The following is a 144,179-nucleotide window of genomic DNA, read 5'->3' as shown; positions in this document are numbered from 1 at the left end:
GCCAGATTGTCCGCCAGTGAAGCAGAAGCTCCGAAGAGCAAGACCCGACATGGCTCTAAAGATTTGTGACGAGGTGAAACGTCAATTTGATGCCGGTTTTCTAGAAGTTGCAAAGTACCCTCAATGGGTAGCTAACATAGTACCTGTACCCAAAAAGGATGGCAAGGTCAGGATGTGTGTTGATTACAGGGATCTAAACAAAGCTAGTCCAAAGGACGACTTCCCCCTGCCACATATTGACACTCTGGTAGACAACACTGCTAAGTTCGCAGTCTTCTCCTTTATGGACGGATTCTTGGGTTATAATCAAATTAAGATGGATCCAGAGGACATGGAAAAGACCACATTCATCACCCCTTGGGGAACATTTTGCTACAAGGTAATGCCATTCGGTCTCAAAAATGCTGGGGCAACTTACCAAAGAGCAATGGTCACCCTTTTCCATGATATGATACATAAGGAAATTGAGGTTTATGTGGATGATATGATTGCAAAATCTCAAAGTGAAGAGGATCATATAGACCACTTGCAAAAGCTATTCGAGCGTCTTCGGAAATTCCGACTACGACTGAATCCTGCTAAATGCACTTTCGGTGTCCGGTCTGGAAAGTTGCTTGGTTTCATTGTTAGTCAACGAGGAATTGAGGTAGATCCAGACAAGGTTAGGGCAATACAAGAAATGCCTGCTCCACGTACAGAGAAAGAAGTTAGAGGATTCCTGGGACGTTTGAACTACATCTCTAGGTTTATATCTCATATGACTGCTACGTGTGAACCTATATTCAAGTTGCTCAGAAAAGATCAAGCAGTTGAATGGAATTCTGACTGCCAAATGGCTTTTGAGAAGATCAGACAATACCTGCAAGAGCCCCGTATTCTAATTCCACCTGTTCAGGGGAAACCACTCTTTATGTACTTAACTGTGCTTGAAAAGTCAATGGGATGTGTGCTGGGACAACATGACGAAACCGGTCGAAAGGAGCATGCCATCTATTATCTGAGTAAGAGATTTACCGATTGTGAATCCCGATACTCACTCTTGGAGAAAACTTGCTGTGCTTTAGCATGGGCCGCTCGTCGTCTAAGACAATACATGATTTGCCACACTACTTTGTTGATATCAAAAATGGATCCAATAAAGTACATCTTTGAAAAGCCTGCTTTGACTGGAAGACTCGCCCGTTGGCAGATGTTACTATCTGAGTACGACATCCAATATGTGTCTCAGAAAGCCATAAAAGGGAGTGTGTTGTCTGATTACTTGGCAAACCAGCCCGTTGAAGATTACCAGCCGTTGAAGTTTGACTTCCCTGATGAAGACATTATGGTAGTGAAAGACTGTGAAATCCTAGGACTTGATGAAGGACCTGAACCCGAATCTCGGTGGAAACTCATGTTCGATGGTTCCTCCAATTACATGGGGCATGGCGTAGGAGCTGTCCTGTTGAATCCAAATGGTGGATACACTCCTTTCACAGCAAGGTTGTGTTTTGATTGCACGAACAATATAGCAGAGTATGAGGCGTGCATCCTAGGCATTGAAGCAGCAATTGATCTCCGAATCAAAATCCTCGAAGTATGTGGAGACTCAGCCTTGGTGATATACCAAGTCAAGGGCGAATGGGAAACCCGTGATACCAAGTTGATCCCATATCGTGCCTATGTCATGGAATTAATAAAATACTTTGACGAAATCACTTTCCGTCATATCCCGAGAACTGAGAATCAAATTGTTGATGCTTTGGCTATGTTGGCTTCAATTTATCAAGTTAGATTCCATAATGAAGCACCTCTCATTCAGATCGAGCGGAAAGTTGAGCCTGCCTACTGTCAGTCAGTTGAAGAGGAAGCCGATGGTAAACCCTGGTTTCACGACATCAAATGCTTTTTGTAAAATCAAGAATATCCAACAGATGCAACAACCCTTGACAAGAAAACATTGAGGAAGTTAGCATCCAAATTCTTCTTAAGCAATGGTGTGTTGTACAAGAGAAATCACGACATGATCCTGCTCAGATGCGTGGATGGACGTGAAGCGGACATGTTGATCAAGGAGATTCACGAAGGATCCTTTGGAACTCATGCCAATGGGCATGCCATGGCCAAGAAGATTTTGAGAGCTGGTTATTACTGGTTGACCATGGAATCCGACTGCTTCAATTATGCTAGAAAATGTCATAAATGCCAAATCTATGCCGACAAGGTACACGTGCCTCCGACCCTGCTAAATGTTTTGACGTCACCTTGGCCTTTCTCAATGTGGGGCATTGACATGATTGGAGCCATCGAGCCTAAAGCTTCCAATGGTCACCGCTTCATCCTGGTTGCCATTGATTACTTTACCAAATGGGTGGAAGCCGCCTCTTATGCTAATGTGACAAAGCAAGTGGTTGCACGGTTTCTCAAGAAAGAGATCATTTGCCGTTACGGAATTCCAAGCCGGATCATCACAGATAATGGGACGAATCTGAATAATAAGACCATGAAAGAATTATGCGAGAGCTTCAAGATTGAGCACCATAACTCTTCACCCTATCGTCCAAAGATGAATGGCGCTGTCGAAGCCGCTAATAAAAATATCAAGAATATCCTGCAGAAAATGGTAAAAACCTATAAGGATTGGCACGAAATGCTACCCTTTGCACTGCATGGATACCGGACTTCCGTCCGCACTTCAACAGGGGCAACCCCGTTCTCTTTGGTATATGGGATGGAAGCAGTTCTCCCAATTGAAGTAGAGATACCTTCAATGAGAATCTTGATGGAAACCAAGCTAGAAGAGGCTGAGTGGATTCAAAATAGATTTGATCAGTTGAACCTCATCGATGAGAAGCGAATGACTTCTTTGTGCCATGGACAATTATACCAGAAACGACTTAAAAGGGCTTTTGACAAGAAAGTATGTGTTCGGGAATTCAGAGAAGGAGACCTCGTACTTAAGAAGATCTTGCCAATACACAAGGACTCACGTGGGAAGTGGACTCCCAATTATGAAGGCCCATATGTTGTGAAGAAAGCTTTCTCCGGAGGTGCCTTGGTTCTCACAACTATGGATGATGAAGAGCTCTCACACCCCGTAAACTCTGATGCAGTTAAAAAGTACTATGCCTAATAAAAACCCGCTAAATCGAAAACCTGAAAGGGCGATTTAAGGCAAAAAAAGGGTATCCCGGTGGACTGAAAACCCGAAAGGGAGGTCCAGACAAAAGTTAGGGATGAATAAAAAAGAATGGTAGCTCGCTAAGTTGAAAACCTGAAAAGGCGACTTAGGCAGAAAGGAGCGTCCCGGTGGATTGAAAACCCGAAAGGGCGATCCAGGCAAAAGCTAGGGGCAAAAGGCATAAACTGCATCAGTTGTTATTGATTAACACCGAAGAATTTGAGGTGGAAGATTAATCCAGTCACTCCCCTTAGGAGCAAGGTTTTGGGGGAATCATATCTATTAAGGATGTTAGTGGTCACTGAATTCAATGTAAATCTTTCCTTATTGCCATTTTCCAAAAGTTGTAACACTCTATGGAGCTACGCCATTTGTGTGCTACCATTCTTGAATAAAATACAAGTTTTCCCAATCATTGTTAGTTGTGTTCATCTACGCTTTTCTTTGTTATGCGAAATGTCATTTATTTGTTAGTAATGAAATTTTGAAACTTGAAAAAGAATTTGAAATTTAGAACAAAAAATTACTTTGATATATGTGAAAATCAAAGGAAAATCATTTGTCTCCCCGAAAGGCTCAAGGTTGCATAAATATTCCTAGAGCACCAAGAAAAGTCCCCATGGAGTACAACTTATTAATCCTCTAGAAGGATGGACCTTTGGTTATTTATAACTGTCAATCATGATAGATTCTCCTCTGGATGCGCCTGTTAATTGTACGGGTATGAGTTATTGGTGTTGAGGAATCAGATTCTCTGTCCCTGCAAACTCCCAGTCCGCCAAGTGTCAGCATTCTCATAGTCATGATCATTCATACATCATGCATTCAAATCATGCATAGCCGAAAGGTATTTTGTGCTCATTGTGCATTGACCTAGGTCTTTTTGTTGATCCTATGTCCTTGGACCTCTAATTCCAGTTTGTCTTTGGTATCCTTAAACCAACATCCGGTTTTCGCAGTCATTTTCAAGTCCAATTGTTGTTGGCAAAATCCGTTAAAAGCTGGTTGTAGTCCATTGCTTACGGTCAGAGTCCAATTGTTGTTATTCCATTATCAGGTCATATATGAATCTGTTGTTCAATACTATTCAGGTCATATCTGAACCTGTTGTTGAGCTTTATTTCATTATCAGGTCATATCTGAACCTGTTGTTCAATACTATTCAGGTCATATCTGAACCTGTTGTTGAGTTTTGATTCCATTGCCAGGTCATATATGAACCTGTTGTTGATCTTTATTCCAGTGTCAGGTCATATATGAACCTGTTCTGAAGAGTTTTTCCCTTTTGTTCAATACTATTCAGGTCATATTTGAACCTGTTGTTGAGCCTTATTCCAGTGACAGGTCATATATGAACCTGCTCTGAAGAGTTTTTCCCTGTTGTTCAATACTATTCAGGTCATATCTGAACCTGTTGTTGAGCCTTATTCCAGTGTCAGGTCATATATGAACCTGCTCTGAAGAGTTTTTCTATATTTGTTTCCATTCAGGTCATATATGAACCTGTTGTTGAGCCTTATTCCGGCGTCAGGTCATATATGAACCTGTTCTGAAGATTCTTTCTCTGTTTGTTCAATACTATTCAGGTCATATATGAACCTGTTGTTGAACCTTATTCCAGTGTCAGGTCAGATATGAACCTGTTCTGAAGAGTCTTTCTCTATGATTGTTTCAGTGCTGTCAAGTCATATATGAACCTGCTGATGAGCTTTCATTCCAGTATTACCAGGTCATATATGAACCTGTTGATACACTCTTCTTGATTTTTTCTGAGTTTGTTAGGTCATATCTGAACCTGCTGTCAGAACTTCTTGATATTCCCCAGCATTGTCAGGTCATATATGAACCTGTTGTTGTGTTTTATTCCAGTATTGCCAGGTCATATCTGAACCTGTTGTGACATTTTCTTTCTTATTCGGGTCTAGTAAGTCATATGTGAACTTACTACCGAAATCTCTTGTACTCTGAATGTTGTTTATCAACTTTCACTTCGATTACTCCTCAGTGTGTGTCTGATTCTCCAGCAGGACTGTTTCCCTAGCAAGTTGTTTCTTACCATTTGTCTGTCTTCCTGTGGACCATCAGCATTCCCCACAGTTTGGTCTGTCTAGTAGCATCTCCTGTTAAGGGTCCACCATATCCCTAGCAGATAAAAAAAAATCACAAAAAAAAGAGAATCCTGCATCCATGCATATCATATCATATCATATCATATCAGATCATATCATATCAGATCATATCATATCATATCATATCATATCATATCATATCATATCATATCATATCATATCATATCATATCATATCATATCATATCATATCATATCACATCATGTCATAGGGATTCAGGATCAAAATCCGGGTCTTCTTAGTATTTAACCATCTCCCACTATGATCATATGAAGAGTGTCCTGCTTCATATTCTCTAGTTGAAGATACTTAAATAGGGGCAACTGTCATACCCCGATTTTGATCCTGAATTGTTTCCATTTTTTCATTTTTTTGGCACTTGGCCTAAAGTTCATTTGCATACATTCATTCCCAAATCCATATTTTGTGATAAACATTGGTTATTATCTAGCTTTTTGATCATGGTGCTTTGTGATTACAAAATGGATTTTAGTTATTTGACTTTTTTTAATTTTTCAATTTTAATTTAATTTCAAAGTAAATCTAATTCCAAATTTCAAGTTAATCTTAATTGTATTTTACTAATGATTCAAACTCTAATTGATTTTAATTTCCAAATGAATGTAGAGTTGATATCAAAGTAATTTTAACAAATTATAGATTGATTCAATTTTAATTGGTTTTGTTGGTTTTTTGATTTTAAATTGACATTTTGATTAGTCTTAGATTTATTCCCAAATTGGTATTGAGACAAAGTTAGGGCGAAAAGTGTGTAGCTAAATTTACCGTTTCCGGATTGTAGCATCAAACAAGACAACCCAATTCTGAGCACAAAAAGCACTTCTGGAAATTTTCTCTATTGAATCTCTGGGTACCAAATCAAAACCCTAACTGCAGAACATAAATAGAGAGGAGGAGAATCAGTAAAGAGGGCGAAACAATTAAGAGGCGACCACCAAAAGAAAAAACCCTAATCTAAAAATAACGGATACGATAAACACCAAAGGAACGAACCTGGTTGCAATCAACGGCGGAGAACTTTGAAACCTAACGAAGAGAGCCCATTGCAAGCTCGCTGCCACCGCCGAATCACCGCCAAAGGTGAGCTTTCGCATTGGATTTTTTCCTTTTAAATCTCTTTTTTTTCCGCCTTTGGGTGGGAGATATCGATTGAGAGAGAGAAGTAAGGTTGAGAGGGCAATTTCAGAAGCGAAGTTGAGAGAACAATTTTGGTGTGAGATTGTGAGAGAGACGCGATTGAGAGAGGGTTTTGGCGAGAGAAACGTGAAGTTGAGAGCGAGAGAGATTTGATGAGAATGAGGAAACAGGAGAGAGCCTTCGTGAATGGACTTTGAGTGTTTCAAAGAATGTTTCTGTTCCCAAATTTCTTTTATTTACTTTTAAGAAAATAGCATTTAAAATATGATTAAAGACCATTTACCTTTGGTATTCCTTGGTATTAATTTTAATTATTGGTAATGTTGTTTAGTGCACCTTTTAATTTCTCTTTGGAAACCCAACAGCCAGGCGGCTGGGTTCTTTTTGGTAATCCAACAGACCTTTATTATTATTATTTTAGTTTCTTTTTCTTTATTTTTATTTTTTGTTCCAATCTCGTATGGTTTATATATTTAAGTTGTTATTTAAATGATAACTAATCATAATTGGTCTAGTGGAGAGGGGGTAGTTTCATGGTCTTTAGTGGGGTGGGTTTGATACCTATATATAGCATTTTATTTCTTTAGCATTCATTTTTTTTATGTTTATGTTTTATTATAATTTCTCCTATACTCGTAGTGGCATTATTGTTTAATAACACAGATTTGTTTTCTTTTAATTTCATCATCCATTCAAACCGCTTTAAATTTTTAAAACCACACTTTTCTCGATTCAATGTCGAGCCCATTTTCATACCCTTGTAAGTCGATTGCTTTTAAGCATCGCCATCAACCTCACATAGCTTACTCTTGGGCTTTCTTACAATGAGCCGGTTCTCTTGCACTTACACTCATACATTGCATTATCTGTTGTTTGGGCCTGATTTAATTATTTCATGATTTTTGAATTCCCATTTGACAAAATGTACCCCACTCCCCCGATGTGTAATAATTTTGTACTGTTTTATTTCTTTATTTGTTTGACTGTTTAGTTAGATACTAACACAAGAATAAAATCAACCATTTCCAAAAAAATACAAAAATATGACTCGATCCAACGTCGAGTATTTTCTCAATAAACAAGTCAATTCATTTCTCCCTCCAATTCTATTCCACTTATTTTTCAAACTTTCATCAAACGCTTGATTTAATGTCAAGCCATTTTTCCTGATAAAAACTCAAAAAATATTAATTCATAGTCAAGACTTTTTCAATAAAGATGGAAGTGGAACGTGGTGTATACCACGCACTCCTGAGACTAGGATTCTAGATGTATATCTCGCCAATCCTAGCTCTCGCCATTATTCAAATTCATTCACTTTGCTCTCTCAAACATTCATTCAAATTTCTCTTAAACGTCCATCAATACTTGATCTAGGGTCAAGTCATTTTCACAACAAAACTCAAAATACCTAATTCTTATTTAACACTTTTTCAATAAAGATGGAAATGGAACATGGTGTATACCATGCACTCCTGAGGTTAAGATTCGAGACGTATGCCTCGCCTATCTTAGTTCTCGCCATCGTCTAAAATTGTCAATGCGGTTTCTTCAAACCCTTTCTCAATCAAATTCCAAAATACTTAATTCCTATCTTAACCTCTTTCAATAAAGATGGAAATGGAACATGGTGTATACCGTGCACTCTTGAGACTAGGATTCGAGATGTATATCTCGCTCATCCAAGTTCTCGCCGTCACTCAAAATACATCAAACCAATCAAACTCTTTTCTCGCCGCCGTGCGATTAATCAAAAACCTTTTTCGTAAACGAAAGGTATCTTGTCTTAAGAGGTACAAAACAATGTTTCGGCCACGATTGCTGAGTCGAGATAATGACGCTTTTCCGAATGTAGATTTATAAATCCGTTCGATGTGTTGTATGCGTCCACTCCTCATCTGTTTTGGGTAAGACAATGTTTTTGTCGATTAATACAATATAGCTTTCGCTAAAATCGACCAACAAACTAACATTTTTTACCCAGAACTACGTAAGCCTTGATTTCTCTTTTGAGATACGTAGGAGCAGGATTTGTAAATCTTGTCAGGCCCACTAATAAAAAACTTAGGTTTAGTCCTTCGTCAAAAATCCAAAAACATTTCTTCTCTCTTATATTTATTCTTTCCCACCTAATAATTTGAAAAGCCTAACATATTTAACTAACACTAATGCACACAACTGACCTAATGGTTCCCGTTGAGTACAACGGACGTGAGGGGTGTTAATACCTTCCCCTTGCGTAATCGACTCCCGAACCCTGATATTGGTTGCGATGACCATATCTTATCCTTTCTTTTGTCTTGGGTTTTATCGATATTTCCCCTTTCCTTTTTAGGAATAAATAAAATTCGGTGGCGACTCTGTTCAGTCCATCATTGCGAGCGTGCGATCGGCTTCGCTTTGAAGTCGTATCCCCATTTTTTCGAGGTGCGACAACCTATAAAGGGAATACTAACTTTTGGAGTAGCATACTTTTCTTCCACTATTGCCCTTGAGCAACTACCTTTTCTTCCACAATTGCTCTTGATTAACTAAGTTTTTTTTGTTTGATTTTATTTACACACCAATTTTTACTTTTATGTATTTCAAAAAAGCTTTATGTTTTAAAAATAAAAAACTGAAATGTGTACGTGAGAAAAGTTCACAGTTATCGAATGACATTTTACACTTAATTTTTCCAACACATAAACTGCATAAGAAATACAATCATGAGAATCTAAGAAAATATAATGGTAGTGGGAAAATCAAACAAACTAAGAGGTATTCAAAAATACTTAACTCAAATGTTATTTTTTAAAAACTTTTTTTATGCTTTGTGTGTAATTTTTAATGAGGTTACATATAGGTGTTGAAAATCCCCAAAATCTATGGAGAATTTCAACCAATCTTGATGAAAAATATTTTTATTACCCAATCGATAATAATGAAAAGAAAAGAATAGTGAAGAAAGAAAGAGTGTAAAGAACGATGAAGGAGAAGAGTAATAAAATTCTGCAGAGTTTCTCTCTGCCCATAAATTGTGGAAAACTTCTTATTCACTTTGCAACTACAAAATACTGTGAATACAATATTATGAGTACTCTATTCACTTCATTACAAAAATAAGGGTTACTCCCTCTATTTATAGATTCAGGTTAACTTGGACCTCAAGTCAAAGCCCAAAACTATAAAAGCCCAAAATAACTAACACTACTAAAATAGGCCTAAGTCGAAATCCTGTCTGAAGCAACATGCTTCAACACTTCGACACACTAACACAATTCAACACACTAGGTGGTTCGACACTTCCTTGATTTTGTCGAGAAACCTGCTTTGACACAAGGAATAACAATTCAACACACCACCTAATTCATTGTGTCTAAGCTATCTACATTCATCATAGCTCTTAGTCTTATGAACATTTCGACCTGCACTCCCTTCGTCATGATGTCTGCAATCTGATTCTCAGTTCAGCAGTGTTCTACATTCATCTTCCCATCTGCTACCTTCTCTCGAAGATAATGGATCATTTCTAAGTGCTTGCTTCGACCATGTTTGTAGCGGGGTATTCGTTACCATTAGAGATATTGACTAAATCCAAGGTAAATCATACAAGTCGAGTCGCCACCGCACTTCTATTTATCCAAAGGAATGGTTAGAAAGCGAACAAAAACCTAAAAGTTTTATCGAATCAAAAACTAGTAAAAATGTCAGAGATCTGGGTAAGGGGGTTGGTTATGCAATGGGAAGGTGTTAGGCACCCAAAGCATCCTAGGTACTCCTAGGGAGCCCTTTTCACATTTGTTGTAAGGTTGTTGTTTTTTTTTTGTGAAAATTTATTTGTGCAAACATGATTGAAGGGATGAGAAAAGAATATACAAATTTATTTACATTTTGTGTTTGAATGGATGAACCCATTGCCTACGTACCATCTTAAAAAAAGATTAGGATCAAAACCTCGTAGTTCGGGGTAAAAAAAATCAAAAAAAAGTTGGTGAATTGATTGGTCTAAAAACCTTAAGGTCTTTTGTTATCAAAGGGAGAAAACTCAATCTAAAACCACAAATCCACCATGTGAGGATAGCTTCAACATGCTAGTGAGGGGTTAACCCTATAATAAGCATGGAAGACTCATTGTCCATCACTAAGGATAAAGGTGAGTATTATATCTACCTCAAGGATAACTCAAACCTAATAACTAATGGTTATAAAAAAAAGGTTTGATTAAGAAGGTGGCCATTGAAACCACAAAAAGTATTTGAATGGGTTATATTTACCAATTAAAAGTATTTACAAAAATAGGGTTAAAGTGGATTAAAAGGTTCAATTCAAAATAAGTGTTATGAAAAATAAGTTTGAAAATCAAAAGCATAAGGCTTAGGTTTCTAATGTTGAAAACAAAAGTTATTGTTTGCACAAAAAGTTTTGGCTTGGGTTAGAATGGGGAGAAAAAAAAAGGTTAAATTCCTAAACATATAAGAGATAAGGGAAAAGAAAATAAAACCACATTGGGAGTTTCCCTCTTGAGATCATATTGATGATCCAAGTAGCTCCCATCCTTTGGAATAAGCAGTCACGAACAAATATCTCAAGCCATTAAGCACAGGTAATCGGAATAAACCTCCATGGGGTATCCCACAAATAAAGTGGAACACCAGGCCATCTCTGCAAGAGTCATGTGAGCCCTCACAAAAAAGCTCAACAAACAGGTTAGAGAAACAAGATAGGGTAATCAAGAGTTGCCCCCAAATCAAAATGTAACCACATGAATCATGCCATTAAAATTCACAAAAAAAAAACTCACAAAAAGCAACCAAGGGTAGGAGGCTTAAACCTCCTGCCAAACACATGCATCAAAAGGGTATCAAATTCACCCATAATACCTCATATATTCAGAAAATTCAAATTGAAGGCATAAAGATGATGGATATAGGGCAAACCTGATTGGAGAGATCGAATGAAATTGAATTGCACCGTTGGGTTTGTAGAGCAATCTGAGGGTTTGCCTCTGGAGGTTGCTCTGAACTCTATAAGCTCTTCTCTCACTTTCTTTTTCCTACCAGGGTAATAGGAATGACATCTTTGTTTCACTGAAACTCTGAATTTATAACCTGGTTTTTGTGGACTGGTGGGCTCAAATGAGAGAGGCCCAAGTCCAAATTTTTTTTTTGTTATATTTTATTTATTTATTTATTTATTTATTTATTTTTCGTTTCTCTCTCTTTTTTTTTAGTTTTTTTTTTAGTAAACAAAAGTAAGAGAAACAATGATTTATAATTCAAGCATGCTTGGTGATCTCAAACCAATCACAAGGAGTCCCACCCAAAGGCAAAGGGAACCAAGATGCTCATGATCCTTGAGGCTATGCAAATGCAATGTTATGATGCCATGAGGGATCTTAGGGTCAAATTTGGGGTCTTACAGATGGCCCTATTTAAGGTCATTCTAGCCGGAGAAGTGGAAGTTAAAATCTTCGTCTCAACGAGGTAGAACGGGCTTAAATAATAACAAAGAGACAAATTTTGGTCCCTAAGAGACCTCATGATGCAGATGTATGTATGCAAATAGTACGAACTCTGTGGGGATATGTGTCCACAAAGAAGAAAAGACATCCGGAGAAACTGACAATCCATATGAGAAATACACTCAATGGGACAGAGACTCTGGGGACTCTTATGGGGATAAGAGAGGGAATAAAATGCATGATCAGGTCACGACTCAACGCTTGGGGAACAGAATTCCAAAGGGAAAATATCCAATGGAAAGACCCGAGCTGACTCAAAGGTGCATGTATTGGGGAATATGCCAATACAGCAAAAACTATCCACAACGGATACTTCGGATAAAAATTCGGATGAAAACAATCCACTAAGGGACTTCGCTGGGGATGCCTAAAAGGACACTCCTGGGGAAGCAGCGGGACGAGGTATTACCGGTTACTGGGTAATAAGCTCAAGGAGACATGTGATCTGATCGCCGGTATGAGGGTGAGATACAACATGCTCGGGAAGGATGAATATCTAAGACCGGTATAAGGGTGAGAGATATCAATCAATCAAATCATCTGAGGAAGACCTAAAAAGGTATATCTCAACTCAAGAAAATCTGACTCCACAGAGGACAAAAAGTCATAATAGGGAGCAGAGAGGAGGGAACACCAGGGATACCGGTTACTGGGCATATAATAGGTGACCAACCAAGGCGTGAATTGGGGAATATTCCCAAAACACTCATCATCCAAAAGAGGGCTAAAAGCAAACTCGATGATAGGATGGATATTTGACTCCGTAAGGGGGTACGAATCTTACTCGACTGGGGAAGAACAAAAGCTTCGACCAAAGAGTGCATGAGATATACTATCTATTACCGTCAGAACGTAGATAATATACTCGCATGGACGATCATCCACAACCGGTTACTGGGTTAATAAAGGATAAATCGACCGAAAAGAAAAGGCATCGGGATACCGAAACTAGGTATATAATGATGACCAATCAAGGCGTGAATTGGGGAATATTCCCAAAACACTCATCATCCAAAAAGAGGGCAAAAAGCAAACTCGATTATGGGATGGACATTCAACTCCGAAAAGGGGGTGCGAATCTTACTCAACTGGGGAAGAACAAAAGGCTTCGACCAAAGAGTGCATGAGATATACTATCTATTACCGTCAGAACGTAGATAATATACTCGCATGGACGATTATCCACAACCGGTTACTAGGTTAATAAAGGATAAATCGACCGAAAAGAAAAGGCATTGGGATACCGTAACTAGGTATATAATGATGACCAATTCAGGGGAGGAACAATCGTTACTAACAACAACAAGATAGACGAGAGATGACCCGCTGGGGATAAATTGCATAATTAGAGCAATTATCCAAGAGATATATCACCGGTTACTGGGTGGTATACTAAAAAACTAAGGAATGTCAATATCGAATTTTGTATAAAGATAACCAACAAGGAGGGAATTACATCTACCTGTATGAGGGTAGAGAACCACAAAAGAGAGTACCCGTCATCGGTTAGGATGAACAACAATCAAGGTTTAACTCTGCACGGGGACAAAATGGGGTTTACAACTACCGGTTACTGGGTAGTAAACCACAGAAATATGACTTACAACTATCGGTATGAGGGTAGAGAACCACAGACTCCGTCGGGATGATAATTACTAATTATTGAGCGATTATTCATTTACCACGGGGAAACAGGAAAAGAGTCTCAAGAGACCGATCTAGGATCAAACTAGATAGGCACACCAAATCAAGACTTGTCCCGGTGAGGATATAACTTAATGGGGAAAACCATCCCAGTATATGTGTTGGGAAGGAACAAAAACAATCAACATCCATGAGGATATAACCCGTGGGGAATATGGAAGAAAGGATAGACGCTTTCTGCTTATGGAGCTGACTCTATATGGAGAGATCAGACACACACGTCTGCTTGGGGAAGTATATCACCAAATAGCAAGAGACAACAAACAACGATATATGTCAAAGAATGCAACATGAATACCTGAATGTTATAATTATGCATGAATATGCGTGGTTTACGTATGATGTATGCTGACAGACAGACATATCTAACACAACCAGGTCTAGGAATTAACCACCCAGTACTACATCTCAAGAGAGAAAGCCAAGTTCACCGGAGAGTATCCAATCTGCTGGGGATCAGAGATACCAGGAAGCAAAGAACTCTGCAAGGGATGAATCATCAATCATTCCAGCTGGGGACGAGAGTTATCACAGACAAGGTCCACCACACTAACAACTCTGTTGGGGAATCTATCCGAGGAGATAAAGGATTTATCGGGATCAACCACCAAATACCGCTCTTGCCCAAAGATATCCAAGCTGTTGAGGAAGAAAGATTGCTACTCTGCTGAAGGGAAGAGAGGTGACTCTCAACAAGCAATCCACTTGGTAGGATAAACCACAAGAGGTTCCGGAGGGAGGAGATACAGTCATGCCAGGAATATGGACAAAAATCTTACCCTGTTGGGGATCGTACCACCCTTGAGAGAGCACTCAGGATCTCCTAAGTATCCTTTCGTCATTGTGAATGTTCACTTTGTTTAAAAACAAATTATAAAAAATTTGATCGTTTAAAACAATGATATTTTCTTAATCAAAACATGCAAAACATTTGTTGAATAGAAACAGATAAGAGTGCCAATAATTGGATAAAAGGCTCAAATTTATTTGATAGAATGGTAGTCTGTGAATGGCAAGACTCCATAGATCTTTACAAATTTGAAATTGGTGATATATATTGGAAAATGGCTACATTGAACATAATGATCATTTCTCCACCAATTCTGAATCCGATGTACTTGAAGCTTTGGCTGATAACGAGCAAGAATCTCTGACAGACGACAGTTGTAGAACAAGGTCTTGTCAGGATGCAATTACTTGCCAAATCCCTAATTTTTGCCTAGATTGCCCCAGGATGAGGTACTCAATCTAGCGGGATACATATATCATTATTATATATTTTTTGTGTCTCTAACTTTTGCCTGGACCGCCCTTTCGGGTTTTCAACCCACCGAGACGCTCATTTTTGCCTAAGCCGCCCTTTCGGGTTTTCAACTTAGCGAGCTATTCAGTTTTTATTTTTTTAGGCGAAGTATTTCTTGACTGCATCTGAATTCACAGGACGAGTGAAATCCTCCCCATCCATAGTTGTAAGTATCAAAGCACCGCCTGAAAAGGCTCTCTTAACAACATACGGACCCTCATAGTTTGGAGTCCACTTGCCCCTGGAATCGGGCGCGAAAGACAAAACTTTTCTTGAGCACAAGGTCACCTTCTCGGAACACACGAGGCTTGACCTTCTTATCAAAAGCTTTCTTCATTCTTTGCTGATATAACTGATCGTGGCACGTGGCAGTCAATCTCTTTTCTTCTATCAAGTTCAGCTGGTCATAACGACTCTGAACCCATTCAGCATCAGTCAACTTGGCTTCAACCTCCGATCTTGACTTAGCGATCATATCGTCAACGTACACCTCAATCTCCTTATGCATCATGTCATGGAACACGGTAGTCATAGCTCGTTGATACGTGGCTCCGGCGTTCTTTAAACCGAAGGGCATCACTCGATAACAGAATGTTCCCAAAGGTGTGATGAATGTTGTCTTCTCCATATCCTCGGGTGCCATTTTAATCTGATTATATCCGTAAAATCCATCCATAAATGAGAAGACTTTGAATTTAGTTGTATTATCTACCAACATATCAATGTGTGGCGGGGGGAAATCATCTTTTGGACTAGCTTTATTCAAGTCCCTGTAGTCCACACACATCCGGACTTTTCCATCTTTCTTAGGCACGGGCACAATATTGGCCACCCATTGAGGATATGTAGAAGTCACCAGAAACCCCGCATCAATTTGCTTCTGAACTTCTTCTTTGATCTTCACTGCCATATCAAGATGGGTTCTTCTGAGCTTCTGCTTCACAGGCACGCACTCAGGCTTCAAAGGCAGGAAATGTTGCACAATATCTGTATCCATACCAGGCATGTCTTCATATGACTAGGCGAAGATGTCAACGTATTCTCGTAGCAATTCAATCAACCCCTTCTTAACAGATTCTTCCAGGAGTGCCCCAATCTTTACTTCACGCACACAATCCTCAGACCCCAAGTTGACTGTTTCCAGATTCTCAAGATGTGGTTGAATGATCTTTCCTTCATGCTCAAGTAAACGGGTAATCTCATCAGGAATCTCTTCAACATCATCTTCCTCTGCCTCAAATACAGGGAACTCAAAATCGGGAGATGGTGTTGGGTCATTATGTTCAATGGGTTTAGAAATCAACGTTGACTTATGGACAACTGTTGGAATATCCACAGCGACCCAATTGTTGCAGACCCCTCCAGGGATGATGAAATTGCCAGAATCCTCTGTATCTTCTTCTAAGACGGCAACAGCCTCCTCCTCTAGACCAGTGTGGATGAAACCTCCACTCTTAAATAACCCTTGCGTGTTGAAAGTACCAGAAGAAAAACCTATGCCAACCCGGGACTCGTTGTCTTCTAACTCAATCATTTTTCCTAAACCAGTGGTTGCACCACGCTCAATGGCCAACTTTGCATCTTTGTAGGAAGCAAATGAAGGAGTTCTCTTCTCAATAGGCTAAGCTATAGATAAAGCTTGGAAAGGAGTTCCAATTTCAACCTCAGCATCTATATAAGAGAAGGAAGACAAATGGCTAACCAGGAGAGCCCTTTCTCCCCCTACCACCGCCAGCTTCTTGTTCTTCACAAATTTCAGTTTCTGGTGTAGGGTGGACGTCACAACGCCTGCCTCGTGAATCCATGGTCTGCCTAAGAGACAACTATACGATGGGTGAATGTCCATAACCTGGAAGGTAATCTGAAAATCACTTGGTCCAATCTTGATTGGGAGATCAACTTCCCCAATCACAGTTTTGCGAGACCCATCGAAAGCCTTCACAACTACTCCACCCTGCCTCATGGGAGATCCTTGATATGATAGCTTTGAGAGAGTGGACTTTGGCAATACGTTCAATGATGACCCAGTGTACACCAGTACATTGGACATGGCGTCGTCTCTACAATTCATAAATATGTGTAAAGCCAAGTTGTGGTCTCTTCCCTCCTCAGGGAGATCAGAGTCACAAAAGCTCAGGTTGTTACAAGCAGTAATATTTGCAACAATGCTATCGAATTGCTCCAAAGTGACATCATGATCCACATATGCCACATCCAACACCTTATGCAGAGCCTCTCGGTGTGGTTCTGAATTTAAGAGTAAGGATAACACAGATATTTTGGATGGCGTTTGTAGAAGTTGGTCTACAACATTGTACTCGCTCCTTTTGATGAGCCTCAGCATCTCATCACAGTCTTCTTTCACATTGTCACTCGGGCCAACAGAAGTAGGAGTTTTCAGTACGGAGGAGGGCTTAACAGCAAGTGCCGGATTCGGAGAATTCACAGCATTCCCAATCGGGCGCTCAACAAAATCAGCATTAATTTGAGGCTTCAGCGGCGCTGAAAACACACGGCCACTACGGGTCAAACCGCTAACATCGGCAATATTCACAACAGAAGAAGAGCGCAAGGACACCTCTTTCCCATTCTCTACTGCTACGGCGTTGTAGCGATAGGGAACTGCTTTTTCAGAAGAGTAAGGCATAGGACCAGCAGGCTTAATGATCAGAGCGGGAGAAGCCTTCTGCTTGCTACCATTGTACTTGATGATAACAGGCTCGGGTATCCGAAACACTGGGGAGATCACATTGACCTCAGGCTCATTTTCATCAACACTCCTGTTTTGAAGGATCTCAATGACTCCTTCGTTCAGCATTTTCTGAACATCCTTGCGCACCTGGCAACAACCCAATCGGTTAACAGAGCAGACTCGGCATCTATCATGGTCATGCTCATAATGACTGTAGTCACATAGCAAACGATGCATCTGGACCAGAGATTGTCGAATATGACTGACATACTTGACTTTGTATTTGCCAGGGCACCCCTGGACCATGTTAACAGATTTCCCATGCTCGGGCAATGGGTTCTTCTTCACATTAGGACCTACGTCCTCAAAACACAGAATTTCACACCTTATAAGGTCTTGAACCTTGGTCTTCAAAGGGTAACAATTCTCCACGTCGTGGCCGGGAGCACTAGAATGGTAGACACAATGTAACTCGGGCTTATACGACCATTGGGGGTTAGCAGGTATAGCCGGTGGGTCTCTCGGAGTAATCAGCTTCCTCTCTATCAAAGAGGGATATAACTCTGCGTACGTCATAGGAATAGGATCGAAGGTGACCCTTTTCCTCTCGTAACTTGTATTGGTCTAAGTACTGTTTCGAAGCTGGTAGGCCTGCTGTTGCGGTCGGAGCTGTTGTTGGTGATATTGTTGATTGTCTCTGAAAACAGGTGCTATATGAGCCACCTGGTGCTGGTTACCGGCGGGACGCTCGGTCTTCCTCATCACAGAGGGTCTTCTTGGTCTCTCATGGGAGGTCACAGCATGTGCCTCTCCATCTTTCTTCTTTGCAAACGCCCCATAACGTTTGGCAGAAGAGCCTTCTTCTTTGGTTAACCGTCCTTCACGGATCCCTTCTTCTAGACGCGTCCCCATATTTATCATCTCGGTGAAGTCAGAAGGAGCGCTAGCAATCATCTGCTCATAATAAAAAGAACTTAAAGTCTTCAAAAAGATCTTAGTTATCTCTTTCTCTTCTAGCGGAGGCACGATCTGTGCTGCCACCTCTCGCCACCTCTGGGCATACTCCTTAAATGTTTCTTTATCCTTTCGGGACATGGCTCTCAATTGATCTCTATCGGGGGCCATATCCACGTTGTACTTGTACTGCTTGACGAAGGCCTCGCCAAGATCATTGAAGGATCGGATGTTCGCGCTGTTTAAACCCATGTACCAATGCAAAGCGGCACCGGACAGACTGTCCTGAAAGTAGTGGATGAGTAGTTGGTCATTATCGGTTTGAGTTGACATCTTCCTAGCATACATGACCAGGTGACTGAGAGGACAAGTATTTCCTTTGTACTTTTCAAAGTCAGGGACCTTGAATTTCACAGGGATCTTCACATTTGGAACCAAGCAGAGTTCGGCAGCAGACTTGCCGAAAATATCCTTCCCTCTGAGAGTTTTCAATTCCTTGCGAAGCTCAAGAAATTGATCGTTCATGGCATCCATCTTCTCATAAACATCTGGACCCTCAGACGGCTCAGAATGATAAATGGTGTCGTCTACCCTGGGCAAAGTATGCACGATAGGAGGAGGAACAACAAGGACCGGGCTAGATGCCAACATAGAAGCAAAGGCTGGAACAAGACCCTCAGGCATGAAATTGGGAGGCATCCCCCACGGGAACCCGATTGGCATGGCTGTTGGAACAAAGTGCATACTGGCAGCGGGCACAGTTGAGGAGACAATCTCGGAGATAACCGTCCTCTGGAGAGGAGTTGAAGGTGTCGGAGAAGACTGGCTCTGGGCAGCCATGAATGACTCCATTAGGGCAGTCAATCTGGCCACTTCCTCCTTCAGTTCACGGTTCTCTTGTTCTAGATGATCCATCAGTCTTGCAGAGTTGGCTCTAGTGTAGTACCGGTGAGTCAGTTTGTCTTCAAAATAAATGAAGGACACAGATTTAGACCACAAGGCAAGGGACCGGAAACAAAACCTGCTTATGCATATGATGCATGCAATGCTTGTGCATATGATTTGTTTTTTATTTCAAAGGAACTTTAGAGTTTTATTTGCAAATTTTGGAAATATTAAGCATTTTATCACATATGGAAATATCTCATCAAATAATATCAGGGAAAAGAAGTGCAGCGTTGTCAATCATATACAAGAGAAAAGGAAAATAATCATCCTATGGATCCCTAGAAACAATCATCTAAAGCTCGGGACACAGGAAGATAAGATGCGCGAAGCCTCTTCACCTCCCTCTCATAGGCTGCCTCCATATCGGCCTTCTCTTTGGCGAGTCGATCATACCTCCTCTTCTAGAACTTAGAAGACTGAGGAAGTATAGAATTCCATACATCATCAGGGTCATCAATAACTTGATGCTCAAGGAACTCAATCAAAGCATCCTTCTCCTTAATCTGCTGAAGCAACTCTTCCCTTTCACGGATCCAAGCACGCGATCGGTCTTCGTCTCTCAACTCCTCTACTCCTTGATTAGGGAGGGTTGAAGGCCCAACCATAATCATAGGTGTAGGTCTCGGATACTCGTAAGGCATGAGATACTCAGACGCCCTCTTCCTAACCCAAACAGTGTAAGGCTCCAAAGCGATGCAATTCTTAGGACCCAACTCCTTCCTTCCTTTCTTATGAATCTTGCGCCAAACGCGGACCATCCTAGCTTTCAAGCCTTGGGGATCTTTACCATCCTGAAAGAATACACCCTCTAACAGAATGTTATTGGGTTTATCCTTTAAGGGGAACCCAAGCTGCCGACGTGCCAAAACAGGATTGTAGTTAATACCACCACATGTACCAAGAAGAGGTACATTGGAGAATTCGCCACAAGAGTCAATAATCTGCACACCATCATACACGCGGTTATACCAAGAGATATCATCATTAGTGAGAGACATAAGTCTCGTGGACCACGATAGACATTCCTTGTTCTCCTTGAAAGTGACCGTCTGAGGTAAGTGAGAAATAAACCACTTATACAACAGAGGCAAACAACACACAATAACGCCACCACCCTTTGCATTCCTCATATGCAAAGAGAAATAGGTATCGCCCAACAGAGTCGGAACGGGATTAAGAGTAGAAAAGATCCTAATAGCGTTTACATCCACAAACTTGTCGATGTTGGGGAATAATACCAATCCATAGATGAGAAGTACAAATATGGCTTCAAAGGCGTCCTCACTCATGGCCTTCCCATATATAGTAGCTTGAGCAATGAGGAACTCAGAAGGGAGACCTTGAATTCCACCTTTGGTAGTCATATGAGCACCAACCAGAGATTCATCTATGTATAACATGTCATCTATCTCTTGAGAAGTAGGAATACTCTCCAAGCCACTAAACGGCAACTAGTCTAGAATAGGTATACCCACAAGGTAAGCATACTCCTCAAGGGTAGGCAAAAGCTGGAAATCCGGAAACGTGAAGCAACGGTAGAAGGGATCATAAAACTGCACCAATACACTCACCAATCCTTCATCCACCTGAGTAGTCAGAAGAGGAAGAAGCTTCCCAAAACGAGCCTTGAAACCCAAAGGATCTAATACATAGGATGTCAGATTCCTTAACTCTTTCAAATCTGGTTGCCTGAAGCTGTACTTCTTTGTATTCCTTCTTTGTCTTTCCATGTCTGAAAATTTTGCAAATAAACCCCTCTTAAGTTCCTTGAAAATTTTCTTATTATTTTGATGATATGAATGCAAATGGGTGCATGAATGCATGAATGCAACAATCACACTCAAGGATCAAGCAAAGCACACCAAACAAAGGTCATGGGATGGATCATGTTATCCTTAATATCAATCATCCATTCTGGTGGATTATGGTTTACACCTTATCAACACCCAAGTTCCATTGATATTAAGGATACCTGAACGGATCAACCATGAATCAAGGGTTTGTTTAAGTCACGAGTATGGAGTTTAGGTTAAGAACCACCCAAAGGGAGTGTACTAAGGTTTAAACCTGTCAAACATGTTCTACAAAAGGTTCCCATAGTCATCATCCCATCTTTTGGATATTATCGGAGAAACGACTACTCGTATTCCAAAAATATTCTCAAGAGAGACTCTTATGAGTGTAGTATCGCGTAACAATCGTATCAAATCTTACACTTGAACGACTTTCGCACTACATCCTACGAATAAGCCAAGATGGGCTTGGTAAAATAAGGTCCTTGGCTTCTAAGGCTATATTGGAAAGAGTAATGTCTAACCACAACTTACTTGTGTGACATTATTGATCCCAACATAACCTCCACCAAGTGAATGGGCTTGCAAGTTAACTTGCTAAGGAATAACTCCACACAAGTCGACAAGACTATGCCATTCTCCTATCCTAAGTGCACTCGAGTTCGGGTATAGAACTCATCTCACAAAGATCACCAAGCATACAAGGAATTAATATCAAGCAATTCAATCATTACATACAATACAGTAATCCCAAATTGCACAAAAATATGTCACACAAAGAAAAATATACAATACAACAAATATGAAAAGTAGGCAAAACCCACTAGGCAAATTGTCTATCCCCAGCAGAGTCGACATTTTTCTGTAGCGGGGTATTCGTTACCATTAGAGATATTGACTAAATCCAAGATAAATCATACAAGTCGAGTTGCCACCGCACTTCTATTTATCCAAAGGAATGGTTAGAAAGCGAACAAAAACCTAAAAGTTTTATCGAATCAAAAACTAGTAAAAATGTCAGAGATCTGGGTAAGGGGGTTGGTTATGCAATGGGAAGGTGTTAGGCACCCAAAGCATCCTAGGTACTCCTAGGGAGCCCTTTTCACATTTGTTGTTAGGTTGTTGTTTTTTTTTGTGAAAAATTATTTGTGCAAACATGATTGAAGGGATGAGAAAAGAATATACACATTTATTTACATTTTGTGTTTGAATGGATGAACCCATTGCCTACGTACCATCTTAAAAAAAGATTAGGATCAAAACCTCGTAGTTCGGGGTAAAAAAATTCAAAAAAAAGTTGGTGAATTGATTGGTCCAAAAACCTTAAGGTCTTTTGTTATCAAAGGGAGAAAACTCAACCTAAAACCACAAATCCACCATGTGAGGATAGCTTCAACATGCTAGTGAGGGGTTAACCCTATAATAAGCATGGAAGACTCATTGTCCATCACTAAGGATAAAGGTGAGTATTATATCTACCTCAAGGATAACTCAAACCTAATAGCTAATGGTTATAAAAAAAAAAGGTTTGATTAAGAAGGTGACCATTGAAACCACAAAAAGTATTTGAATGGGTTATATTTACCAATTAAAAGTATTTACAAAAATAGGGTTAAAGTGAATTAAAAGGTTCAATTCAAAATAAGTGTTATGAAAAATAAGTTTGAAAATCAAAAGCATAAGGCTTAGGTTTCTAATGTTGAAAACAAAAGTTATTGTTTGCACAAAAAGTTTTGGCTTGGGTTAGAATGGGGAGAAAAAAAAGGGTTAAATTCCTAAACATACAAGAGATAAGGGAAAAGAAAATAAAACCACATTGGGAGTTCCCCTCTTGAGATCATATTGATGATCCAAGTAGCTCCCATCCTTTGGAATAAGCAGTCACAAACAAATATCTCAAGCCATTAAGCACAAATAATCGGAATAAACCTTCAGGGGGTATCCCACAAATAAAGTGGAACACCAGGCCATCTCTGCAAGAGTCATGTGAGCCCTCATAAAAAAACTCAACAAACAGGTTAGAGAAACAAGATAGGGTAATCAAGAGTTGCCCCCAAATCAAAATGTAACCACATGAATCATGCCATTAAAATTCACAAAAAAAAATTCACAAAAAGCAACCAAGGATAGGAGGCTTAAATCTCCTGTCAAACACATGCATCAAAAGGGTATCAAATTCACCCATAATACCTCATATATTCAGAAAATTCAAATTGAAGGTATAAAGATGATGGATATAGAGCAAACCTGATTGGAGAGATCGAATGAAATTGAATTGCACCGTTGGATTTGCAGAGCAATCTGAGGGTTTGCCTCTGGAGGTTGCTCTGAACTCTGTCAGCTCTTCTCTCACTTTCTTTTTCCTGCCAGGGTAATAGGAATGACATCTTTGTTTCACTGAAACTCTGAATTTATAACCTGGTTTTTGTGGACCTATAGGCTCAAATGAGAGAGGCCCAAATCCAATTTTTTTTTTGTTATCATGAGAGTGACTCGTACGGACAATTTGACCTATCATGAAAAAGTCACCTATATTGAAATAATCACGGTATCTAATTGTATATTTTATGATTATGTTTTTTAATTTTAATTCCTTACTTTTTATTATGAAATTGATTTTGTAGTTGAAATTACTTTGGATTATTTCTTTCATGGTAGTAATGAATTCATGGTAGTGCCATATCCTATTAAGAGAAGGAGAAAAAACGACCAACATTGACACTAAGTTACCAGGTCTTCTATAAAGATTTTTTTAAGAATATCCTTCTACTTCTTTGAAATAGAAAAAACGGTTGTCACCAATCGTGCGTTGGTGCATGTTTATGTATATTATATCCTTGAATTTCTCTATTATATACCATCAATATCTTTATTCAAATTTATAATTTAATTATGCTAATTGTTTTATTTTAGTTTTTAGATTTTGTATGTTATGACATCCCTTTTATTAAAATTGGAAAATATTATTAATGTCTTTGATTATTATTAGTGGGCATATTCTAGAGGGAGAGAGATACAGATATGTAGAGATAATTTTATTTATTTATTAATAAATATTTTTATTATTATTAAATAAAAATCAAAGTTCCACGACAAAATACAGTTTGAATCAAAATTAAATTAAAGTAAAAAAATACTATATATATTTTTACGCATGTGCGCAATAAAAAAAATGGACAGACGGATAAAGTGTTCGTCTGGATGCTAGTAATATATATATATATATATATATATATATATATATATATATATATATATATATATATATATATATATATATATATATATATATATATATATATATATATATATATATATTAGCACCACTTTAAACAATACAATGAAAATAATATTAAACTGAATCTCATTAAATTGGTCCTAGTATTTCTCAATTGTTGTCAAGTTTTCTACAATGCATACAAATTGCCGTAAGTGACAAAGGCCAGGGGTACAGAAAAATTGTTCAAAATATCATTTCAACCTTGAGGCTACAAGAAAGAGGAATTATATTTTCTTAACTTCCAATTTAATGGGTTACTTACATTAATAGATTAAAAAAAGAGAGTAGAAATCTAACTTCTAAAAATCTAGACAGTGGAGAAATCTAACATCCCCAAACCATAAATCTAGCATCCATAAATTTAGAAAATGTACAATCAGTGCCCCTTTTAAAACTCTTAATGGAAGAAAAAGAAGATAAAATCCCTAAAAACATAAACTACACAAAGGAAGAAAAATATCTTTTGCAGTAGAGAAGATTGTAAGGGTTCCAACTTCCAACGACGACAACAACGATTTTTGTAAGTTCTGCAAGATCAATTCCTTTCATAATAAAAAGAGGGTGAAGCCTATTTTTCTTCAGCTCTTTCATCATAACCTAAAAAAAACCCGAACCGAAAATGAATAATAAAAGATGAAAAGGGAATTTTCACTCAAATCAATGTTATTTTAGTATTTTCCAATATATAATTTTTAAAAAATAAATAAGTAAATGGGGCCATGGCCTTCCTCTGTACCCCTGCCTCCTCCACTGTCTGGAATCAACATTCCTTCCACATCCAATGGTCATATCGGTCTAGAAATCTCATTAGCTTCACTCTAACCCAAGAATAAATTCGCATTTGCTTACCATTATGGTGACAAAGTCAGATGTTGAGTCATCAAATAGAGTAGGTGATCAAATCACGATTGTGTTATCAAAATCTTTTGTGAAATGTCAACAACTATTTGTGGAGAGAAATATGGCCAACTATGGTTATAAGCCTAAAACCCTAACCCTCTTGCTATAAAGCCTAACTAATGGGTCATATCTAAGTACACAATTTCTAACCCTAAAACTTCGAATCACATCTCTTACTTACTTGATCGTCAAAATATTTGTAGTTACATCATCTCTCACTACAAAATAATGATCAATTGGAGCTACCTTCAATCACTTAATCAACCCTTATGTCGTATGCCATATTTTACTAACACATTTAGTTTGATTATTAAACCTCAACAAATCAATCTTACATTATGCATTCTCTCACTAATGGATGTTATATTCTAAAATGAATGTAAACAATGTTTTTCTTCATAGTTCACTTACATAATATGTTTGTATGATACAATTTGTAGGCTTCATTCATCCATAATGGAAAAGTGTTTCATTTCATATTCATTTGTTGAAGTTACCTTCTTACATTGTCATGGCTTTTATAAATAGCTTCTCATACATGCTAGATTATTTCTAATACACATGATGAATGCTACACATACACATGGCTATCTTGCATGCTACATTATTCCATATTTATAAGAGTTCCATGCATGCTATGTCATGGTGAAATTGCTTTACTATATTACACTACATTCTATTACTCCCAATAAGTTCAAGGAGGGTCGAAAAGCACGACTTTGAGATTGGTGTGCAACTCTTGAAGTGCCATGGTACCAAGTGGCTTGGTAAGAGTATTTATGACCTGAAGTGAGTTAGGAACATATTCATCTCCAATAACTCATATGTAGTATGCGCTAAGGCACGGTATTCAGCCTCAATACTTTATCTTGCAACAAGCGGTTATTTCTTAGAACTCCATAAAACCATATTTGCACCAAAAGAATGCAAGAACCAGATGTGAAACAAAGATCATCAGGATCAATCACCCAATCAGAGTCACTATAGGTATGAAGAAATGGCTTGCATGAAGAGGGAGCTGATGAAAGTAGAAAACTGTGATGGATGGTGCCACTCAGGTAACACATGATGACTTTGACTGCATATTAATGAGTTTCTAGAGGTGAGGCCATGAGTTGACATGCCTTGTTGACACTAAAGGTAATATTTGTCCGCTTAAGAGTCACATATTGAAGTGACCTAGTTGTCATGACGCCAAAAATACATGAGCGCGTCGCACGCCCGAAGATACAACAGATTCGCCACCGAACTTTATTTATTCCAGAAAGGAAAGGGAAAATATCGATAAAACCAATGGGAAGAGAAAAAAGGGCAAGGAATTCAGTTATGCAATGGGAAGGTATTAACATCCCTCACATACATTTTACTCAACGGAAACCATTTTGATTGTTTTTTGCACATATGGATGGTATCATCTAAAGGTTACTCGCGAATGGTAAAAAGGAAAAAAATATGTTTATTAATTAATGTGCTCGCCCAGGATTCGAACCCTCGTGATTACGTATTCTTATAGTGAAGTGAGAAAATAAAAGCTCCTTAGTTCATGGTAGAAAATATGGATTTGTTTTTTGTTTTTAGGGAACAATTATAATTGTATCCTAGAAGTATGTAGACGTTAGCTGATTCGGATCCTTGTTCGGATGCTATAAGCTTTTAGTCTGACTGATAAGGAACAAATTATAACAGTTCTTTTGTGAAAAGAAATAAAATTGTTTAAAAAAATATTTATGTGATAAAAAGAAAAGAAAGAGTTGCTTGACTGAATATAAAAGAAATTGCTTGAATTGCAAAAGAGTTGTGAAATGAGGAAAATGTTGTGTGGATGTTGTGAAAGTATTGTTTGAACCAAGTGATATGTTGTTTGTACCCATAGGTAGGTATATCTGAACCAAAGAGTGTAGCGTTGACCAGTGGATGGTATGGCTAATGTATAATTGTAGGATTTTTCCTAGATCCAGGGGGATCAAGACATACAAGAAAGAGGAGGTACCAGAGCACGAAGCTCTACGGGGAAATGCATGAGGTTGCTAGAGTACATGGCTCCACAGGGCAATGCATGAAGGTTTCCAGAGTATGGAGCCCAACAAGGTAATGGAAAAGAAAAGGGTATGTCAAAGCACAGGGCTCCATAGGGCAATGCATGAAGGTTGCCAGAGCACAGGGCTCCACAGGGCAATGCATGAAGGGTTTGATTCAGAGATGGGTGTTTAAGGATGAGATGATTAACCCAAAGAATGCATAGATGTCCAAGAGAATGTATGTTTGGTCTAAAGAGAAGAGTATTATGAAATATTAATCATTGCAGTGTTGTCTGTGAGGAGAAAACTTAAAATCTATTTAATTTGAATTGCACTAAAGTCTATGAACGAAGGTGAATACTTTGAATAATTGGGGCCTACGCCCCATACCCAAAGATACTCAGGACAAGGATATGAATTATCCATCTCATTCTTTCTCCACTACTTAAGGCCCGTGGCATGCAATTCACATCATAACTGACAAGTGTTTACAGAGGTAGAAGAGTCTTTTTTGTTGTGCTTGAAGGATGAAACAGTGATCCAATCTTGATGTCCTTTCTATCTTCAAAGCCTTGAATGCAGAGTCTTGATTGTGAATATGACTTGAAGAGGTCTAGTGCAATGCAAGTATAGAGGTCTGATCCCATCAAGTGATCAAGAGACTTATGACCACTTGACTAAATAGGGTAAGCAGACAAGTTATTCAGGATAAGTTTAAGACAACGTCCAATGTCAAATTTGATCAATTAATCAAGGATGATCTTGATCAACTTAATCATTGGACAAATATCATACTAAAGTCATTTCAAGCATAAGGATTTTATTTAATCAAGAACTAAGATAAGCATAAATCCTAATTCTAAAGAAAATAATTGAATATTTGATGGAATTAATCCTAAAACTAAGTCAAGGAACTATATTTAATTCCTAACTAAAACCTAATGTCTATTGTTATGAGTATCTTTGGGTACGGGGCGTAGGCCCTAGTTATTCAAAGTATTCATCTTCATTCATAGAGTTTAATGCAATTCAAATCAAATAACTTTCAAGTCTTCTTCCCCACAGACAACACTGCAACAATCAACACTTCACAATACTTTTAATTCTCTTAGACGTCCATGCATTATTTGGGTTAATCTCCTCATGGTTAAACACTCATCTCTAAATCAAACCCTTCATGCATTACTCTGTGGAGCCATGTGCTCCGGTAACCTTCATACATTGCCTAGTGGAGCCATATGGTCTGGCAACCTCATGTATTTCCTTGTGGAGTCTTGTTCTATGGCAGACCCTTTTCTTTTGCATTGCACTATGGAGCTCCATGCTCTAGCAACCTTCATGCATTTCCCCGTGGAGCCTCGTGCTTTGGTAACCTTCATGCATTGCCCTATGGAGCTCCATGCTCTGGAAACCTTCATGCATTTCCATGTGAAGCCCTGTGCTCTGGCAACCTCATGCATTTCCATACGGAGCTCCATTCTCTGGAAACCCCATTTTTTGTAGGTCTTGGTCACACCATCCACTAGTTAACATCACTCTCTTTGGTTCAGACATACCTACCTATGGGTACAAATAACACAACACTTGGTTCAAGCAATACTTTCACAACATTCACACAAATCTTTCCTCATTTCATAACTCTTTTGTAATTCAAGCAATTTCTTTTGTATTTAGTCAAGCAACTCTTTCTTTTCTTTTTATCACACAAACCTTTTTCAAAACAATTTTCTTTCTTTTCGCAAAAGAAATGTTATAATTTGTTCCTTAGCAGTCAGACTAAAAGCTTAGATCATCCAAAAGAGGATCGGAGTCAGCTAACGTCTACACACTTCTAGGACACGATTATAACTGTTCCCTATAAACAACCAACAAAACCGTATTTTCTACCATGAACTACGGAGCTCTGATTTTCTCATTGAACTATGAAAATATGTAGGCACGAGGGTTCAAATCCTTGGCGAGCGCATTAATTAATAAACTTATTTTTTCCCCTTTTTCTATTTGCACGTAACATGTAGATAATAACACCCATATGCGTAAAGAACAATTAAAATGAACAATTTTACTCGCGGATAAGCACTTGACATCAAGAAAGTTTCCACAATAGGAAGAATGGTCACACGAACTACATGGCTCTGATTTTCTCATTGCACTATGAGAATGCGTAGACATGAGAGTTAGAATCCTTAGCGAGCATATTAATTAATAAACTTATTTTTTCCCTTTAACCATCGCAAGTGACCTTTATATAATAACACCCATTCGTGCAAAGAACAATCGAAACGGTTCCCGTTGACTATAACTGATGGGAGGGGTGATAATACATTTCCCTTGCATAACCAACTTCCTTACCCTTTTATCTTCCCCTTGGGTCTTATCGATATTTTCCCTTTCCTTCGGGAATAAATAAAGTTTAGTGGCAACTCTATTGTATCTTCGAGCATGCGATGTGCTCATATATTTTCCGTGACGCGACACTAGCCATAGACCTATAGTGATGAGGCTTAGAGAGAGGCATGACATCATGTCTACTTAACTTACAACCACTCAACATAGATATGGTGACGCCATTAGCATTTCACATGTTAGCACAAGCAAGGAAATCAATAATGTATTTTGATTGTGTCAGAAGAAGGCACCCAGTAGACAATTGTTTGATTTTAAAGCCTAAGAAATACTCAGGATGACCCAGTTTCTTGAAAGAAAACTTAGCATGAAGTGAATAAGTGAGTTTATGGACCAACATGGAAGAAGAGCCTGTGATTAGAACGTCCTCCACATAGACTAACGTATAAGGAGTTACACCCTTATGTGAGTAAATGAATAACGAGTGATCATATTTTCTATGTGTGAATCAAAAATGAAGAAGAGCCCGAGTGAGTTTTTCATACCATGCACGAGGTGCTTGCTTGAGACCATATAACACCTTAAGAAGCTTTCATGTAACACCCTGTATAATATATATCTAGAATAATATCATACAAGTGTTAATTTTTGGTACTGACCCAACATAAGTGTCTAACAACATAATTGTATACACATCTCCAACTAACAAAATACAACTATGGCACATGTTATACAATAAAGCCTAAAAATAAAATCTAAGAACTATATACAATATCTTTATTATACACAAATCCACATCGAAATATCACAACAGCCAGAATCCTTTGAAACACCATCCTGCAACTTCTCTTGGGTTCAACCTGCAAATGATACCTGAAAAACAATAACAACAATGGGATAAGATAATAATCTCAATGAGTTCCCCTATCCTATGGGTCCACTCAGATCTACAGGGTTTCTACTCGATTTCTAACTTAAGTATTCATCCTTCGTTACTTGTGTATCACTAAGACATCGTAACCAGACTTAATCATCTAAGGGATATTCGCAATGTATGGAAAAATGCTACACAAGTTCTCACAACTCAGTCGATCACTATTCGGAAGCCACAAAACATCAATCCTCGAACGGACCTACGTCTAGGCCAGACTTGGTTCACACATGCTCGTATGATTCGACTTTTTCGGTGGATATCGGGCCCTCTATGGGACTCAAACCCAGTTCAAACGACTGTCACTCGTATGGGACTCCAATCCACTTAGAGTATCTTTCATCGTATAAGACTCTAACCCACTTAGGTGTCCGCCTTTCCCCCATATCCGCTATGGTTGGGACTCAAACCCAATTGAAGCATGAATTATTAGTGCCACATCCTCATTTACTGCTTTATGCAAGCCTCTGAAATGTTATGTGCACATCACTATCTGAATATGTGATTAGGGTTCACAACAATAATAGGACTTTCAGAGCAAGGCTCCTTGCCAAATAGGACTTTCGGAACAAAGGTTCCTCACCAAAACATCAACCAATCCTCATGGTATCCATCAAATACTAGGTGATACATTCACCAATTCTCATGTTACACATAAATTCTCAGGTAATCATATCCACTCATTCACATGTTCCATACAAAGCTTATTAGTTCACTAATCAAGAGAATACTTGTTCACGATACACACAGAGGTACATTGCATCCAAGCATCACCACTTAAGTCATTTCACAACCTACGTTATTTTTCTAAGTCATTAATTGATTTGTTCTCCTAAGGTTTCCTCACTCATCACCATAAGGTTTTAATCTTATACTTATACAATCAACACAACAATAATTCATAATATAATTCATGACATACATTATAATGTGATTCATAACATACATAAGCATACATAATAATATACATGTTACAAACCAAAGACAAAGTTATCACACAATCTGTTTCAATCTATCTTATTCCACTTTCACGTCATGTGGTAAACGTTCATCCGATCATACTATGCTGGGAACAACTGGACTAAAAGGGAAAACATAGTGAAATAACTTATAGATAATTCTTTCTATATCCTATTTCTCTATGTTATCTTTCTAAGCATTTGTTCTCGCATCAATTGGAGCTACCATTCCTGTTAAATGGTGCAAAACAAGGAGCAAGATATTTGATGAACTTTAATCCTATCACATCATACATGATAGTTTATCCTAAATATCCTATAAATCATTGGCATAAAAATCATATTTTTAATACCATTTAATAGAGAATTGGAAGATCTTTCCAACACTTCAAGTCTCACATCAAATAGAGTTACGGTTCTCGAGTTATGGTGAAGACGAGAACCAAATCATTTTCTCAATGATGTCAAGATCGCTTAGCGAGCTCTAGCGAACTCCCAACGAACAGACTAGAAAAGTCGGCTATTCTGCTACTGGTGTGCTCTCTCAGCAAGCTGTAGCAGAACCAAGACAATATAAGGACACATTTGGATGAGAAAAAAACACCAAACAACCAACAATCATCATCTTAATGCATCAAATAACTCAAAACAACATGGTTTTATTACAAATAGGCACACAACAACAAGATAAACATGCATCAAGATCAATTTCACACAAAACCTAATTCCACAAAACATGCATTTTCCCCACCAAAGCTAAATCTACCTAGGAACCCACCTTAGATGGATGAAAATGATGAAGATGATGATGAAATTTGTGATGACGATGATGGCTTCCAACTTCTTCTTCTTCTTCTTTCCAAGCTCTTCTTCTTTTCCCCTATTTCTTTTCCTTTCTCTCTTCTTTTCTTCTTTCTCTTTTTTATGGTTTTTCTCCTCTTCTTCTTTCTTTTTCACCGCACAAATATATATATATATATATATATATATATATATATATATATATATATATATATATATATATATATATATATATATATATATATATATATATATATATATATATAAATAATAAGAGACAAATATCTCAATTGATATTTTGTCATCTAGTACCAATTGACCAATTATTAATGTTACCAAAATGTTCCCTATTGTACTTATTAAAAATAATCAGTCTCTTTTAATAAGAATTTATCTCTTCTGAGTCAACTGGTTACTCTATTGGTCCCAACTGACAACATTTAGAGCATATAAGAGCTCAATCTGTCTCAACTGACAACAAATATAGTACATATGAACTTAGTTGGTCTCAATTAATAACCAATTGATCATTTAAGGGAACATGGGGTATTACATTGCATACAAGAGATAGATCCTACTTCTCAACCCCAGGAGGTTCAGTCATGTAGATATCATGTTGCAAAGAGCCATTGAGAAACACATTGTTTACATCAACTTGTTGCGATTCCCACTTGTTTGTGAGAGCTAAATTCAAGATAACACGAATAGTGTTGGGTTTGACAACTGATGAAAATGTCTTGTTGAAGTCAAATCCATATTATTAATGATAGCCCTTGACAACTACTTTGCTTTGTATTTATTGACAGTGCCATCGTGATTCTCTTTTACCTCAAAACCCACTTGCATCCCACATGTTTTCTATGTAGTGGAAGAGAGGTTAATGACCATGCTTAGTTAGATAAGAGTGCATCATAATCAAGTTGCTTTGCCTGAAACCAAGTTGGTTGTGACAAAACATGTTTGACTGAAGAATAAGGGATAGAGAGGAGTTGTGGATAGATGGAGACAATGACTATGTGGAGTTGGAAATGGGATTAACCAAACTATTGAGACTGACTTGACTATCTGAAGATGTACCACCTGGTGAGAACTCATGATGTAGATTGTGTGTGTGACTTGAAGAAGAGTTAGGTGAAAAAACTTAGTGTGATCTGGAATTATCATTGGGGTCAGATGTCAAAATTTAAGGGATGCTATCAGCAATTACCAATGGAGGGAGCATATGATTTGTTGCACCACTTTAAGAGGCATGATGTAATTGAGACGTATCTAATTGAGGAAATGAAAGGGACCCATAAGTTTTGACTTGTGCTCTTTATGAATTAGACTCGGATGGAAATAACTTGGGATATAGAGATGAATGCTCATGATGTATGACATCCTTAAAGATGAAAAATTTTCCAGTCTTAACTTCTGAAATCCAATTTGTGCTTGTTGTAAGTTCTGATGGGATGGAAACATGCATATCCAAAAACGTGAGTGAAGCGTAGTTGGGAAGCTTGTGGTACAAGACATGATATGAAGACTGATATTTTGATAGACCAGTTGATAGAAGCCTATTGATCACATGGATAGATGTGGCAAAGCTATGATCCCAGAAATGTAGTGGCATGGAGGCATGTGATTATAATGTGAGGCCCATTTCCATAATGTGCATTTGTTTTTTCCTTATTGTGCCATTTTTATGAGACGTGTGAGGGCAAGTGAGCATGTGTGATATACCTAATTCAGCCATGTGGTTCCTAGTGAGTTGGCTCTTTGGGTTGACTGCATTTAGTAAAATTACAACATGGAAGTGTCAAAGTATTCAAGATCGGTCTAGATTGCTAAAGCTATATGAAATTTCATAAGGGACACATGTTGGGGGCAATGCTCCAGCTTGTTGGCACGGAATTCGAGCCTTACTCAACATGCGCTAGACTACTCCGTTTGAGAGTATGTTATGCATAAGTTTTGTTAAAGATTTTATTATTATTAATTTAACAATAGGATTAAGTGATTTATTTGACAGTTGGATGAAGATTAAATCGAATTTAAATGAAGATTTAAATTTGAATTTAAATTGTAACAAATCATATCTTGTTGGACATATTCAAGGAACAAATCAAATATCCAACAGATTCTGCATTAGTTCTAGACGAAATCAAAGATATTATCCAAGTAGAAAAACCTAGAATTGTTATGCTATATAAGGAGCTCAAAATCTACATTGGAAGCTAAACAATACATTGAAGATTTAGAGTGTTAGGGTTTATTTTTTAGTCCTTATTATTGTTGTATGTACACCTCTATGTTTTAGTAACTTAGCATAAAAGGTTTGTCTAGAGTTGAGTGGTAGTTTTCAACATTGATTATTGAGTTGTAATCTTCAATCACAGGTTGTGTGATTGAGAAGAAAGTGAGTAGGTTCTCATATTTAGGGGGAGACTCTAAATAGAAAGTCATTGGGTAGTATTAGGAAGAGACATTGAACACCATAGGGTTTGTTGTTGCTTGTAAGACTAATTGTACTAAACTACTAAAAGTGAATTTCCTTTCTTGGGTTGTGGACTCAGCCCCTCAGACGTAGGTGAGGTTTCACCGAACTGGGTAAACAATTGATTGTGTTCTTTATTGATTTTCTTCTCCATCATCTATTACTTGTTAGTATAGTGGTTCTGGTTTATCTTGTCGAACATGTTGTTGAAGCACCGTCCTCGACATTTGTCCCCTGAGGAACAAAACTTCAATTGGCATCAGAGCAGACACCCTAGCCTGTTGGGTGAGCTCCAGGGAAGATAAATTATGCTTAAATGGAGACAATGATAAAGTTCTCATGTGTAATGTTGATTTGTCAGACAACATGGTGGAGCATGTTGTTCATCAGATGCAGTTAAACATGATAGAATATGTTATATATCTTCCTAACTTTCAAGCGAAGATGATGGAGGATGACATAATTGATAAGGAACATGTGTCAAGCATCTTTAGTATCATAGTGGTAACCAAGTCACCAACTCAGAATAAGGACGGGCAAGAAATTCTTGGTAACTATGAAGAAACTAGAATGCTACAATCAGAGTCAAATGTTGAAGCATATGTCTTGGTCAATATTTTCATTATTCAAAAAAGACTGGTTGACAAAATATTGAAGGGGATATGGTTATCAAATGAAGTTTGTACATTTGAATAAGTGTTTCAACTACTAAATGAAGTATGTATGAAAAACAAGGAGAACCTGGTGATAAGTTTTAATGGGAGCAGTGATATAGTCAACTTTGAAAAAGGGGTATGCATTTGTAAGATTCAATATCACTCAATGCTAGGGAGTTAAGCCAAAAGAGAAAAAGATTTTCTCTCCCCTAAGATCACTTTGGCACACAAAATAAGTTTCCTTGGTTATATCAGTGTGGTATAACTGGGTTGGCATTACAATCAAGAAAAACAAACATTTTGCTTTATCCTACTCTCAACATAAATCAAGATCAAGCTAGTGGAAGAAAACTTGTCCAAGATATTGAGGCTTCAAAGAGGGTTGTTGATATGCTAGAGTTGTGGTTGAACAAAGCCAAGGAAGCTGGAGAGGTTGGGAATAACATCTCAGTTGTTGAACCGTCTGGTGGAACATGCACTAAGAAGATTCTCATCAAGAACCTGAACCCTGAAAAGATAAGGAAGATTTAGGATATTGTGAAGGACCTAATGAATCTGGAGGCAAGTGATTCTGAATCAAATGAAGACTTGGAAAACTGCATGGATTCACTTAGACATAAAGACTGAAGACTGCCTTTTAGGGAACTTCTGATCCTGTTAGCTCAGATTTGTGGTCCGTATACTTTGGACATGTTATTTTTTATTTGTGCATTTGTTTTGTATTTATAAAGGCTATATAGCCTCTTAATTTTGTAATATTAAAACAGATCTAATGCTTGTGCATCTCTAGATGTTGTTCTGGTTGTTTTCTCATATTTATGGTTGTGTATATGCTAACATACTAATCTATGCATGAATAATTTCTAGATGCTAGTTTGAAGAATTAACCATTTTCCAAATTATGGAAAAAAGATGGAGTAGTAGTGTTACTAGGTGTTGAGGTAACACATGTGTTGTTTAGGACTAGCCATATCTAGTAAGTGCTAATGATGTGTTCCATGTTGGAGCATCGGGCAAGACATCTGGCCCTTATATTTGTGAAAACAAATCTATGTTAGTAGTATTCCTTACATATTTTGATATCAACTGCTAACATATGTGTGTGTATGACTAAGTATGTGAATGATTGCATGTTGATGTATGTTAGTTAGTAGGGGTGTATGTTACTAACTATGAGCTAACTAGATTCATGCATGATTAATTATACGAATGATTGCATGATTGTCTATTTGGTTTGGATAAACTAAATAGATTATGTGTAAGCATCTGAGTTTTGATGCTTCTAACTTTCTGCTGCTAAAGCTTAACTATGATAACTGGAAGAAGGTTGTTGTTGCTGGTTGTATGCTCTGATAGTCCAGTAGTTCTACTGGTTGTCACTTAGAAGAAGTGATATGCATCTTGAAAAGTTATTTTGCCACAATTTTTCAAAGGGAGAGATTGTAGTTCCTAGTGAATTGGCTCTTTGGATTGGTTGCATTTAGCAAAAAAAAACATGGAGAAGTGTCCAAGTAGTTAAGGTTGGTCTAGCTTGCTAAAGATGTATGAAACTGCAGAAGGGACACATGTTGGTCGCAATGCTTCAACGTGTTAGTATGACATCCGAGCTTTGCTCAATAAGCGCAAGACTATTGCATTTTGGAGTATGTTCTGCAGAAGATTTGTTAAAGATTTTATTGTTATTGATTTAACAATATGATTAAGTGATTTGTTTGACAACTAGATGAAGATTAATTCAAATTTAATTGAATATTTAAATTTGAACTTAAATTGAAACAAATAATATATTATTGGAGATATTTAAGGAACAAACCAAATATCCAACATATTCTGCATTAATTCTGGATGAAATCAAATATATTATCCAAGGAGAAAAGCCCAAAATAATTATGCTATATAAGGAGCTCAAAACCTACTTTGGAAGTCAAGCAATACATTGAAGATTTAGAGTGATATGGTTTATTATTGAGTTCTTGTTATTACTGTATGTACAACTCTATGTTTCAGTAACTTGGCATATAAGGTTTGTCTAGAGTTGAGTGGTAGTATTCAACATTGATTATTGAGTTGTAATCTTCAATCACAGGTTGTGTGATTGAGAAGAAAGTGAGTAGGTTCTCATATTTAGGGGGAGGCTCTAAATAGAAAGTCATTGGGTAGTATTAGGAAGAGACATTGAACACCATAGGGTTTGTTGTTGCTTGTAAGACTAATTGTACTAAACTACTAAAAGTGAATTTCCTTTCTTGGGTTGTGGACTCAGCCCCTCAGACGTAGGTGAGGTTTCACCGAACTGAGTAAACAATTGATTGTGTTATTTATTTCTTTTTTGCTCCATCATATATTACTTGTTAGTATAATGTTTCTGGTTTATCTTGTAGAATATGTTGTTGAAGCATCGTGTTCGATATTTTTTCCCCGAGGAACAAAATTTCAATTGGTGTCAAAGCAGACATCCTATCCTGTTGGGTGAGCTCTAGGAAAGATACATTATGTTCAAATGGAGAATGATAAAGTTCTCATGTGTAATATTGATTTGTCAGACAAGATGGTGGAGCATGTTATTCATCAGATGCAGTTAAGCATTGATAGAAGATGTTGGATATCTTCCTAAGTTTCAAGCAAAACTGATGAAGAATGATACAATTGATAAGGAAGATGTGTTAGACATCTCCCCCATAATCTGGTTGTGCTGCTTTTATTGTGGTATGAAACTAAGTTTGGATAGAACTAAAGAATAGCTTGAATGCATGCATTGCCTCAGACTTTTGCTTTAGAAAATAAATCCATGTAAATTTGGTGTAGGATCCACAAAGGTAATATAATATAGATAACCAGAGCTAGAAGGAAAATGAGCAGACCCCAAAGATCAATATGCATTACATCAAAATGAGCATTATAAATAGTTGAAGATAAATGGGCGTGGAGTTTATGAGACTTCTCTAGGCAACATGACTTACAAAACAAGGAACTTGATTTATTGAATATAAAAACATTACAATGTTTGATTTCCAGTTTAGTGGCTTGAAAGTGGGCATGACTTAGCCTATAATGTCACAAAATACTAGGGTTAGGTTTATTTACATAAAAAACTATTGGATAAGAAATAGAATTAACAGTAAAACACAATGGAGATAAGCTTTGAAGATGATATGAAAGAACCCTTGAAGGTTCCATAACCACTTATGGAATGCAGTACAATCCACATGAATCAAGAAATCCTTCAAGTAGAGTTACTCTAGAAACTTGAGATTTGATAAAAACACTTGTTATCATAAAACTTAAATACCACTTTGTTGTCTTTGGAGAACTTTGAAACTGATAACAAGTTGCGTGCAATGAAAGGTACAAGCAATATATCATTGATAGACATACAAATGGAAGGACAAGTAGGTGCATACACACTAAAAGAGCATACACGCTTAATGGTTAAAGACTGACCATTGGCTACATTGACACGACTCAGGCCAATATAATATGATTTCTTAGAGTGCAAGAAATAAGGATTAGAGGTAAGATTGTGTGGTGCACCTGATTAAACAAACCAAGCTTGGCTTTCAAGGTCCTTAGGCAAAGAGTATTCATAAGCATTTTCCATCAACGCCAGAGATTGAGGATCAATTGCAGAAGTAACAAGTTTATTAGTGGAGTTGTTTGAAAACTCTAAAGCTTTCGACTAAACTGATGCAAATGTAAAGTTCTCATCAAACATGTACAAACAATCCATCACAACGTGCCCATTTTTTCCACACAATTGACATGTAGGTAGAGTTCCAGGTGAGGTGAGTCCTCTACCACACTCCTGCCACGAGATATGAGTCCTCAGCCACATGAACTTGAAGTTTGATCACACACACCACCTGTTTGATGATTTGCGTGATCCACATTTGCTTACACAACTTTCACATCCAATTCTTGTCAAAATTTGTCAAGTTGTGCTTCTTGAACATAGAGAAAAGCCTCAACATCATAGAGTGAAAGAGGTTCAGCTGTCCCATACATTTGCATATCAAACGGATTATACTCTTCAGGTAGTCTATCAAGAATTGAATCTACCTGATCTTGTTCCGAAACAACATCACCAATAGCTAATAACGAATTTGCAATTGCTTCGACATGAAGAACATATTAAATTATAGAACTATTAGCTTTCTTGATTGATTTTAACTCCACCTGAAGTTGTCTCGCACGTGCTTTCATATAAGCATTGAAGTGCTTGTGGATCTTACCCCAAACTTCAAACACATATTTGAAACAAAGGACACGAAATAACATCTATTCTTAAATGGTGGAGAGAATCCATACAAAGATTGTTTGATCTTGCATGATCCATGTTTCATATTCATTGGAGACCTTGCCTTCAGCTTGATCTTGCACCCTTTTAAACTTCTCAGGAATGCGAGGATTGACCACTACTTTGTGTACTCTCTGAGCAAGTATGACACCTTCAACTTGTTGATTCCACATCAAATAACTATTTTCTTGCAGCTTGATCGAAAGCTTTGGTTCAAAGTGATGCGAAGTAGACAAATCAGGTGCAACAGGTGCAAGACTCTGAGTTGGTTACACCACAGTTACAAGCGAAGTAGCTTGAGAAGGTCGCATGAGCTCAACCATGGCTACTTAAGGAAGAAGAAACCGTTACACTTACACTGTAACTGAATTCAGTTGAAGTAGTTAGAGTTGTTAGAGAGCCAAAGGGATCGACGGGAGGAATGATACCTTAATGAAAAAGTGTTTGTGAACTTCATTTCATATTCATTTGTTGAAGTTACTTTCTTACCTTGCCATAACTCTACAAATAGCTTCTCATACATGCTTAATTATTGTTCATGACTATCCTGCATGCTACGCATATCCATGACTATCATGCATGCTACAATATGCCATATTTACAAGAGCTCCATGCATGCTATATCATGGTGCAATTGCTCTTCTATATTACACTACATTCTATTACAAGATTTACAAGAGTTCAATGCATGCTATGTGATGGTACAATTGCTCTACTATATTATACTATATTACATTACATGCTATTAATCCAACACAAACTAACCATATATACATGCTTCAAAAGACACTATATGACTTTAAGCAAGCACTACATGTTTGGTTTCATGCATTAAGCGACTTGCTACTTTCTTTTTCTTAACGATTTGTTTCCAAATTTATTTAACGGCATTAAGAGACTTGCTAATTCAATTTAGATTCACAAATTCAAAGTGACATAGAATAGGAAACGACATAAAAAAGTTTCCGCAAGTTGAGACATAAAAAAACTGCAAATTAGTAATGATACGAAGCTTTATGATGCCAGCACAAACATTTCCCCTTTTATTATCCATGGCACACATATATATATATATATATATATATATATATAAACAAGAGATGAAGGCTTTTGGATGAACCTTATTTTACAGAACTATTTACATCTCAGCAACCTTAACCCCAAAATTCTCTAGAGCATACATCAAATCAAATAAAAATAAAGTTAACATCATAATGTTAAAAGAACTTGTCACTCTTGCTGAGAATGAAGGTGCCTTCTGAGTTGCTAATAGTCAACATTTTCTTATTGAGTTTCTTCTAGTTTGTTACAATTGGTGGATGTGGTTTTATTTAGTTTTCCTATTTGTGATCTTGAGGTCTCAGTAACACCTATTGAAGCAGAAGAAATACCCTTTGGACCTGTCTTCTGTGTTGGCTTTCGGGGTTTCACCAGGGTCGTCTCGTCGAAACATTAATGCACTTGTACCAGGAGATTCTGGTGGGAGTACAATGTTATCGGACGAAGCCATCCGCATCGGAACAACTGGTTCTGATGGCGAAATGGTAGAGAGATACCGAAGGAGCATCTGTATGATTTGACTAAAATTAGGTCGATCGTTTGGATCCTCTTTCCAGCATGATGTTACAATCATAGCTAAATCCTCTGGAAGCTCTTCAGCACTAGGTCTTGTATTCTGAAATAATTAATTATTTGTGTCATGAAGTTTTAGTAAACTCAAAGCAGAAGTGAGTTCGGCGGTAAACACGAGTTAAATTATGGTGTTGTCAATCGCAGATTGTTATATACCTTAAAAGCTGCTGCATATGCTGCTTGTAGGTTAGACATGCCTTCAAAGGGCAACTTGTTATGGATGAGCTCCCACAACACAATTGCAAAGCTGTAGGCATCCACTTTATGATTGTAATGCTTCTTCTCACCTTGTCTTAGAGTAACGGTGCTGTAAAGCTGCCATGAAACAAAAAAGTAACGATAATTACCGAACATGGAAACCTAACCGGAAAGTTCGTAAGAGTTAAAAGTTTTCAGAAATTAAGAAGTACTTCTGGAGCCATCCAACGATATGTTCCTGTTTCAGCAGTCATCATCTCTGTTAAGGACTCCTCTCTGGCTAGACCGAAATCAGCAAGTTTTACTGTCCTGTGATCTCCGGTCAAGATCAAGTTATCTGAGAAGGAAAAAAGAAACTAGTTATCAGGATTAAGCTTGGTCCACTCTTCCATACAGAGAACAGATACTTACTTACAGTACTCTAAATTGTATGATAATCAGTAGCTTTGTATCTCATATATGCAATCGTGAGACTATTTGGAAGAGCTTATGGAAACAGCTTATGGCATGTCCATAAGCCATTTTCAGCTTATTTCCATAAGCCCATTTGAATAGCTTATGCAAACAAAACAACTTATACTTAACCTAAAAATAATTTGACTTTATTTCATATTTTGTTTGAGAAATAACTTATAAATAAGCACTTACGTGATAGTTTGACTTTAGAATAGCTTATGCAAACGAAATAACTTATACTTAAAGTGTTTATCCTAACAGGGTCTATATGGCCTTAAAAGGGACGGTAATGATAGTTTGATCATATTGGACTATATATAGGGAAAATGACAAACAATTTACATAAATTTACAATAGATAAACTCCTTAACTATAGATTATGTGTACATAGTGGATCATAGTAAAGCTTTTTAACAGTAACAAAGTCATATTTTAAATTACTTTTCCGTTTTGATAGAAGATCATATTATAGTGGCCCACAAAATAAAGGTGTCATTTTCTAAGTTGAAGGGTATAAGCAATCAAATATGCACTAAAGAACATGTAACTTCAATAGAATGAGAAATTCCTCAAAACTATATAGCTAAGTCATAATCTTTTCCATTAAAGTGCCAAGAGCTTATCCATAATGAAACTAATTAGAATAACATTTGTGCAGGCATACCGGGCTTAAGGTCACGGTGAATGATCCCGTGTGAGTGTAAGCATTCCATTGCTCGTGCGATATCAAGAGCAAATCCAACAGCCACACGCATATCCAAGCACGTTGGTCGCATACTCAAGAGATACTTACGTAATGTTCCACCTAATAGAAGTTCAGTTACTATAACCATCACAGGTTCTTTGCAGGCCCCGATAAACTGGCATCAAACAATGAGACATTTTTTTCCATTAATCACTACCAGCATGATTAGAGTAACTGTTATTAACATTAGTCTCTTGTCAATTCTAATTAAAGGAAAAAATCTACTTAGATTTCCAAGGGTGAAAAAATACCCTGACTAAATTTTTGTGTTGAACTTTCGATAGCATTGCAACCTCTCTACCAAACCGAGCCTCTCTCCTTGAAATCTCTTCTGGTGTTTCTCCCTTGTTGATAATTTTAACTGCAATATTTTGATTTTTATATCTGCAATCAGCAAATCCAACAAATAACTCAGCAAACAATCCTATCCGACAGATGCATAATGTGCATTTCTCCAAACAGATCAAGTCACATAAGTGCTTGTGTGTAGCCATTTCTATAACTAAACACAAAATAAGTCAAATGGTTTTCATATAAGTTATAAGTTTCTTTTAAAAGCTATACTAGAGAGCTTATGCAAATAAGCCAAAAACAACTTATTATGAAAATAAGCTGAAATTTCAGCTTATGGACATGTTAGAAGCTATTTTCATAAACTCTCCAAAAAGTCTCAAGAGTGCTTATGTAAAAAAAAAAAAGCTTAAATAAGTCAATCCACACATGCCCCAAGTACAAACGATGAATACTAAATTGAATATAAATTTAGAAAAAAAGGAAAGCATATAAATTTAGACTTGGAAATCAAATCAAAACAAACTTTGCACCAAAACTTATTCTTTTTCAAATAACAACAATCTGCATGATAAAAAGAACTCAAAACCCAAAATTGACTAAAAAAAGAAAAAACTAAAACCACAAGTTTGACTTACTTTCCTTCATAGACTTTAGCATGAGCACCTTCTCCAATCTTAGGACCAACAAACAATTGTTTAGGATCTATAATCCACTTAGCATCTAAACTAAACTCACCAACAGAATGAACTTCATTACCAGATCCCATTTTTCAATTTCTCTCTCAGACAATATATCAAACACCTAGCACTCAACAACACTCACCAAAAAAGAAAAAACCAACCATACCCTTTTCAAAAAAACCTTCAACAAATTGAATAATAGTTACTATAATTAATCTCTAAGAGAAAAAAACTGAACTTTATGCAACTTTCCCAAAATACACACACAAACTTATCCCAAAAAACACGGTCATGGATCATTAAAAAAAGAGAATGAAATAAAAATTTGCTTTATTTTAGGGGGCAAAGAATAAAACCTCACATGTTAAGAAACACTTAACAACAAACAAAAAACTTATAATAATAATAATAATAATAATAAGTGTTAAATTAAATAAAACAAAAAATAATTATCAAAGATCCAAAATAATAGGGTATGTCAGAGAAGGGTATAGTATAGTATAGTTATAGTAGTAGAAAAAAAGAGGAAGAAGAGATATGATAGATAAGGGTAAGGTTGAAAAAGTGAAAGAGAGATGAGAAAATGAACGATTTAGATTTAGAGATGGTGAAAGGAAGGTGGTGGAAGATTTTGATTGAAGAAGAAAAAGATATCTTATGATTTGATTTTAATATATAGTTTTATTTAATATCATGTGCAACGCGTATTGGTTATTGAAATTTTTTATATGTTGAGGGCATTGATTGCCAAAGTAAAAGGCTACAAGGAATTTAGTCTCACTCTAAATACACTTTTAATTTAAAGCTCACTTTGTTAAAAGTAACGGGGACAATTAATGACTTGATACTTGATAGTTAATGATCTATAATTGATGAATTTAATTTAATTGTTTATTATCTCTGTTTTTTTATTATAAGATATTTTGAAAAATTATTTTATCATAATATAAGTTATTTTATAATGTCTATGAATTATTAATGATATTTAATATTTATTATTCTCTCTTCTTCAATTATGTCAGTTTCTCTTTTCAATACCATTAATGAAGGATAATTTTGTAAAATCATTCCTAATTTCTCTTTTTCATATTACAATTATTACATTTCTTAATACGTCTCAAAAGTTAAAAACGACTTATAATGAAAAACGAAGGGAGTAATAAATTAGTTGTTATTCTAGTCGATAGATATAAAATGATACAAAAGAATATTTTTAATTAAAAATTGATGATTGATTATTTTATTATATTATATTATTAAATTATTTTTTATTCGATAAAAATAAATATATTAATAAAAACATGAACACAATTTTAATAATATGCAAATTTTAAGATAGCCTCCAAATATATAAAATTTGTATACAAATTTTATAATGAAATTTAACAAGATCCACAAATTAATAACATTGTAATTTTGAATTTAATTAGATTAATTCAAAATAATATGAAAATAAGTTTATTGTTTAATATTCTATAATAAATCTACATTGATATTTTGAATTTTTTCATCTTAGTTAATCTCATTAATTCTACTATAGTGTTTCACTAACTTGAGAATTTTCATTACTATTTTAAAATTTATTATATAATTTAGATGTTATTTAAAGACATTAAATATTGCTTTATCTTTTATTTTGTAAATTGACGCGAAAAAAAAATATATATATATATAATATATATATATATATATATATATATATATATATATATATATATATATATATATATATATATATATATATATATATATATATATATATATATATATATGTTAGGTAGTATATTGAAGGGTAAGAATAAGTTTTTATTAAAATAATAAGGGTATAAATGAAATAAAATGTCACAAACTTTTGAAAAAAGGGTAAAAGCTAATTAAAAAAACTGCAAGCTAAAAGTCAAAAGTCGGTTACCAAACAGAATTTTTTTATTAATGTGAAAAGTTAAAAACTAAAAACTCTATTTTGGGCTTACCAAAAAGCCCCTGAAACATTTTGTATGCTAAGTTGGATTACATTTCACTAAGATAGAAGAAATTATTTATGATTTGATCAAATCAGTTTAATTGATAGTTATGTAGGGATAATTAATTGCAGATGTGTGAAATTTTGACATCTTATTTATTTATTTTTAATAGGTGAAATTTCAATCATATATGTCGGTGAAATGAGCTCAAGCGATTGAGTGTTTTCATTTGAGGAAGAAGAAGATGAAAGGAAAACATGAGACCATGGTTCTAAAACTTGACATGTGCAAGGTTTATGAAAAAATTGAATGGGACTTTGTCAATATCATGTTCATTAATATGAGATTTCCAACTAACCTGATTAAAAAAGATCATGTGATGCGCTACTACGGTCTCTACAAAATCTTCATCAATGGACCACTTAGTAAGTCGTCCACCTCTGAGTGTGGCTTAAGGTAAGGGAACCACCTCTTTATTCTCTGGGTTAATATTTTATCTGACCTAATTACAAATGAAGTTAAGAGTAAAAATATTCATAGTATTAAGGTGACTAGGCAAGCACGACATATATCTCATCTCTTTTTTGTAGATGACTCTCTTATTTTTGTTCGGGCAACTCAACAAGAGGCGGACAATATTTTGAGGGTGAACGACTCACTCCAAATACTTTTTTTTGTTTAAAACATTTTGAATGTTAAGTTGAATTATATTTGGTTAAGATTGAAGACATTATTGTGCAGAAATAATTAATTATACAGGTGTAGGTTTACCATATATTGTATCATTTATATACTTTTTCCTTATCAAAATAAATGTCTTTGTATTTCACACATATTAATAAAGTGCAATAAATAAAAGAGAGAAGATCAATTTTAACACATTATCCTTGTTAGCCGTAATTGATGTATTCTAATGATCTTAAATGCTAAGTGACATAATAGTAAATTGATAGCAATTGTAGACAACATTAATTGAAAAGTACAATTAGAAAAAAAAAAGTTATGGGACAAAGAGAATTTAACAAATATGATAAAAGGTCCGTTTGTTTTGTTTTTTTAAAATGATTTTTATAGTGTAACATAATTTTGTTTAAAAAAAATTATAAATAAATTTTTCATAAAAACTTTAAATAAAAAATTGGTTTGAATAGTTATTCTTAAATATTATTTTTAATTTTTTTTAAAATAACCATAATTAAAAAAAAATCAAAATAATCATTTTTAAAAAAAAAATATCCAAAATAACCACCTTTCAAAACAAATGTGCCAGATGAACTGACGCATCCACTTTGAACCAAGAGGAGGTGTCAATGCATATGACGTCTGCATTGGTAGCCTCATGAAGAGGCGTCAATGCCTATGGCGCGCTTATGAAGAGGCGCCAATGCCTCTGGCGCCTGCATGTCTTGACATGTCAGGCACCTAGCCTCTTGGCGCATGCATTTTCTATCTCCTCTATATAAATACCTCGCCCCCTGTACGCAATACTTTTCACACAAATCTTACCTTACAACCATATTTTATTTCATTCAACTTCACTCTCCTTCAAGTTTTTGAGTTTTAACCATGTCTGAATACATTCACAAGAGAAATTCCGATTTAATATTTTCCGTCGTTGCATCTCCGATAAAGATTCAACTTGGGAATATAGATTCGTTTGAACGTATTAATCGTACATTGAACAGTTGGTTAGATGCAGAAATTGAGGATGGTGAAAGGATTAGAAGAATCCAATGACTTGTGTCCACATTCAACCAAAATGGATAAGTGCGTGAATGGATGGATATTAAGACTGACCGAGACGTTCATAGGATGATGCATTACATGTTCAAAATTGTTTTGATGGTTATAATCACTTAGTTATTGTATTGTAGTTGTTTTAATTGTTTGTGTTGTTGTTTATGTAATGATATTTCCTCACAAACTTATAATATGAAATAAATTTAGTTTTTCATATATTGCAACAGAGGTACATTTGAATTTATCTGATTGTGCCCGTTCCAACACTAGGATAGTTAGTACGATTGTGACCTGGCTGGCGGCATAAACTACATAATCTAACCATTTTGTTCGCCATATCCATTTCGGTTCAAATGCGGGTGCTGTTTGAGCGACCCTTTTTCTTCCTTCGTATAACTTCGTTGTGCCAGACGATGTCCCCTTGATATTCTGGTCAATAATCTGTGAGAGAATTCTTTACCTTGAATTAATTTTTAATGATAGCAAATTGTGTGATCATCATCCAAATGTTGGTTGTGCATTGCATTACATGATACATGTGTGTTTATTATGTTTTTCATCCCACTATATTGTTGCATAACTGTACATATAAACCTACATTGATATTTCCCTTTAAATATCAATTAAAATGCATTTTATGTCAGTAAGCATCGATACATAAAACCTCTGCATCGATACATACAGCATGAAATAAATCACAAAACCTTTTTGTTCAGTATGCATCGATGCATACGAACCATGCATCAATACATGGAAGACAAAATACTCTATGCATCGATACACACGATCCCTGCATCGATACATGACAAATTGAAACAGCCTGTGTATCAATACATACGTACCAGGCATCGATACATACTAGTGTAATAAGCACTTGCATCGATACACACGACTTTTGCATCGATACATGAATAATAAATTTCACCAAAATTTACATTACTTACAGTATGCATCGATGCACACTATCATGTATCAATACATAAAGCTGTTTTGTGGTATAACAGCAACTGTTTTGCAGCATATAAAACACAGGTTGTGACAGCAGTGCAAAAACACGAATTCATTGAGGGAAAACAATTGAACACAGATCAAAAAGCAGTGTTAGAGCAATTGTTTTGAGAGCACATAGAAACCTGAAAGAGACTTCATCTTCTTCATCTTCTCAATCACTTTTCTTCAAGAACATTTACACATAACAATTCTTGTTCTTTGGATTAAAGAAGCATCGAGATAACGTTCAGTGGTACGATCAAGGATCTAGCTGTGGTTTGCAGTGGAACGATCGAGGATCTAGCTGAGTCGAAGATTGAAGGGGGTTTCTAGGAAAAACCTACTGGTTTGTCCTTCAAGAACTGGAGTGTTCTTGAGGGTTTGGGAGTCACATTTGCAGAACATATTCAGCCGCAGCGTTGCGTTTGGAGATCGGGGGATTTCGCAAGCAGGTCGTGGAACCGGTGAATTGTTTGCAACTTTGTGCAGGAAAATCTTGATCGTGCTCAGATCAAGTGAAGGTTTATACAAGAAGAGGTTCTTAGAGTTTAGAATTCTGTCTTTGTATCAAAACCTTGTATCAACGGATTCGGCAATAATTGATAATCAAAGTTCTCAATTTCATTTGAAATTGAGAGGGAGACGTACCCACACGCGAGGACGACGTGGGGAACTTCCTTACCAAATCTCTGCGTATCGTATTCTTACCTTACTCCTCTTTACGTTTTTCAAACTGTTTTCGCAATATCAGTTAGTGTGTGGTGATTGCTTCCTTTTCAAGACAGCAGTGGCAAGAAAACTTTAATCAAACTCCATTGTTGTTCATTAACGATCACACACACACCAACTGTTTGATAAAACGGTTAGCTAGATTTTATTCATTGGAAATAGACTTTAAGGATAAGTGCATTCAATTAGTTAAAATTCTGGTGTGAATTGTTTCTGTCATTCTCATTAAAATCCAGCAATTACACTTGTGTGTCCGGCTTTCTAGTAGCGGTTCAGAATAGACGGAAGTCGATTCGGGACTGATTTTTCCGCCATTTTTGAAAACTCTGATAAAACGTTAAATCCGTTAATTTTAAAGAGGTGATCTATTCACCCCCCCTCTCGATCACTAGCCACACCGTCTAACAAGTGGTATCAGAGTGCCGGTTCGCTGGTGCTCTGTGGCTGCCTGTAACAGTATGGATTCTGAACCAAAGGGGGCGTATAATAGAGCGCCTATTTTCAACGGTGAAAATTATGGCTACTGGAAAGACTGCATGCGAGTTCATATAAATTCTGTGGATAGGTTAGTATGGGCTGCCATTGAAAACGGTCCGTTTCAAATCACTATGACAAATGCGGCTGGCGCCATAGTACCTAAACCAGAAGATGATTGGAATGAGAAAGATGAGAAAAAGTGGTCGTGTGATTGGAGAGCTCGAAACATGTTAATTTCAGCACTTGGTGTTGATGAGTATTATCGAGTATCCCATTGCACGACAGCTAAAGAAATGTGGGACGCTTTAGAAGTTGCCCATGAGGGTACTACTGAAGTAAAACAGTCCCGCATTAACACACTCAATCAAGAATTTGAGCTCTTTCGCATGAAACAAGGAGAATCCATCTCCGACATGCAAAAGAGATTCACTCATCTAACTAACCGATTGAATGCTCTTGGAAAACCTATTTCCAATGAAATTGCTACTAATAAAATTCTCAGGTGTCTTAGCAGGGAGTGGCAACCTAAAGTTACAGCAATCAAGGAAGCCAACGATCTTACAAGACTTACGATTACAACTCTATTTGGAAAGCTGGAAGAACATCAACAAGCTTTGGAAAGTCTTGAAAAATATGAGAATAAAAGTAAAAAGGAAAAGGAGAAGAAAAGAGACAAAGAGGGAGAGAAGAAGCCAATAGCTCTTGTGGCCTCTAGCTCTAAGTCCTCACGAAAAGAGCAAAGCGACAATGATTCAAGTAGTGACAAAGACTCGGATGATGAAGAAATGGGACTGTTTGTAAGGAGATACAATAGGTTCATTCGAAAGAATGGAGTCAAGCATTCCGACAAAAATCTCATGAAGTTTCGAAAACAATCTACAAATTCGAAACAAGAAGAGAACAAGAAGAGTAGAGGAAGAGGATCCTGTTTTAATTGTGGTAAATCCGGACACTATAAAACGGACTGCCCTATGAAGTATAAGGATCAAAGAAAAGATTCGCCAAAAGGGTACAGCAAACAAAGAAGAGCGTATATTGCATGGGAAAGTGATAGTGATTCATCAAGCACACAAAGCTCAAGTGATGATGATGAAGCTGCAAATCTGTGCCTTATGGCTCACACAAAAAATCTGTCCTACCACAAGAAGAAAAACAATGACAAAAAGGTAAAACAAGCCTACTACAATAATTTCTCCTCTATGTCTTTTTCGGAACTAAAAATAGCTTTTGAAAAACTGCATAACGAAGCTGTAGATGCTTTTAAAAGACTATCTTCCGACAAACATATTTTCTCTTTTTTGGAAGGTAAAGTAAACAAAGCTGAAATTGATTTAGAAGCATTGAAAACTAGTATTGCAGAAAATTCAAAAACTATTGATATTGACGGATGTAGTAGAGTTAGGTATTGTGACGCTTGTTATATTTGGCAAAAAGAGGTAAACACTCTTAAGGTCAAATTAGAGAAAGCGCTACAACCTAAAGTTACTTATGCCGTTGACCCCAAGTTGTTTAAGAAGTCATTGAATCCTCCATATGCAAAATACTCTTTTATTCTAAAGGATTCAATGAACAAGAAACAACAAACACATCATCATGGTTTATGTCATTATTGTTGCCATGCTGGCCATACCATTGAAAAATGCAAATTTAGGAGATTTCTTGTCCCTAAAGGCATTTATCAATGGAAGCCAAAAGGCAACCATGTTAGCACTTACCCACTTGGACCCAATGAAAATTGGGTACCAACTTCTCTCTTTTGATGTTGTAGGATGAGTGCCTTGCCTCCGCAGATAGAAGGTGGTTTCTTGACAGCGGCTGCTCGAGGCACATGACCGGTGACATATCGCTTTTTATAGACTTCAAGGCGAAGAAAAAGGGATATGTTACTTATGGAGACAACAACAAAGGAGCTATACTCGGCAAAGGTAGTGTAGGTAATCCCTCCACCACTACTATTTCAAATGTCCATTTAGTTGAGGGACTTAAACACAATTTGTTAAGCATAAGTCAACTATGCGACATGGGCTATAAAGTTTCGTTTACAAAAACTTGTTGCATAATTGAACATGCTGAACAAAACATTGTGTTTAAGGGTGTAAGAGTAAACAATATCTATATGCTTGACTTGTTTGATGTACCGTTAACAAATACTAAATGTCTAGTCACCTTGAATGATGATTCTTGGCTTTGGCATAGACGTTTAGCTCATGTTAACTTCGATTTGCTAAACAAGGTTGTATCTAAGGATCTAGTAGTCGGTCTACCAAAAATAAAATTTTCAAAAGACCACCTATGTGACGCGTGCCAAATGGGAAAGCAAACAAGGGTGTCTTTTAAATCTAAAAATGTAATTTCAACTTCACGACCCCTTGAGCTTCTCCATATGGACCTCTTTGGACCTTCTAGGACAAAGAGCCTAGGTGGAAATTACTATGGCTTTGTAATAGTTGATGACTACTCTAGATTCACTTGGACTATATTCCTTCATAGCAAAGATGAAACTTTTTCTGCTTTTAAAATTTTTGCAAATCTGTCCCAAAACAAAATGAATTCCAAAATAGTTACAATTCGTAGCGATCATGGTGGTGAGTTTCAAAATTATCACTTTGAGAAGTTTTGTGACAAGTATGGCATTGAGCATAACTTTTCAGCCCCTCGCACTCCACAACAAAATGGCGTTGTGGAGCGTAAAAATCGTGTTTTAGAGGAGTTGGCAAGAACAATGCTTAATGAGGGTGGATTACCAAAATACTTTTGGGCTGATGCTGTTAGCACAGCCTGTTATGTTCTAAACAGAATCTTAATTCGCCCTATTTTGAACAAAACTCCTTATGAACTTTTGAAAGGAAGAAAACCAAACTTGTCACATCTTCACGTATTCGGTTGTAAATGTTTTGTTTTGAATAACGGTAAGGAAAACATTGGGAAGTTTGATGCAAAAGCGGATGAAGGTATTTTTCTTGGTTACTCAATGTCAAGTAAAGCATATAGAGTGTATAATAAGCGTTTACTTACTGTTGAAGAGTCGGTTCATGTTTCTTTTGATGAGTCTTATCCAAAAAATTTCGGAAAAGGTATTTCTTTTGATGACGCAGGTGTATCTACAGAAGACATACTCAAGGAAGCTGTTGAGGAAACTGATCAGTCCAAAACAGCTGCCCATGAGAAGGAGGAAGATACAAGTCATGAAGAAATTGAGGAAGAAAAGACAGCTGAAGTGAATGATCTTCCAACAGCTTGGAGATCCTCAAAAGACCATCCCATCGACAACATTTTGGGAGACATTTCAAAGGGAGTAATGACCCGGTCTAAGATAAGTAACTTTTGTTCTCACTTCGCGTTTGTTTCACAAGTAGAACCTAAAAATGCCAAAGAGGCCTTGATTGATGAATTTTGGCTAATGGCCATGCAAGAAGAGCTTAATCAATTTAAAAGAAATGACGTTTGGGAACTTGTCCCTCGTCCGCGAGATCATCATATCATAGGCACTAAGTGGGTTTTTAGAAACAAGCTTGATGAAAACGGAGTGATTACTAGGAACAAGGCACGCTTAGTAGCACAAGGATATAACCAAGAGGAGGGCATAGACTATGAGGAAACTTATGCTCCAGTTGCTCGCCTCGAAGCTATACGTCTTTTGCTTGCCTATGCGTGTTCTAAGGATTTTAAGCTTTACCAAATGGACGTAAAGAGTGCCTTTATTAATGGTGTCATAAATGAAGAAGTATATGTTTCACAACCTCCCGGTTTTGAAAATGCTGAAAATCCAGATCATGTTTACAAATTAAAAAGAGCTTTGTATGGTCTTAAACAAGCCCCTCGGGTTTGGTATGAAAGGCTTAGCAAATTCCTAATTGATCATGGATATTCAAGAGGTAAAGTGGACAATACACTCTTTATTAAACACAAAGGGAAGCACATTCTTTTAGTTCAAGTTTATGTCGACGATATCATATTTGGTTCAACTAACATACACTTGGTCGAAGAATTTTCTAAGGTTATGCAGGGTGAATTTGAGATGAGTCTAATGGGGGAGCTGAACTACTTCCTAGGACTGCAAATAAAGCAACTTGATGAGGGTACAGCAGTATGTCAAACAAAATACTGCAGAGAACTACTCAAGCGCTTTGGAATGAATGACTCAAAATCGATTGACACCCCAATGCCTACCAACGGAAATCTGGATAAGGATGAGCATGGTAAGTGTGTAGATGTCAAAAGGTTCAGAGGTATGATTGGATCTCTCTTGTATCTTTCTGCTTCTAGACCTGACATAATGTTTAGTGTTTGTATGTGTGCACGCTATCAATCAAATCCTAAGGAATCGCACCTTAAAGCGGTAAAGCGCATATTTAGATACCTTCACGGAACACCTAAATATGGGCTTTGGTATTCCAAAGGAAGTGATTGTAGCTTAGTAGGGTACTCCGATTCTGATTTTGCTGGCTGCAAATCAGATAGGAAGAGCACAAGTGGTACATGTCACCTGTTTTCAAACTCCTTGGTCAGTTGGCATAGCAAAAAGCAAGTTTCTGTGGCTTTGTCAACTGCAGAGGCAGAATACGTTGCAGCCGGTAGTTGTTGCGCTCAGATTTTATGGCTGAAGCAGCAACTACAAGACTTCAACATTCAACTCAAACGTATTCCTATAAAATGTGACAACACTAGTGCAATAAACCTTACAAAAAACCCTGTTTTACACTCACGCACTAAACACATAGAGATTAGACATCATTTCCTTCGTGACCATGTCGAAAAAGAAGACGTTGTCTTTGAGCACGTTGATTCCAAAAATCAGCTTGCTGATATTTTCACTAAACCATTGGCAACGGAACCTTTCTTCAACATTCGTCGCGAATTGGGAATCTTAGATCTTTCTCAATTGATGTCATAAGCTTGTTACCTCTTAATTATATTATGCCTCACCATGGTTGATAAGAGTTGTTTTAGATGTCAATTATCCATCACAAGAGTTCTCCAACAGAGGTAATATCAATCCTTTCTACAATTTTCTTATTGCCAAGTGATTGTGTATGTTAAAACAAATGTTCTTACTCTAGTTGATACAAAATTTGATTGCATATACTCCTGTCCATATCGTGTGCACACTAAAATTTGACTTCTGAATCTCTGTTGAGCATAATCATCATGACAGTGCATAATGCATATTCATACTGCATTAAAAATTCATTAAAAACTGGTTCAGCATCAGTATGCATCGACACAAACGAAGCCTGCATCGATCCATATATTCAAAAAATTCAATTTTTTCAAAAACTGCTTCAGGATGTATCGATGCATCCATCGCATGTATCGATACACAGGGCAATTGTAAACACTTGGCATCGACGTATCCATCGCATGTATCGATACACATGACATTTTTGAATACTAGGCATCGACGCATGACTATCTGCATCGATACATACTGATGCTATCTGCATTAAGTGCATTTCTTTCTCTCTCATGCATCGACACATCAGCCAATCATATCACTTCCTATCTCATTACTTCATCTCATCTGCCCTCAAAAAAAAAACCCCAAAACCAGTGGCTAACCCTAATCCTTCTCATCTTCACTCTCTCTTACAAACGTGGTAAAACCCTAAATCTCAAGTCACCATGCCTCCACGCACTATTCCAGCCAGAGCCAAAGGAAAAGGAAAGGGAAAGGAAGCAGCCGGTACTTCTCAGCAACCACCAGATGTTCCTTCAAATGCCTTAGACATTCTTCATCCTGCCGTTGTTGCTGAATTCGAGGAATCCTTCAAGGCCAGGTTGGTAATGAAACCTCATATCTTTGATAAAACAGATGCTGTTCATCTGCACTTAAATGAAGTAGTTGAACTCTTACATGCACAAAGACTTGGGTCCTTTCTATCTACAAAAGATGACTATCATGAGGATTTCATCCGGGCCTTTTATGCTGGTTTACAAACTGGTAGAGGCTATATGTTCCGGTGTTCTATCGGAGTCAGAACATATACCTTTGAAGCCTCTGATTGGGAAACGGTATTTCAAATGCCGTCTCCGTCAATGGTTTTCAAGTGCTGGCATGACCTGCATTTTGATCCTGAATTTGACCTGAAGGACTTTACAACTTCTATTCTAAAGATTGATAGACCGTTGAGTGAAGACGAACACGTCACGTCAGGTATGATCAAGCAAACTCCGCGTATTCTTCACTGGATTATCACACACATTCTGCGTCCAACAAACAGTGGACACTCTCGGTTGGACAGGCCCAGCATACATCTTCTCTACATTCTGCAAAACAAGGTTCTCCTAAATTGGGCGAACTACTTTGTTAAACGTCTATTTTTTGTGCGAGACAGCTCCAAGAATGTGGCTCTAGGTTATGCATCTCAAATAATGAAAATTCTTAAGTATTGGAAAGTTGCAATACCTATTGTTCCTCTCCTATCTCCATCGGCAGCTCAAGAGTTTGACTCTGCCACTCTATCGCATATGGGATATAGGTGGGACAAAGACCGCAAATGCTTCTATTTCTTCGAAAGAAAATCCAAAACCAGAATTTACAACTTTGACGTGCCTTCGGAACGCATCCATGTTGCTGAAGAACAGCCTGATGAAGAAATGCAGGATGCACCTGAAACAGATGTGCCTCAAGCTGAGGCCAATACTGGTTGGGGTGAGTGGGTGCCACGAAGGTGGTCTCCCACAAACTACGTACCTGAACCTACAGCCCCTCCATTCTCCGGTGGTACTTCAGCCTCAACACCGAATGCGGACATCACTCATATGCTTCAACAGATGGAAATTGTCAACAAAGAACGCCATGAAGAAGCACGGTACTGGCATGTTCAACAATCTGAATGGCACAACGAGCATCGGGACTGGCATGATGAGCATACACGGATGTATCACAATCAACACGCTTGGCACCAAGACTTGGTTAAATGGCATCAGGTTTTCTACAACGAAATGTCCGGCTTTATGGATGACTGCCGTGAAAATCCTGGGATTATGGACAGCTTTAGAAGCATTGAAGTTCAGAACCGATTTCGGCACTACTCCTTCATGGGCCAAAATCCAGACACAATGCCTCCTCCTCCGCCTCCGCCAAGCTACCGAGATCCTGACAGACATGATGAAGAGTCTTGTGGTGGCAACAATCCAAATTAACCCACCATCCTTGCATCTCACTGCATTTCATTTCATATTGCTCAAGTTTCATTTTGTTGCACAATATATGGTTTAGCTTATATAACTCTTAAACTCGTCCGTACCATTAAAATGCTTTTCAATTTCTGTTTATCTCTTTTGTTATTGCCTTTATTCGTCATTCTTTGTGAATGATTCTTCACCTTGACGCTTCATTCTTTGTGATTGATAGCCGGTTATCCATTTTTGCCATGTCTTGCTTCACTATGCTACCTTGATAAATTTGTCTCTTCCTCTTTTTGATGTTGACAAAGGGGGAGAAAATGCAGATATGCACAAACTCAGGGGGAGTATCACACATCTTGCCAAGAATTTGCCATCATCAAAAAGGGGGAGTTTGTGAGAGAATTCTTTACCTTGAATTAATTTTTAATGATAGTAAATTGTGTGATCATCATCCAAATGTTGGTTGTGCATTGCATTACATGATACATGTGTGTTTATTATGTTTTTCATCCCACTATATTGTTGCATAACTGTACATATAAACCTACATTGATATTTCCCTTTAAATATCAATTAAAATGCATTTTATGTCAGTAAGCATCGATACATAAAGCCTCTGCATCGATACATACAGCATGAAATAAATCACAAAACCTTTCTGTTCAGTATGCATCGATGCATACGAACCATGCATCAATACATGGAAGACAAAATACTCTATGCATCGATACACACGATCCCTGCATCGATACATGACAAATTGAAACAGCCTGTGTATCAATACATACGTACCAGGCATCGATACATACTAGTGTAATAAGCACTTGCATCGATACACACGACTTTTGCATCGATACATGAATAATAAATTTCACCAAAATTTACATTACTTACAGTATGCATCGATGCACACTATCATGTATCAATACATAAAGCTGTTTTGTGGTATAACAGCAACTGTTTTGCAGCATATAAAACACAGGTTGTGACAGCAGTGCAAAAACACGAATTCATTGAGGGAAAACAATTGAACACAGATCAAAAAGCAGTGTTAGAGCAATTGTTTTGAGAGCACATAGAAACCTGAAAGAGACTTCATCTTCTTCATCTTCTCAATCACTTTTCTTCAAGAACATTTACACATAACAATTCTTGTTCTTTGGATTAAAGAAGCATCGAGATAACGTTCAGTGGTACGATCAAGGATCTAGCTGTGGTTTGCAGTGGAACGATCGAGGATCTAGCTGAGTCGAAGATTGAAGGGGGTTTCTAGGAAAAACCTACTGGTTTGTCCTTCAAGAACTGGAGTGTTCTTGAGGGTTTGGGAGTCACATTTGCAGAACATATTCATCCGCAGCGTTGCGTTTGGAGATCGGGGGATTTCGCAAGCAGGTCGTGGAACCGGTGAATTGTTTGCAACTTTGTGCAGGAAAATCTTGATCGTGCTCAGATCAAGTGAAGGTTTATACAAGAAGAGGTTCTTAGAGTTTAGAATTCTGTCTTTGTATCAAAACCTTGTATCAACGGATTCGGCAATAATTGATAATCAAAGTTCTCAATTTCATTTGAAATTGAGAGGGAGACGTACCCACACGCGAGGACGACGTGGGGAACTTCCTTACCAAATCTCTGCGTATCGTATTCTTACCTTACTCCTCTTTATGTTTTTCAAACTGTTTTCGCAATATCAGTTAGTGTGTGGTGATTGCTTCCTTTTCAAGACAGCAGTGGCAAGAAAACTTTAATCAAACTCCATTGCTGTTCATTAACGATCACACACACACCAACTGTTTGATAAAACGGTTAGCTAGATTTTATTCATTGGAAATAGACTTTAAGGATAAGTGCATTCAATTAGTTAAAATTCTGGTGTGAATTGTTTCTGTCATTCTCATTAAAATCCAGCAATTACACTTGTGTGTCCGGCTTTCTAGTAGCGGTTCAGAATAGACGGAAGTCGATTCGGGACTGATTTTTCCGCCATTTTTGAAAACTCTGATAAAACGTTAAATCCGTTAATTTTAAAGAGGTGATCTATTCACCCCCCCTCTCGATCACTAGCCACACCGTCTAACATAATCCTCTTTTGCCACTACGGAAAAACTAATTTTATAAACATTTGATAGGTTGGTGACTTTGTAAACCTCAGATAGCAAGTAGGATGGATCCCTTCGAACCTTTGAACATGCCACAATGACATGGGAACAAGGCGTACGAAAGACTTGGAACTTTCCGCAGTCGCACCAACCTCTATCTAGTTCGACTCTGTACTGTCCCATCGGCATGCCCTCATTGTGATCCATGGAGTCGGCAACACTATATCAACCTTTAGTACGGTCAAACACTGTAACCACATGTGTGTTTGCTTTGGTGGCTTCATGTCTAATGAATTTCATTGAAGCATCACTTAACAACTGCCCAGATTGCAACACTGAACTCCATTTGGAACGTCTCGTCTCAAACAGCACCCCTAGCCTGAAATATATTGTCTGCACCAAAGCGGTTATAGGTAGGTTACGGATGCCTTTGAAGACAAAGTTCATTGATTCCACAAGATTTGTTGTCATGTGGCCCCAATATTGACTGTTATTGTATGCCCTAGTCCACTTCTCCAATGGAATACTGTCGATCCACCGTACTGCATCTGCATTTGACAATCTTATTTCTTCGCGGTAGTGTTTGAAAGAAGGTTCTGATAATGTGTAACCTGTGTTGACAACCTTCTTTCACAACGTCTTATCTTTAATTTCCCGCATGAAATTCTGAGCAATATGTCTAATATAGAAGACATGCGTCGAATGAGGATTTTGCCAGCCATTATCAATGTTACTATATGTACTGATGATTAAAGGGCGTTTGTCGAAGATCAAACATAAGTTAGGCTGAGGTGCAACGTGCAATCTGAGATTTCTTAGGAAAAAACTCCATCTGTCAGCAGTCTCCCCTTCAACAAGGGCAAAGGCGATTGTAAAAATGTTGATGTTGCCATCTTGTGCCCCTACCATCAGTAATGTTCCTTTGTATTTCCCGTACAACCATGTACCATCAATTTGTATAATAGGTTTACAGAAAGAAAAACCTATGATGCATGGTTGATACGCTCAAAAGAGACGGTGGAATATTCCATTTCCAATAGCACATATCCCGTCTGGTGTATACGCGGGCAACGTTTACAATTTGACAATAGTCCCTAGAGCATATTGTTTTAGAGCCAACATGTATTTTGGAAGTTGTTTGTAAGACTCCTCCCAATTGCCAAACACTTTTTCGACAGCCTTTATCCTAGATATCCATGCCTTTCTATATGATGGAGTGTATTGGTATTGTGCTACAATATGCGAGATTATTGTACTCACCTTTAACGAAGGATTTTCGCCAATAACAGACAATATTTCATCGCATATTAGCTGAGAGCTTAGTTTCCGATGTTCTGGCATTGGGTTTGTCAGCATGCATGTGTGAACTGGACTCATGGATCCAATCTCCCAATAATTGCTCCTCTTCTGGTACGAAGCTGACAACCTGAAAAGGCAGTGCTCATTCGGATAATAAATTTTGTACCTCATTGCATTAGTTCTATCAACTCTGAAATTAGTTGATAGTTCCATGTGAAATTTTTTAATGGCTTTTACACAATCCTCTTTTGTGCGAAATGTGTCTCCTTATTTCAAAGATCCTTGCATTTGCACATAAGGATTGTACCATATATCTGATGAAGGTTCATCGGAACCCAAATTCAACCTTGTCATGTGTTGAGGTGGACAGTATACATGACTAGCTGGTAATGGCTTCTCTTCCTCATCAGTGTTCACCATTGAATCAACCAAGATCTCAGCTTCTTCTTCTTCGTCATCTGCAACATTCACCTCAGCTTGTTCGTCATCAGTTTCACAAAACACTTGTGACTGATCAATGAACTGAGACACTTGTTGTTGTTGTGGTAATATATACAACTCTATATCGTTGCACCCAAATTTTTAGTGACTGACAAACATATGTTGAACATCGTCATCATCTCGAATCTTCTTCTGATAAAACTTCACCTGGTTTTCTGTAAAGCAGATCGGATTTTTATAGATGATTTGGCCCACAGGACTGCACTGCAATTTCTTTTCTATTCTTTGTTTCATATGTGAAAAATTTGATCATCGATTTATTGTAAATCGAGTTACCTCTGTGTTGAGAAAACAAAAATCGAATAATTGATGCTCAAATATTTCACCTTCAATATGGGCACTGATCATGTAATATTGTGAGGAAGACATTTTTTAAATCTAACTTTAGTATTTCTTTTGATCTGTATGGATAATGAAATTGAATGAATTGATATGTTATTCTGATGCACTTAAATAGCGTAAACACTGAATGCATTGATCACACAATTCATCTGCACAGACTTGACCATGCTGAGAAAAGAATGCATGCAGAGACAAGAACACACAATGCATGCGCCTGGTAGAATCTCTGCACACACAAAGCATGCGCCTGCAACACAAGGAATCTCACAAGAATTTCTTCCCTAATAGTCCAAATAAACGCTCATTCCCTATGCACACAAAGCAACCTAGGCGCCAAGACCATGGGCGTCCCTTCATGAAAAATAAACCAAAGAGCCAAGACAATGGGCACATCTTCCTTGCATGTGAATATTCACATGCAGGCGCCAAGACCATGGGCGCCTCTTCCTTAAATGTGAATATTCACATGCATGCGCCTAAGGCTATGGCTACTCTATACTTTTCCATGCATGCATCCAATCACATGCTGCGTAGGTTGCGAACCTAGTAAGACACCCTCATCTATAAATAGGCTTCAAATCACAACATCAAATTATCTGCAACACTAATCATCTACACTCTTTCTTTACAACACTCTTTCTCTGCCACACCCAAGCTCTGCAACACTTAACCTCTGCAGCATTATGTCTCTGTTGACTATGGGTGATGAACACAGAGGAACACTCGAGAATATCTCAACATTTGTATGTTATCACTCTCTTTTTACTTATTTCATATTTATTTCGTATATCTTTCTTATCTATGTTTGTATTATATATTACTTCTTCTTATTGTATTTCTTACTTATGTGTTATTATGGCCCAAAGCGTTTTCGATGTCACGTACATGAATATGTACCCCACGATCCTTTGATAGAACCATATATTAGAGGATGTGGATTTAGAAATCTCCTCAACATAGTCTCGTACTCGGTGGACTACAAATTCATTCTTGCTTTATTGGAGATATTGAGACCTGAAACCCACACATTTCACCTTCCTTTCGGTGAATGTACCGTCACACTTGAGGACGTATACATGTTGTTGGGTCTCCGTATAGATGGTAAGGCCTTGAATGGTAGAGTTAACCAGGACAACTCTAACTGCAACTAATTATTGGATGCCCCTTTGTGTGACGACCAAACTGAGGGAGAGTCATCCGGTCAAGTTAGGGGGCAAGGTATAAATTTAAAATATCTTAAATAATATTATGCGAGTATAATATTATCCGAAGAATCAACCGAGTACGAAAAAATAATTAAAGCTTAGTGTTATATTATGATTTTATTTGGTAATTTTTTATTTCCAGAAAGTACATGTAATTCAGTAAATATTATGTATTTACCGTTGTTACGCAACATTAATAAGGTAAGCACGTATAATTGAGGTTCATCTGTGTTGGCCCAACTATATAGTGCAATGTGTAAAAATGTCAAAAAAAATACTTGTACGTTTTATTCATGTGCGTATTTGCTACAAGCATGAGGTTGGTCAAGAATGTCGTCACTCGCCCCGGTAAACGAGAACCCATTCATGTTCCCGTTTGCAACAAAGTAAGTTTAACACTTTACCATTTAATTAATTATACATTATATTACAATTAACTGTAAATAATATTTTTTAACTTTTTTTATCTAGGTGGTCAGTAAGGAGGATGAACTACAATAGGTGTTCGAAACACGCTATAGTAGTCTATCGCAATCTATTGGACCATATTGGAGCAGACGATGTAATACTCCCACACACCTCTATTTTAATTTAAAAATACTTATCAAATTATTTATCATCTAATCGTGGCGTATTGTTGTACAGTTTATTTGGAGGCCATATCTGGGACTTGATCATCAGGTTAACCATGACGATGCTGCAGTTTGGACATCAAAGACACCAATTATCCGGTTCACTACTGTGGAAATGCACCAGAGTGACCGGGTAAAATTGCAGGTCAACATGCAACAACAGATTCCAGAACCTCCGACATGTTTGGGGAATTGACATCAAAAAAGAGTTGATGTCTAATGGGATTATTCCGACTGGAGAGACTTTTTTGCAAAAGAGATGTGTCGTCAATGGAGGAATCGACGACAACACATCTTAAACGAACCAGTCATCCATGGTGCAAGACCAACTCAACAATATATGGCATGGTCCCCGTCCAACACCAATTTCAAACCACCCAAACCCAACAACCAACCTCACACCATCAACCTACCACATACACCCAACAACCAAACACCAAACTTCGCAACCCATTCATGTCATCCACTCAATAACCAAACACCCAACGTCGCAATCCATTTATGCCACCCACCCAACTACAAAACCAAGAACCAAACCCTACCCACCAACAACCATACGCTTCAACCACAACCGTCTATAACCCAAATGACTCATATGGGTCACTTCATCGTAGCCCCCCACCAATGACCACTAAAACATCTCATCACCAAAACACACAACCATTGTTTAACTATAATACACCCCAGGAATCATTGCTTCATTTTCAAAATGATTCAATGTCCCAATTCGGGCAACTATACCGCCCATAATCCACCCAACCCCATCGACCTAACTACGATGACATGGGCACCGAACTCCATTACAGAAGCGCTGTTGGCCAGAGCCCTCCGGATATTGGGAACAAATGATGACACCTCTATCAAATACCGCTGGAACTTTTGTTGGACCTTCACACTATCCATCATTCGATTAGGTCAGCACACAAAGACCCAAAACACTTCAGGAAAATCGTGGGAGACCTCGAAGACAAACTAACGCACCTGGATGTGGAACATGGAGACGTTTTGATCGGGTCAGTCATTAAATTTTTGTCAATCCCATGTAACATTTATTATATCATGAATAAAAAAATTATTTTTACATAATTTTTTATTATTTAATATAAAAAAAAATAAAAATTAAAAAAAATACAAGGGTGTATGTGTCAGATGCATTGACGCATACACCACATGCAATAAGCATGCGCCAGAGGCATTGTCGCCTCTGCATGGCTTAAGCAATGCAGGCGTCACAGGCATTGACGCCTCTGCATGGCTTAAGAATGCAGGCGCCATAGGCATTTTATCATTTTATTGAATGTCAAAATTTAAATAAAAAAATCATTTAATTTTGAAGCTATTTTAAATAGTTTTTCATTAAAATTATTTTTAATATATAATTTTTAAAAAAAAGTGATTTCAATTATATTTTATTCTTCATCTCTACATTTTAGGATGTCAAAATTAATTTTTCTATTTAAAATAAGTAAATATGAAAAAATTTATAATATTTTAAAAAACAATTTTATAAAATTTAAGGAAATTATTTTTTAAAGTTAAAACAAATAAACTCAAAGGGCTCATTCTACTAAACAAAATTAGCTTGCAATCAACTAGTAACAATTACTACAAAACTAGGGTTGAGACGTCTTCAACAACAATGATATAATTTAATGTATCAATGCTCTTACAACTCTCTCTTTCACATAATAACTCTACAATATTTTTGAATTAATGTTTAGATTAATATTACAGAATGAAATAGAGTGGAATAAATTATAATATAATAATGAAATTGAGCAAAACAGAATATAATTTACAGTGTAAATTTTATTTACTGTATTGTTTTTGTAGTATTTTACTAATAATGTTTTATTATATTGCATACACCAAAAATCAAATAAAATAATTAAAAAAAGGAAGATTTTTAGCCGTTAAGTTATTGGACAAAAAAAATCAAAGGAGTTGATGAATAATATAAATGAAATTAGTCTAGGGTAAATGGAACTACAAATCTAGATGAGTTGTGGGATATATAAAAATAGATTAATGAGTGAACGTTACATGGTTGAGTTTGGTAGTGACAGAAGTTGCTTTTTTAATTGAATGATCATGATAAGAATATGCTTTCTTATCTTATCTTTTTAATTTTATATAAATGAAAGTTTACAAGTTTTTATCATTGTTAGAAAAAGTCTCAAATTTTAGATAAGACATTTTATCAACATATGTTTGCATCGTGTCTTAGTTAACACCGTAATTTTTTTGTCCAATACTAATATTATAATCATGTGTTTTTATAATTATCAATTAAACTAGATAAACAAAACATTGATATTGTGATTTTATTAAAATTCATTGCAATTTAACACACGCACTAACTTAATGGATATTAACTTATCTAAGAATGTGTGATTTTTAATATAGTAATATTTTACACTTAATGTTAATAAGTCAAACTTTTTTTGTGCTACTAGTTGATAAGTCAACTTGTTATGCCTTGTCAAAGTATTTAAACAGAAATCAAATCTCTTAACATGTAACTCACATCCTATATCATTATTTTAAACAGAAAGCTTTACATATATAATAGAATTTAAACGTTGAACACACAATGCATTTTCTTGTCGGTTTTATCTGTTTATTGAGTGTGAGAATAAGATTAAGCTAAGGCGATAAATGGATCAAATCGATCAAGTCGGTCAGAACCAACACAGATGGAATATTCAAATTTGAAAGTATTAGACAATACATACAAAGCGAGTTAGTAATCATTATAAATCAGAACTAACCAAGGAAGTACAAGTTTTGATCACTATTAAGTGATCTTTATAGGCCTTAAATATATTCAAATTTAAAAGTATTAGACAATACATACAAAGCGAGTTAGTAATCATTATAAATCAGAACTAACCAAGGAAGTACAAGTTTTGATCACTATTAAGTGATCTTTATAGGCCTTAAATATGGAGCAAGTCAAGACAGACAAGATCCCTTAATGTGTGGATCCAATAATTTACCTTGACACTGTCAATCAATATAATTAGTGTAATTACTGTCAGCATTATTTGTTGCCTTATTTGCTTGTAGCATCTTAATTCTAGCCTTAATCATAGGATCATGTATCTGCCATTGTTTGCTATATATATGTACACTGTAATCACCAGTAGATATAATAATAATATCATTCTTTACCTATCATTACATTTCTAACTTGGCATCAGAGCACTTAAGCCCTGAAGGCTCTTGATCCAACACAAATCATGGCATCCGCTGCAGATTCAAAGTCCAGAAATGATCTCCCATTCCCTGTGTCTGTCAAGTTGGACAGAGACAACTATCCACTATGGAAATCTTTGGTGATCTCTATAGTCAAAGGCTGCAGGTTCGATGGGCACATGCTAGGGACAAAGGAGTGTCCCGAAAAATTTATAGCCTCTACAGATTCAAGCAAGAAGTCAAATCCTGCTTTTGAAGATTGGCAGGCTCATGATTCACAACTCCTTGGATGGTTGATGAATTCAATGACTACTGAAATGGCAACACAGTTGCTGCACTGTGAAACCTCAAAACAACTTTGGGATGAAGCCCAAAGCCTAGCAGGTGCACACACAAGATCTCGAGTCACTTACCTCAAATCTGAGTTTCACAGCATTAGAAAAGGAGAGATGAAGATGGAGGAGTATCTGGTCAAAATGAAGAATCTCGCTGACAAGCTGAAACTTGCAGGCAGCCCCATTTCCAACTCAGATCTAATCATTCAAACTCTGAATGGTTTAGATTCTGAATACAACCCTATGGTGGTCAAGCTATCTGATCAAACTAGTCTCACTTGGGTTGATCTTCAGGCTCAATTGCTGACCTTTGAGAGTAGACTTGATCAACTGAATAGCCTCACCAACCTAACCCTTAATGCTTCAGTAAATGTTGCCAACAAAACTGATTACAGAGGCAACAAATTCAACACCAACAACAACTGGAGAGGCTCTAACTTCAGAGGTTGGAGAGGAGGCAGAGGAAGAGGAAGAATGTCTAAGCCAACATGTCAAGTTTGCCACAAGGCTGGGCACACAGCAGTAAATTGCTATTACAGATTTGATAAGTCTTATTCAAACTCAAATTATTCAGCAGGCAGTGACAGACAAGGGGCACACAATGCCTTCCTAGCCTCACAAAGCTCTCTTCAAGATTATGATTGGTACTTTGACAGTGGTGCAAGCAATCATGTGACACACCAAACTGACAAATTCGAGGATCTGACAGAACATCATGGTAAGAACTCACTAATTGTTGGAAGTGGTGAAAAACTGAAGATTATTACCACAGGTTCCTCAAAACTAAACTCACTTAACTTACATGATGTCTTATATGTGCCCAATATTACCAAAAATCTATTAAGTGTGTCGAAATTAACTGCTGACAATAACATTCTGGTTGAGTTTGATGCAAACTATTGCTTTGTGAAGGACAAGTTGACAGGGAAGGCAATCCTAAGAGGGACACTTAAAGATGGCTTGTATCAGCTTTCAAGGACTAAAAGGGACCCGTGTGCTTATGTATCTGTCAAGGAAAGCTGGCATAGAAGGCTTGGTCATCCAAATAATAAAGTCCTAGATAGAGTTTTGAAAAATTGTAATGTCAAACTATCACCTAGTGATCATTTTAACTTTTGTGAGGCTTGTCAATATGGCAAAATGCATCTTTTACCCTTTAAAACCTCTTCCTCTCATGCTAAAGAAATTCTTGAATTAGTTCACACTGATGTCTGGGGACCTGCACCAGTAACATCTTCTTCGGATTTCAAATATTATGTTCACTTCCTTGATGACTTTAGTAGATTTACCTGGATCTATCCTCTGAAACAGAAATCAGACACTGCACAAGCTTTTACCCAGTTTAAAAACATGGCAGAAAATCTGTTTAACAAAAGAATTAAAACAATCCAATGTGATGGTGGTGGTGAATATAAGGTTGTGCAAAACCATGCAATAGAAGCAGGGATACAATTCAGAATGTCATGCCCTTACACATCACAACAAAATGGTAGGGCTGAGAGAAAACACAGACATATTGCTGAATTTGGCCTGACATTGCTAGCACAAGCCAAAATGCCCTTACAGTATTGGTGGGAAGCTTTCTCCACGGCAGTTTATCTCATAAACAGACTGCCCTCTCTAGTCACTCAAAATGAAAGTCCTTACTCACTACTCTTTAGAAAGGAACCCGACTACAACTCCCTAAAACCTTTTGGGTGTGCTTGCTATCCCTGTCTCAAGCCCTATAATCAGCACAAACTGCAGTTCCACACAACCAGATGTGTGTTCTTGGGCTATAGTAACTCCCACAAAGGATACAAATGTATAAACTCTCATGGAAGAATCTTCACCTCAAGACATGTTGTATTCAATGAAGAACACTTTCCATTTCATGATGGGTTTCTCAATACAAGAAGTCCCTTGAAAACACTAACTGAATGTCCATCTGCCTCTTTTTCTTTGCCTACTGCAGGTAGCTCACATACTGGAGAAGCAACACCTTCAGATGACAACAATCCTGATGTCGAACAAGGTAGCTCACATACTGGAGAAGCAACACCTTCAGATGACAACAATCCTGATGTCGAACAAGAACAAGTCAGTCCAACTACAAATGATTCAACAAGGAACAATCCAATTTCACATGACACTGATCCCATAGAATCAGTTGTTGAAGCTCCCCAATACCTTGCTGAACCAAGCACAACCATCAACACTCATTGGACCAGGAGCAAGGCTGGAATTCACAAGCCAAAGCAGCCATATGTTGGGTTAGCTGAAACCGGCACAGATGAGAAGGAACCAGAAAATGTCACAGAAGCACTTACAAGACCACAGTAGAAAGAAGCTATGGATAATGAGTATAGGGCACTCATGTCAAATCAAACCTGGGTTTTGGTACCATATCAAGGCCAGGAAAACATCATTGATTCTAAATGGGTCTTCAAGACCAAGTACAAAGCAAATGGGACAATTGAAAGGAGAAAGGCAAGATTAGTTGCAAAAGGATTTCAACAAACAGCTGGACTAGATTATGAAGAGACCTTTAGCCCAGTTGTCAAGGCCAGTACAGTTCGAATCATACTCTCAATTGCAGTGCATCTCAATTGGGAAGTCAAACAGTTGGACATAAACAATGCATTCCTTAATGGCTACCTCAAAGAGACTGTGTTTATGCATCAACCAGAGGGATTTGTTGACTCAACTAAACCTGAACATGTCTGCAAGTTAACTAAGGCAATCTATGGATTAAAACAGGCCCCAAGAGCCTGGTTTGACAGCCTCAAAAATGCCTTACTCAGTTGGGGTTTCAAGAACACAAAAAGTGATTCCTCACTCTTCACTCTAAGAGGTACAGACCACATCACCTTTCTACTTATATATGTGGATGATATAATTGTCACAGGGAACAACACCAAATTTTTAGAATCCTTCATCAAACAACTTAATGTTGTGTTTTCCCTTAAGGACCTTGGTTCACTACACTACTTCTTAGGCATAGAAGCTCAAAGAGATGCATCTGGTATGTACTTAAAGCAATCGAAATACATAGGAGACGTCCTGAGAAAATTCAAAATGGAAAATGCTTCATCCTGTCCAACACCTATGGTAACTAGCAAGCAATTTACAGCTGAAGGGGAGAGGTTAAAAGACCCAACCGTGTTCAGACAAGCTATAGGAGCATTGCAATACTTAACAAATACAAGGCCTGACATAGCATTCTCAGTTAACAAGCTTAGCCAATTCATGAGCTCTCCCACTATAGATCACTAGCAAGGCATCAAAAGAATATTGAGATATCTTCAAGGTACCATCCAACACTGTCTACACATCAAACCATCCACTGACTTGGACTTAACAGGCTTCTCAGATGCAGATTGGGCCACAAGTATGGACGATAGAAAATCCATGGCAGGTCAATGTGTCTTCCTTGGTGAAACACTTGTTTCTTGGTCCTCAAGAAAGCAAAAGGTAGTCTCAAGATCTAGTACAGAATCAGAATATAGAGCACTGGCTGACCTAGCTGCTGAAATATCATGGACTCGTTCACTCCTCGATGAGCTAAAACTCCCTCTGCCAAGAAAACCAACACTGTGGTGTGATAACTTGAGTGCCAAGGCATTAGCTTCAAATCCAGTTATGCATGCTCGATCCAAACACATTGAAATTGATGTGCACTACATCAGAGACCAAGTACTGCGAAATGAGATTGTTGTGGCCTATGTTCCATCAGCTGATCAAATTGTTGATTGCCTCACTAAAGCATTAACTCACACACGATTCAACCAACTCAAAGACAAACTTGGGGTGACTTCCTCACCCATCAGTTTGAAGTGGGGAATTAGAGACAAGATCCCTTAATGTGTGGATCCAATAATTTACCTTGACACTGTCAATCAATATAATTAGTGTAATTACTGTCAGCATTATTTGTTGCCTTATTTGCTTGTAGCATCTTAATTCTAGCCTTAATCATAGGATCATGTATCTGCCATTGTTTGCTATATATATGTACACTGTAATCACCAGTAGATATAATAATAATATCATTCTTTACCTATCATTACATTTCTAACTAAGACTGATATATAAGGGATATCATCACCGAAGAAAAAGGATAGACACTTCTCATACGACCAATCCTTATATTTGTGACTCTGATTGGCTCCACGTTGCTAGAGTTATCAAATAGTGTAACTTACATATACATTTGACGCCCACTGCAGGGTCTGATAAAACTAACTCAAGCCATACAATAATACCTAAACATTAACCTTTTAGTTAGGTACTCTAATTACGATTTTTCTAGTTGTAAATTGGATCGAAAAAGTACCAGCAATACGTGTAACTTGCTTGGATACTTGTTTGTTTCTTTGCATAGCAAGAAACAAGCAAGGGTTGTGTTATGCACAACTGAAACAAAATATGTTGTCATGGGTAATTGTTGTGCACAAGTTATCTAGATGAAACAATAGTTAAGTGATTACATAATTAATCTTGAAAATGTACCGATAAAATGCGACAATACTAGTGTCATAAACCTCACTAAAAATATGAGACTTCACTCTTAGATGAAACACAATTGAAATTTGTCGTTATTTCATTAGGAATCATGTCAAAAAAGGGATTGCATAATTGTGTTTCTGTTTTCATCTAAACAACTAGCAAATATTTTTACAAAATCCTTCATAAAAAACTTCTTTTTTATAAGAAATCAACTGAGAATTTTAAATCAATAATGCATGGATTGCTATGCTAAGTTCTACTTCTCCTTCTTTTTCCTCTTCTCTTTGTGACATTTATGCTCTATATATTGTTTGTATCTTCTTTTTCTTCTGTTTTTCGCTTTTTTATTATGACAAAGTTGACAAAGTGTACTCTCAAGGTGAATAAAGTATAATCTTTTTATCTATGAGGGATATTTATCTACTCCATTCTTTTCTTATCTATATGTTTCTGGTTTACCACCTCTAAGAGAGGTGCGTTGTCATCCTAAAAAAGGGGGAGAATGTTGCTTTATGTGTTGTGAGTCTTCTGAAATTTTAATGATAAAAACTGGGAAAAGAAAAAGTAAATCACAAGCACCATCATTCAATAAGCAAGCACAATACAAAGTGTTCAAGTTCCATTTGAAAGAGTTAAACAAAGTCAATTCAAGTAATTGAAAGGAGCTAGCATTTTAAAATCTCATCTGATCTTGCGCTTAATGTTTTTATCTCGAACTTGATAAGTTGTACATAATTTAAGCAAGATTAAGTCTTAAACTACTAATGCAATAAACATATAGAGTAAAAATGTTTTAAACTCTTCATCTTTTTATTAAAACTTCTAAAAACCAATCCTGACTAGTACCTAATCTACTAAGAAGCAATTACGACCAATTAGGAAATCTGAACTCCTTGTCTAATCGATTATAGATTTTTAATTAGGAAAAAGTTTGGATTCTAATCAATTAGTAATCCTTTTAATCAATTAGGGCACAAGTCTAGCCTAAGGTTTTCTTTTTTGGCTTAACCTAATCAATTAGCTTGTCGTTTCTAATCGGTTAGGAAGCAACCAATCCCATGGATTGTTGCCTTTTTTAGATATTTTTTTTCTATATAAAGGTGTGATTTACTCACTTCTAAATCACAAATTTCCTGAACTACCTACTCTCATATATCACTCATTCTCCTTCTTTTATCAGTTTTATTCACAAAAATTGTCTTAATGCCGAGAGAGTGAAAAGTTTCATATGAGAGTTGCAAACTAAACCTATAAAAAGCCTAGTGTAAAGTTGTTGGGTTTAACCTATATAAAATCTCAAGTTGTAGATAGTAAAGATCTCAATAGGAAACTCCTAGGAACTAAAGTAAGATGTGTGGTTTAAGACCGAACCATGATAAATCTTTGGGATGATCTCTTTTACTCTATCTCTTTATTTTCCAATCTTTTTTCTTTTCTGTTGCTTAATCTTTGTTTATGCCCTTTTTTTAAAATTAACCAATTTAAAATCAATCATTTTCTATAAAAAAAATTAAAACCAAATATCACAAATCATCTCCTATTTGTGTTTAGATTCAATTGTTCAACAATATATTCCCTCTTTATTTGATGGGTGAGCCCATGTGGATATTAAGGTTTGACTATGATAAGCTTAGTGATGTTGTGAAGGATGAGATTGATGGAGTATCAAGGGGACACGATAATGCTTGTCGAGTATCTGTGTACATTTTGTTTTGTTCATTTGTTTTAATTCTTATTCATATTTATTTCTTCTAACTTCTTAATATTTTGTATGTATAGAGAGAATGGATATTTTATCAGTAATAAAGAGGAAAGCTTATTTGTAGAATAAAGCAAAGAAATGCAAGGTGGGAGCCACCATTCAAAAAAAGGATCCGTCTAGGACGGTGATTTGCGTCCCTAATATGAAGAAACCAGAGGCAAAGAACATAATCATGTAAGTGTCACCTATTTCCAACACGAGGCATCCCCCGTCCAGTGAAGCAAGATCTTCGCCCGTGGAGAAAAATCACAAGGTTAACTTTGGGAAGGTTCATATCAACTTAGAGGCTGATGCCTTTATATATATGAAAAAAGGGCTCCCTTAAATGATGTTATTGTTGGTGTAAGTCCTAGAGATCAATAGTTTTATTAGTGTATCGAATTATCTATTAATAATAAAATATTTTTATATTATGTTTTTTTTTGCAAAGTAATAAAGTGCTTAGAATAGTTATGTCGTTCGATGAAACATTAAGCATGACTTAATCGTGAGACCCCTTTAAACATACGAATGTTACTCTTATAGTATCTCTAGTCATGACTTGTTGTGAAGTAGGATATCATTAAAGCATCAAGACTATTATGTGAGTATACTGATGATCACATATCATAGATTATGGATAAAGAGTTATCAAGTCTTCATATTGATATAAATATTATGAGTAATTTTTATATATGATTGACCATCCATGAGAATACTACATAGAATGTTATGCACATATTTTGTTGTGCTTATCTTTTAACTTTCTGAATTGCTCGTACGGTTCTTTCGATTTCTAAATCTAACGGTCTTAATGTCGAACTCGAACATCGCATACACAAACACAAGATACCTTAGTAATACTGAACCAACAAAAATAAATAAGAGTATAAAAATAAAAATAACAATGAAGTAAACTTAATAAAAATTAAATTAAAAGTTTAAACAAAAATTAAAATGTAGCACAAAAATTGACTTATTGAAGTTATTCAACAAACCCTAACAACAGTGCCAAAAACTCAATAAACAAATTAACAAGTGTACTAATTGTGTCGAAGTATAAAGATAAAGATCGTCTCAAAAGGGATTGAATTATTTTAACAAGGTTATTGGTGTGATTTTAAAAGAAAATATTGGGGGATTTTCAAATTGTTTTGCAAAAGTAACCGTGCCTATTTTCTCGAAGTGATTTTCTAGAATTACGATAAATTAACAACATTGTTATACCCAAAATCTTTGTGTATAACTCACTCTTCTTAACGATAACTCCCTAATTCCTCAGACGAATTTGAAGTAAAAACTGGCAAGAACGCTCGTTAATTTCTTGATCATAAACTTATAATTATTTATTCTTAAATCAATTACTAAGTCTGAACAATTATCCTATTTTAGGTTCACAATATTAGGGTCAGTAATTGTTGTGATCCTAAGTTTAATTCATATGCTCCTCAACATACAAAAGCATTACAATCAAGAATAACTGAATAAAAACTAGAATATCAAATCAATAAAATAATAATAGTCAGCTACATAGTTCAACAAATCTAATAAGCTTCGTCTAACAAAACCTAATCAAGAGTAAATTAGGTATTCATAGTTATACAGGTAAATATCATGAGTTTAGATGAATAATACATGAAAAATAAGGAAGAATGAGGTCTTTAATGGATGAAAACCCTACTTTCCAAACCTCATAATTGCCTTGTCGTCTACTATTCCCTCCAAAATGCGTAACCTAGTAAAATTTCCTTTAGTTTCCTTTTAAACAAGTCAAAAATGTGTCATCTCAACATGCCATCGTGACCATGAGGAAAAGCATCGCGACCATGACAAATCCAGGGGCCAAAGCATGTTTTTCATCCTTTTTTCCTTCTACGTCTCAATTTTGTTCTTTTTCTTTCTCTTTTTCTATTCTTCTCATTTCTTCTTCACTTTAACTCATATTTTACTTAAAAATAACTTGATTACATAAAAATGCTTGTAAAAATAATATATGACATAATGACATCACTCCGCTTATGATTAATCCATATATGGCATTTAAGTTTATGATATGTGAATTAGTGATGCCATGACATAACTATTGAGTTATGTGTTTCTAACTTTGGTTCCTGCTTGAGGAACCAGGATATTTTTGCCTAGAAACTCTCTCACATAGAGCATGACCTTGATGTAAGAACAAAAATTGTTCTACAACAGATTCCATGATTTTGATGATAACAAAGGATGAAACCAAAATTGGCACCCTAACGAAAAGTTTCTAAGTGTGCAGGGTTCTAAGGAAAGAAGGAAGAGATCTGATGACGTCATCAGATACAGAATCATATCAGATACAAATTATCAGAAGACCAGAAGTAGAAACACGTTCAAGAAAGTCTAACTCTGAGCAAAACAACAAAATATCAGAAGCATCTGAACAAGAAGTACGCTCTAGAAGTTCTGACTCTGAACAACGGTATGTCAAACTCCAGAAGCTCTCAGCGCTATCTGAAGAAACCATCAGAACTCAAAAGAGATCAACATCAGAAGTTAGATAGCAAGATTCCAAGATTCCCAGAAACATGAAGACTCTGATCATGGATTTCCTAATAAAGAAAGAGTAACGTTAACTTCAAATAAAGGCTTGGAAATGGATTTCCTAATACAGAAAGAGACGTTAACTCCAAATTCAAATGAAAAGGAACTATATTTGGAAAGAAGTCATTCGAGGAGAAAAAGTAGTGTTGGCAAGAAGCTATATAAGTTATGGCATTAATTTAAATTATTGGCCATCAATTTCAACGACTACTTCACTCCTATATAAAGGACTGCAATCAACATTGGGAAAGATAGAGAGAACATACTGAAACATCAACACACATAAAAACGTTTTATTCTCTCAATCTTCACAAAGCTTTTGCTTAGAACGTGAAACACTTTTTGTTCTTACTGTTGTAATATTTGCTTATCTTAGAAGCACTCTAGATTACATAAGTCTTTATCTTTGTTGTATTTCCTCAAGTGACTCTGCGCAGTCTGTATACTTGAGAGGACTAAGAGATCTTTCTCTTAGACGTTGTTTGTAATCAATCTTTCAAGATTAGTGGATTAAGTCCTTGTTGAAGGCGAAATCACCTTGGCCGGGTGGACTGGAGTAGCTTTGTGTTATAAGCGAACCAGTATAAATTCCTTGTGTGGTTTTTATTTTAAAAAGTGCTTATTTTCCAAAACAATTTAAACCCCCCTTTCTTGTTTTTCTCACCTTCAATTGGTATCAGAGCTCCGGCTCTGTTATTGATTTTCTAATCAAACACTTAACAGTGTAGAGAGATCCAGAACGAGAAAAACTATGGCCCACACAAATGAAAAGGATAGTTACAACGCTAAGCCTCCTGTCTTTGATGGAGAGAAATTCGATTACTGGAAAGATAGAATTGAAAGTTTCTTTCTAGGCTATGATGCTGATCTCTGGGACATTGTCACAGATGGATACAAACCTCCTGTCACAGAGGATGGAGCTGAAGTTCCTAGAAGTAAGATGTCAGATGATCAGAAGCGAGTTTTCAAAAATCATCACAAGGCCAGAACCATACTCCTCAATGCTATATCTTACAACGAGTATGAAAAGATCACCAACAGAGAAACAGCCAAAGACATACTTGACTCTCTGAGGATGACTCATGAAGGAAACTCTCAGGTCAAAGAGACAAAGGCTCTGGCGCTTATCCAGAAATATGAAGCCTTCAAAATGGAGGATGACGAAGCCATAGAGGTAATGTTCTCTAGATTCCAAACTCTTGTTGCAGGTCTCAAAGTTCTAGACAAAGGGTACACAACTGCAGACCACGTCAAAAAGATAGTCAGAAGCTTGCCAAAGAAGTGGAGACCCATGGTCACTGCTTTGAAGCTGTCTAAGGATCTGAACAATATCAGTCTTGAAGAGCTGGTCAGTTCTCTCAGAAGCCATGAGATAGAACTAGAGGAAGATGAACCTCAGAAGAAGAACAAGTCTGTAGCATTAAAGTCCAGATCTGAAAGACGCAAATCTGACAGAACCAAAGCCTTCCAGGCAGAAACTGAAGATGCTGATGACTCTGAACCAGAAGATTCTGATGATGAAGAAGAATTATCCCTCCTGACCAGAAGAGTTAAACAACTCTGGAAAAAGAGGAACAACAACTTCAGAAGACCAAGACCCAGAGGGGATCGATCAGAATCAACCTCAAAAGGTAAAACTAACAAAGATATTACTTGTTATGAATGTAAAGAAACAGGTCACTACAGGAATGAATGCCCCAAGCTAAAGAAAGACAGTTCTAGAAAAGAAAGCTTCAAGAAAAATACCTTCAGGACAAAGAAAGGATTAATGGCTACCTGGGATGATAGTGAATCTGGCTCATCAGAATCTGACTCTGATGAACAGGCAAATGTGGCATTTATGGCTACCACATCCAGAAGCAGCTCAGATGAAGAATCTGAAGAGGTATTTTCTGAACTCTCTCGATCTGATCTAGAATCATGCTTGTCAGAAACTCTTAGCTCATATCAGAAATTAAAACAAAAGTTTAAAAATATAAAAGGTTGTCTTGAAGCAAAATTTGAAGAATGTGGCAAACTTGAGATGACAATTCTAAAACGAGAGGATGAAATCAGATCCTTAACATTACAAAGAGATGCAGCGAATAAAAAACGTTTAGAATTGGAAGAAGTGTTATCTCAAACTCCACAGACTTCAAATGCAATAATTTATAAATACGAAGAAGCCTTTCAAGAATTTCTAAAAAATGGGATAGGAAGGAGTGTCATGGCATCCATGATTTATGGAGTCAGTCAGAACAATAAAAAGGGAATTGGGTATGATTCTAAGGAAGATAAAATTTCTACTGATGACCAACTTAAATCTCCGTTTTCATATCACTATACGCACACACAAGAACAAAAATTTGAAAATGCTAGAAAACCCAAAGTTATAAGAAACTCTGGGAAAACTAATCAAAGAGGACCCAAGAGATTCTGGGTACCAAAAGATAAGATTGTTTATGTTGCAGATATCCTATGCAGCAAAGTTCAGACACCAGTCATGGTACCTGGACTCTGGATGCTCGCGACACATGACGGGAAGAAAGTCTATGTTCCAAAGCCTGGAACTTAAAGATGCTGGATTCGTAGGCTTCGGAGGAGATCAGAAAGGAAGGATAAGAGGCTCCGGAACTATTGGTAATGGCACTCTTCCCTCTATATCTGATGTTCTTTACGTAGAAGGATTAATGCATAACTTGTTATCCATAAGTCAATTAAGTGATAACGGTTATGACGTGATCTTTAATAAAAAAACATGTAAAGCCATAAATCAAAACAATGGCTCAGTCCTATTCACAGGCAAGAGGAAAAACAACATTTATAAAATCAATCTTTCTGATTTAAAAGAACAAAATGTTAAATGTCTGATGACTGTTCACGAAGAGCAATGGGTGTGGCATAGACGCTTGGGCCACATTAGCATGAGGAAACTTACTCAGCTAAATAAAGTCGAGTTACTCAGAGGCCTACCTAAACTAAAGTTTTCTTCAGATGCTCTATGTGAGGCATGTCAGAAAGGAAAATTTTCAAAAACGTCCTTCAAAAAGAAAAATGTTGTTTCTACCTCTAAGCCTCTGGAACTTCTCCACATTGACTTATTTGGTCCTGTGAAAACAGCATCAGTCAATGGAAAGAAGTATGGACTAGTCATTGTTGATGATTACAGTCGCTGGATATGGGTGAAATTTCTAAAGCACAAGAGTGAGTCTCACTCTGTATTCACTAGTTTCTGCTCCAAAGTGCAAAAAGAATTTGACTCTAAAATTATTAGAGTCAGAAGTGATCATGGTGGGGAATTTGAAAACAAAGATTTTGAGGAATTATTTGACTCTAATGGAATATCCCATGATTTCTCCTGCCCTAGAACTCCACAACAAAATGGAGTTGTAGAGAGGAAGAATAGGACACTCCAAGAGATGGCCAGAACCATGATCAATGAAACTAATGTGGCAAAGTGTAACACCCTTCTAAAATACCCCAAATATTTAATTAAAACAACAGCATATAAATCAATATCAGAGTAATCATGCACCAAGGGTGTCACATAATACTTCACATAATTCACCGTAAAAATCAGTCATGCTCATTATTTAATTCAACATAAACACTTCTTTAAAAATTCGCAGCGGATAGAAACATTCAACATCTGTAATATCTTAAAATTAACATTTATTCAACAAATAAAACATCCCGTCCCGATGTTACATCTATCAGAGCATGACCCACTAAAACCACTCTAGACTTCAAGCACTAGCTTCTACTCAACTCACTGCTCGTTACCTGAAAAATATAACTGTAAGGGTGAGTTCCTCAATCGATATAACAATTATTATAAATCATCATGTTATGTTAAGTAACTTTACACGTTAATCACCCACATCATATCATGCATTCGGTAGCAGCATATTCAACTCAACATCATATTCAAACACAACGTAAATGCAACTCAATGAGACTCGACTCTTCATGCATGTGGTACCATTTGGAGTAAAACTCCCAACTTAAAATCATTGCCAGTTTAGTGGGCATCAAGGCATAAGCCTTCAACTTTCAACTTAGAATTTTTGCCAATCCAGGCCAACGTGGTGTGAGCAAAAGCCCCATAATTTTGCCAATCCAGGCCAACATGGTGTGAGCAAAAGCCCCATAATTTTGCCAATCCAGGCCAACGTGGTGTGAGCAAAAGCCCCGACTTAATGCATATGAATGTATATGGCATGTACGACTTGAAGTTCCACAACATAATAACAACGACAACATAACAGCTTTTTCAGCAACAACAACTTAAAAATCAACTTTGGCTCATCAGCCTACAACTCAGCATTTTCAACAAAACAACTTATATTCAACTTTGGCTCATCAGCCTACAACTTAATATTTTCCACAAAAACAACTTATCAACATATTTGCATCAACATTTCGCAACATAGACTCCACGAATTTATTTATCACAATTGGATACAATAGGCCAATCACCAATTACACTTACATCATAAAAATCAACCATTTTTACATACTGCAACAGTGTTAACCGGTTAACGCTATAGGTTAACCGGTTAACGCAGGAAAATTACACTTCCAGGCAAAACGCAACAGTGTTAACCGGTTAACGCTATAGGTTAACCGGTTAACGCAGGCAAAACTCAACATTTTCACAATTTATAACAGTGTTAACCGGTTAACACCCTGGGTTAACCGGTTAACGCAGGCGAAACAGCAGTTCCTGCGCTAACACAAGGCAGAATGCAGAGTTTCCGCATTTTCCGCCGTTGGAGGACTTCCGGACCTCCGATTCAACTTCCGTAAAAAGCTATACGCTCAGAAATTCACAATACACTCAAACACAAATTCAATTTCAGCTTTAATACAACTTATTCAACATAATTTCTCAACATTCTAAATCCCAATTAGGGTCAATCGACGGCTTATCACTACCCATTACATGTTAATCGATAATACCCATTAAACGACGATAAACCCCCCTTACCTTAACAATCCGGCAACTCTTCGAGCTTCAAGCTTTTCCGTTCTCCAACCTTTGCTCTACAGCTCCTTCTCTTGCCCTTTTCCTCTTTCACGATGCTTCTCTGCTTTTTCACGTAAAACCCTTCTGTTCCAAAATGAGACTCTTTCTCTTATTTCCAACTTATATATTTTCCAAATAATTATTATTCCAAAATAATAATAATAATAATCCAATAATTCAACTTTATTTAATTAAATTAATAAAATAATATTAACTCAATTAAACAATTCTCTTATTTTAATCGGGGTGTTACAACTCTCCCCCACTAAAAGAGTTTTCGTCCTCGAAAACATACCTCAAACAAATAACTCTGGATAGGACTCCTTCATCTGACTCTCCAGTTCCCAAGTCACATTGCCACCTGCTGGTCCTCCCCAAGCTACTTTCACTAAGGAAATCTCTTTACCCCGCAACTGCTTCAACTCTCGATCCTCGATCCTCATAGGTGATGTTTCAACAGTCAGGTTATCTCTCACCTGTACATCATCTACTTGGACTACATGCGACGGATCATGAATGTACCTCCTCAACTGAGACACATGAAAAACCTCATGCAAATTCGCAAGTGACGGCGGTAAAGCGACACGATAGGCTACCTCTCCTATCCTCTCTAAAATCTGATAAGGACCAATAAATCGAGGTGTCAACTTCTTCGACTTCAAAGCCCGACCAACACCTGTTATCGGAGTAACACGAAGAAACACATGATCTCCCTCTTGAAACTCAAGTGACTTCCTCCTCTTGTCATGATAACTCTTCTGACGACTCTGAGCCATCCTCATCTTCTCCTGAATCATCTTAATCTTTTCTGTAGTCTGTTGAACAATTTCCGGTCCGACCACAGCACTCTCACCGGACTCACACCAACATAACGGTGTCCGACATCTCCTACCATACAAAGCTTCAAACGGCGCCATACCAATGCTCGAATGAAAACTATTGTTGTAGGTAAACTCAATCAAAGGTAAATAACAATCCCAACCACCTCCTTTTTCCAAAACACAAGCTCTCAAAAGATCTTCTAATGACTGAATCGTCCTCTCAGTCTGACCGTCAGTCTGCGGATGATATGCAGAACTCAATCTCAGCTTAGTTCCCAAAGCATTCTGCAAACCTTCCCAGAATTTCGAGGTAAATCTAGGATCTCTGTCCGAAACAATACTCGACGGAATACCATGCAAACTTACAATCTTCTCAATATACAACTCAGCCAATTTTTCTAACGGATAATCCATTCTAATCGGAATGAAATGAGCCGACTTTGTTAATCTGTCAACAATCACCCAAATAGCTTCAAAATTCTTACTCGTCCTCGGTAAACCAGAAACAAAATCCATACTGATACTATCCCACTTCCACTCTGGAATAGCCAACGGTTGCATTAGCCCAGACGGCTTCTGATGCTCAATCTTTGACTTCTGACAAGTCAAACAAGAATAGACAAAACTCGCAATTTCTCTTTTCATTCCTGGCCACCAAAATAACTTCTTCAAATCATGATACATCTTCGTAGCTCCAGGATGAATACTCAGACCACTACGATGTCCTTCCTCAAGAATACTCTTCTTAAGCTCGGTAACATCCGGAATACACACCCGACTACCAAACTTCAAAATACCATTCTCATCAACTCTGAATTCGCCACCTTGACCTTGATTCACTAGAGTCAACTTATCAACCAAAAGCATATCAGATTTTTGACCCTCTCTGATCTCATCCAGAATACCACTTGTCAACTTCAACATTCCCAATTTAACACTATTGTGAGTACTCTCACACACCAAACTCAAGTCTCTAAACTGCTCAATTAAATCCAATTCCTTAACCATTAACATAGACATATGTAATGATTTCCGACTCAATGCATCAGCCACTACGTTTGCTTTACCCGGATGGTAATTCAACCCAAAGTCATAATCCTTCAGAAACTCTAACCATCTTCTCTGCCTCATATTCAGCTCTTTCTGATCAAACAAATACTTTAAACTTTTGTGGTCACTGAAAACCTCAAATCTTGACCCGTACAAGTAATGTCTCCATAACTTCAGAACAAACACCACAGCTGCCAACTCTAAATCGTGCGTCGGATAGTTCCGCTCATGAACCCTCAGCTGTCTTGAAGCATAAGCTATAACCTGCTTATTCTGCATCAACACACCACCCAAACCCAACAATGAAGCATCGCAATAAACTTCAAATGATTCCGACGAACTCGGTAATATCAGAATAGGAGCAGTAGTCAACCTTCTCTTTAGCTCTTGGAAACCTTCTTCACATTTTGAGTCCCAAACAAACGCTTGCCCCTTTCTAGTCAACATCGTCAACGGTAACGCCAACTTAGAAAATCCCTCAATGAACTTCCTATAATAACCAGCCAAACCAAGAAAACTTCGAATCTCAGCAACAGACTTCGGAGCTTCCCACTTAGATACCGCTTCTATCTTAGAAGGATCAACAGCCACACCACCTCTTGAAATCACATGACCAAGAAAACTTACCTCTCCTAACCAAAGTTCGCACTTGGACAATTTAGCAAATAACTTCTTTTCTCGTAGGACTTCTAAAACCACTCTCAAATGTTCAGCATGCTCTTCTTCAGATTTCGAATACACCAAAATATCATCAATAAACACCACAACAAACTTGTCTAGGTACGGATGGAAAATCCTATTCATATACTCCATAAATACTCCAGGTGCATTAGTCACACCAAAAGGCATTACAGAATACTCATAATGTCCATACCTTGTTCTGAAAGCAGTCTTCTGAATATCTTCAGTTTTCACACGTATCTGATGATACCCAGATCTCAAATCTATTTTGCTGAACACACTTGCACCAACCAACTGATCCATCAAATCATCAATCCTCGGCAAAGGATACCGATTCTTGATCGTCACTTTATTCAGTTGCCTGTAGTCCACACACAACCTCATAGTGCCTTCTTTCTTCTTAACCAATAGCACTGGTGCACCCCACGGTGACACACTCGGACGAATAAATTTCTTATCCAATAGATCTTCCAACTGACTCTTCAATTCAGTTAACTCAATAGCAGACATACGGTACGGAGCCATCGATATCGGCCTAGTACCAGGTACCAAGTCAATAGAGAACTCCGCTTCACGCTCTGGCGGCAATTCATTCACTTCTTCCGGAAACACATCAGGAAAATCACACACCACAGCTAGATTGCCAAACACCAGTTTATCTTTAGCCTCCAAAGTTGCTAACAGCATAAACAACTCTGCCCCATCAGCTACTTCTTCATTCACTTGCCTTGCTGATAGAAACAAACTCTTTCCCTCCTCAATCTCAGGAAAGATCACCGTCTTATCAAAACAATTGATAGAAACTCGGTTAAACACCAACCAGTTCATACCCAGAATAACATCAATCTGCACTAGTGGAAGACACACTAGGTCCATCCCAAAGTCTCTACCAAAAATACTCAAAGGACAATTTAAACAAACCGAAGTAGTAGTCACTGAACCCTTCGCAGGAGTATCAATTACCATACTACCAAACATCTCAGATATCTCTAACTTAAGTTTCACCGCACAATCCAAAGATATAAAGGAATGAGTCGCACCTGTGTCAATAATAGCTACAAGAGGAAAGCCATTAATATAACACGTACCTCGGATCAAACAATCATCTGCAGAAGTCTCAGAACCCGATAAAGCAAAGACCTTGCCTCCTGACTGATTCCCTTTCTTCGGCTTCTGACACTGACTTCCAATATGCCCTTCTTCGCCATAATTAAAACAAATCACTTCCTTGTGCTTGCAATCAGCTATTGCATGGCCAATCTTACCACAGCGAAAACACCTCTTTACTTCAGCAGTGCATACATTACTCTTATGACCAGCCTGACCACACTTGAAGCAAACTATACCAGTAGGAGTACCTCCCCCACTAGCTCTCTGAGCCGGAGCAGCTCTTTGTCTCCCTTTTCCAGCTGGAACATCATACGGCTTGCCACGGTTTTGATGTTGCTTGCCTCTGCGGTCACTGACAATCTTGTAATGAGCATTATTGTCTTCCTCAAATATCCTGCAGCTATCAACCAATTCAGTAAAAATGCGTATCTTTTGATACCCAACAGCCTTCTTAATTTCAGAGCGCAGTCCATTTTCAAACTTGATGCACTTTGAAAATTCAGCACCAGCACCAGTGTAATGAGGATAAAATTTGGACAGCTCCACAAATTTCGCAGCATAATCCGTGACAGGCATGTTTCCTTGCTTCAGCTCAAGGAACTCAATTTCCTTCTTACCACGGACATCTTCCGGATAATACTTTCTCAGAAATTCCCTACGGAATACATCCCAAGTAATGTCTTCACCTGCCACGGTCAACCTCTCGTGAGTCTCTAGCCACCAGTCATCAGCTTCGACTGCTAGCATGTGAGTACCATACCGAACCTTCTGAGTTGGAGTGCAATCCATAACACGGAAGATTCTCTCAATCTCTTTCAACCATCCCAAGGCTGCATCTGGATCATGCTTCCCTTTAAACACCGGCGGATTCTCTCTCTGAAAAGTCGCCAAGCTACGTGACCCAGCATCACCACCAGCATTTGGCAAGTTCTGCACCGCTTGTGCCATTGCTTGCATTGCGGCAGCCATTGCAGCGTCATTCCTTCCAGCCATCTCAACTTATCACTACAACACAACTTAAAAGTTAGACTAGTAACAATTACACAATTGTTAGACAGTACGACACGACAACTGGCCGGACAGACCGACCTGCTCTGATACCACTAATGTAACACCCTTCTAAAATACCCCAAATATTTAATTAAAACAACAGCATATAAATCAATATCAGAGTAATCATGCACCAAGGGTGTCACATAATACTTCACATAATTCACCGTAAAAATCAGTCATGCTCATTATTTAATTCAACATAAACACTTCTTTAAAAATTCGCAGCGGATAGAAACATTCAACATCTGTAATATCTTAAAATTAACATTTATTCAACAAATAAAACATCCCGTCCCGATGTTACATCTATCAGAGCATGACCCACTAAAACCACTCTAGACTTCAAGCACTAGCTTCTACTCAACTCACTGCTCGTTACCTGAAAAATATAACTGTAAGGGTGAGTTCCTCAATCGATATAACAATTATTATAAATCATCATGTTATGTTAAGTAACTTTACACGTTAATCACCCACATCATATCATGCATTCGGTAGCAGCATATTCAACTCAACATCATATTCAAACACAACGTAAATGCAACTCAATGAGACTCGACTCTTCATGCATGTGGTACCATTTGGAGTAAAACTCCCAACTTAAAATCATTGCCAGTTTAGTGGGCATCAAGGCATAAGCCTTCAACTTTCAACTTAGAATTTTTGCCAATCCAGGCCAACGTGGTGTGAGCAAAAGCCCCATAATTTTGCCAATCCAGGCCAACATGGTGTGAGCAAAAGCCCCATAATTTTGCCAATCCAGGCCAACGTGGTGTGAGCAAAAGCCCCGACTTAATGCATATGAATGTATATGGCATGTACGACTTGAAGTTCCACAACATAATAACAACGACAACATAACAGCTTTTTCAGCAACAACAACTTAAAAATCAACTTTGGCTCATCAGCCTACAACTCAGCATTTTCAACAAAACAACTTATATTCAACTTTGGCTCATCAGCCTACAACTTAATATTTTCCACAAAAACAACTTATCAACATATTTGCATCAACATTTCGCAACATAGACTCCACGAATTTATTTATCACAATTGGATACAATAGGCCAATCACCAATTACACTTACATCATAAAAATCAACCATTTTTACATACTGCAACAGTGTTAACCGGTTAACGCTATAGGTTAACCGGTTAACGCAGGAAAATTACACTTCCAGGCAAAACGCAACAGTGTTAACCGGTTAACGCTATAGGTTAACCGGTTAACGCAGGCAAAACTCAACATTTTCACAATTTATAACAGTGTTAACCGGTTAACACCCTGGGTTAACCGGTTAACGCAGGCGAAACAGCAGTTCCTGCGCTAACACAAGGCAGAATGCAGAGTTTCCGCATTTTCCGCCGTTGGAGGACTTCCGGACCTCCGATTCAACTTCCGTAAAAAGCTATACGCTCAGAAATTCACAATACACTCAAACACAAATTCAATTTCAGCTTTAATACAACTTATTCAACATAATTTCTCAACATTCTAAATCCCAATTAGGGTCAATCGACGACTTATCACTACCCATTACATGTTAATCGATAATACCCATTAAACGACGATAAACCCCCCTTACCTTAACAATCCGGCAACTCTTCGAGCTTCAAGCTTTTCCGTTCTCCAACCTTTGCTCTACAGCTCCTTCTCTTGCCCTTTTCCTCTTTCACGATGCTTCTCTGCTTTTTCACGTAAAACCCTTCTGTTCCAAAATGAGACTCTTTCTCTTATTTCCAACTTATATATTTTCCAAATAATTATTATTCCAAAATAATAATAATAATAATCCAATAATTCAACTTTATTTAATTAAATTAATAAAATAATATTAACTCAATTAAATAATTCTCTTATTTTAATCGGGGTGTTACACAAAGCACTTTTGGGCAGAAGCTGTAAATACAGCGTGTTACATTCAGAATAGAATCTCTATAAGACCTATTCTGGAAAAGACTCCCTATGAACTGTGTAAAGGAAGAAAACCAAACATTTCATATTTTCATCCTTTTGGATGTTCTTGCTTTATCTTAAACACTAAAGAACATCTGAACAAGTTCGATTCCAAAGCACAGAAAGGTATTATGTTAGGATACTCAGAACGCTCTAAAGGCTACAGAGTATACAACACAGAAACCAAAATTATGGAAGAATCAATTCATGTCAGATTTGATGATAAGCTTGACCCTGAAAAGTCAAAGCTAGTTGAAAATTCTGCAGATTTAGAGATCACTCTTGCAGGATCTGATAAAGCTCCAGAAGCAACTATCACTCAGAACTCTGAAGAAATTAAATCCCCAGAAATCCCAAAGAAAGTTAAAAGTCGTATCAACGTATCTGAAGATTTGATTATGGGAAACAAGGACGAACCTGTCAGAACCAGATCTACCTTCAGGACCTCTGAAGATACTCCTCTGGGACTAGTGTCTCGGATTGAGCCTACGTCCTGTGATGAAGCACTTCAAGATAACGACTGGGTTTCAGCCATGCAAGAAGAATTAGATCAATTCACAAAGAATGATGTCTGGGATCTTGTTCCAAAGCCCAGAGGCACTCACGTTATTGGAACCAGATGGGTATTCAGAAACAAGCTGAATGAGAAAGGAGAAGTCGTCAGAAATAAAGCTCGACTGGTAGCTCAAGGTTATAGTCAACAAGAAGGTATTGACTATAATGAAACCTTTGCTCCAGTCGCAAGGTTAGAATCTATTCGTCTTCTTGTATCTTTTGCTATAAACCACTCTATCAAATTATATCAAATGGATGTCAAGAGTGCATTCCTTAATGGTTATATTTCAGAAGAAGTGTATGTCAACCAACCTCCAGGTTTTGATAATCCAAATTTTCCAGAACATGTTTTTAAACTTAAAAAATCTTTATATGGACTTAAACAAGCTCCCAGAGCTTAGTATGAACGTTTAAGCAATTTTCTTCTGGAACACAATTTTATCAGAGGGAAAGTTGACTCCACACTCTTCTGTAAAAACCTTAACAATGATCTCATGATATGCCAGATATACGTTGATGATATTATTTTTGGTTCAGTTAACGCCTCTGTTTGTCAAGAATTCTCTGAGTTAATGCAGGCAGAATTTGAAATGAGCTTAATGCAAGAACTAAAATTCTTTCTGGGAATTCAAATTAACCAAACTTCAAAAGTTACATACGTTCATCAAAGCAAATACATTAAAGATGTTCTAAATAAATTTGATATGGCTGACTGCAACTCTGCAAAAACTCCCATGCATCCGACATGCATTCTTGAAAAGGAAGAAGTAAGCAAAAAGGTTTGTCAGAAGCTCTATCGAGGTATGATAGGCTCTCTTCTCTATCTGACTGCTACTCGTCCTGATATTCTCTTTAGTGTCTGTCTCTGTGCCAGATTCCAATCAGATCCTAGAGAATCTCATTTAACAGCAGTTAAGAGAATTCTAAAGTATCTGAAAGGAACTCCTAACCTGGGCCTGATGTATGAAAAAACATCAGAGTATAGACTTTCTGGTTACTGTGATGCAGATTATGCAGGAGATAGACTAGAACGAAAAAGCACATCTGGAAATTGCCAGCTTCTGGGAAACAATTTGATATCCTGGGCCAGCAAGAGACAGTCAACTATTTCTCTATCTACTGCAGAAGCAGAATATATCTCAGCATCACTGTGCACAACTCAGATGCTCTGGATGAAGAATCAGTTAGAAGATCTGCAAATCTTCGAGAGTAACATTCCTATCTTCTGTGATAATACTGCTGCCATTTGTCTAAGTAAGAATCCCATTCTACACTCCAGAGCTAAGCACATTGAAATAAAACATCATTTTATCAGAGACTATGTTCAGAAAGGGATAGTAACATTGAAGTTCATTGATACAGATCATCAATGGGCAGATATATTTACTAAGCCTTTAGCTGAAGATAGATTTCTTTTTATCTTAGAAAATCTGAACATTCAAAATTACCCTGAATAAATTGTGCCTCTGAAGATGTAAAATGAGACTCTGACATAAACAAACAAGTTTCTGTCTCTGACTCTGATACTTCTACCAAGTTAAGAAGATATCTGAGTTAGAAATCTCCAGGAACCAATCCTTTGGTATTCCTGAAGATCAGATACATCAAAACACGTGGAGCACTTAGCGTCTAACCTTGGAACTTCTAGACAGCTGTCCAGAAGAAATTCAAAGGCCAGACGATTGAGATCTCCTCGAGCAGTGTGCATACTGTTGGGATTAGACATTCATTAATGAGCCTTAATCATTTTTTCCCCCAAGCGTGCTAACTTGTGTTTTGTGCTAACGCTGAATAGTGTGTCGTTTTGCATGTGTTTTCGTTTAGGGTATTTAAACACTCCTCTCACATTTCACACACTTATCACTCTCACTCACTCTCAAACCCTCTCTGAAGCATTTCTACAAACATTTCATCTTCATCTTTTTCTTCATCAACTATGGATGCTCAACAACAACAAGTTTTCAACTTTTCTCAACAAATGGAATCCAACACCACTGCCCAAAGTTCAAGCATTTCCACTCCAACAGTTACAGGCGTTTCCATTACTCCAGTGTACAAGGAACCCCATGTTCTTGATCGTGAACCCCATATAAACCTAGCAACTCCCTTTGAGGGACTGGAAGTTTTGTGTGAATCTCTAGTGGACTTCAACAACATGAAGAGAAATGGAGTAGATCTTACTGAAGAACTCCGTCAACAAGGGTGGGAAAACTACTTCCAAAGGCTTTATGGCCCTGTTTACCCAAATCTCATCAAAGAATTCTGGAGATTTGCTGACGTTGATGACCATTTCATCGTCTCCTACGTATTGGGGGTAAAGATAGTGATTACTAAAAAGTCAATTGCTTCTTTACTGAACATGGAGAAAGATGGAGGAAGAAGGATCTACAACATCAACCCTAGGTCAAGGCGCATTGCTTAGGAAATAAATCCAACCATTTTCAAACTCAACACTGAAGGCAATCCTTCAAAGAACAAAGAACTTCATCAGAACCTCAGAGTATGGCTCAAGATCATTCTGGGAACCATTCATCATCGCCCAGCATCAAACTCCTCTGACTACATCAATACAGATCAGAAGTGCATTCTGTATTGCATTCACAAGGGTTTGAAGATCTGCCTTCCTTCACTACTCTTCAGATATCTCAGAGACTCTGTAAGGGAGACAAGAAACAACATGAAACCCAGAACCTACATCCCCCTGGGAAGACTGTTGTCTGATGTTCTGATCGAGAATGGGCTGGTAGATCATCTGGAGAAGAACAAACTGATGGAAGATCTGGCGATAGATACTGGAAGGCCTCTGAACGCCAGAAATCTCAAGAGCATGGGAATCTTGAAGAAGATTCAAGTCAGACCCACGCTGGACACCTCCTGGGACGCCTTGAAAGATCAGAGGAAGCTGCCCCATGGTCTTGCAAGGTTCTACAAGAATGAACCCAGAGAAGCTATCCTCTTCTATATGCAGCATCTGAAGGATGAAGGAGTCGACATCTCTGACTTCAGACTGGACGATTGTCTAGATTCAGAAGAAGACTTTGTCAGGTTCAAAAGAGGTCCCTCTGAAAAGAAGTCTTCAAAGGCCAAGAAAGCAAGGCTAGGAGAGACTTCTGGAACCAGATCTCCAGCACCTCTGCAAGTAACTACTGGTAAGACTGCTCCCTCTATTCCCTCTGAACATCTTATGGCTTCTTCTAATCCTCTCCCAACACCACCTATATACACATCCTCTGAAACCCCACCTTCTACAACCAGAACCTCACAACCTCTACCCAATTTTAATCTTGCTCATACATCACTACCTCGATCTGAAACTGAAGAAATGAACCAAACCACTTCCTCTTCATCATCTTCAGCCCCAGAATCACCTCCATACCTTATCCTCTCCTCTGACCCAGAACACTCTGACCCTAACTCTCCAACCCTAGCCCAAATTCAGGCTCAAAACCTCGCTTCACAACAACCAACACAACCTGAAGTAACTTCACCACCACAACAAACAACAAACACACCCTCTGAAGCTCAACCCTCTGACCTCCACGCCTCTGATATCACCCCGCCAAACACCTCCACTGAACCTAAACCTGAACCTGAACCTGAACCTGAACCTGAACCTGAACCTGAAGCTGAACCTGAACCTCTAACACTAAACCTCAGCCCTCCAACCTCTCCACCTCATACCTCTGAACCTGACCTTTCTATACCTACCCTTGAGGAAGCCATCATGCTGTTCGCAGGGGCTTCAGTTCAGAAGGTCAAGTCTCTGACCAGTAACTCTGGCATCAGTGATGATCCCGATTCTATAAGGACACACTAGAACAGAGTCATTGGCTGGATGACCTCTGAGGCTTTTAAACTGAAGCACATCTCTGAACAAGTCAGAAACGACTTTATCAGAGATGCTGAGGCAAGACTACAGGAGAGACTTGCAAGAGAAGCTGAAGAAGAAGCCAGAAGGCTGGAGGAAGAAAGAGCAAGGGAAGCTGAAATCCTAAGGGCAAAGGAAGCTGAAGCTAAAGCTCTGGCCGATGCTGCTGCTGCTGCCGAAGCTGAAGCACAGGCTGCTGCTGAAGCTGAAGCAAAGGCCGTTGCTGAAGCACAGCAGGCTCTGACTCAGGGGGAGTCCTCATCTGTTGTTCCTATGGTTCTCCAGACGCTGGAAGAACTGAAGAAAGATCAGAAGGAACTTCGTGCCAGAATGGATAAATAAGACACTGTCAACGACAACATTCAGAACATGCTAGCTCAATTGCTTCAGAGAATGCTTCCGCCTCCCAACCCCTAGGCACTTAGGATTTTGTTTGCCTGTTGTCTTGCTTTCCTTGTTTCTGATGTTTACTTGTTCTTTTTGCCCTTGTCTCTGTTGCCTTTTTATCTGAATACAATGCTTTTCTCTTGAATTTCTTTTTTTTGCTATGTCTTTTTGATTCTGACAAAAAGGGGGAGAAGTCATTAATAGCTCTGATGAAAATACTGTCTAAATACCTTAAGCACTCTGCAACATATTTTTCTTAAAAATAAATTTATCTAACACTAGACTTAAAGAAATTGCAGAAGGTATCAAGAAACCTCATTGCTTGGAAGCTCTGGTAAGGACTTCTGAACTCCCTAGCCTATCTCAGGGGGAGCTCTTGTCTATCTGATCTGATATTGTTTATATTTCATCTGCTAATTGAGTTTGTTTTGTCATCATCAAAAAGGGGGAGATTGTAAGAACAAAAATTGTTCTACAACAGATTCCATGATTTTGATGATAACAAAGGATGAAACCAAAAATGGCACCCTAACGAAAAGTTTCTAAGTGTGCAGGGTTCTAAGGAAAGAAGGAAGAGACTGATGACGTCATCAGATACAGAATCATATCAGATACAAATTATCAGAAGACCAGAAGTAGAAACACGTTCAAGAAAGTCTAACTCTGAGCAAAACAGCAAAATATCAGAAGCATCTGAACAAGAAGTACGCTCTAGAAGTTCTGACTCTGAACAACGGTATGTCAAACTCCAGAAGCTCTCAGCGCTATCTGAAGAAACCATCAGAACTCAAAAGAGATCAACATCAGAAGTTAGATAGCAAGATTCCAAGATTCCCAGAAACATGAAGACTCTGATCATGGATTTCCTAATAAAGAAAGAGTAACGTTAACTTCAAATAAAGGCTTGGAAATGGATTTCCTAATACAGAAAGAGACGTTAACTCCAAATTCAAATGAAAAGGAACTATATTTGGAAAGAAGTCATTCGAGGAGAAAAAGTAGTGTTGGCAAGAAGCTATATAAGTTATGGCATTAATTTAAATTATTGGCCATCAATTTCAACGACTACTTCACTCCTATATAAAGGACTGCAATCAACATTGGGAAAGATAGAGAGAACATACTGAAACATCAACACACATAAAAACGTTTTATTCTCTCAATCTTCACAAAGCTTTTGCTTAGAACGTGAAACACTTTTTGTTCTTACTGTTGTAATATTTGCTTATCTTAGAAGCACTCTAGATTACATAAGTCGTTATCTTTGTTGTATTTCCTCAAGTGACTCTGCGCAGTCTGTATACTTGAGAGGACTAAGAGATCTTTCTCTTAGACGTTGTTTGTAATCAATCTTTCAAGATTAGTGGATTAAGTCCTTGTTGAAGGCGAAATCACCTTGGCCGGGTGGACTGGAGTAGCTTTGTGTTATAAGCGAACCAGTATAAATTCCTTGTGTGGTTTTTATTTTAAAAAGTGCTTATTTTCCAAAACATTTCAAACCCCCCTTTCTTGTTTTTCTCACCTTCACTTGACCCATTGAGGAATGTGGTTGATGACGCGTCCCTTTAATATAGGAGACATGGTTAATCAGCCTCAATACTTGGGATCATTCAATTTTGACCAAGAAAGTCTTCTCTCATAAAGCATTAAGGTGTGGATAACTTGTTCATTGTCTTACACGCCATCAACCTCACTCCACCTTTTTTTAGTACTCTCAATCGCACATACAAGATGTTGGATTAATGGGTCGAATTCGTTGACACTTGTTAGGACTGAATGATAACATAACATAACGGTTCACAAACTCTTAAATACGAAATATGTAAATATGAAGTGATTCTAAACATTCTTTTTTTATATATTATTTATGTGAGGTGTTTCTGAGTTAAAAATTAATATTTATTTTGAGACTCAATGCATTGCAAATTGCAATGAACAATCTTATTAATTAAGAGTTAAATATGTTTGTTGTCTGAATAACTATCTTAAATTTCGTTTTTAATCCCTCAAAATATTTTCTTCAAATAATGGTCCTCCTAAAAAAATTTATCCACATTTTTGGTCTCTCCTGCAACTTAGCGACGTTTTTTTACAATTTAGCAACAAAAATAGCGACGGTTTATTATTAGGGACGGTTTTAGTATTAGGGACTAAAGATGTAGATGAAAATTTTAGCGACGGTTTTAGTATTAGGGACTAAAGATGTGGATGAAAAGTTTTAGGAGGAACGTTCTTTGAAGAAAATATTTTGAGGGACTAAAAACGAAATTTAAAATATTTATGAAGATCACAAAAATATTTAACCCATTAATTAATTTGTCTAAGAATATTGATTATGTGTTTTAGGTAATTCATGTAGGTTCCAAACAAAAACTCTAATTTACTAGTACGTTAACATATTTTAACTAATTAACTAATTACAAAATTTTGCATTATGTGTCATTTGAATAATAAATTATAATTAATAATATTATCACTTTGGTTTTTTGTTTTACTTATTATTATCTTGATTTTTTTGGGGGTTAAATATATTTTATTTTTCATATATATACTTTTTTTCATAATTTTTTTAAATTTTTTTTATTTAATTAGTGACATATTTGTCTTTTCTTCTCCATTTATTCGATGTGACAAAAAAGATATTACGAAAATAAACTAAAGCTCACTCACATCATAAAGAATAAAATATATTTAACTCTGTTTTTTTTATCTTTCCTTATCTTCCGTCATTTCTTGTGTTTTGTGAAATTTTTCTCTTATATTTTGGAGCATTTTTTTTCCTAATTAGTTATTCAATTTATCATTAAAAATAATATTATCACTTTAGTCAAAATATTATTTCATAAAAAATATTAAATATTTTTAACTTTGAATTATTACCTTATTTAATTTGATTTGATTTGTTTTAGATAACTTTATCTCTTTTATATTTATTTTTTCAAATCATTTTTAAATAAATATATAAAAACAAAAATTTTGGTTTGAATATTTTATGCATGATATATTTTAATTAAAAATATCATAATATTTTTATTTAATCATGATCAAAATACTTTTACAAAATTATCTCTTGTATTATAACCTTATTTGATTACTCATATTATAACCTTATTTGATTACTCATAGTTTATTATTATTATTATTATTATTATTACTATTATTATTATTATTATTATTATTATTATTATTATTATTATTATTATTATTATTGAATAATATTAAAACAAATATATAGAAGAAAAAAAGTAAAATAGACTTTATACGGAATAAAAAAACCAAATTTATCAATGTCCATCAATTCATAGTCCTCTATCATCTATTAACACGAATTATAATTCTAGTATAGAACATCCAACGTAGATTTGCCATCAAAGCACCTCTTTCAAACAGCAATTGATGCCAAATCGTGAAATATGGATCGAGTGGCACAAGGATGCCTAGGTCACGAGAAGGTAAATGAAGCCTCGAGCGTGGAGTTTCCTTCAGTTATAACAGTCATTGTCACTAGCAGAACACTTACAATATCCCTAGTAGACTATAGAATTCACGTAACATCTTTTGTCCCGACGGGATCAAGCAACTTAATCTCCGTCAAACGAATATGAATACATAAAATGGTAAATATTTGTTAACCTTCGACGATTAGATAACTCGCCCTTGTAGAGTGACAAATCTAACACCGTCAATGAAAAAGAAGCGAACGAGAGAAATATGGTATTAACTTTTAGATGATTTTGTGTAGGAGTTCCATCAAATACGTCCTCAATAGGTCCTTCTTGAAAAAGCTAAACGTCGTGGCTTCGCCAATTCACTCGGAGATGTCATAGCAGGAAAGATAAATTAGGCTCAACCCATGCTGAGCAGAAATGATCATGACATATTGAAGAAGTCACCCTGGAAAACTTAATGACTTCTTCAACGATAATTTCCAAGTAGGCCAAATCGAGGCTAGTCCAGCCGGATCCGTGAAGGTATATTTTATACTGGTAAAATGTTACGGGTGTATGTAGTATGCCTACAAGGGTAGAGGATACTTAGAGGCCTTAATAGGTTTATAACAGTTGGGGTTTGCCAGTGGTTGCGAGAGGCCATATATGGTGGTTTTACGGTGTTTATGGTGGTATGAGAGGTCATCTCATGTGAGGTGAAAAACTATGTATATTATGCAATATGTGGTTAAGTTAGGATTTTCTTTCTCCCGTTAGGGAAAAATATTTATAGAGGCCATTGAACCTAGGTTTTCATCGGGAATGATAACTGCCAACTCAGTCAAAGTAGTTGAAAGTTGAATCACTAATTCTCAGGAAGGCGTGGATTAGCCACTGATCCTGACTTCTCCTTGCCCAAGAAACGTGTTACCCCATGTTTCCCACAACTGGGCGAGTGGGAGATACTTTAGGGTGAGGTTATTCCCCTTAGGGGCGACATATGGTCCTCTCCCTCTCTAAGTGATACAACCCTCCCACCTTTGTTAGGCATTTTACAAATATGACGCTACACAGTCCCTCAAGCACAAAAACTTTGATGAAAGACAAAGCACTTTTAGACTATAGAGCGTTAGAATATCCTGAAGCCCTAATTTTCTTGGGGGACATGGTGTGGCAAACTAGACTGACTAGGTTTTGAGTCCCTTGGGCAAGACATTTAACCTCTCGGGCATGACTTCTTTGAAGCCCTTATACAAGACATTGAACATGGTCTCTTAGGCTAGAATTCGTTTGTGCCTCTTGGGCGAGATTCATATGTTGAATCCCTGATGAGGAAACTCTAAGTCCCTCAAGCAAGGAGTTTTAGATGGTTTGTTTGATGAGAACTCTTAGTCCCACAGGTGAAGTTATATTGAGCCTGGAAAACAAGATTGTGAGTCCCTTAGATGAAGAGTTGGACCTCTCGGACGATAATTCTATCAAGCCCTCAGATAAGACTTTGAACTAAGTCGCTTAGTCTAGACTTCAGTCATGCCTCTTAGGTTAATATGTTGGATCTCACCCGAGGAAACTCTAAGTCCCTCAGGCGAGGAGTTTTAGATGGTTTGTTCGACGAGGTCTCTTAGTTCCACATGCAAAGACATATTGATCCCGACTGACGAGACCGTAAGTCCCTCTGGCGAGGCATTGGGCCCCTCGGGCTGGACTTTCATCAAACCCTTAGACAAGACTTCAAACTAAGTCTCTTAGGCTAGATTATTGTCGCGCCTCTTGGGCGATATTCATATGTTGGATCTCGCCTGAGGAAACACTAAGTCCCTTAAGTGAAGATTTTTATATGGCTTGGTCGATGGGAACCCTTAGTCCCACAGATGAAGTCATATTGAGCATGGTTTATAAGACTATAAGTCCCTTAGGCGAAGCGTTGAACTTCTTGGGCGGGACTACTCTCAAGCCCTCAAGCAAGGATTCCTCTTAGGGATCCAATGTTTTGATCGCCTCTAAGGGTGAAAAAGATTCCTCTTAGGGATCCAATATTTTGATCTCCTCTAAGGGCGGCAAGGGTCTCTCTTAGAGACCCAACATTTTTCATTTCCTCTTCTAAGGGTGGCAAGGATCCCTCTTTGGGATCCAACATTTTGATCGCCTCTAAGGGAAACAAGGATTTCTCTTAGGGATCCAACATTTTGATCGCCTCTAAGGGTATCAAAGATTCCTCTTAGAGAACCAACATTTTAATCGCCTCTAAGGGTGGCAAGGATTCTTCTTAGGGATCCATCATTTTGGTCACCTCTAATGGCGATCTTGTGTGAAACTTTAAGGTTTCTTGCAAAGGGGAATAAATAGCACATACAAATTATTAAAATGAGGAGCCTCATTAAAAACTCTCCCCCCTACAAGGCACATATGGAAAAGAGTGCACCCCAAAAATAATGTGTCCTTACAAATGGTATGGATGTAGTACTCGCCTGATAAAAAACAAGCAAGTAACTAAGCAAAAGTAAATAAAACAAACAAATGACAATAAAGAAAGTAACACCATGGGTCATTCCCCTGGTCTTTGAATCCCCAATCTCCCCCTATTCGGAAAGGGAGACTTTTATCCTTTGCAAGCTTCTCCTGGTGGTTTTATTCTTGAGCCGCCTTCATGATGTTCGGGCCTATAGTGTATACCCTTTTTCAGCTTAAGGCTCTATACGTAGCACTTATTGGCAATTTTTTGACCTTAATTTATTTAGCTTGTTCCTGTTCTCAAAAGGTTATCTTTAGTGTGATGTAACATTTCACTTGCACTTGCTCCCCTGAGAATCCAACTAGAGATCCCTTGAAAGACGTTAGGTCTTCTGGGTCAAGGCGAAGTCTCTCGAGTGAGTCTCAATATAGGATGTCTGCAGAACTTCCACTACTACAAAAAACACATTTAATCTCAGACGGGAAGTTAATTTAACCTTGGTTACAGAGACAGGGTAACGAAGGGCGTCATGAAAAGTTGTCATTTTACCCCTCTATTTTGGAATAACCGAGGGGATAATTGAAATGGTCATTGGTTTGATCCCCAATAATAAAAAATTTATATTTTCAAAACTAGTATCATATACCTCTCGGTTTATGAACAAAACCAGAGGATATATATATATATATATATATATATATATATATATATATATATATATATATATATATATATATATATATATATATATATATATATATATATATATATATATATATATATATATATATATATATATATATATATATATATATATTCATTACATTGTTTACACAAAATATTAAAATAAAAATATATAACAAATTTTAAATCGGATTTACCGTCATCGTTGTAGGTGAAGAATAATGCTGAGTATATTGGGGAAGATCAAATGATAGGGATCCTCGTTTCATTGATCTTGAGGAAGATCAAATGTTGGATGAAACATATTCTCTATGTCTTTTGTATTCATTTGTTTCTGATATAAAACAAAAAAAGGTTAGATAAATAAAATAAATATTCAGTTATATAATTATTTAAGAACACAAATCTTGAACTCAAATAATTTTATGCTCTTGCAATCCATCCCAGAGAAATTCTACCAAATAAAATAAACGCTTTTGTAAGTTTCAAAGTTTTCATGTCAAATGTTTCATTATCAATTTTCCCAAATGGTTTTATAATGTCTTTTAGGTTTCACGCGGATCACTAATGATAGTGTCTTGAGCATTAATACTCATAAAATGGATGACAAAGATTTGTTTAAGAATTGTGAATAAACTCAATAAACACACTTATGTTTTTCGTCGATTTTTATTCAAACCGAGGTAAAATATGCTTATTTTTAAATATAAAAAATACAATAAAATATGTTTCATCCCAAGCGTCACATACCTCTCGGATTCTCTAAAAAAACCGAGGGGAAAATTTGTTTCTTTTTAAATAAAAAATACAATAAAATATATTTCATCCCAAGTGCCACATACCTCTCGGTTTCTTTAAAAACCGAGGGGAAAAGTTTGTTTTTTAAATTACATTCTTTACACGGAATTTTAAAATAAATTGTTTACACAAATCCAGATTTTGACAATGGATTCTTGGAGAACAACAAATCTTTTCAAATTTCTGATAAGTTATTTGTTCCTACCAAGAGAAATTATTGTCTGCACTTGCAATCCATCCCAAAGAGATTTAATTATCTTGAGAAAATGTTTTTATGGCATATATTTTCACATGAAAGAGAATAAGATACATATGCTTGTAATTTACAGCATGTTTAAAAATAAATTTCTCAATATTGTCAACCAAGGAAAACAATAAATTAAGAAATATTATCTTCTTTTGATTAACAACATATGAAGGTTATTTCAAAAATACAACAACAACATCAACACCATTATCTTGGGATGGATTGCAAGAGCAAAAAAATTTTTTTGTTCAAGATAGAAGAACATTGAAGAATTTTTCCATCTTGCAATCCATCACAAAGTATGATGCGTACAAGTCTGGAGCGGCTACATATAAGTTAGGTTTATGGTAAAATCTGATTAATTAGTGATTTTATAGTAAAATCTGATAATTTAATCCCTCGATTATTAAATATAATCGAATGAATAAATCATTAATTTAAAATTTTAAAAAAGGCATCAGTTTTAAAGAAATTAAAACATAAATTGTTGTTGTTGGGATTTAAAGCATGTTCTGAATTATTTTCCCCCTCGGTTATATTTTGCATCCGAGAGAATATGTGATATCTATTTAAAAAAATAAATAAAACATGGCGCGCCTTGGCATTATACCTCGATTTTTTATTGGGTGAGGTGAAAATTTTGTCATGAAATATATTATTTGTAGTAGTGTTCCTTGATCAACGAAAACACTTTTGATGTCCCACTCATCACATCTAACAGTAATGACCATGGGGTCATCATTATTAGGGTGGATACCATTTGTGTCCTTCTCAGATAAGGCGATCTTGGATTCTGGTGTTTTTGTCTTTCCTTCACCTTCATTGTTAGGGAAGTCTTCTATACTCCTGATTTGGAAAGCGTACCTCTTGTGAGCGAAGCTAGTCTTCCAACCTCTGTCGAATCCTCCTACAATAGTGTTGAGCATATGACACATGCCTTTATTATCCTTGCCCGTGGACACTTCCTTTTTCTTGTTCAGCCTCAGGCTCGTTGTGCCATCTTTCCTGCTGGAACTGTATTTGTCTGGTCCACATGACGAATCACCATTGACATACTTCTTGAGGTGTCCTTCTAGGATCAACCTCTCGATTTATTTGTTGAGTTGGTAATATTCTTCAGTATGGTTCCCTTTAAATCTATGGAACTTGCACCATCTACCTAGTTCAGGGCCTATCAGGTCCATTTTAGGAGCTAGAGGTATATGGATATTGTGTATATGAAGGACCTCACTCCAAATCTGTTTACGACGAGTGTTCAGGGGCGTTAAGCTCTCTGCCGCCTTGCCTATTCTCTCAAATGCAATTTTGCCTTGATGGGGGAGGTGTAACTTTTCTTCCTATGGGGGTGCAAACCTCCAAGGTTAAGCACACGTTCTTTGACGTCATGTGCCTTCTTTTTTAGTTTTGCTCTCCTCGCCTTTTATGTAACATTATGCCCTGGTGTCCACTTCTTTTAGCGAAAAATGCTAGCTTCTAGGAGAGAGAATCATTAAAGTGTCCCGCCTTGAGACAATTATGAAATTCCCCCATGAATATTTATTAGTTTAGGGGGGATGGTCCTTATGGTTGGCTTGTCAAGCATGGCAAGATAGTGCATCAATGATTATGAGGGACCTTGTCTTATGTTGAACAGGTTGGTGGTGGACATTCTCCAGTGGCGACTGGTAGAGAACCGGTGTATGATTTTCTTCATAAATTCCTGATAATTGGCGATGGAAGCGCAGGGTAAACTCATATACCATTACAAGGCAGAGTCCTTGAAGGTGCTAGATGTAACACCCTAAAACCCCACGCTCGAAAATACAAGGAATAATTCAATTATAAACAAACATTAAATTTTGGGTGTCATGCAATATTCACGAATAATCTGCTCTGCAACACTTATTAAAAATTATTTTTTTAATCCAAAACATCTGTCATCACATGCCTACCTTTACTTAGGCTTATCGCAGCTTAATTAATCATTAGAAACAAATACTCAATCAATAAGTTCAAACATAATTCTTATTTATAATTTAACTTAATCAATGCAATATGCCTTCAACATTAAAGAAACTCAAAATGGGAGTTATAACATTTAATCTCTCAACAATAGTGTATAATAAAATAAGACACAACATTCTCTTGCCCAATGTTACATATATGAGTAACGATAATCTAATGACGCATAAAACTGGAAAAGAAGAATAACCTCAACGTCATCCTTCAGCTTTAAAGCTTCATTTATCTTCTTATTTGTACCTCAAGAAGAAGCATAGGACACCATAAAAAAACGAAGGGGTGAGAATACACTCAAAATATATAATGGTGCAAAAGAATGCAAGGGTAGCATAAAGGCAAACCATCGACTTTCATACATTTCAATTTCACAAATCCATACAAAAAGTACTCAATAACACCCAAACAACTCATCTTCATAACCTATGTAATGAAATACAGCAATGACCCGACTCATGCATGTGGTACCAACTCAACAAAATGTTTTTCATATAAACCGAGTCCCAACATCTGAACCCTGAGCCCTAACATCTGAGCTTTGGACAAGTCACTAGTCCTAACATCTAAACTCATGACCTACCTTTTTCACAACAACGATAAACATATGATGCATGTACAATATAATGCACAACTATAACATCTCAACAAAAGATTTACAGTCCCACCTCTAACTGTAAATAACAACATCAAAGTAATCCCCACAGCTGGACTACTCACCACAATATCAATTATATGATCATCACATAATTATCTCATCATCAATATAATACAACACCATTAGATTTATCAAACAATTCAATTAATCAACCAATATTCATCCAAATACATAAAACAACAGCCAAACATCGACCGCACGACAAAACCATACCAAAAATTCAACTCAGCAGGCCAAAACACACCTACTAACACGATGACGGGTAGCCTGTCACCAGGGTGACGCCCGTCATCACCCTTTTTCCTCAACTGTCACCCTTATGACGAACGACAAGGCTCCATGCTTGCCTGGAGACCATGACGATTTCCCCTTTAGAAAGCTAACGCCCGTTAGTGTCCCAAAGCACATGACGACCAGATCGTCACACAGGTGGCGCTCGTCACCCTATTAACGGAAGCAGAATTTGTTTTCTACAATGGAGTTTAGTTAAGTACTCCAATTTTTCTCCCCAAACCCTCCCATCGACCATAAACGGCAAAGAAACAACATATTATCATCACAAAATCACATACCAATCGATTATTATGAAAATTCATCAATCAATCACAACTTTTAACACTTTATTCATCATATGCATGCCAAACATATGAAAATAACTCATACCACTTTTATGAAATCAAACACTTAATTTTCATGGTAAATTAGTATACGAATTTTAGAATAATTACAACAATCACATCATGTTATCACAATAATTTCATCCATATTATCAAACATTCAACCATGGGAGAAAATAGGGAAACCCCCTAATGGAGATTAAGGACTTATCCCTACCCATCATGCAATTGACATTATATTTAGAGTAACCCCCTACCTTGAATTTTCAGCAACAACTCTAAGCCCTACAACAATAGTGGTCTCTTACTCTTTCTCAAGCTCTAGGTTGCCTCTCTTGCCTCTTCTCCCAAAAATATATGTACTCACACTCTTAAGTTTATAATCCCCTTTTATTGACCTAATGTAACTTTTTAACCAATTACACCTTGACCCAACTTATTAGAATTTCTCACCACTTACCTTGTTTTCTCATAATTTCTATTTTCCACCCAAAACCTCTATTTTTCTATTTAATTTTGATATTATTAATTATGTAATTATTTAATTATATAACTACCATTTTCTACCAACCCGGCATATCATAAACATGCCAGAACATCAAATCATCAACCCAGAGCATATAGAATTCATTTAACTAAACAAATAACCCACAAGTTAATAATTTAAAAAAATAGGGTGTTACACTAGACAACAACTTGCACTTTAGGGAGTTAAGCACTTTGATTATCATCATCTGTGTCTTGATGGAGGCAACATGCTCATAAGGATCATTGCACCCATCAAACTTGTCCAAAAAGTGAGGGTTGAATCCTTTAGGGACACGCACCTCCCATATTTCGTCTTAGAGTGGATGAGGGTCCATCACTTCCATATCTTCTAGGGGTTTGGTCTCTTGCTGGCGTTGTCAGATATTGAGAACATTATTCTCTAAGGTTTTATTATGACGACATAGTTCATCTATGGCGGCACACATCTCCGCCATGGCATTGGCATCACTACTTCCCCCGATATCTTCTGGTGTAGGGGAATGTGCCCTCATGTTAACCATGGCTAAGAATATATGGGTACAAAAGCGGGGGTAACAACGAATATGGCGATTATAAAAGAAGGTGTAGCCCAAGTTAGTTTTGTCGGGGACCCATGGTGGACGTTAATGTAGTGGTCAAAAAGTATAGTTGTATGTGGTATCTCTACAAGGTTAAGGGATACTCATAGGTCTTAGTAGGTTTGTAATAGTTAGGGCTTTCCCACAATGGTGAGAGGTCATGTATGGTAGTTTTCGAGTGTTTATAGTGGTATGATAGGTCGACCATCATGAGGTGAGAGGCTTTGTATATTATGCGATGTGTGGTTAAGTTATGATCTTTATTTCTCCCATTATGGGAGGAATATTTACAGAGGCTCTTGGGCCTAGGTTTTCCTTGGGAATAATAAATGTCCACTCAGTCAAAGTAGTGGACCGTTGGATCCTTAATTCCCAGGGAGATGTAGATGAACTATTGACTTTAACTTATCTCTGCCCAAGAAACATGTTACCTGGTGTTTTCTATATCTGGGTGAGTGGGAGATACTTTAAGTAAACTTGATTACCCTTAGGGGGATATATGGTCCTCGCCCATTCTGAGAGCTATAACCCTTGTGCCTTTGATAGGCTTTCTACAAATATAACACTGCAAAATTTAACCTTTCTTTCAAACAAATCATTCACTAAACTTCAGAGAATTGCTAGAGACCAACATCAACCCAAGGTAAATATATGGAAGGGATAAACAACTCAGATGATCGTTCATACAATGCAATCAATAACACTCACTTAGAGGCGACATAGCCTCTACGGGTATGGACAGGTAAGTTAGCTACAAAGATATTGGTTGCCCAACAATACCCCTCGAGAAAAGGTATGTAGCAGAGACATCCTAAAATACGAGCACAGTTGTCGAGCATCCGAAGATGAGGATGTGAGTGCAACTTCCGTTAGATGTATTTTTCATGATTTCAAAACTAGGATACTTTAGCGTTAATGTATATTGGACGGTATCCTCTGATTCTCTATGTGTATATTTGCATTAGGATGCATAAAAGCATTTGGGAACAATTTAGAAAAGGTATCATGCATAAAAAATGCATGAAAAATATTTTTTTTTGTGAAAGGTTACAACAAGGGCCGACACATATGTCTACATGTTAACCTATAGAAAAAACTTTTATGCTATAGGTTGACACCCATGCTGCAGTATTGAAGCCTGTAGGTTCTGACTCATGTGCCGCCTCTTCAGGTCGACACATAGGCAGTGCATGGTATACACAGGTCAATACATGACCTTACATAGGTCGAATTATGCATTGAACAGGCCGGCACATGACTTTCATAGGTCGACCTACGCGACAAATTTTTTCAAAAATTCATAATTTTTCCAAGTCTTGTACATTCCCTTTGTCTCCAAACATGCATGCATATAAATACTTCATACATGCATCATTGTATAGTAAGGTTTATAGTGAGTAAAATCTATACAAATTCGGGATTTCAAAGCATTCTCACCATCTTCAATCTCTCTTCTATGCATACACACAATGAAACTACACATAATCATTTTTTGATTGGGTTCCATCTAGATTAGGGTTGATAATGTCCAATTAGGTTATTTGTACCATTGATATTGGGTTGAGAACTTTGAAGATTTCAAATCAGAAAACCAAGATGGGATTTCCTTCAAGAATATTAGGGTTTGAAGGTTTTGGACAAGATTGTGCAATCCAGATCCGATCGAGTGAAAGCCTTGGGATAAGGGGTGCCTTACAATGGAGTAGCGTGAAACGGTGGATCGCATTGGCAAATATTGGGTTTCAAAAAGTGTGTGCTTAAAGTTAATTCTACCTAGTGAAAGATTTGAAGAACAAGTGGTTTTGTTCAAATAAGTAGCGTGAGAATGGTGAATTGAAGCAGAATTGTTGGTTACTTGATCAGTCTTTGATCAAGGTTCTTGGAGGTGGTAGAATGATCATCAAACCTCGGGTTTGTAGGGTTATAATTATTCATTTGTTGTATTCACACATTTTCAAATTAAGATATAATATAATATCTCAATTCGGATTTGAATTGAGGGCACACATACCCATAGTGAGGTCGATTGGGGAATTGCCTAAACAAATCCGTGCTCTCTCTCTCTCTCTCTCTCTCTCTCTCTCTCTCTCTCTCTATATATATATATATATATATATATATATATATATATATATATATATATATATATATATATATATATATATATATATATATATATATATATATATATATATATATATATATATATATATATATATATATATATATATATATATATATATATATATATATATATATATATATATATATATATATATATATATATATATATATATATATATATATAGCTCTTTTATTTTCAGTTTGCAAATTGTATATTGCATTAATCGTTTGATCAATATTGTTTGGATCAAAATTTTGAACATATTTGGAAATTGGTGTTGTTGTGTAGATCACAAACCATTTGGTTGTGATTGGATTTCTAGAAGAACAAAACCACATCGAAATCCAAACATTATTGATCGCACACTAAGTGTTTGACAAATTGCCTCACTTGTATTTTTGTGTGATTTATCATTGGAGATAGACTTATCCACATTACTTTGCATTCAACTAGTTGTGATAAGAAGCATAAATTTTTCAAAAAGGAGTCCAATAGCAAAATCACATCTCATCAAAACTTGTTTTGTCTCTATTATTTCAAGAAAGGTCACACTATTGAAAAATGAAAATTTAGGAAACTTTTGGTTCCTAAAGGAGTTTTTCAATGGTTTCCCAAATGCAACCTTGATTTTACTCACTCTCAAGGACCCAATTAAAAAAATTAGGTACCTATCTCCCTCGTTTGATTCTTCAGGTTGAATGTCTTGAGTCTACGAAGAAGATGTGGTTTCTCAATAGTGGATGCTCAAGACATATGACGGGTGATATATCTCTATTCATTGACTTTATGCCAAAGAATAAGGGTTATGTTACTTATGGAGATAACATCACATGAGCAATACTTGGAAAAGGTAGTGTAGGTAACCTCTCATCTATTATTATCTCCGATGTTATGTTAGTTGAAGGTCATAAACATAACCTACTTAGCATTAGTAAATTATGTGATAAGGGATTTAAAGTTACTTTTACTAAATCTTGTTGCTTGTTTGAACATAATGAGAAGAAGGATTGTATGTTTAAGGGATTGAGGGTTAATAATACTTATATGCTTAACTTAGATGATGTATCCTTAGTTGGAACTAAGTATCTTGCTACCATGAGTGGAAACTCTTGGTTATGGCATAGACGCGTAGCTCATGTTAAATTTGACTTACTAAACAAAGTGACCTGAAAAGATTTAGTAATAGGTCTACCAAAAATGAAAATTTCAAAAAATCATCTATGTGATGCTTGCTAAATGGGGAAGCAAACGAGAGTCTCATTTAAATTGAAAAACATTGTTTCCACTTCGAGACCACTTGAGCTTCTTCATATGGATCTATTTGGTCCCTGACGAACCAATATCATAGGTGGTAACTATTATGGTTTTGTGATTGTAGATGATTACTCAATATTTTGTTGGGTCATGCTTTTGTATAGTAAAGACGAGACTTTGTTGGCTTTCAATCAATTTGCTAGATTATTCCAAAATAGAATGAATTTGAAAATTGTTGCTACCCGAAGCGATCACAGAGGTGAGTTTGAAAATAATCTCTTTGATAAGTATTGTGACAAACATGGCATTGAGCATAACTTCTCCGCTCCTAGAAATCCATAACAAAATGGTGTTGTGGAGCAGAAAATCGTATTTTAGAGGAGTTGACTAGATCTATGCTAAATGAAGGTAATCTACCTAAGTATTTTTGGGTTGATGCCATTAGCACGACTTGTTATGTCTTAAATAGGATACTAATACATTATATTCTAGACAAAACTCCCTATAAATTTCTTAAAGGTAGAAAACCTAATGTGTCACATCTTTATGTGTTTGGATGTAAATGTTTTATTTTGAACAATGGAAAGGATAATCTAGGTAAGTTTAATGTGAAAGCCGATGACGATATCTTTCTCGGATACTCACAATCTAGTAAATATTATAGGGTTTATAACAAAAGATTACTTATTGTTGAAGAGTCGGTTCATGTTACCTTTGATGAGTCTTACCCGAAAAATGTCGGGAAAGGTGTTTCTTTTCATGATGCAGGTGTATCTTCACAAGATATTCTCAAGGAATTCGAACAAGGAATTGATCATTCTGAAGTGGTGGAACATGAGAAGCAAGAAGATAAAGATTGTGAAGAGGAGAAGGTTGAAAGTCCAGATGTAGTGGACAAACTACCTTTGACTTGGAGAACATTCAAATATAATCCTATCAAAAACATTCTTGGAGACATCAAAAAAGGCGTGACAACACACTCCAAGATAAGTATTTTTTGTTATCACTTTGCATTCGTTTCTCAAGTTGAACATAAAGACACTAAGGGTGCATTACTTGATGAACAATGGCTTATGGTCATGAAAGATGAACTAAACCAATTTAAAATGAATGATGTTTGGGACTAGATGGGTTTTTAGAAACAAACTCGACGAAAACAAAGTGATAAGTAGGAATAAAGCCTGGCTAGTGGCTCAAGGTTATAACAAAGAGGAGGGCATTGACTATGAGGAGACTTATGCCCTGGTTGCTCTCCTCGAGGCTATACACCTTCTACTAGTTTATGCTTGTTCCAGAGATTTTAAGTTATTTCAAATGGACGTGAAAAGTGTGTTCCTTAATGGCTATACTAATGAGGAAGTGTATGTAGCTCAACCTCCCAGATTTGAAAATCACGATTATCCTAATCATGTTTACAAACTAAAGAGAGCTTTATATGGCCTCAAACAAGCATATATGGCTTGGTATGAGCGACTTAGTAGTTTTTAGTTGATCAAGGGTACTCTAGGGGAAAAGTGGATACTACACTTTTCATTAAGCATCAAGGAAAGCATACTCTTCTAGTTCAAGTTTATGTCAATGATATTATTTTTGGATCCACTAATATGCAACTTGTCAAGGAGTTTTCTAAGCTTATGCAGGATGAGTTTGAGATGAGTCTTATGGTGGAGTTGGATTACTTCCTTGGACTTCAAATCAAGAAACTTAATGAAGTAATATTTATGTGTCAAACCATATTGCAATGACTTACTAAAGAGATTTGGTATTGAAGATGCAAAGTCGATTGACACTCTGATGCCTACAAATGGAAACTTAGAAAGGAATGAAAATGGTAAGGATGTAAATGTAAAAAATTATCGAGGTAAGATCGGTTCTCTTCTATAATCTCACTGGATCTAGGCCAGATATTATGTTTAGCGTGTGCATATGCACTCGTTATCAATCGACTCCTAAGGAATCTCATTTAAAAGTCGTAAAATGTATTCTTAGGTATCTCCATGGTACTTCTAAGTATAGGATTTGGTATTCTAAGTGAAGCAATTGTAATTTAGTTGGATATACCAATTCCAATTTTGGCGGTTGTGAATCGGATAGGAAGAGTACTACTGGAACTTGTCACATGTTTTCAAATTCCTTACTAAGTTGGCATAGCAAAATATAAGTCGATGTTGCTTTGTTAACTACCGAGGCAGAATACCTAGCGGTCGGTAGTTGTTGTGCTCAAATTTTGTGGCTCAAACAATAACTACTTGATTTTGATATTAAACTACAACGTATTCCTATTATATGTGATAACACTAGTGCTATTAATCTAATGAAAAATCTGATGCTACACTTTCGCACTAAGCATATTGAGATCAATCACCACTTCCTACGTGACCATGTTGAGAAAGGAGATGTCGTATTTGAGCGTGTTGATAGTAAAAATCAACTTGCGGATATCTTTACAAAACCTCCTGCGGTCGAATTGTTTTTCAATATTCTAAGGGAATTTGGGATACTTGATATCTAAAATCTTGCCTAAGTATGATTTGTTGTATGCACTTTATATATTTTTGCTCTAACTTTCCTTGGAAGTTCAATCACTTCAAAATGCATTCTTCATCAATTCATAAGAAAGGTAATATTTTTTCATTTTCCTCTTTCTCTCTTGTTGTAAGTAAGCATTTACTTTTGCATGTTGCTTGTGTTCCAAAGAATTGATATTTTTGATGTATGAAATAGTTCATGAATGTTCGCTTCGAAAAATCTCTATTGATCTATGTCAATTATATGCTTATAGTGACTTTATGCTATTTTATCCATATGCTTGAAATATGATTTTTGTGCATTGGCTTGTTATCTATTCTTGCATGAAATATGGTTGAACATTTTATAATGTTAGCAAAATTCTTGTTGTGTCATTGTTATGATAACATCTCTATTTTTGGTTTGTGCGATGGTAAATCTATTTATCGCCTTGCTAGAGCATATACATGTGCATCATTTCGGGGGCACTAAAGGAATATGTCAAGTAATTGTGTCGCTTTTGTAGCAACTAAAGGGTTTTTTATTTCATCCTATCCTTCATCTTTCATGTTTGAGTTATGTTATTTGGTATAGGTTGTGGCAATCATGTTCTATTTTTTCTTTATATGCTTGTATTTATGTTAAGACATTTTTCTTAAATATGCAAATCATTCTATGTGAGTGTTATCGTATTGATGTTCTTATCTTTGCAAACCACCTTTGTATGTTATATTAGTTTATGTGTGATTTAAGATACTTCTCATGGATTGTTTTGTTTCTTTTTTATATTGTCAAAGGGGAGAAGCAAGATGAAGTATGTGAGTGAAACTTCCGTTAAATGTATTTTGCATGATATTAAAACTAGGATACTTTAGCATTAATGCATATTGGATGATATTCTCTAATTCTCTATGTGCATCTTTGCATTAGGATGCACAGAATAATTTGGGAACAACTTGGAAAAGGTCTCATGCATCAAAAATGCATGAAAAATACTTTTTTTTTGTGAAAAGTTACAGCATAGGTCGACACATATGTCTACAGGTTGACCTATAGAAAAATAATTCCGCTATAGGTCGACACATGCATTCCATAGATTGACACCCATGCTGCAATATTGAAGCTTGTAGGTTCTGACTAATGTGCCGCCTCTTCTGTTTGACACATAGATAACGCATGGTATACACAAGTCGACACATGACCTTACACAGGTCGACCTATGCGTCGAACAGGTCGGAACATGACTTTCTAGGTTGACCTATGTGTAGCGGTGTATTCGTCGCTATATGATCTATCGATTAAATCATAAGCTAGAGATACATTGAAATTTCGAGTCGCCACCGCACTTTTATTTATCCAAAGGACTGGCTAAAAAGCGAACAAAAGCCTAAGAAGTTTTACACGTAGAAAACTAATAAAAAGATCAGAGAGTCTGGGTAAGGGGTAAATTACGCAATGGGAAGGTGTTAGGCACCCACTACGTCCTAGGTACTCCTAGGGAGCCCTTTTCACACTTGTTGTACTAAATTGTTATTTGTTATGACAAAAATATTGTGCAAACATGATTGGGATGATGAGAAAAGAATATACAAGTTAGTTATTTTTGTGTTTTTTGGTTTGAACGGATGAACCCGCTGCCTACGTACCTTCCATCAAAGGTAAGGATCAAAACGCCGTAGTTCGGCTAAAAGATTTCCAAAAGTTGGTGGATTCAGTTTTAAACACAAGCACTGAGGCTTTTCATTATCAATGGGAGAACACTCGACCAAAAACAACATCCACCATGCGAGGATAGCTTCGACGTACTAGAGGGGTTAGCCCTGTTTTCAGTACGGAAGTCTTACTGTCGACTCACTAAGGATAGGCAAGATTTACATCAACCACAATGATAATTGAAGCCTATGGCTAATGCATGAAAAGATTAATGGACAAAGCCAAAACAAATGAGTGAAGTTAATTGATTGTGATTATGAAACTGAAGTCAAAGTATGATTAGGATTGATTGGAAAGAAGTATTATGAAATGAGTTTGAAAAAAGTCAAGGACTTGGGGTCCAGGTTTTTAGTTAGAAAAACATGAAGATGTTTGCACAACACTTATGTCAAGTTTGAAAGATAAAGTGTGAAAAGGTTTAGGACATAATGAATGATGAATGGATGAAGATGGGGTAGTAAAACTTCTCAGGAGGTTCACTTCTTGAAATCATATAGCAGATGATTCAAGTGTGTCCTTTGGAATGCAATGGATAATAGAAAACAAACAAAGATGAAATCCAAAAGGCGGATATCGGATGCCAATCACTGGGCTTACACCAATCTCCTAAAACAGAATGGGATATCAGATGCCACTCAATGGACTTACACTAATCTCCACAGAAGAAAACAAGAAATGGGATATGAAATGTGGAAGTCAACTGCCAATCTGTCTGGACTTAGGTTAACCCCACACATATGATCATAGGAATACCAATGCCTCATAGCAGGGACTTACAAGGATCCTCACATACAAGAACTATGCAACATGAGATGATGAGAAAGCAAAAGCCAACTTGCAGGGACTTACAATTGCAATTTCTCATACGATCAAACAAATCAACTTATGATCACCGGAAAACAGATGCCAACTTGCAGGGACTTATAACTGTATCCTCACATAAACAAACAAAAGCAAAACAAGGATGTAAGATGCCAATCTGTCTGGGCTTACTCTAACATACACAGTATGATCCTAGGATAACAAACGCCAACTTGCAGGGACTTACAGTTGTATCCTCACATTCAAACAAACAAAGCAATGAGCAGAGATAAGATGAGTGGCCAAGGTGATGGTCTTACACTCACTTCCATGTCATAGGAGCAATGGCCAAAAGAGATGGACTTACAATTGTCCTCAATGGGTAAACAATCAATGGTAGCACACAACAGCAAATGAGATGAACATGCACTAATGGCAATTGATGATGATGATAAATGCATAGCATATAGGCAAGCAAGTGCACATGAAGCAATCAATCAAGCAATGAATATCAAACAGCACACTCTATAGCCAAACAATGGGGGGCTCATACAAGAGGGTTTGACTTTGAAAGTCCACTGTAATAGGTGAAGGTCGCTCTTAACCTTGCCATTGAGAGGCTAAGGTGAAGCAGATGAATAGGAGATGAGGGGTGTGCCTCATTGCTTCTATCTCAGATCAGAGAGAGCATCAAAGAAAGTGTGGGAGTTCAGAAAGTAGGAACTCTCTCCACATTATTGACTCGATTAGATCTTGGGTATTTATCTCAATGCTTCAACCATGTAATGGGAGCAAAGAGAGGACACACTGAATAGTGGGGGATAGATTGCTTATCCCTACCTTCCACCAATTGCCTCAAATGAGGACTTTTCCTGCTTAGGACAAATTTAAACACACACAGGCATTGCCTCTTAAGGAGGACTTCAGACAGTTTGCCCGGTCAAATAACAGACCGGGTCTCCAGACTACATGAAGAAGAAAGGTTTATACCTCAAAGCAAATGCTAAATAGCAAAGCAAGCAAGTTCAAAGAACTTAAGAAACTAAAGTACCTGAAAAAGTCAAACCAATTAGTAAACAGCTCAACAGTCAAAATCAAAAGGAAATGAACCAATAGTCAACCACAGAGGGACCAATTGTGCAAGGCACAAAGACTCAAGTATGTGAGTCACACCTACAAAACAAAGGTTAGCACAATATATAATTCAACTCAAACAAATTTGAACGATCCTCAAGGCATTGGTGCTTAACCTGAAACAGATGAACTCAACATAAGCTTAGAAGACCACTAGGACTAGCCTAGGGTCAAAGATGAAAGAAAAAGTCAAGGCAGCAAGGAAAAGTCAACCCAAACCAAGTCTAAACATTCAAGAAGCATTCTCAATTGGATTCATAATTATATCATGCATCATTGTCATTTTGTAAACCAAAGAAGTCAAAACATGGCAAGAGGAAGCACAAATAGGTCAACAGCAAGACCTCTTTCAAAAGTCAACCCAAACAATCTCAAAAATCATGAAATAAATCACACTCAATCCTAACATCTAGCATGGTAGACATGCAAAATTTCATGGCATTTGGATGAGAGGAAGGCAGTCAAGTAAAATCATGAAGTCAAACCAAATTCAAGTAAGCATGATGAAAGTCAACAAACATGGGTCAACTTCAAAAAATCATATCAATTTGAAAACAGAAGAGAAATGAATGAGATTAACACCAATGCAAAGCTTGAGATGTCTAGCTATCACATATGAAATTTCATGGTCATACAATAAGATATGAGAATTTCACAAAAGATTTGGCAATGTGTAGCACAAAAAGTCAACAAATGACTAAGCATGGAAGAAAATTCACAATCAAATGGAAAACAGTAAGATTAATTCCAAGAAAATTCATACACAAACTAGACATGTGATAGATGGTTCATGCAAAATTTGAGGTCATTTGGATGTAAGGAAGCATGTGAACAAAAATCATACATTTGCATATCATTGGTGTGACACAAATTGTCACACCCTAGTTCAAAAATTCACAACTAGCAAACCACAAATGAGAAATGCATAATCCTTATATGGAAACAAAGGTCAATGTGTCTAGTTTCATCACAAAAAATTTCAAGCTCATTGGATACAATATGAGTATTTCACAAAAGGAATGGCACAATGTATCATTTATGCATACATGTTGGGAAAATAATTATCATTAAAAATCCAGCCAATGGAAAATTAATTAAAAATCATGATAAAATAGAGGACACATTCATGAACATGATGCAAAAAGTTTCATGATTTTTGGATGAAATTTGAATTAAAAATGAATTGTTTAAGTTGAGTGAATAATGGATGAAGTATGAACAAGATAGCATGGCAAAATGGTCAAAGCAAAGTCAACCGATGGCACAAATGTAATATTGGGCTCATTAAACTAAACTCTGCGTTTTGGGCAGAGGAAAGGAAATGTTCCTATTGGCTCTCAGCCAATGGAACAGTAGCACGGCCAAATGAACTCAAATTCTGAGTTTCTAAAACCCTAGGGTTTCTAACAGCATGGCCAACATACATCTTCAACATCAATCATGAACAAAAACGCATCCAGCAATTAACAATCATACAACAGCCATGCAACACTATCCTCATGCAACATTAACTAACAACAATCCAAACACGATCATGAGAAAATTCTGGACAGGGTTATGTTTAAGCAGCAACAGCATTCATCATCATCATCATTCAACCAAAACAAAACAAACAACAGCATGGTATTAACACTCAAATGGCATACTAACACAAACAAACAGAACATGAATCAATGTGGATTTCTGGGCATGTTCATGGTTCAAGCATAACAGCAGGGCATTTGTTCATTGTGTTGTTATCAACATTAAAACAGACTTCAAACACCAACAGACAAACAGCAACCAACATACATGAGCTAGTTTTCTGGAAAGAATAACAGGGTTTATCATGGCAGGGTTTAGCAGCAAGGTTTTGAAACTTGGTTCATCAACATCATCATCAAATTGAAATTCCAACAACATACGACCAGCATGGCATTGGTAATGTTCCTACTGCAACCAAATAACAGCATACAACATGTTTCACATGGATTTCAGGACAATGCTCATGGGGTTTCAAAAATGCAGCATGGTTTTAGCAGCATGGTTAAGCATCATGTAATCAACAAAACACCATCAATCGACATTCAAGCATCGTGGTAAACAGCAGGGCAATAATATAACCATGTTCACACACATCTAAACAGCAATAGAGCATACACATTCATGCAAAAATCTGGCAATTTCTAGGGTTTAAACAGCAGCATCATTCATCACCTTCATTCAACTCGAATTTTCAAATGGCCCAGAATGACCAAACAAACACACCAATAGAATCATCATGCAACATATAACGTGAGTGTGCTATCCATTTTCACTAACTCATCATGAATAGAACAGATCAAGCAAAACAAGTATGGACACAAAACTTACAAAGCAGATTTCTCACTCAATGCAAAACCATATCACATGAAACAAATTGCAGTGGAACAAGCATACCAAGACCTATCTAAAACATCTCATGATTTAGTAAATGGTGAGGGTCGGTTACTTACTTGATTTTTAAGCAATGGAGGAAACAGTGTTGTTTGGAATGATATGAGCTGAAACAGAAGAAGATAATGCTTGGCAAAGTTGAATGCTTGAAGAAGACCAGCTCAGTGATGCTCAGAACCTTGTAAATCTAGATCCACCATTTCATGTCTATGAAGAAAACAGAGCAAGAAGATGGCTACAGGTGATGAATTGTGCTTGGAAAAGCTTCAAGATATTGTCTAGGTCATGGAACAATCAAAAGCTGCTCGAGTATTTTGGAGTTTTTTGGCAAAGAAGGAAATCGAGCCAGAATGGGAAATGAGAGAATGTGTATATTTCTGTGATGGCTGCTGGGTCTAGGGTTTCCAAATGTCAGAAAAATGCACTTTATATTGTCTGTTTTAAATTGGTTTAAGAAATGGTAAGTTGGTTTAGCTCTAATGGAATGATTTGCATTTTTGCTAATTGGCATAAAAGTGAGTATGGGAGGGTGCAAGCTGGTCGAATGGGCTGGGTACAGGCTGCCAAAGGCCATTCCAAATGCTGTTTGTGTGTGCTGCAGAACTGTTGTACTTGTTTTTACTCTTATCACACCATTTGCAAAAACACCAACTTTGGTCAAAATGAGGTGTAATGGTGGTATGAACATGGTTTAGGAATTGGAACAAGTCACAAATATGATTTAAAACATTTCCCAATTGGCCAAATTAAGAAAAAGTCCATAGATCAAAAAGTCAACTATGAGTCAAACTTGGATTTTTAATGAAAAAGGTCAAAAAATGCCATTTTGAATGGTAGGGTTTTGATGAATGAAATTTATATTTTTGGAAAGAGGATGAAAAATGTGGTTTGTAGGAAAAAACCTTACCAAATTTGGCCTTATGGTTTGAGAGATATGGCTCTTTGAAGTTCAAAAATTGGTGAAAATGATTTGATCATATCTTGACAACCACACATGGGATTTGAGAGTTCTTGGACTTTTTGAAAATGGGAAGACAAGATCTTCAACTTTCATGTTGGGCAAAAATTCATTTTAAGCTTTTATCATGATGTAAGTTTAAGATCAAGAAGTTTCCATTTTTGGCAGTTGAAATTACAGGTCCACTTGCTATTTCTGGAAAATTTCTGATTTGACTTGATTTTCTTCCATGATGAGGTTTGGCATGATACATGAGGCTTGTACAAGCATGAATGAGCTCCTTCAAATCAATTCTATCCATCAAATCCTTGATTAAATCAACTGTTGACCAAGTTTGACTTTTCTAGGGTTTTGAATGACTGGACCACTTCTGATGAATTCCAAACCCTGATTCCTTGAGACCTTGATTTCAAATGATGTCCCAAGATGTATGAACTCTTGATTGTGGGCCATGGTGCCCAAATTCTGCAAGAATGGCCACCATCCATTGCTTTGACTGACTGTTGACTGATTTTGACCTAATTGCTGATGATTGCTTCAACTGCAAGCAACAAGGTTAGACTGACAATATTTTTGTACTTTTTTGAATGATAAACATATGAAAGCAAAGATATACAAATGCAAAGTATGCTTGGTGATCAAGAAACAACCCACAAGGCAATCTACTCACTAGGAGGGAAGCTAAGGCATGCAATGATCCTTGAGGTTATGATATGAATGATATGGGCCATGAGGGATCTTAGGGCCCAAAATTGGGGTCTTACAGATGCCCCTATTTAAGGTCATTCTAGCCGGAGAAGTGAAGTTTAGAAATCTTCATCTCGACGCGGTAGAATGGACTTAAATAACAGTAATGAGACAAATTTTGGTCCCTAAGAGACCTCATGATGCAAATGTATGTATGCAACAGACACAAATTCTGTGGGGAATATGATTCACACAGAAGGAAAGACGATCCATCGGAGTAGTACACTCACCAGGAACAGAGACTCTAACAAGACTCTATGGGGATGATAAAAGAAAAAGAAATGTGTGAACAATACACGACTCTAAACTGGGGAAAAACAAAACTGACATAACGTGAACAAGACACGACTCTGATTAAGGAAAACAGAAAAACAGACTGGAGAACTCACTGGGGAGTGAAGGACTCACACTGGGAAGAGAATTCCAAATGGAAAATAAATCCGTTGGAGGGACACAAGCTGACTCCTGGGGGAGAAGCAATAAAAAGTTCCACTGAGGGAAAGTAACAAGCAAACGAGATGTTACCAGGCATACGGGTAACAAACTCAGGAAAATCTGACTCCACAGGGGGACCGAGGTCATAATAGGGAGCAGAAAGGAGGGAACACCAAGGATACCGGTTACTGGGTATATAATAGGTGACCGACCAAAGCGTGAATTGGTGTGTGTTCCAAAACACTCATCATCCAGAAGAGAGCGAAAGCAAACTTGTTTATAGGATGGACATTTGATTCTGTGAAGAATGCAAATCTTACTCAGTTGGGGAAACAAACAAAGTGTTCGACAAGAGAGTGCATGAGATATATTATTCATAGCCGTCAAAACGTGAATAATGTACTCGCATGGAAAGTTATCCTGAACCGGGTTGTAGGTTGTTTATAGGATAAGATCCGGAATCGTGAATTGGTTTGTGTTCCAAGACACTCATCATCCGAAAGAAAGCTAGAACAGCAGACTTGTTTAAAGGATGGCTGAAAAAGCGTGAATTGGTGTGTGTTCCAAAACACTCATCATCCGAAAGAAAGCTAGAACAGCAGACTTGTTTAAAGGATGGACAAAAAACGTGAATTGGTGTGTGTTCCAAAACACTCATCATCCAAAACGCAAACTGGTTAAAGGATGGGCAAAAAAAAAAAAAAAAAAAAAAAAAAAAAAAAAGCGTGAATTGGTGTGTGTTCCAAGACACTCATCATCCGAAAGAAAGCTAGAACAGCAGACTTGTTTAAAGGATGGTCAAAAAACGTGAATTGGTGTGTGTTCCAAAACACTCATCATCCGAAAGAAAGCTAGAACAGCAGACTTGTTTAAAGGATGGACATTCGATTCTACAAAGAATGCGAATCTTGCTCGACTGGGGAAGATCAACAAAGGACTCCAACCAAAGAGCGCATGAGACATATTATTCATAGCCGTCAAAACGTGAATAATATACTCGAAAGGAAAATTATCCTGAACCGGTTACTGGGTTGTTTATAGGATAAAATCCGAAATCGTGAATTGGTTTGTGTTCCAAAACACTCATCATCCAAAACACGAATTGGTTAAGGATGGCTATTCGATTCTACAAAGAATACGAATCTTGCTCAGTTGGGGAAAATCAACAAAGGATTCCAACTAAAGAGCGCATGAGATATATTATTCATAGCCGTCAAAACGTGAATAATAACCTCGCATGGAAAATTATCCTGAACCGGGTTGTAGGTTGTTTATAGGATAAAATCCGAAAAGAAAGGCATCGGGATACCAGGAGAGGTATATAATGATGACCAATCAAAAGGAGCAACAGACATTACCGACAAAAGGGTAAATGAAAGGCGAGCTGCTGAGGGTAATTTGCAAGCATCCGGCAATTATCGACAGGGACTAGCTGGGGATGCATTGGTAAATAATCAATGATCCGGGGAACAAATCACTAGCATACGGTGAAAAGACCCACTGGGGATAAAATTGCTAGCATACGGCAATTATCCACAAAAGACTTGCTAGGGATATAAGTGCTGATCTGAGCAACTTATACAAGCAAAGGAAAATCATCATCAAATATTGAATGAAGATAACCACAAAATTAGGGTTTACATCTACCGAATACGGGGTAGAAGACCAACAACTCCGCGTGGGGATGGAACAAATCACAAATCCGCACGGGAAACCAAAATAGGGTTTATAACAAACCACCAACTGCTGAAGAGCAGGAAAATAGGATTTACAACTACCGGGTAGTAAGTAGAAAACCAAAAACTCTGGCTGGAGAATAAAAGGTGTATAACCACAAATTCTGTTAAGAAAGCCAGGAAAAGTAGGACTTACAACTGCTGGTTTGTAGGCAGAGGCCCAAAAACATTCCGCTGGGGAACAACCCACTGGGAAGCACAAGATATCTGACAAATAGCCAATTCGGGAATGATCCGAAAAGACAGACTGAATCAAGACACGTCCTAATGAGGATATAACTCAAATAGGAAAATCCATCCCAATATATGTGTTGGGAGGAAACGGAAGAAACCGTCATCCACGAGGATATATCTCAGTGGGGAACTGCAGAAGGAAAGACAACATTTTCTGCTTATGGGGTTGACTCTATATGGAGAGATTTTAAACACCCGACATCTGCTTGGGGAGATCTGTAACGAGATCTATATCACCATAGCAGGAGACACGACAAACAAAAGATATATGGCGAGAAATGCGACATGAATATCTGAATGTTTCATGAATATGCATGAATATGCGTGATTTATGTTTGATGAATGCTGACAAAACAGACAATTCTAACACAAACAGGTTCAGGAACCAAGCGTCCGGTATTATACTTCCAGGGGAAAAACCAGCTGGAGAGCCAATCTGCGGAGATCTATATGCTGTAAAGCAAAGATCTGCAAGTACTGCTGAAGAAGCAAAGAATCATAGATATCAGGAAACAACCCAATCAGGGTACAGAAAGTCACAACGGGCAGAACAGCCACCAAGACAAATCTGTAGGGGAACAAGAGAAGTTCCAAAGCATCTGCAGGGGATCCCAGTGTCAACTGAGAAACAAAGGGTGCGTAAGCACGAACACGAACTGCTGTAGAAGCAAATCAACATAACTCCACTGGGGAACAACCCACTGAGGGAGAATGATATCATCCAAATAGAATCTAGCTGCATAAGCAATTCTACTGGGGAAAACTGTCGGCTACTCTCTTGGGAACAAACCACTGAGGGAGGACAGATCAAATCAATATATTCTGCAACGAACCACTCCACTTGGGGAGAATATACAGCAAACTGATCACAACAAGTAGATTCTGCAATATAAGCCACTCTACTGAGGATCACAAACAGTCAGGAAATCAATCTGTTCACTGGAGGCTAGAGCCATCATCCGACCATACTGGGGATTGAAAGAGTATCCAACAGGCGAAAACTGCCACAACAAACATTCTGCAGACTAAGCTGAGGAAAAGATGGTTGCAATACATTGGGATATCAACCCAAATCAAAACTGCTCAGGAAAATAAATCCTGCTCTGCTGGAGAGAATAACTCTGATGGAGAGATAGCAACAATTACGCAGACGACTTCGCCGGGGAGAAGGTAAAGTACCGGGTATCAAACCACTGACTTACCGAGTCTTCACAAAGAAAACAACCATGCTGAGGAAACAGACAAATCCTGCTGGCACACTGCATGGGGAAAAGTGGTAACAACTCCACTTGCAACCCTGGTGGGGATATTAATAACAGCTCTACTCGCGACTCCGAGGGGAGTATCAATCAGTCAGTTATACTCATGATTGTGCTGAGGAGACAAATAAAGTCTGGGGCATACGACCCACTGGAGAAAGTGACGGGGCACCAAGATGACAAACCATCAACCGCCGAAACTTCTCAAGAAAACACCCATGCTAGGGGAACTGCTGCTGGAGAAAACGAAGTCTTCAACAACACATCACTTGCGACTGTACTGGGGAACAGCCCCAACAACAATTCTGTCTGAGGAACAACCTCAACAAAGATCTGAAGAAAGAAGATACCACCAAACCAGGAATATGAACGAATGTCTTACCTGTTGGGAATCATGCCACCCTCGGGAGAGCACTGAGATATTCTTGAGTATCCTTTCAATCTTGTGAATGTTCACTTTGTTTAAAACAAAAATTTTGAAAAATTTGATTTGTTTAAAACAATGACATTTTATCAATTTAAAACATGCAAAACATTTGTTGAATTGAAACAAATAAGAGTGCAAATAATTGGATAAAAAGCTCAAATCGATTTGATGGAATGGTAGCCTGCAAATGGCAAGACCCCATAGATCTGTACAAATTTGAAATCAGTGATATATATTGGAAGAGGGCTACATTGAACATAATGATCCTTTCTCTACCAATTTGAATCTCGATGTATCCGAAGCTTCAGTTGACGACGAATCGAGAATCTTCTGACGAAATGACGACTGGTGAACAGAAAGTCTTGTCAGGATGCAGTTACTTGCCAAATCCCTAATTTTTGCCTAGATTGCCCCAGGGTGAGGTACTCAATCTAGCGGGATGCAAATATTCTCTTTTTTTCAAGTCTCTAATTTTTGCCTGGATTACCCTTGCGAGTTCTCCACCGAGACGCTCATTTTTGCCTAAGCCGCCCTTTCGGGTTTTCAACTTAGCGAGCTATTCTTTTTTTTCATTCTTTTTTCATTTGCATATACTTTTTTTCTAGGCAAAGTATCTCTTGACTGCATCTGAATTCACAGGACGAGTGAAATCCTCCCCATCCATTGTTGTAAGCATCAAAGCACCGCCTGAAAAGGCTCTCTTAACAACATATGGACCCTCGTAGTTTGGAGTCCACTTGCCCCTGGAATCGGGCGCGAAAGACAGAACTTTCTTGAGCACAAGGTCACCTTCTCGGAACACACGGGGCTTGACCTTCTTGTCGAATGCTTTCTTCATTCTCTGCTGATATAACTGACCATGGCACATGGCAGTTAATCTCTTTTCTTCGATCAAATTCAACTGGTCATAACGACCCTGAATCCATTCAGCATCTGTCAACTTGGCTTCCATCAAGACTCGCATTGATGGGATCTCCACCTCTACTGGGAGAACGGCTTCCATGCCATAAACAAGAGAGAAAGGGGTTGCCCCTGTTGAAGCGCGTACAGACGTACGATATCCATGCAAAGCAAATGGCAGCATCTCATGCCAATCTTTGTACGTGACAGTCATCTTCTGGATAATTCTCTTGATGTTCTTGTTAGCAGCTTCAACAGCCCCATTCATCTTAGGTCTGTAAGGAGAGGAATTATGGTGTGCAATCTTAAATTCAGCGCACAACTCATCCATCATCTTGTTATTCAGATTGGATCCATTATCAGTAATGATCCTCTCTGGCACACCATAACGGCAAATCAACTGGTTCTTGATAAACTTCACAACCACCTGTCTGGTTACATTCGCGTATGACGCGGCTTCAACCCATTTGGTGAAGTAATCAATTGCTACGAGAATAAACCGATGTCCATTGGACGCTTTCGGTTCAATCATACCGATCATGTCGATTCCCCACATAGAGAAAGGCCATGGTGATGAAATCACATTCAGAAGTGTCGGAGGAATATGAATCTTATCCGCATAAATTTGACACTTGTGACATTTCTTCACATACTTGCAACAGTCAGACTCCATTGTCAGCCAATAGTAGCCTGCTCTCAACATCCTTTTAGCCATGGCATGTCCATTGGAATGAGTACCAAATGAACCCTCATGGACCTCAGTCATCAATAGGTTTACTTCGTGTCTATCCACGCATCTGAGCAGAACCATATCAAAATTTCTCTTGTACAGCACTTCACCACTGAGGTAGAAACTGCCTGACAACCTTCTCAAAGTTTTCCTATCTTTCACAGATGCCCCAGGCGGGTAGACCTGGTTCTGGAGGAAATTCTTGATATCAACATACCAAGGCTTGTCATCTTTCACTTCTTCGATTGCAAATATGTGAGCGGGTCTGTCCAAGCGCATCACAGTAATGTTGGGAACATCATTCCACCATCTGACAACAATCATAGAAGCAAGCGTAGCAAGGGCATCTGCCATCCGATTATCCTCTCGAGGAATATGATAAAATTCAACTTCTGTGAAGAAAGTTGAAATTCTCCTTGCATAATCTCTGTATGGGATGAGACCTGGTTGATTCGTCTCCCATTCACCTTTGATCTGATTGACAACCAAAGCTGAATCACCATAGACATCAAGATACTTGATTCTCAAGTCAATGCATTCTTCAAGTCCCATAATACAGGCTTCATACTCCGCCATGTTATTCGTGCATTTGAAGGTTAGCCTTGCTGTAAACGGAATGTGCGACCCCTGGGGATTAACAATTACTGCCCCAATTCCATTTCCATATTGATTAACAGCGCCATCAAACACCATCGTCCATCTGGAACCAGGTTCTGGACCTTCATCAAGTGTAGGCTCATCGCAATCTTTCATCTTCAAATACAGAATTTCCTCGTCAGGGAAATCATACTGAACAGACTGATGATCTTCAATTGGCTGGTGCGCTAGGTGGTCAGCCAAGATACTACCTTTGATAGCTTTCTGAGCTCGATACTCAATATCATACTCAGACAACAACATCTGCCAACGGGCAATCCTCCCAGTTAAAGCAGGCTTCTCGAAGATATACTTAATTGGATCCATTCTGGATATCAACCAAGTTGTATGATTAATCATGTACTGGCGCAAACGCTTAGCTGCCCAAGCTAAAGCACAGCACGTCTTCTCAAGCATAGAGTACCGAGACTCACAATCAGTAAACTTCTTACTGAGGTAGTAGATAGCAAACTCCTTCTTCCCTGATTCATCTTGTTGACCGAGTACACAACCCATCGAGTCTTCAAGAACTGTTAAGTACATAATCAGAGGTCTTCCTTCTACTGGCGGAGACAAAATCGGAGGTTCGGACAGATAATCTTTGATACTGTCAAAAGCTTTCTGGCAATCCTCGGTCCAATCATGAGACTGATCTTTCCGGAGGAGCTTGAATATCGGCGCACATGTGGCAGTCATGTGGGATATAAATCTGGAAATGTAGTTCAAGCGGCCAAGAAAACCTCGGACTTGCTTCTCAGTTTTGGGTGCGGGCATCTCTTGTATTGCTTTGACCTTGGCAGGATCAACCTCAATACCTCTTTCGCTTACCACAAAACCCAACAACTTGCCGGAACGGACTCCAAAAGTACATTTGTTCGGATTCAGGCGAAGTTGGAATTTCCTCAAACGCTGAAAAAGCTTCAACAAATGCTCAATATGCTCAACTTCCGTTCGGGACTTAGCAATCATATCATCAACATAGACTTCTATCTCCTTGTGCATCATGTCATGAAACAAGGTAGTCATAGCTCGTTGATACGTGGCTCCGGCGTTCTTCAAACCGAAGGGCATCACTCGATAACAGAATGTTCCCCAAGGTGTGATGAATGTTGTCTTCTCCATATCCTCTGGTGCCATCTTGATTTGATTATATCCGGAAAATCCGTCCATAAAGGAAAAGACTTTGAATTTAGCTGTATTGTCTACCAACATGTCAATGTGTGGCAGAGGAAAATCGTCTTTTGGGCTAGCTTTATTCAAATCTCTGTAATCAACGCACATACGGACTTTTCCGTCCTTCTTAGGAACAGGCACAATATTGGCCACCCATAGAGGATATGTCGAAGTCACCAGAAACCCCGCATCAATTTGCTTCTGAACTTCCTCTTTGATCTTCACTGCCATATCTGGATGAGTTCTTCTGAGCTTCTGCTTCACAGGCACGCACTCAGGCTTCAAAGGCAGGAAATGTTGCACAATATCTGTGTCTAAACCCGGCATGTCTTCATAGGACCAAGCAAAGATATCTGAATATTCTCGTAGCAAGCTGATCAAATCTTCTTTAACAGACCCTTCAAGAAGTGCCCCAATCTTCACCAGGCGCTCACAATCTTCAGACCCCAAGTTGACTGTTTCCAAGTCTTCGAGATGCGGCTGAATGATCTTCTCTTCGTGCTCAAGGAGACGGGTGATCTCATCAGGGATCTCTTCAACGTCATCTTCTTCTGCCTCAAATACAGGGAATTCAAAATTGGGAGATGGCGTTGGATCATTATGTTCAATGGGTTTTAGGATCAACCTGCATAATGATTTTGGTTAAGAAAAACTTCAGAATTTAGACAAACAAATCATTATGCAGATGAAAAAAATGTTGCTTTTATAGCTTTTATTTTTGTTTTTATGGTTTTTTGTGATCACTGATTTCATAAAGAAAAGCAAAAAGTGAAAACAAAGGAAAAACAAATGTTTTGACAATGCAAAAATTGAATGAAAATATCATTGTATATATGCTTTGCCAACAATGTCATCACTTCTCCTTTTGGCATGGGAGAAGGGTTCTAAACAAAATGAACAATTACTCTGATCTATGGATAACTGTAGGAACATCCACAGCGACCCAATTGTGGCAGACACCACCAGGTATGATGAAATTGTTCAAATCTTCTGCATCTTCTTCTTCAATGATAGCAGCAGCTTCCTCTTCTGCAGGTTGATCAGCATGGATGAATCCTCCACTGGTGAACAGACCTTGCTCGTTGCATGCCCCAGAACCATAGCCAATGCCAGCCCGGGATCGATTATCTTCAAGTTCAAGCACTTTCCCTAAACCAGCAACTGCACCACATTCAATGGCCAGCTTCGCATCACGGTAGGAAGTGAATGAAGGAGACTTCTTCTCGATTGGTTTATCAATAGATAAAGCTTGGAACTGAGTTCCAACTTCATCCTCTGCGTCAATGTACGAGAAAGAAGACAAATTACTGACCAGGAGAGCCTTTTCTCCCCCTACTACAACCAATTTCTTGTTTTTCACAAACTTCAGCTTTTGGTGTAGGGTGGATGTTACGGCGCCAGCCTCGTGAATCCATGGTCTGCCTAAGAGACAGCTGTATGATGGGTGAATATCCATTACTTGAAAAGTAACTTGGAAATCACTTGGTCCTATCTTGATAGGGAGATCAACTTCCCCAATCACGGTTTTGCGCGACCCATCAAAAGCTTTTACAACAACCCCACTCTGCCTCATAGGAGGACCTTGATATGACAGACGAGAGAGTGTGGATTTCGGCAATACATTCAGAGAAGATCCAGTGTCCACCAACACATTGGACATTGCATCAGATTTACAGTTCATCGAGATATGTAAAGCCATGTTGTGGTCTCTTCCCTCCTCAGGGAGATCAGCGTCACAAAAGCTCAGAGTGTTGCAAGCGGTAATGTTTGCAACAATGCTATCAAATTGTTCCAGGGTGACGTCGTGATCGACATATGCCAGGTCCAAGACTTTCTGAAGAGATTCCCGATGGGGTTCTGAATTCAGCAATAGAGAAAGAATGGAAATCTTGGAGGGCGTGTGTAGAAGCTGGTCTACAATATTGTACTCACTCTTTCTGATGAGCCTCAGCATCTCATCAGATTCTTCATCAACAACACCGCTTGGGCCAACAGAAGAAACAGGATTCTTTGGTACGGAGGAGGAAGGCTGGGCGACAGCAAGTGCCGGATTCTGAACATTCACAGCATTCCCTACGGGGTGCACAACAGTGTCAGAAGCGGTAGCCTTTGGAGGCGCAGAAAATACACGACCACTGCGGGTCAACCCACTGACGTCAGCAATAGTGGTCACGGAAGTAGACGGCAGAGGTACTTCAACCCCATCCTGGACAGCAACAGGACTGTACCGGAAAGGTACGGCTCGATCAGATGAATACGGCACAGGGCCGGCTGGTTTGATGATCAAAGCAGGGGAAGCCTTCGGCTTGTTGCTATTGTAGCGAATAACAACAGGCTCAGGCAACTTGAATACCGGGGAGATGACACTCACTTCGGGCTCAACTACATCCACATTGCGATTCTGGAGAATCTCAATGGTACCTTCATTCAACATCATTTGTAATTCCTTGCGAACCTGATCACAACCCAAGCGGTTAACAGAACAAACGCGGCACTGGTCATGGTTATGCTTCAAATAGCTTGCTGACACAGCATCTTATGTAATCCAACCAATGACTGCCGGATATGACTGATGTACTTCACCTTGTATTTCCCAAGGTCCTCCTGGATCATGTTCACAGACTTCCCATGCGAAGGCAATGGGTTCCTGGTGACATTCGGGTTGGAGTCTTCAAAACTCAGAATTCCGCTTCTCATAAGGTCTTGAACCTTAGTCTTCAGCTGGAAACAGTTTTCAATGTCATGGCCCGGAGCGCCAGAATGATAGACACAATGCAGGTCAGGCTTATACCACCACTGGGGGTTGACAGGTATAGCCGGAGGATCTCTCGGAGACACCAACTTCCGCTCTATTAAAGAGGGATACAACTCTGCGTACGACATCGGAATTGGATCGAAACTGATCTTCTTCCTGTCATAACCTGCGTTTGCCTGATTACTCGTATTCCCACGAGGCTGGTAAGCCTGTTGCTGTGGACGAGATTGTTGATATTGAGGTTGTTGATATTGTTGCTGATGTTGATACTGTTGAGGTTGATATTGCTGACGTTGAGGAGCATTGTCCTTGAAAACAGGCGCTACGTGAGCCACCTGGTGCTGATGACCGGAATGTCGTGCAGGCTTCCTCTGAACAGAGGGCCTTCTATGCTTTGGCTGAGACTGCACGGCATGGGCTTCTCCTTCTTTCCTCTTAAACGCTCCATATCGCTTAGAGGAAGAACCATCATCTTTAGCTAATCGTCCTTCGCGGACACCTTCTTCGAGACGCATCCCCATGTTCACCATCTCGGTGAAATCAGAGGGAGCGCTGGCCACCATTCTCTCATAGTAGAATGACCCAAGAGTCTTCAGAAAGATCTTGGTCATCTCCTTCTCTTCTAATGGTGGAGTGATTTGAGCTTCCAGCTCACGCCATCTCTGGGCGTACTCCTTGAACGTCTCTTTGTCCTTTTGTGACATAGACCTGAGTTGATCTCTGTCAGGCGCCATGTCAACGTTGTACTTGTATTGCTTGACGAAAGCTTCGCCAAGATCATTGAAAGAGCGGATGTTGGCACTGTCCAGGCTCATGTACCAACGGAGAGCAGCACCAGACAAACTGTCTTGGAAGTAGTGAATCAAGAGTTGATCGTTGTCGGTCTGCGTGGACATCTTTCTGGCATACATGACTAAGTGTGCCAAAGGACAAGTGTTCCCTTTATATTTTTCAAAGTCTGGGACCTTGAACTTGACTGGTATTTTAACACCGGGAACTAGACAAAGTTCGGCTGCTGACTTGCCGAAGAGATCTTTGCCTCTGAGAGTTCTCAATTCCTTTCTCAGCTCGAGGAATTGATCGTTCATAGCATCCATCTTTTCGTGAACATCTGAGCCTTCAGAAGCCTCAGAGTGATAGATGGTGTCGTCTACCCTAGGCATGGTATGCACGACAGGAGGAACGGGAATAGGGACCGGGCTAGATGCCGGCATTTGAGCAAAGGTAGGAGCTGGCAGATCAGGCATGAAGCCTGGAGGCATCCCCCAAGGAAAACCGGGAGGCATAGCATTAGGCTGATGGGCACTGACAGGTACCGTTGATGTAGCTACCTCTGATATAACCGTCCGCTGAACGGGAGTTGCTGGCTGAGGAGCAGGCTGATTCTGGGCAGCAAGAAGTTGCTCCATCAAAGCGCCAAGTCTAGCGACTTCATCTCTCAGACTCTGGTTCTCTTGTTCCAACTGCTCCATAATCCTTGCAGAGTTGACTCTCGTATAATACCGGTGAGTCAGCTTGTCTTCAAAATAAATGAAGAACAGAGATTAGAACCGGAAGACCAGAAAAATGGGTACCTGCTTATGCAAGAATGATGCATGAAATGCTCGTGCAAATGCTTTGATTTTCAAGGAACCTTTAGGGTATTGTTTGCAATATTTTGAATATTAAACATTTTGATTGCTCATGGAAAATATTTCATTCAAATATATCAAAGCAAAGAAATACAGCATTTTTGATTCAATTATTACAAAGAGAAAAGGTAAATGACATCTTATGGATCCCTATTAGCTCGGGATGCTGGAGGACGAGAAGTGCACAACTTCTTGATCTCTCTCTCATAGGCAGCCTCCATATCAGCTTTCTCCTTTGCAAGTCGATCATACTTCCTCTTCCAGAATTTGGATGACTGAGGAAGCAGAGAAGTCCAAGTGTCATTCGGGTCGTCGATCACTCGGTGCTCGAGAAATTCAATCATAGCATCTTTCTCCTTGAGCTGCTGCAGCAATTCCTCTCTCTCGCGGATCCAGGCACGCGAAAGGTCTTCTTCTCTCAACTCCTCTACACGTTGGGTAGGGAGGGTTGAAGGCCCAGCCGCATCCAACTGTGTAGGTCTCGGATGATCATATGGCATCAAGTAGGTAGCAGCCCTCTGTCTGACCCAAGAGGTGTATGGCTCCAAAGCAATGCAGTTCTTCGGACCCAACTCATTCCTACTCTTTATGCGAATATTGCGCCAAGCGCGGACAAATCTGGCTTTCAGGCCTTGGGGATCTTTACCCTCCTGAAAGAACACACCTTCTAACAGAATGTTATGGGGTTTATCCTTTAGGGGGAACCCAAGCTGACGACGTGCAAGCGTAGGGTTGTAGCTGATCCCACCACATGTACCAAGAAGAGGCACATTGGGGAATTCACCACAAGAATCGATGATCTGAACGGTATCATACACGCGATCATACCAGGTGATATCATCATTGGTGAGAGACATGAGTCTCTGAGACCACCGTAGACATCCCTTGTTCTCCTTGAAAGCAACTGTCTGCGGCAAGTGCGAAATAAACCACTTGTACAGCAGGGGTAAACAGCAGACAATGACTCCTCCATTCTTCATATTCCTTAGATGCATGGAGACATATGCATCACCCAACAAGGTCGGAACTGGATTAAGAACTGAGAAGATCCTAATGGCGTTCATGTCCACGAACTTGTCGAAGTTGGGGAATAGCACCAATCCATAGATGAGTAATACGAATAGAGCCTCAAAGGCATCCTCACTCATGGCCTTCCCATAAAAGGTAGCTTGGGCAATGAGGAACTCGGAAGGAAAACCTTGAATTCCGCCTTTGGTAGTCAGATTAGCTCTAATCAGATCTTCATCTATGTGCAACAGACTGGAAATCTCTCGAGCAGATGGAATACTCTCTAAGCCACTGAACGGCACTTGATCCAGAATAGGAATCCCAATAAGGTGAGAGTATTCTTCCAAAGTCGGCAACAACTGGAAGTCTGGAAATAAGAAGCAATGATAGAGCGGATCATAGAACTGAGCAAGAGTGCTCATCAATCCCTCATCCACCTGAGTAGTCAACAGCGGCAGAAGCTTCCCATATCGAGCTTTGAGACCCAAGGGATCTAATACATATGATGTCAGATTCCTTAACTCTTTTACATCGGGCTGCTTGAAGCTGTATTTCTTTGTATACCTCTTCGGTCTTTCCATGTCTGAAAATTTTGCAAATAACCCTTTAAGTTCCTTGAAAATTTTCTTTTTCTATGACATGAATGCGGATGAATGCGTGAATGCATGAATGCAACAAACACACTCAAGGATCAAGCAAAGCACACCAAGCAAAGGTCGTGGGAAAGCTCTATGTATCCCTAATATCAATCATCCATTTTGGTGGATTTAGGTTTTCACCTTATCGACACCCAAGTTCCATTGATATTAACGGTACGTGAACCGGTTCAGACATTCTTAATATCAACCAGCCGCTTTGGTGGATCTTAGGTTTTACACCTGATCCGGGATCCATTGATATTAACAATGTTTGAACGACTCAACCACGAATCACGGGTTTGTTGAGAGTCACGAGCATGGAGTCTCGGTTAAGAACCACCCAAAGGGAGTGTACTAGGGTTTAAACCTGCCAGACATGTTCTATCAGAGGTTCCCATAATCATCGTTCCATCTTTCGAATATTATCGGAGGAACGAATACTCGTATTCCAAGAATATTCTCAAGAGAAACTCTTACGAGTGTAGTATCGCGTAACAATCGCATCAGAACTGACATCTGAACGACCTCCGCACTACGGTCCTAAAAATAGGCCAAGATGGGTTTGGTAAACTAAGGTCCTTGGCTTCTGCGGAACATGATTGAAAGAATAATGTCTAACCACAAATAACTTGTGTGACATTATTAGTTCAACATGACCTCCACCAAGTGAATGGGCTCGCAAGTCAACTGGCTAAGGAATACTCCACACCAGTCAACAAGACTAAGCCATTCTCCTATCCTAGAGTGCACTCGAGTTCGGGTACAGAACTCGTCTCACAGATCACCAAAGCAAACAGCAAATGTATATCAAGCAATTCACACATTACAATCAATACAGTTATCCCAAATTGTACAAAAATATGTCAGATAAAGAATAACAATATAGCACAACAAGGGTGAAAAGTAGGCAATACAACCAAGGATTCTGGTGAGAGATTTCCCCAGCAGAGTCGCCACTTTTCTGTAGCGGTGTATTCGTCGCTATATGATCTATCGATTAAATCATAAGCTAGAGATACATTGAAATTTCGAGTCGCCACCGCACTTTTATTTATCCAAAGGACTGGCTAAAAAGCGAACAAAAGCCTAAGAAGTTTTACACGTAGAAAACTAATAAAAAGATCAGAGAGTCTGGGTAAGGGGTAAATTACGCAATGGGAAGGTGTTAGGCACCCACTACGTCCTAGGTACTCCTAGGGAGCCCTTTTCACACTTGTTGTACTAAATTGTTATTTGTTATGACAAAAATATTGTGCAAACATGATTGGGATGATGAGAAAAGAATATACAAGTTAGTTATTTTTGTGTTTTTTGGGTTTGAACGGATGAACCCGCTGCCTACGTACCTTCCATCAAAGGTAAGGATCAAAACGCCGTAGTTCGGCTAAAAGATTTCCAAAAGTTGGTGGATTCAGTTTTAAACACAAGCACTGAGGCTTTTCATTATCAATGGGAGAACACTCGACCAAAAACAACATCCACCATGCGAGGATAGCTTCGACGTACTAGAGGGGTTAGCCCTGTTTTCAGTACGGAAGTCTTACTGTCGACTCACTAAGGATAGGCAAGATTTACATCAACCACAATGATAATTGAAGCCTATGGCTAATGCATGAAAAGATTAATGGACAAAGCCAAAACAAATGAGTGAAGTTAATTGATTGTGATTATGAAACTGAAGTCAAAGTATGATTAGGATTGATTGGAAAGAAGTATTATGAAATGAGTTTGAAAAAAGTCAAGGACTTGGGGTCCAGGTTTTTAGTTAGAAAAACATGAAGATGTTTGCACAACACTTATGTCAAGTTTGAAAGATAAAGTGTGAAAAGGTTTAGGACATAATGAATGATGAATGGATGAAGATGGGGTAGTAAAACTTCTCAGGAGGTTCACTTCTTGAAATCATATAGCAGATGATTCAAGTGTGTCCTTTGGAATGCAATGGATAATAGAAAACAAACAAAGATGAAATCCAAAAGGCGGATATCGGATGCCAATCACTGGGCTTACACCAATCTCCTAAAACAGAATGGGATATCAGATGCCACTCAATGGACTTACACTAATCTCCACAGAAGAAAACAAGAAATGGGATATGAAATGTGGAAGTCAACTGCCAATCTGTCTGGACTTAGGTTAACCCCACACATATGATCATAGGAATACCAATGCCTCATAGCAGGGACTTACAAGGATCCTCACATACAAGAACTATGCAACATGAGATGATGAGAAAGCAAAAGCCAACTTGCAGGGACTTACAATTGCAATTTCTCATACGATCAAACAAATCAACTTATGATCACCGGAAAACAGATGCCAACTTGCAGGGACTTATAACTGTATCCTCACATAAACAAACAAAAGCAAAACAAGGATGTAAGATGCCAATCTGTCTGGGCTTACTCTAACATACACAGTATGATCCTAGGATAACAAACGCCAACTTGCAGGGACTTACAATTGTATCCTCACATTCAAACAAACAAAGCAATGAGCAGAGATAAGATGAGTGGCCAAGGTGATGGTCTTACACTCACTTCCATGTCATAGGAGCAATGGCCAAAAGAGATGGACTTACAATTGTCCTCAATGGGTAAACAATCAATGGTAGCACACAACAGCAAATGAGATGAACATGCACTAATGGCAATTGATGATGATGATAAATGCATAGCATATAGGCAAGCAAGTGCACATGAAGCAATCAATCAAGCAATGAATATCAAACAGCACACTCTATAGCCAAACAATGGGGGGCTCATACAAGAGGGTTTGACTTTGAAAGTCCACTGTAATAGGTGAAGGTCGCTCTTAACCTTGCCATTGAGAGGCTAAGGTGAAGCAGATGAATAGGAGATGAGGGGTGTGCCTCATTGCTTCTATCTCAGATCAGAGAGAGCATCAAAGAAAGTGTGGGAGTTCAGAAAGTAGGAACTCTCTCCACATTATTGACTCGATTAGATCTTGGGTATTTATCTCAATGCTTCAACCATGTAATGGGAGCAAAGAGAGGACACACTGAATAGTGGGGGATAGATTGCTTATCCCTACCTTCCACCAATTGCCTCAAATGAGGACTTTTCCTGCTTAGGACAAATTTAAACACACACAGGCATTGCCTCTTAAGGAGGACTTCAGACAGTTTGCCCGGTCAAATAACAGACCGGGTCTCCAGACTACATGAAGAAGAAAGGTTTATACCTCAAAGCAAATGCTAAATAGCAAAGCAAGCAAGTTCAAAGAACTTAAGCAACTAAAGTACCTGAAAAAGTCAAACCAATTAGTAAACAGCTCAACAGTCAAAATCAAAAGGAAATGAACCAATAGTCAACCACAGAGGGACCAATTGTGCAAGGCACAAAGACTCAAGTATGTGAGTCACACCTACAAAACAAAGGTTAGCACAATATATAATTCAACTCAAACAAATTTGAACGATCCTCAAGGCATTGGTGCTTAACCTGAAACAGATGAACTCAACATAAGCTTAGAAGACCACTAGGACTAGCCTAGGGTCAAAGATGAAAGAAAAAGTCAAGGCAGCAAGGAAAAGTCAACCCAAACCAAGTCTAAACATTCAAGAAGCATTCTCAATTGGATTCATAATTATATCATGCATCATTGTCATTTTGTAAACCAAAGAAGTCAAAACATGGCAAGAGGAAGCACAAATAGGTCAACAGCAAGACCTCTTTCAAAAGTCAACCCAAACAATCTCAAAAATCATGAAATAAATCACACTCAATCCTAACATCTAGCATGGTAGACATGCAAAATTTCATGGCATTTGGATGAGAGGAAGGCAGTCAAGTAAAATCATGAAGTCAAACCAAATTCAAGTAAGCATGATGAAAGTCAACAAACATGGGTCAACTTCAAAAAATCATATCAATTTGAAAACAGAAGAGAAATGAATGAGATTAACACCAATGCAAAGCTTGAGATGTCTAGCTATCACATATGAAATTTCATGGTCATACAATAAGATATGAGAATTTCACAAAAGATTTGGCAATGTGTAGCACAAAAAGTCAACAAATGACTAAGCATGGAAGAAAATTCACAATCAAATGGAAAACAGTAAGATTAATTCCAAGAAAATTCATACACAAACTAGACATGTGATAGATGGTTCATGCAAAATTTGAGGTCATTTGGATGTAAGGAAGCATGTGAACAAAAATCATACATTTGCATATCATTGGTGTGACACAAATTGTCACACCCTAGTTCAAAAATTCACAACTAGCAAACCACAAATGAGAAATGCATAATCCTTATATGGAAACAAAGGTCAATGTGTCTAGTTTCATCACAAAAAATTTCAAGCTCATTGGATACAATATGAGTATTTCACAAAAGGAATGGCACAATGTATCATTTATGCATACATGTTGGGAAAATAATTATCATTAAAAATCCAGCCAATGGAAAATTAATTAAAAATCATGATAAAATAGAGGACACATTCATGAACATGATGCAAAAAGTTTCATGATTTTTGGATGAAATTTGAATTAAAAATGAATTGTTTAAGTTGAGTGAATAATGGATGAAGTATGAACAAGATAGCATGGCAAAATGGTCAAAGCAAAGTCAACCGATGGCACAAATGTAATATTGGGCTCATTAAACTAAACTCTGCGTTTTGGGCAGAGGAAAGGAAATGTTCCTATTGGCTCTCAGCCAATGGAACAGTAGCACGGCCAAATGAACTCAAATTCTGAGTTTCTAAAACCCTAGGGTTTCTAACAGCATGGCCAACATACATCTTCAACATCAATCATGAACAAAAACGCATCCAGCAATTAACAATCATACAACAGCCATGCAACACTATCCTCATGCAACATTAACTAACAACAATCCAAACACGATCATGAGAAAATTCTGGACAGGGTTATGTTTAAGCAGCAACAGCATTCATCATCATCATCATTCAACCAAAACAAAACAAACAACAGCATGGTATTAACACTCAAATGGCATACTAACACAAACAAACAGAACATGAATCAATGTGGATTTCTGGGCATGTTCATGGTTCAAGCATAACAGCAGGGCATTTGTTCATTGTGTTGTTATCAACATTAAAACAGACTTCAAACACCAACAGACAAACAGCAACCAACATACATGAGCTAGTTTTCTGGAAAGAATAACAGGGTTTATCATGGCAGGGTTTAGCAGCAAGGTTTTGAAACTTGGTTCATCAACATCATCATCAAATTGAAATTCCAACAACATACGACCAGCATGGCATTGGTAATGTTCCTACTGCAACCAAATAACAGCATACAACATGTTTCACATGGATTTCAGGACAATGCTCATGGGGTTTCAAAAATGCAGCATGGTTTTAGCAGCATGGTTAAGCATCATGTAATCAACAAAACACCATCAATCGACATTCAAGCATCGTGGTAAACAGCAGGGCAATAATATAACCATGTTCACACACATCTAAACAGCAATAGAGCATACACATTCATGCAAAAATCTGGCAATTTCTAGGGTTTAAACAGCAGCATCATTCATCACCTTCATTCAACTCGAATTTTCAAATGGCCCAGAATGACCAAACAAACACACCAATAGAATCATCATGCAACATATAACGTGAGTGTGCTATCCATTTTCACTAACTCATCATGAATAGAACAGATCAAGCAAAACAAGTATGGACACAAAACTTACAAAGCAGATTTCTCACTCAATGCAAAACCATATCACATGAAACAAATTGCAGTGGAACAAGCATACCAAGACCTATCTAAAACATCTCATGATTTAGTAAATGGTGAGGGTCGGTTACTTACTTGATTTTTAAGCAATGGAGGAAACAGTGTTGTTTGGAATGATATGAGCTGAAACAGAAGAAGATAATGCTTGGCAAAGTTGAATGCTTGAAGAAGACCAGCTCAGTGATGCTCAGAACCTTGTAAATCTAGATCCACCATTTCATGTCTATGAAGAAAACAGAGCAAGAAGATGGCTGCAGGTGATGAATTGTGCTTGGAAAAGCTTCAAGATATTGTCTAGGTCATGGAACAATCAAAAGCTGCTCGAGTATTTTGGAGTTTTTTGGCAAAGAAGGAAATCGAGCCAGAATGGGAAATGAGAGAATGTGTATATTTCTGTGATGGCTGCTGGGTCTAGGGTTTCCAAATGTCAGAAAAATGCACTTTATATTGTCTGTTTTAAATTGGTTTAAGAAATGGTAAGTTGGTTTAGCTCTAATGGAATGATTTGCATTTTTGCTAATTGGCATAAAAGTGAGTATGGGAGGGTGCAAGCTGGTCGAATGGGCTGGGTACAGGCTGCCAAAGGCCATTCCAAATGCTGTTTGTGTGTGCTGCAGAACTGTTGTACTTGTTTTTACTCTTATCACACCATTTGCAAAAACACCAACTTTGGTCAAAATGAGGTGTAATGGTGGTATGAACATGGTTTAGGAATTGGAACAAGTCACAAATATGATTTAAAACATTTCCCAATTGGCCAAATTAAGAAAAAGTCCATAGATCAAAAAGTCAACTATGAGTCAAACTTGGATTTTTAATGAAAAAGGTCAAAAAATGCCATTTTGAATGGTAGGGTTTTGATGAATGAAATTTATATTTTTGGAAAGAGGATGAAAAATGTGGTTTGTAGGAAAAAACCTCACCAAATTTGGCCTTATGGTTTGAGAGATATGGCTCTTTGAAGTTCAAAAATTGGTGAAAATGATTTGATCATATCTTGACAACCACACATGGGATTTGAGAGTTCTTGGACTTTTTGAAAATGGGAAGACAAGATCTTCAACTTTCATGTTGGGCAAAAATTCATTTTAAGCTTGTATCATGATGTAAGTTTAAGATCAAGAAGTTTCCATTTTTGGCAGTTGAAATTACAGGTCCACTTGCTATTTCTGGAAAATTTCTGATTTGACTTGATTTTCTTCCATGATGAGGTTTGGCATGATACATGAGGCTTGTACAAGCATGAATGAGCTCCTTCAAATCAATTCTATCCATCAAATCCTTGATTAAATCAACTGTTGACCAAGTTTGACTTTTCTAGGGTTTTGAATGACTGGACCACTTCTGATGAATTCCAAACCCTGATTCCTTGAGACCTTGATTTCAAATGATGTCCCAAGATGTATGAACTCTTGATTGTGGGCCATGGTGCCCAAATTCTGCAAGAATGGCCACCATCCATTGCTTTGACTGATTTTGACCTAATTGCTGATGATTGCTTCAACTGCAAGCAACAAGGTTAGACTGACAATATTTTTGTACTTTTTTGAATGATAAACATATGAAAGCAAAGATATACAAATGCAAAGTATGCTTGGTGATCAAGAAACAACCCACAAGGCAATCTACCCACTAGGAGGGAAGCTAAGGCATGCAATGATCCTTGAGGTTATGATATGAATGATATGGGCCATGAGGGATCTTAGGGCCCAAAATTGGGGTCTTACACTATGCGACAAATTTTTTCAAAAATCCATAATTTTTCCAAGTCTTGTGAATTCCTTTTGTCTCCAAACATGCATGCATATAAAAACTTCATACATGCATCATTGTTTAGTAAGGTTTCTAGTGAGAAAAACCTATACGAAATCGGGATTTCAAAGCATTCTTATCATCTTCAATCTCTCTTCTATGCATACACACAATCAAACTACACATAATAATTTTTTGATTGGGTGCCATCTAGATTAGAGTTGATAACGTCCAATTAGGTTGTTTTTACCGTTGATATTGAGTTGAGAACTTTGAGGATTTCAAATCAAAAAATCAAGGTGTGGGGTTCCTTCAAGATCATTAGGGTTTGAAGGTTTTAGATAAGATTGCGCAATCCGGATCAAATCGAGTGAAAGTCTTGGGATTAGGGGTGCCTTGAAAGGGAGTGGCGTGAGACGGTGGATCACATTGGCAAATCTTGGGTTTCAACAAGTGTGCGCTTGGAATTAATTCGACCTAGTGAAAGCTTTGAAGAACAAGGGGTTCCGTTCAAATAACTAGCATGAGAATGGTGAATTGAAGCAACATTGTTGGTTGCTTGATCAATCTTTTATCAAGGTTCTTGGAGGTGGTAAAAACATCATCAAATATAGGGTTTGTAGGGTTAGAATTCTTCATCTCTTGTATTCACATATTTGCAAAGTAAGATATAATATAATATCTCAATTCAAATTCAAATTAAGGAAAGGCGTACCCATAGTGAGATCAATTGGGGAACTGCCTAAACAAATCCTTATGCTCTCTCTCTCTCTCTCTCTCTCTCTCTCGTTTATTTTTGGTTCACAAATTATCGGTTTCATTGATCTTTTGATCAATATTGTTTGGATCATAATTTTGAACACATTTTTAAATTGGTGTTGTTGTGTAAATCACAAACCATTTGGTTGTGATTGGATTTTTAGAACAACAAAACCATATCTAATTCCAAACATTATTGATCGCACACTAAATGTTCGACAAATTGCCTCACTTGTGTTTTTGTGTGATTTATCATTGGAGATAGACTTATCTGCATTACTTTGCATTCAACCAGTTGTGATTAGTTGGTTTTGGTCGATTTGTGAATCATTGTCATATTATTACCTTTAATACGCATATCCAATCTTTTTGATAGCAGGTTCGATTAGACGAATTTTGATCTGGGATATTTGTAATTTTCTTCCACGCCATAAATTTTTCAAACGATTTTTGTCAAGTTTTTTTTAATCTCGGGATCTATTCACACCCCCTCTAGATCTAGGCTTATCTTCTAACCGAGGACCATGCATGTAGTGTCAAAGATACATATCTTTGCAAAGGGAAGTCGACCGTTGGATACTTCCACATCAACAATCCTTAATTATGCAGTCAATTAAGGAGAGAGAGACTAAGAGGAGCATAATACACTTCCTTTGCAGTGCTCTAGGCAGGATAAGTATTATGTAGGGTCCCATGCAATTTCAATAAATAATTTTCTAACTATGAGAAACATTGTGAATGCAAAGGCTCTTATAACCCATATCAGTTTATTTCCATTTTCTTGTGTGTTTTCATCATTATGTGTCTCTTTTATTCACTTTTGTTTATTTTTATTGATTTTAGCTAATAAGGAAGTGTCAGGCAAGATTTAATCTAAAAAGACGGAAAATCACGCATTTGCAAGTTATCCTAGTACAAAAGACTCTGGCCAATACGATCTGGCCATGGCAGCTTACACAGGCTATGTTGGCCCTTGAAGGCTCTTATAACCCATATCGGTTGTCACTGCCTGTTCCAGGCCCAATATTTTTGTTGTGAACTTTGGCATTCCATAATGTTTTCCCAACTTCTTGACTTCTGAAACTACTTTTTCTCATCCATAAGTGGTCATTTACGTTAGTGCACTAACTATGAACGATTAAAAGTTTTTGGAACATTTTTGTGACCTTTGAAAGTCTGAAACTGACAAAAACTTAAAGCTTAGTGGATATTAATGATAATGCTCTAGTTATGAGTGATTATGAGTGATTTGATTATTGGTTTTTGTATAAATAATATACTAGAGCTTAAGCAATATGGGGAGGCACCTAAGGGTGACACTTAGAGGAGCTCTATCACTTAATTGTTGTTTATTTCACCATGAGTGAGTAGTTTTATAAGGACAAAGGGTTGTGAGAGTCTGTAACACCCTAAACCCTGACTCTTAATATAAAAGAGAATTTTCACAACTTAGGATGCTACTCAAAACAACACATGCAACTTCAAGAGTATTTTTCAAAAAATTCGCAGCGGAACTCAAAATATTTCAAAACATAAAATGTTTATCTAAAGCAAATACTCAAAGAAATAACTTCAAACAACAACTTTAACAAAAAAAAGCGCCACATCCTCGATGTTACAAATTAGAGCATATAAACCATTAATAAACGATAAATGTAAATATAAACGAAGACATCCTCCAAGGTCATCTTCCAACTTGCAAGCAATTACTCCTGTTGAGTACCTGATTGTCTATACTCTAGAGGAACACATATGCCACAAATTCATAAGTACATCATTCACACAAAAATGAAATCAAATTTAAATAATAATGCAAATGTTAATGCCACTAACTCCTCATCAAAATGCATGTGGAACCAAGTCTCAAAGATCAGAGGTATGTTACTAATTTTCCCATGTCTTTGGTTCCTCTCTGAACTGTGTCCCTTTCTGGATGTGACACCGTTATAGTTCCTCTTTGAGCCAGGATATCACTGGACCAAAGTCCTACCTAACTCTGAAACAAATGGATGCACGGTCATGAACAATTTAAACATGCAACATCATCAACATCATAGAATTATAACATCAAAAACATCAAAACATCGTTAAAAAGGTTTCACTCTTGAACCTATATTTCGTCAATCACAAGCCATTATTGTAATCCCTTTGAATTACTATACTCAAAATCTCCAATTAAGGTTATCACTGTAATCCCTCTGGGTTACAATACTCAAAATCACCAATTAAGACTGTCACTGTAATCCTTCTGGATTACTATACACAAAAATATGTTTTTAAAATAACTTTATTTTTCATCAAAAAAAGCAAAGTTGTCTTATTACTCAAAATTCTAATTCATCGAAAATTCTCAAAGTTTTATTATATTAGTCACTACTCATCAGAATCCTTAAAAAAACTCAAAAACAACTTAATACCTCTCTATTTTAAAAATGACTATAGAGTATCCCAAAAGCACTCTAAAGTATTCAAAAGTGTTATAAGGTCAACTCTTCACAAGTGATAACTTAACTAACTCTAAGGGCTGACAGTTTAACTCAATTTAAACCCTTTTGTCTTAACATCCTTCAACAAATAAAAATATTACTCAAAAGGTAACCTTATAATATCAACAATGCTCCAAACTAAATTCAAGTGTATCCTATATTATGATCGACAATTCTAGACAACTAAAAAACAACTCTAACAATTTTATAATAACTCTAACAAAATAAAATAGGACCCTTAAACTCATCAAAAAGATAACAAAAGGTCATCACACTCAAAATTGTTCAAAACTCTGGACTTAACTCTAAAATCGTCTCACCTCAAATTAGCACCAAATATTATAGACTTATGATAAAATTATGAAACTCTCTATTTTGAAATTTTTCTAAACACTCTTTCAAACTCACTTCACCACACCTCAAACCGAGTTGAGAAACTTAAGTTCTATTCGTCTCAATTCAGCCCTATCGCGACAATTCCTGCATAAACTCTTAAACAGAATGCCTAACTTCAAAATAGCACAAAAAATTATATACTCATGATAAAATTATGAAACTGTATAGTTTAAAATATCATTTAATTCTATTTTTAACTCAACTGACGAAACACCAATAGGACTTACGAAACTCAAGTTACGCGTGAAACATGATGACCAATGAATGACTAAAATTGACTACACCCCAGTTATAAAAACCAGCGAGCTGTTACTGTTGTAGTGCCCCTAAACCCAATTTCTCTACTTCAAGATAAATATTTTTGTGTTGGATTTCCAATACAACTGACATTATCTCAAACTGACTTACGAAACTCAAGTTATAACTGAAATAAGGCGTTAAATCCCCTTATATGCCTACATGCGATTTTCTGCGTTTTTTCTAATTTTTTTTTGTTTTTCATGAAAAAGGTATAGTTTTCTGGAAAAATTAGATTCCTGACATTTGAGAAAATTTAGGGAAAACATATCGTAATATTTTCTGGGAAATTTTGAAAATACACATCATAAAGTATGAACTCTAAGGTTACTCAAAATATTTTCTGGGAAATTTTGAAAATACACATTATAGGAAATTTTGTGAATGCACGTTGTAATCTTTTTTGGGAAATTTTGGGAAACAAAACCAAATAGGGTTGCTCAAAATTACAGACGTCTCTCAAGAACTCTAAGGTATGAACACAACATATATGCACACTTCAATGGTCATGGCATCATAATCAACAATAAATAATATGAAATTAACGAACAATAACACTATAGTGTCCCTAAGGAATTTATCACAAATCCCCTTTGGTTTTCAGAGTAAATCAGACAAAGCATTTCATTAGCTTTATCCATTTCATCAGCTGGGAAATATTTTTCCAAGAATGCTCCCTTGAAAACAGCCCAAGTAATCATTGTACCATTAGCCTCAAACCTCTGTGTAGCATTATCCCATGAATACTATGCTTATTTAGATGGCATATAAGCACCTTTAGAACGTCCACACATGTCATCACTCGAAAGATTTTCTCAATCTCCTTCTGGATCTTGCCTTCCTTTGAAGGTTGGTAGCTTATTTCTCAAAAACTAGTCCTGTCCACGAGATTCATCATATTAAACCTGTGGATTCTGCTGAGCTTGCAACACTTGAGCCAAAGTTGTCAAGGCATCATCAATAGCGTGATCATTTCTTCCATTCATTTCTCTGTTACAACAACAAATAACTATTAGAAAAAATATTGTATCGACAATGTTCACACACTTTGCGTACACCAGGAAACAAATAAAATCACAAAAACCTGGCTGAAAGGACCAACTTGCTCTGATACCACTATGTAACACCCTAACCCCTGACTCGACATTTAATAAAATAGTTCAAATAAAATTCACATATTAGAGTGTCATGCATGCTTCACCATAACATAAAAACCTCAAATACCAAACAGTCGTGTAAAAGTAAGCAGCGAAAATAAACGAGTTCGACATAAAATCTCAAAAACAAACTCCAACATAAGAAAACATAACACAAATAACAGAAGACATCCCATCCGCAGTGCTACGTATCAGAGTGACTCCTCTAAGACCCAATAATAAAAGCTAAAGGGCATCGATGCCATCCTCTAACTCAGCGACTACTCATGTACCTAATTGTCTGTACCCCTGAGGAGCATAAATGCCACAACAACAAACATGGGGGTGAGAATACATCTAACAAATATTAACGGCGAAATTCAGCAAATCAGGATAGTAATAACGAATATAGCAGTATTCTCAATCACACTTAAAACACAATCAAACTGATCATAATGC

At 37.5% G+C, this 144,179-nt stretch overlaps 1 protein-coding gene across 1 annotated transcript; it reads right to left on the bottom strand.

Moving 5' to 3' along the window:
• Positions 1 to 41,027: 41,027 nt before the first annotated feature.
• LOC127118924 (serine/threonine-protein kinase STY13) lies at positions 41,028 to 44,571 on the bottom strand. Its single transcript, XM_051049155.1, has 6 exons — positions 43,966 to 44,571; positions 43,288 to 43,420; positions 42,956 to 43,151; positions 42,048 to 42,172; positions 41,794 to 41,952; positions 41,028 to 41,680 (listed from the first exon to the last, which is right to left on the bottom strand). Exons 1-6 carry the CDS (start codon positions 44,094 to 44,096, stop codon positions 41,366 to 41,368), a joined length of 1,059 nt encoding a protein of 352 aa, XP_050905112.1. The 5' UTR covers positions 44,097 to 44,571; the 3' UTR covers positions 41,028 to 41,365.
• Between the last annotated feature and the right edge of the window lie 99,608 nt (positions 44,572 to 144,179).

This window comes from Lathyrus oleraceus, chromosome 1 (genome assembly GCF_024323335.1).
Source record: "Lathyrus oleraceus cultivar Zhongwan6 chromosome 1, CAAS_Psat_ZW6_1.0, whole genome shotgun sequence".
NCBI lineage: Eukaryota > Viridiplantae > Streptophyta > Magnoliopsida > Fabales > Fabaceae > Lathyrus > Lathyrus oleraceus.
This window is presented reverse-complemented; position numbering and strand designations above follow the sequence as displayed.

What these genes read in the sequence shown, in the direction of transcription:
- LOC127118924 (XM_051049155.1), bottom strand. Translation starts at nt 44,096, where the DNA reads ATGGGATCTGGTAATGAAGTTCATTCTGTTGGTGAGTTTAGTTTAGAT. An exon ending in AACACAAAAATTTAGTCAGG is followed by an intron (nt 43,152 to 43,287) that starts GTATTTTTTCAC and finishes GTTTGATGCCAG; the next exon opens with TTTATCGGGGCCTGCAAAGA. An exon ending in TCACCGTGACCTTAAGCCCG is followed by an intron (nt 42,173 to 42,955) that starts GTATGCCTGCAC and finishes TTTCCTTCTCAG; the next exon opens with ATAACTTGATCTTGACCGGA.